This window comes from Mesoplodon bidens (assembly GCF_964165515.1).
Source record: "Mesoplodon bidens genome assembly, chromosome: 7".
Taxonomy (NCBI): domain Eukaryota; kingdom Metazoa; phylum Chordata; class Mammalia; order Artiodactyla; family Ziphiidae; genus Mesoplodon; species Mesoplodon bidens.
The window spans coordinates 100845465-100987740 of NC_138164.1; the positions used below are offsets into that span (position 1 = coordinate 100845465).

General features: G+C 51.8%; 1 protein-coding gene across 5 annotated transcripts; it reads left to right on the forward strand.

Moving 5' to 3' along the window:
- The first annotated feature begins 30672 nt into the window (after nt 1-30672).
- CD82 (CD82 molecule) lies at nt 30673-83272 on the forward strand. Of its 5 annotated transcripts, none has more exons than XM_081240997.1 (10): nt 31129-31174; nt 48796-48919; nt 57861-57991; nt 63288-63360; nt 68192-68316; nt 68472-68546; nt 77677-77778; nt 81084-81290; nt 81592-81675; nt 81992-83272. In XM_081240997.1, exons 3-10 carry the CDS (start codon nt 57929-57931, stop codon nt 82067-82069), a joined length of 807 nt encoding a protein of 268 aa, XP_081097123.1. In that variant the 5' UTR covers nt 31129-31174; nt 48796-48919; nt 57861-57928; the 3' UTR covers nt 82070-83272. The 5 variants fall into 5 exon arrangements, with proteins under 5 accessions (XP_081097121.1, XP_081097125.1, XP_081097122.1 ...); XM_081240998.1 differs by having other exon boundaries at nt 57909-57991; XM_081240995.1 differs by lacking the exons at nt 31129-31174; nt 48796-48919 and adding an exon at nt 30673-30781 and having other exon boundaries at nt 57909-57991.
- Nucleotides 83273-142276: the final 59004 nt, after the last annotated feature.

Here is a 142276-nt window from a genome sequence, read left to right on the forward strand (position 1 = left end):
GGCCTGGGCTGAGGTCAGAACACCTGGGTTGCTCCCTGGGCTTTGCCATGTACATCCTGTGTGGCTTTGGGTGAGTTCCTTTCCTTCTCTGTGTTCATTTGTAAAAGGAGGTGGTCACTCAAGTCTCTCCCAGCTCTGACTTCATGGGAGCTGCAAATCTCTGGGAGCAAGGGGCACAGAGACGCTGCCTCCTGCCCCAGCACTGCGGAGGTCCACACCCAGCCCTCAGTTGGAAGTGTCCTAAGAGATCATCTAATCTCATTCCTGCTCACCCATTTCACAGGGGTGGAAACGGAGGCCTGGGTGTCTATGTTGCCTAATGATGAACTCTCCAGTTCTCTTCCACCCCCTTTCTCTCCTCCTCATCCTAAGGTCAAAGGGGATTACAACCACTCAAAGACACAATCTTCTGTGACCAAGGAGGTCTCCACAAGGGTGGCAGCAGAAGACAAGAGCCCCTGTTTGGGGAAGTTCCACCTCACCCTGGCAGCCAGACCATGGCTCTTGGCTCCAGGAACAGACCTCGGGGGCTGCAGATGAAGGGTGTGGGAACTGGGGACCTTGGCCACCAGACCCGTGGGTGTCAGGAAGTGTGAGGCCTCATCTCTGAAAATGTGCCCACGAGTCAGATCACCTAGAGAATTAGTCTTTAACTCCCTCAAGTGGTTTCACACCCTTTTTCCAGATGAGGAAATGAGGTTTGCTCACAATCTCACAGCAGTGGGTAGCAGACCCGGGCTGGGATCCAGGTCTGCCTAACTCCAAAGCCCGTGTTGTGTCTTCCTTCCTAAGGCCTCTACCTCTGCAGCGTGGAGGCCTGACCTGGCCTCCACCAGTGTGACAGTGGGCAAGTCAGGTCACCTCCCTAAAACTCAGTGTCCTCACCTGGAGAATGGGACCACCCTCAGGGGGCCAACAGGAGGGGTCATCAAAGCAGCATCAAGCCCAGAGCTGGGGTGGGGGGGGGCAGGGATGGTGCTGGACCAAATTAGAGCTTCCCAGTCTTTTTTCCAAGCATTCATTATCCTGTGTTTTGAAAGATCTTATCTCTTGAACAAACTTTGTTTTAAAGTAATAATTAATTTATTCCTCCTTCCTTCTATCCCTCCAACATGCCTGCGGTCATCCTCTGAGATGACTGCTGTGTCCACACTGGGCTGCTGGAATTCTAATCACCCCTAAGAGAGAACATTCTCTGTCCAGGCAGGATTCTCCAAGCTGGGGGTGTAAGGGCCTTGCAATTGCCAGAATAATGGGATGATACCTATTCTGTTACCTCTCTGAGGACCCCAGGTCAAGAGCCCCTGGGAGGGTGATGGTGATAAGACACGCAGTCATGGGCCTTCATGGAGCTCACCTCCTATGCCCTGTATGGTTCCAGGAAGTTTCCACGTGTTACCTCACAGGTTCTATTACCTGTCCTCAGTCTATACGGGAAGAACTAAGACTCGGAGACCTTACCAGCTCCCAAGGTCACGAGGTGGGATGTGGAGAGTCAGGGCTCCAGCCCCGTCTGATTCCAGAACCCCACTTCTGAATCCCAGCACTAAATTTCCTTCCCGTGCCTGAGTCTAGAATCCTGTGATTGGGGTGGGAGATCTGGGGCAGCGTGGGCCTTGCCTGGAGGACTTCCCAGTCTAGCAGAGGACACTGGACACGAATAGGTGTGCTCAGACTTGCAGGACATCAAGGCAAAGGCCCCACAAGGCCTTGCGTGATTTGGCCAAAGATTGGCCACTGGTGCCCGCAGCAGAGCCATGCAGCCAGGAGACCCCTGAGCCGAGCGGCTCCCCGCTCTGTGCCTCCGTTTCCCCCAGTATAGTGCACAGACACTAATGCTTCAAAGGGCTGCCAAGAGATAGCAGAGGCCCAAACGCCCAGTTATAACGGCCTGTGACTAAGACGAATCGCCCTCGGGCAGCAAGCCTTCTCTGTGCATTGCCAGGTGGGGAACTGAAAAGGAAGCCGGAGGAGGACCGCATTCTGGAGGCCTGTCCTGAGAACTGGGGCTGCCCCGCAGAGTGATGGCCGCTGGGGGATGAACCTGAAGATAAATAAGAACAGTCCGCGTGAGCCCAGGCTCATCTTAACACTAAGCAGAGAGGCCTGGGGCTGGACTTGAAAGCGTCCGGCTGAGATGGATGGGCTGCTGCCAAGGCGGGGGCAGCTGGGCGTGCGGGATGAGTGATGGGGTGTCGGGGCGCTCAGTCACCGCCAGCCAGAGACGCCGACCTCTGTCCAGCCGCCGGGACATGTGCGGGGGCCTGCCCCTCCCACCGCCCTGCCCGGGGATTTATGGTTTCGCTGAGGCCTGGAGAGGGGCTGAGGCCAGGCCTGTGGTGGGAGGGTTTGATGTCAGCCTGGCTGCCCCTGCTGGATTTCCGCCCTGCGCAATCCAGGGAAAAACAGGTCGGGCCCTGCAGGGCAGCGGTGACTCAGGGTCACGCACAGAGGGGTGTGGGGTTTGGCCCCCTTCCTTATGTTGGCTGGCCCTGGGGACCTCTGGTAGGGAGCCTCCGGGTGCCCTGTCCTCAGCCAATTTACGCCTCTGTGCTTTTCCAGCCTCCTTGCCTTTACCCACGCAGGTCCCTCTGCCTGGAGTGCTGGGTGCCCTGGAGAAGTCCCACCTGCCCTCGCAGCCTTGGCGTCTATGCCACCTGCTGTTGGCACGCTTGCTTTGGCATCCCTGCTCCATCCAGGCCCCCTCCTGGCCCTTACTAACCTCTCCGACAGTCATTTGGTATCTGTCCCCAAGTGACCATGAGCTTGAGGGCAGGGAGCCCACCTTTCTTCATCTTGAGCCCCTGACATTTACTCCGTGATATAAACTGCCGTTTATATCTTCCCATGTGCCAGAAGCTGTGCTGTGTTTTTCTATTTTACTATTTACTGTGTTCATCCATTTTACAGGCACGGAAACTGAGGCTCAGAGAATCATTAGACAGGATTCAAAGTCTGATTCCAAAACACAAGTGCTGGCCTGTTGAGCTCAGCGCCAGGTTGCGGGGAAAAATCAGCAAAACATGGAACAAGTTTTCTTTTTCCTCTGAGTCCATCACCCAGTGCCTATGCTTTGCATTTGCACAATAATGTGACTACACCTATTGATCCCCATAGCAATCCTGTGAGGTCGGTGTTGTTGTGATCATCCCATTTTACAGAGTGAGAAAACTGAGGTCCAGAGAGGGGACACACGTGCCAGGGCCACAGCCAGCAGGTGGCTGGGCCAGAGCTTTTGAGGTGGACGTCCCGCCCTCTCCCCACAGCCCCTCAGCTACTCCCACACCTCCTCCCTCTCAGTCCAATCTCAGCTCAGGAGGGCTGACCTGAGGGATGCTGAGACTCTGCAGGTGGACTCTTGGCCCTTGCATTGGGGAGCAGAAGAGTATCCCCAAAGCCCAGGCCCTCACTAACAGCCCCCACCCTGGAAGGGATCTTTCCCTTTGATAGAATAAAGCCCCTAGCTGCCAGCCAGCCTTGACTCTCCTGAGCCTGGGACACTCCCAGATGGCCCTGACCTCCTGCCCACTTACAGCACCCCCGTGCTGGGGGTGGAGGTGCCCTCCCCAGCCCCCTTCCTGTCCAGCCCTGCAGCTCCAGAGTCGACACAGCTGTGAGGAAGCAGCCTTCTCCCACCACCTTGGCCTCCCTGGCGGGGGCCCTGCTTCTAACAGGGCTGTGGATGACGGCGCACGGGGGCTGTCTGGAGAAGAGCAGGAGCACTGTAAGCTGGTCCCATCTCCAGCTCTCCCTCTTCTCACTCCACGTCCCTGTAGCCTCGCTGCTTGCTGGCTTTCCTTAATCATCTGTTTTGGGCCCAGATGTTTGAGTTGGGATTCTCAACATCTGTCCCAAAGGATCAGTCAAGCTCCCTGTTCACTTGCTTTTTGGGAGGGAAGGGAGGCTTTGAGGAGGAAACTGACAAGTCTGTATCCTCTTTGGGGCAGGAGCACAGTTAGAACTTGAGCCTGCAAAGATTTTCTGCCTCATTCATTCATTCATTCATTCACCCACAGTGGGTAAGGCACTGTTCATTGAGCACCTACTCTGTGAGAGGCACTGTTCTAAGCATTGAGATACCATTATGGACAAGACAGGCAAATGTTTTGTTTTCATGGAGCAACAGTCTGGTGGGAAAGACAGACATTAGATAGACTTTCAGAGAATAATTCATTTATGCTGTGATAAATCACTTCCCTACAGCTCTGCTTCAGTATCACCTCCTCAGAGAGACTTTCCCTGACCCCTGTTTCTAAAATACCACCCTGTCAATCTCCATCCCCTTTGTTGATTATTTATTAGCAGTATGAGTATTTGGTATTATATATATTTCTTTATTTTCCGTCTTTCCCACTAGAATGTAAACACCATGACAGTGGATATGGTGATGATTTTGTGCTCAGTCTCCAGCACCTGGCATGTAGTAGATGCTCAATAAATTCCTGTAGGATGAGGAATGAATGAATGGATGAATGAATGAAGGCAAAGGAACCGCAGTGTGTGCAGAGCCCAGGATGCCTGAGACAGCTGATAAGGCCCCTGTTGAAGTTCCCAGAGAGGACAGTCATGGGCTGCTGCCGTGAGGGCACACAGTGGGGAGGAGGGCATTTTCCTGCAAGTCTTTGGTGGCACCGCAGGGGCTCTGGATCCTTGGATTAAATCCTGGATCTCCCACTGCCTATTTGAGTGATCTAGGGCAAATATTAACCTTCCTTATCCTCAGTTTCTTCATCTGTACAATGGGGATGAGTATAGCATCTACCTAGTTGGGTTACTGTGAAGACACATGGAATGACAGTTGTGAGTTTATTTAGACAGATTCTGACTCATAGTGAGAGTTTAATAAATGCTGGCTGGACTTCCCTAGCGGTCCAGTGGTTAAGGCTCCACACTTCCACTGCAGGGGGCACAGGTTCAATCCCTGGTCGGGGAACTAAAGTCCCACATGCCAAGCGGTGCAGCCCCAAAATAAAATAAAATAAAATACAATGATAAAGTCTAATAAATGTTGGCTATTGTAGCCCAGTGCTACCTCCCTTCTCTCACAGAAAATTAGGCTAAGGTGGTTGGGATTTTAAAGAAGTGGCTCCTGGTTGGCATGGATATAGGAATGATGGGGTAGAAAGTCGGAAGTACTGAAAGTTAGGTCATTTCCAGTCTCTTCCTTGAACATATCATCCACCTCTCAGTCTCAGTGTCCCCATCTGCTCAAGGAGGCATCAGCCAGCTTCTCTCTGTGGCTGGTTCCCTCCCCCAGCCCTTTCCCAGCCAAGCTCCCTCTTCCCTGAGGCCTTAACTTCCCGTCAGAGACCTCAGGGCCACGCAGAGCCAGGCCTTTACCTCCTGAATGAATAATTTTCACCTTCCCCCAGCCCAGATGTCCTGGAGTCTTGCCTCTCCCACTGTCCCTGGGCCAGCTCTCTGTCCCCACCGGCTCCCAGCCAGAAAGCCCTGGGCCCCTCCCTGTGACCCCAGAGCCTGTGGCAGGGGCTGCTCTGCCCTGAAAAGCCCCCAGGACCCCCAGCTCTCCACATTCCCCCACCTATCTATGCCCCCTGCAGCAGTAGTTCGTGTCCACACCTAGGCATGACTTTTAAGGGGGTTGACTCACAGTGAGGGCTGCTTGGAAGGGTCCCCCACCTCCTACCACAGGGGAGACGTGCCCTAGGTAAGCGTGAGTGCACGCGTGCATGCACACACACACACTCACTCACATACACATGGCCTCAAGAGGGCCGCAGAAGCTTTCTTTCCCCTGAGACAGAGAGCAAGTTTCAGAAACTCAGGACAGTGGGAAAGGGGTCGCCTAAGGGGCAGGCTCTGGCACTGGGCCCAGAACTGTGGGCCTCAGCCTTGGGGTTGGAGGGAAGCTCGGGGAGGGGGAAGGGGAGGAAACACTGAGTCTGCAGCTGAGCAGTGACTGGAGAAGTTCACAGGGCAGAGGTGGCCCTGGGATCTGTTATGGAACAAAGTGATCCAGCTTCTCCTGGTTTGGGGACCCTGGGGAAGTCACTGTCCTTCTCCAGGCCTATTCTTTCCTCTGCAAAATTTCAGTTCCAGACAGTAGGCAGCATGGAGCCAGGCAAAGATTAGGCGGGCTCCGGGTCTCCCTCACAGCCCAGGCCCCCCAGGATTGTGTGGCTGCAGTAGAAGATTGTATCTTGCTGGACCTTCCCCTCTTTATCCATGAAATGCGGATAATAACACTTACCTTGCAGTATTGCCATGAGGTTAACTGGTGTATGGAAAGCATCTCATGCAGTGCCTGGAAAACATGTCCATTCCTCAGGGAAACCTGACCCCAAGGTGAAATCCAGGTCCCATTGATAGGACCTTTCTTTATAGACTCTGTCCTTGACAGCCCTGATTGCTGTCTGTAATTATATATGTACTTATGTGATGATTGGATGAACACCCTTCTTCCCTACTGGATTATAAACTTCTTTTTTTTTTTTTTTTTTTTTTGCGGTACGCGAGCCTCTCACTGTTGTGGCCTCTCCCGTTGCAGAGCACAGGCTCCGGACGCACAGGCCCAGTGGCCATGGCTCACGGTCCCAGCCACTCCGCGGCATGTGGGATCCTCCCGGACCAGGGCACGAACCCATGTCCCCTGCGTCGGCAGGCGGACTCTCAACCACTGCGCCACCAGGGAAGCCCATCAACTTCTTGAGGCAGGCACCTGAGCGTGGCACATAGCTGGGGATTTTATTCGATCTGGTCAGGAAACCAGAACTGCAGTTATTTCAACAGAAGGAATTTAATACAGGGCACTCATTTTGAAGGGGTTAGAAGAGCTGAAAGGCTTTATGGGATGAGAGGGCAACTCAGGGGCAAGTATCAGCAGGAAGCTGCACCATCCCTGGGACAAGAGGGACATGAGAGACCAGGAGCCAGGATCGGGGAGGGACACTGGAACCACAGTTAGGCAGGAGCTGACCACAGAAGCTGGGACACAGAGGGAGGGCCTGTCCCCAGGACCTGGTACCACAGTGGTGGCTCAGACACTGTCCAGGATGACAGCAGAAGATCAGGGTGGGGAGGGGGAGAAGAACCCTGGATCCCACCCTCTAATCTCTAACCGGCTCTTCCCATTGGCCAAGGATAACAGGATGTCGGTTGGCAAGAGAGCCTGGGAGATGTCGTTTGGCCAGAGTCAACCCTTAACACAGAGAAGGATAAAGAAAGAGCAGGGAACAGATCTGAGTTGAACAGGCAAATGGCAGAGCCAAGCCTCAACTTCTTTATTCATTTAGGAATGCCTATATATGATTATATATATGCATATGCATATATGCATATATACGCACTGGACACTATTCTAAGATTTTTACAAAGATGAACTCATTTAATAAGCATATGTAAAGAATAAACAGTAGGCACTCAGTAAATGCTGCCTGCCCTTGTTGACGGGGCTGCTGTTGGCAAACACGCTTGAAAGGGCTCAGTCTTGCAGTGATTCTGGGATTTTCCTGTCTCAGACTCCAAGACCTCCACCCTCAGCCTGGCCTTTTTGGGCCCAGGGAGCCGGAACCCAGGCCCCCAGGCTCTCCCCTGCAGAGAGCAGGGAGGAAGGGCAGAGGAAGAGGGCCCTGGAGCCCCAGCCCCCTCGGAGCCGCTCCCTCTCTGCCCCGGGCTCCACGGGGAGCCGGGGCTCCCTTTCCGCGCCTGTCAGTCAAACCCGGCTGCTTGGAAGTTCAAGCGTGGCCAAAAGGAAGCAGATTTCAAAACACACCTCTGCTTGCCCCGCTTCCCTTCCCCACCCCCTCATGGCTGTTGCTCCAGGCTCCCCGGGGGCTCCCTTGCCCCTGGCCTGTCCCAGGCAGAGCTGAAACCAGAAGGATCTGGGGCAGAGGCCAGGGGTGGGTTGTGGGGAGGGAGTGGGAGGCACCAGCCTTGGTCTCACGCCCGTCTGGGGGCTGCTCCTGGTGGGTGGAGAAGAAATCTAAGGCAGGTCCGGGGCCAAAGCTGCTCTTCTTCAGTGAGGAACGGGTGGCAGGAGAAAGGGGCCTGACCCTGAAAATCAGTGAGTCTGGGATTTGCTGTTTTTATTTATTACTCCACCCCTGCACTAGCACAAGCCTTGGCTTCTAGAAGATTCTCCATAAGTATCTGTGGAATAAATGAATGAATGAGTGAATTCCCACTAAGGAGAAGTTGGCTCAACTTTGACACTGAGGGTAAAGTAGGGTGTCAGGCTGGAGGGCCTCCATCCCCACTGCCCTCCAAGAACCAAAGTCTTCCTCTCAGCAGGGGTGTCTGGGTCCGAGCACTTGGACACCACCACCCTGACTGTCGCCTTCTAGCTGTGTGACATTGAACAAGTCTCAGCTTTCCTCACCTCTAAAGTGAGGAGAGACGTCTCCGCTCCAGAGCGTGCTGGGAGGCCTGAATTGAAAGAGTCCCTGAAAATAAATCCTATCACAGGCCTCTGTGTGCAATAAGAGACTTCACAGACACCCGTGACCACTGGAAATTAGAGAATGAGCTTGAATGTCTTCCTGAGAGAGTGTCAATAGCATTAATATCATGGCCAGGGGCACTAAAACATAGCTGTTGCTTCTTGTAATTTCTCTGCTACAGCAGATGGAAGTGAAGTGAAGCAATGCCCAGTCACGGAGGCCAATTCTGGAACGAACGCCTTGACGCGATGGTGGGAGTTTGCCTTTCCTGGTTGGTTTGTTAGGTTTTTTATTCGTTTTCTCCCCTCACACTCCCTCCCCTGCTCAAAGCCCAACCATAAACGCAGTGACAGCCAGGACCACACTGTTCCCTTTATTGCAGTGTTGTTTTCCATTTGGAAAATCTCTCTCCAGAATGTGCTTGAAATTTTGAAGTGAGTTAATATATCGATGATGTCTTTATTGTCAGGACACTTCCTGAATTAGAAATAAAAGGCTCTGCTGAATTCAATAAAACGACATGGGGGAAAAATGTTCCTTTCCCAGGATGAAAGCCCTCCTCTTGTGGCTAGCTTGGGGGTAGGGGCTAGGGGTGGGGACAAGCGTTCTGAAGCCCGGAGCTTCCCCTGAAAGCAAAGGAGAAATCCCTGCCCTCCCAGGAGCAAAGAGCAGGACCAGTGGGTGCCCAAGGTCTGGGCCCATCTCTGGCCCTCTCCTGGCCTTCTTAGTCCCCCAACAGCCCCAGCCTGACCCTCCTCTGGGCCCCCCAGTCCTGTGAGTCACCCAACAGCATGGGGCAGGCCCTCCCCTCTGCAAAACTGTGAGGAGACAAACCCTGCCCTCAAGCCCTCTTCTCTTTTCCAGACCCCACCAGGCTGTGCCCTCATCCCCATGGCCCCAATGTCGTACCCCCCCCTTATTGATCTTTTGAGTCTGAAACCTGTCTATGATTCATTAGAAGAGGCAGACAGAAAGGCGGACTGGAAAGGCAAAGCCTTGGGCTCCCACAGATCTGGACTTTTGTCTCCTTGGTCTCTCAGTTGCTGTGTGACTTTGAGCAAGTGACCTCACCTCTCTGTGCTTCAGTTCCCCAGCAGTGATGGAAACACCCAGCACAGGGCCTGGTAGCTAAGGCTGCTACTTATTCACTTCCTTACAGTCCTGTTATCACTAAGGAAGAAGTAAGTTGGAGGAGAAGGAGCATATGGGGTATATTGGCAATAGGAGGGGTGGAACAACAAAAGTTTCCTCTCAAGGGGAAACAAAAGAAGGGGGATGGGGCTTCCCTGGTGGCGCAGTGGTTGAGAGTCCGCCTGCCGATGCAGGGGACGCGGGTTCGTGCCCCGGTCCGGGAAGATCCCACATGCCGCGGAGCGGCTGGGCCCGTGAGCCATGGCCGCTGAGCCTGCGCTTCCGGAGCCTGTGCTCTGCAACGGGAGAGGCCACAACAGTGAGAGGCCCGCAACCCTTATTCTATGAGGCTCAGAGAAGTTAAGTTACTTGCCCAAGGTCACACAGCTAACAAAAGAGACTCAGATTCATACTTGGGTCCATCAGACTCCCAGCTCATGCTTAGCTTATTCCATCCTTGAGAATACCTCCCCAGAAGCCATGTACAACTTCCAAGGTAGAATGTGGGGATCCATGAGTAGGTGGAGAAGAGGAAGGCCCTCAGGTCAGAATCCTGCGGTGAAGGAGGGAGGGGCAGGGAGAGGGGCAGGGCAGAGGCCCTGCAGCAGTCACCGTCCCTCTGGCAGCCCTTGTTGTACGTGATGGGAGTGGCCGCTTTCGCCTGTGCTGGTCATGTTCTGGGCAGTGCCACTCTTCCCTGAGAAAAACCCCAGCTGTTCTGGGAACATCTTGTTGACTCAGACACCTGAGTAGACTCTGCTTCCCAGGGCCCCAGCACTTCTGATTTCATTTTGCATTTCCTATTGATGGATTTGCCCATACATCCTGACGCCTGCCACTTTGAGTCTCTGATGTCCCGCTTCCCCGTTGCCATCTTAGGCCAAGTGCCTGGGGGTCCAGGACCTAGAAACAGGAAGCTGGGGAGAGTGAACCATCTCCTCTGCACTGGGTAGGGCTCCCACAGTTTGGTACCCCTGCTGAGGAGGAGGCGATTGGCTGGATGGGGTGGGAGTCCCAGGCACCCCTGACCTGCCTTATCCTTAGGACCAGCCATGGGTCAGGCCGAGGGGCCTGGACTGGGGGCAGGGAGGGGACGCTTGGACCCCTCAGCCAAGGACAAGGGAAGGTTCTGGTCTCAGCACTCAGCACCACTTTCTTTCACCCCAGGCACCCTGGGAAGGAACCCAAGACATCAAATCCGTTTGCTATGAGTCCACCCAAATGTTGTGTTCCTTGAAGGAATGACTGGCCCTCTCTGTGCCTTGTCTCCCCTATGGGAAAAGGTGGGAGGGATGACACCCTTCCCCATACCCGCTTTGGGACTGTAGGACCCTCCAGCTTCACGCTCCTCATCTTTCACCTATAATACAGCTACATCCTGACTCCACTGCCCTCCGGCAACCCAGCTTTGTTGTCCAGGAAACTTCCAGCTAACCTAAGGAAGCCATCCTATGTTCACTGAGGCCCCTTCCTCCCCGAAGCCTCCCTCCCCAGCCCTGGGACAAACCCAGCTCAACTGCCTCCAGCTGGGCACCTCGGGCAGTGTGTCTCCTGCTCCTCATGTGTGTGACAGAAGTGACCACCCCTTGTGCCCTGGGTTGTTTGGGATATGATCTGAGCTGCTACGGGCTGAGTCACCCCTCTTCCTGCCCAGTCATGCCCAGTGCTGACCAAGAGTCAAGAGACCTGCCTTTGGTTTCAAACCTGGTCACCAAGTTGCTGTGTGACCTGGGGGACATAACCCCACATCGCTGTGCCTTGATTTCCCCATCTGAGCAGTGAACATGCCCCTTCTCTCCATCCCCCCCACCTCTCCCATTGTCCAGCTGCTCAAGGACTCAACACCCAGAGGGCTTCAGTGGCTGCGGCCTCGGGGGGAGCAGCTCAGCTGGTCTGGCCTGGAAGCCCATGGAGGGCCAGGAGGTGGGGTGAGGCCACAATGCTGCAGCCCCCCCAGCCCGCCCCCGTCCAGAGCACTCCCACAGGCACATCTGCAGCCCCATCTGGAGCAGCCAGGCCCCACACGCACACGTGGTCCAGCAGCCAGATCACCGGCACACCCCCCACCCGACCTGGCAGCCTTTCCTGCCACCCCCGGATTTGTACCCATAATCTGCATATTTAACAGTTCACCACATTGCAGACCAAACCATAAATCCTTCTCAGGCAGGGCCCTGGGAAAGAGTCCCCACGCTTCCGTAGAGCCCCAAGGCCTGGCTTCTGAGACCCCGTTCCCCAAGTCTTCAGGCCTGGAGGGGGTGTGAGCTCTGTCCTCAGGTGTCCCCGGGCCTCAGAGGCTGAGCCAGGCAGCTAAGAAATCAGAATAATCAAAATAATTGGAGGAGGAATCAAAGGGAAATAAGAACTATTTCATTCAACTTTCAGGTTGCTGAGTGAGACAGACTAGGCAGTACCTTTCTCCCCATTTGGCAGAGAGATAAACTGAGGCTCAGGTTCTGTCCTGAGTCATTCAGGGCCAACTCAGCTACAATGCCAGGATGACCTGTCATATCTCACTTGGCCAACGCAAGTGAATTTCCAATTCTTGAGTCTGGAAGCTGCTAGGAGCAAGGAGCAGAACATAGAGTATGGGATCCACGCACTTGGCCTCCAATCCCCACTCAGTTTTGTGGTCATGGCAATGGGCTTGAGCCCCCTGAGACTCTTTCCACCACCCTGTTACTCCTGAGCTCTCTCCAGCCTCCTGATTCAGCCTCCCAGCCTCTCACTTCTCCAGCCCCAACCCCAAAGGGGCAGGACCTTTTAGCGTCACTGATTCTCCTCAAATAAATAGGAATGGACAGCCTTAGAAAGTTGTTACCAAGAAATGTGCATAGCAGACATCCTGGTGCTCTTAACCCATCAATGAACCTGACCCTTACCCTAAAGTATCGGGCATTAGCATTTTCTGAGCTCCATCTATGGACCCGATGCTACAGTGAGCACTCTAGGAGGACTTTCTCACGTAGTCCTGATGTCAGCCCTCTGGAGGAGGAGGAAGGAGATGAAGATGATAAAGAAGATGGTGCTGGTGAGTGGCAGGGGCCAGGCTCCAAGCTAGAGCTGTCCGATGCAGGGCTTGAGCCTTCATCTCCACACTAGAGCCCACGGCTGTGGGTGCCCTCGGGAAGAAGGAATCACCCACATCCTGCTCTTCACTGCTCCCTGCAACCCAGGCTGCCCCACGAAGCACACATCTCTCTCTAGATCCCAAAGGGTGCACCTCCCTCCCTATTTTCAGCACCAGCATCCCCACTGCTTCTCTGTACTGGGGCATCTACCTGCAGAGATTTATGTCAACAGGTGATCTCCACAGCCTGCTTCTGCTGCCCTGGGCTTGGTACCTCTCCCCAGCAGCACTGGGTACTCATCAGGGAAGGATTTGGGGTTCAAGGTCTTCTAGTCTCTTTTCTTTTCATGCATCTAACATGTGCCTCCTGCCAGGCACTGTTCTGGTGATGGAGATAAAGTCATTTAAAAAATGTCCTCAGGGGCTTCCCTGGTGCTGCAAGTGGTTGAGAGTCCGCCTGTCGATGCAGGGGACGTGGGTTCGTGCCCCGGTCTGGGAAGATCCCACATGCCGCGGAGTGGCTAGGCCCGTGAGCCATGGCCGTTGAGCCTGTGCGTCCGGAGCCTGTGCTCCACAACGGGAGAGGCCACAACAGTGAGAGGTCCGCGTACCACAAAAAAAAAAAAAAAAAAATGTCCTCAGTCCTATTATCTTCAGCACAAGCTGCCCCCAGCCCCACCTCCCTTAAGTGTCCACTGACAGATGAAACAGAGAATCTAGAAGGAAAAGGCACACCTGGAAGCAGAACCAGGGTGTAAGTGCTCACCTTGCCATTAACTCATTCTGTGACCTTGAATGAGTAACTCGGGCTCTGGGCCTCAGCTTCCCCATCTGTCAAATGGGAGACCTGGACTCCAGCAATCACACAGTCTTGGTCACTCCTGTCTCTCCTTCCCAGATTTTGCCGCATCCGCCTACCACCTGTAACTCTATTAACTGAATATTATTCTTGAAATAAACGTACTTTTTCTAATTAAGTGGATTTATTTTAGAAGGGAATTTTAAATCACTTCTGCAAATGGAAAAACTCAGTATCGTTTGCCGTAAGAAAAAAAGGTAACCAGAAAAATAAATTCAATGAAGGGAAAATAGTGTTATTAGCCTCACTGGAAACTGTTCCCTGCCGAGGGCTGTGGTCCCAACGTTCCGCTCTCTCTCCTACCCATTCAGCTGATGACTGTTCCAGAAGCTCCTTCCATGCGCCAGGCACTGTTCTGGTGCTGGAATAAAGCAATTAAAAAGAAATAGATAAAGTCCCTGCTTGCATGGAGCTCATGCCCTAGTGGAGGGAAACAGGAAATAAGTAAAATAAATGCAGTATGGTAGAGGCACATGCTGTGGAAGAAAAGAAAGCAGATGAAGGACATGTCACTACCTTACTGAGGGTTGGGGAGGGTCTCAATGTGAATTTGAGCAAAGCTCTGAAAGGAGCGAAGGCAGAGCCACGTGGGTCTTTAAGAAAAGAGCATACAGGGCTTCCCCGGTGGCGCAGTGGTTGATAATCCGCCTGCCAGTGCAGGGGACACGAGTTCGCTCCCTGATCCGGGAAGATCCCGCATGCTGCAGAGCAGCTAAGCCCGTGCGCCACAACTACTGAACCTGTACTCTAGAGCCCACGAGCCACAACTACTGAGCCCATGTGCCACAATTACTGAAGCCTGCACGCTTAGAGCCCATGCTCTACAACAAGAGAAGCCACCACGGTGAGAAGCCTGCAAACCACAATGAAGAGTAGCCCCCACTCGCTTCAACCAGAGAAAAGCCCACGTGCAGCAACGAAGACCCAACACAACCAGAAAAAATAAATAAATAAAATAAAATAATAAAATAAATAAATTTATTAAAAAAAAAAAAAGAGGATCCAGATTAGAGAGAGCAGCAAGTGCAAAATCCCTGAGGCAGGAGTGTTCCCCTGTATCTGAGGAACCTTGTAGCCAAGTGAGCTGGCGGAAGGGTCATTAAGGTAGCAGGGAGGCTGCTGTTAGCTGGGGAAGTTGAGAATATCGAAGGGGTGTTAAAGATGGAGGAGCAGCAAACTGAGACCTCCTCATGGGTTTCATCAGAAGGAGGAAAAGAAGTAAAGAGAACAAACAGCTCTCTGGTTCTGCGACTCAATGCTCTGTACTGTTGGGTCTTTGTAGCCTTTTAAAGTCACCCTCTGGAACTCCAGGGATGGCCCACCAGGGCACACATCCCAACTGCCCAGGGAGCTCACCTCAGGGCAATCTGGGTTCTTTCCTGCTCACACGGTCCATTATTCTTCATGTTTCCAGGCTGGACACCAAGCTCAGAAGGTGGTCTACAGATGCCCGGCAGGCTTCCCTTCCAACTCGTATTTCTATGTCTGCACTTTGTATCTCCTACGTTCCTGGACAGCCTGCTCCCAGACTTCCTCATTCCAAGCAAGGCATCTGGAGATGCTCTCTGTCCCAGAGACCTGTGGCCAGGCCACCAAGCCGAGCACTCACATGATAACATGGATAGCCCTGGACCAGGGAGGCCCTTCCTTGGCTAATCCTAGCAGCAAACCCAGAAGGACATATGTTACTTTCCCTGACTGCAGAGGCTCCTGGGTGAGAAGAGAGGCTCAAGGGTATGAGGTGCGGGGTTTCTGAGGGTGAGCCGAACCCGCAGTTATGGCTGGGCATGGGGCCCTGGCTCAGTGGGGCTGCCAGGGCTGGAGAAGTCAAAGAAATCAAAGCCCAGAGCCAGGAAAAAGAGGCAGACACAGTTCTGCATCACGGGCATACAAGCTGATGGGGAGGTGAGAGGCAAGAGACAGGACGCAATGATTTTAGATGGTAAGAGCTGTGAGGAAAAGACATGGTGGCATGAGCTTTGGGGAGTGGCAGGGCCACCTTTGGGTCCCTAAAGATGCCTCTCTGACAAGGGACATTTGAGCTGGCACCTGGATGATGTGACTCTCTGGAGGAAGGGTACTCCAGGCAATGGGAACAGCCAGTGCAAGGGTCCTGGGGCAGGTACAAATCTCTCACTAGAGTGAAGGCCAGTGCAGCTGGAACATGGCGAGTTGTGTGGGGAAGGACCAGTTGACACGGGTGAGGAGGGCAGGGCCAGGGCACACTGGGTGAGTCTGGGTAAGGAGTTCGGCAGGTTGTAGCAGGATGGGATCTTCCTCTTCAACAGATGGCTCCGGATGCTGGCTGAGAACGGACTGGACGGCACGCTACAGGAAGCAGGGCGGCAACCGGATTTGTCCCGGTGAGACGGTCTAGTATCTGGGCTGGAGGCAGGGCAGATGGGATGCAGGGTCCGATCAGGCATCCATTTGCTGGGAAGGTGGATAGAAGTTTTGAATGGACCTGCCTGTGCTCTGTGGACAGATGTCCTGGGGAGTAACTCAAGGGCGGGGCCCGGTCTTACAGGGCTTTATGCCCCTTCAGAGGCCACGCCCTGTGGGTAGGTAAGCAAATAACCTGCAGAGCATGGGTAACTCCTAAAATGTCCTCAAGATGGCACAATGTGGCGAGAGATGGGCCAGGAGGAGCAGTGAGGGCGGGGGCGGGGCTGGGCCGTGACCTCAGCAGGCCCGGGAAGCTGGGCTCACCCCAGCTCTGGGGAGTCAGGAGCGTCCAGGGAGCTGCGGCGGGCCAGGCCTGGCTTGGACTTGATTAGCTGCCGGGAGGGGAGGGCGAGGATGTTGACCTTCAGAGGCGGGCTGGCGTCCCAGTGGCCCCGGCACCCGGCCTGGCACCCACAGACATCCGGCCCCTCTCAAGCAGACCTGGAAGAAGCTCTAGGGTGAGGGGCAGAGGTGGGGCACAGGTTGGCAGGGAGGATCTGGCTCAGACCTGGGGGTCCGGGGACCTGGCTTCCAGCCCCAGCTCTGTCCCCAGGCCCTGGTGACCTTGGACTAGTCCCTACTCACTTCTCAATCCCTTCCCCCCTCTAAAAAAGTGATGGATGAAGCTGGTGGCCCCCTTCCAGGGGCTCCCTTCCAAACCTCACATTCCCTAGGCCTGAGAATGTGGGGAAAGTTCGGGGGGGATGAGAAGTCTCAGGGGTGGGGGAGGGGGGAGGCCTGGCTGTGGGAGGACAGCTAGGTGACTGGGAGAGGAGGACCTGCAGAGTCATCAAGCTGCACTTGGAGGGGACCTTAGGGGATGCTCAGGGTGAGTGCAGGGGAGGGGGTCAGAGGGCTCACAGCTCCTCTCCTGGCCCCTCCAGACCCTGATGGTGTTGCTTTATCTCCTTCCACAGGGGATGTGGCTTGAAGCAGCTTCTACTGCTAAAGATCAGCTTGCAAACTGCTGACCTAGGCCCATCCCATTTCACAGATAGAACGGCCCAGAGAGGGAAAGGTACTGGCTTGAGTCACACAGCAAAGAAGGCTGAAGGGACTGAGGTAAGAGAGGAGCATCCACGCCACCTCCCTTATCCCCCTAACACTAGCATGGCTGCCTCTCAAGAAAGATCTTTAGTCTACCCAGGTGGGCTCATGCAGGCACAGAAGAGTCACCCAGAGGTGTACCCAGGCCATTGGCTCTTCTGACATCTTTGGGCAACCCAATCCCATTTATTCTTCATTATTTGTCCCTTCCTCCTCAGAACTCCAGGCTGGTAAATTTTTCACTTCATTCCACTCAGAGAGGTGGGATAAGGTGGGAAGGTCTGCAAATGCCCCCGGCTTCCCTGGCAAATGCAGGGGAAACCTAAAAACAAGCAAGGAAACAAGAAAGCAAATCAAATCCTTATCGACTATCCAGTAGGGCCTGGATAGGATACCTATGTCCAGACGTGGCATTATTGCCCCCACTTGGCAGATGAGGAAACTGAGGCTTAGAGGGGTGAAGGGACTGTCTTGGTGTTCCCAGCTGGGACCAGAACCCAGGCCTTGGGACTCTACAGTGCATGAGGCTTGCTATGGTGAGGCTTTTCACGCCTCTCCCAGTGTCTTCCCCTGGGCGCTGAACAATTCCCCTCCTGCCCATCCACTGGGCCAGCAGCATCTTCGGGTATCACTTGCCCTTGCATGAGCCTGGACCACAGTGGCAAGGCTCAGAAGACCCCATTTCAGAGACAAGGGCGACTCCTGGTGGCAGATCATGAGTATGGCATGCTGCTAAATGCTTTGGGAGTAGCCCGGGAAGATGCCAGGGCACTTTCACTCTCTCCTTTCCTCAGACCCTCAGTGTGCCTGTATAGAAGGCCTGCTCTGTGCCAGGCATAGTCCAAGGTGTTAGGGACACAAAGCCAAATGTGATCTTTTCCTTCAAGAAACCTCCAGCATGAGAGAAGTTTCCCTCAAGAAACTTCAAGCATATAATATTGTTATAGAATAATAATTGCAATGCAAAGCATGAAAACCAAATTTTCACATATTTTTTCCTCTTAATCAGGGAAAATTAAATCCTACACGGAAGTGTAATTTACAGTAATATCCAACACTACTGGACATTTACTACAGGCCAGGAACTGTCCTAAGTGCTTTACCTGAACAAACTCATTTAATCCTCCCAACAACCTTAGGAGGCAGGCACTGTCATCAGCTCCATTTTCAGATAGTAAGTATATTACTAGCAACATGTGATATCATGTACATGGTAAGAATATTAACTCCATTTGCAAACGAGTGATCAGAGAAGCTGAGTAACCTGGCCAGGGTCACAAAGTTTGTGAGATGCAGAGTCAGGATTTGAATTCAGGCAGGATGGCTCTAGAAGCCTTGACCTTCATCTCAATGTCACACTGCCTCTGTGTATAGGTTATACAAGTGAGGCTTCTCTGGCTGAAAGGAAGGGGGGTGGCTGAGGAGTCATGCTTGTTCAGCCCATCCTTCACCTCCTCTGGACACCCAAGGGGTCATCAACAGCTGTTGACCTCAGTGTGGAAATCAGTGCACACCTGACATGGAGATGTTGATAGATTTTAAGCACAGAAGAGGAACAATTAGATTTGCATGTTGTAATGATGACTCCAAGGTGGGCTGTGGACAAAAAATACTGCCTGCCATTCCAGTAAACCACGAATGTTGCCTGCCATCAAGCCACCAGCCACTGCAGCCTCCCCCAGTGGTGTGCCCTGAGGGGAATTCAAGATGAAGAAAAACAGGATACTGGCCCTAGATAGTTAAGATGCATATCTAAGGAATAATTTCATTGAACTCAGACTCTTGCATCTTCCCATACATAGAAAAGCACTAAAATCATTAACTTGAGATGTCTGTTTTTTTATGATTAGCAGTAATCTTTTTTTTTTGCTCTTGCCACTTTTATTTTATTTTATTTTTTATTAGTTTCTGCTTTATAACAAAGTGAATCAGTTATACATATACATCTGTTCCCATATCCCTTCCCTCTTGAGTCTCCCTCCCTCCCACCCTCCCTATCCCACCCCTCCAGGTGGTCACAAAGCACCGAGCTGATCTCCCTGTGCTATGCGCCTGCTTCCCACTATCTATCTACCTTACATTTGGTTATCGGATGAATGGATAAAGAAGATGTGGCACATATATACAATGGAATATTACTCAGCCATAAAAAGAAACGAAATTGATCTATTTGTAATGAGGTGGATAGACCTAGAGTCTGTCATACAGAGTGAAGTAAGTCAGAAAGAGAAAGACAAATACCGTATGCTAACACATATATATGGAATTTAAGAAAAAAAATGTCATGAAGAACCTAGGGGTAAAACAGGAATAAAGACACAGACCTACTTGAGAATGGACTTGAGGATATGGGGAGGGGGAAGGGTAAGCTGTGACAAAGCGAGAGAGAGGCATGGACATATATGCAGTAATCTTTTAATATTTGACTACATTGTTTTTTCAGCAAAAACTCCTATATATCCTGGCTCCTCCCTTATCTCTTGGGAACAGTTCCTCAGAGCTAGCCGAGAGGCTCTTTCCCAGGCTATAGTCCTCAGTAAGGTCTCCAAATAAAACCTAACTTGCAACTTTTAGGTTGTGCATTTTTCTTCAGTTGACAGGACCAAGGGGCTCAGGACTGGAGTCTGTGATCAGAGTTAAGGGGCTGAACTGGGCCAGCAGCCACGGAAGCAGAGGGCAGGAGGGGAGAGGTGAAAAAGTGATTGGTCTTCACCATGGAGAACATATGGTCACAAGCCTAGTTTTTAATTTACTTGGAGGTTGGGGGCGGGATATGTTTCTAGTTTGCCTCAGGAGCCAATCAATTCGCTCAAAAGTATTTACAGAATCACTGCTATGTGTCAGCCATTGTTCTAGACGCTGAGGATATAGTGGGAAACCAGAATGCATTGTTGGCTTTGATTTGCTAATACTTCGTTGATAATTTTTGCATCTATGTTCATGAGGGATATTGGTCTGTAGTCTTCTTTTCTTGTAATGTCTTTGTTTTTTGGTGTTAAGATAATGCTGGCTTCATAGAGTGAGTTAGGGATTAGTCCCTTTACTTCTATTAATATCTTCTTTTATTTATGATGAAACTTAGAACACAAGTGTATATGAAAATGTGCCTACTACAAGGACAATGTTAAAATCAAATGTTTGTCTACCCAAGCCAGGAATTGTGACCTTGGGATAGTTCCTCCGTTTCTCTCTTCTCTTTCCTCATTTGTAAACTAGCATTGATCATAATAAACATATCTTACCGATAGGCCTATTTTAAGTGTCAAATAAATTACAGCATGTTAAAGGCTTAAGCACAGCCCCAGGACATGGGGAAGACTCATTCATATTAGATATCATTATGACCAGGTCTTTAATTTTACATATAGAAGTGTGCCTCAGTATAAATATCTCATCCATGCCTAAAGTATCAGATTGTAAATTTTGCATGAGGGACTACATTCTTCTTTTTCTCAGTGCAAAAAATAATAATGCAAACAATGCACTCTTAACCTAGTCAAAATTCCCAACTGATTCCCCAAATATCATGTAAACATATATAATAATCGACTAAGGATTTCTGCATAACATGAAGCAGCTAAAACACCAACTGTCTAAATACTCAACCTCTGTTGGACTCATGAGCGGGTCTGTTTGTCCTCAGGGTGCACGCTGTGTAGATACGAAGCGCGGGCTCCTTGGTGGATGAAGGCTGCAGGCTGCCACGCAACCATTTCTCTAGGTTTTTCAAAAGCACCCCATCACGCTTCAGGAAATGCGGTAATGCATTCCAGAACCAATAACGTCTTTATAATTATCTTTACTTTCTTGCACATAAAAAAAAAAATGTGTAGTAGCTGGAGGCACACGAATGGGCAAATGCACCGTCTCATACGCTCATTTCCTCCATTGCCAAGCTTTTCTATTAAGTAGATTAGATATTCCAGGTCTCCGGACTCACCTTCTTTCTTCGCAGGCTTTTTCCCTTTCGTAGGAAGCATTTACACTTCATAACGTGGGGAAGACGACAGTGTCGGCTCACGGCCCGTTACACAGTGTAGACACTGGACGTGGATCTCCGGGAAGAACCGCTGGGATGCTGCCGCCGCTCCCACAATCTTTGTACCGGATCCACCCGCGGTGTAAATGTCTTTACGCCATGTTCCCGCAGAATCATTAGAGCAGGATTTCGTTCTTTAGTCTGAGAGTGAATTTTGGGTAAATATTTTTTTCAGGTCCTTTTGAGAGAGAGAGTGTGTGTGTGTGTGTCACCCTTTCTTCAGAAGAAGTCTTTTTGTGATATATACAAAACAGTTGAGCGCAGAGCTGCCCGAGGAACGGGGTAGTGGAGCCCGAAGCCCCGCCCCTGGAACCACCCTAGTGGACTCCACGCACGTCCACAAAGATATGAAGATATACATCACTGCAAAGCTTGAAGAGCACTGAACCAGATTATTTTCATATTTACAGCACTGCAGTGACTCGATTTTGTGCTCACTTGTTAGAGCTTTTCTCAACTGGGCTTTTTACAGATATAATTTCTCTTTTCCTTTATATCATGACCTCCATCATTTTTGCGTTTGTTGACAATGTCTGCTCTTGTGATTGCCGGCTGCTCCTGGGGATATAAGTAAATCGATAAATGTACTTCTGAATGCTCGCTGGGCCCCCTTGGTCCAGGTCAACATCTCCTGCCTGGATTATTGCAGTAGCCTCCTCCTTGGTCTCCCCTCTTCTAGCCTTGCCTCCCTAAGGTCTGTTTACAACCCAGCAGCCTAAGGGATCCTATTAAAACATGAGTCAGATCATGCCATTTCCCAGCTCAAATGCTTCCCTCTGAGTAAAAGCCCAAGCTGGGAAGGCCCCCCATCATCTGGCCCTGCCACCTCTCCGGCCTCATTTCCTATTACTTGCCCCTCACACACCCTATTCCAATATAGCTTCAGCCTCAGGGCCTTTGCACGTGTACCTGCTCTGCCTGGGATGCTCTTCCTCTAGGTAGTCTCACTCCCTCACTTCATTCAGGTCTCCGCTCACATGTTACCTCCTCAAATGGGCTTCCTTGATCTGTTATATGAAACAACTTCCCTCTTCCAGAAACTCCCTACCCTCTACCCTGCTTCAATATCTCCAATCCACTTGTTGCCACCTGCCATATTATATATTATTTTCTGTCCTTCACTGGAAGGTAAGAAGCTCCAAGAGGCAGGGCCTTGACTGTTCTGTTTGTTGCTGTCCTCTTAGTGCTAGAATATTGCCCAGTACACACTAGACACTCAACAAACATTTATGGGGTGAAGGAATGCATGATCATTAAATGTGAGTTAGTGTTAAGCACGATTGTTTGCATTCGGTTGCTTTGCAACTGGTTCGTATGGTAACTCTGCTACCTAGAATGCAGCTATGGGTGCTAGAAGAGCTGGTGGTAGAGTGTACTTCTGTTCCCAATTAACCACTCCCCATCCCTATAAGAAGACTAGACAGCCCCGCACATTGTCACATGACTGGAGGCACCTCCCTGAGGGAGGATAGGTCTCTGCCCACTGATGTGGAGCTTTAACCAATGGAATGTGGGCAGAAGGGACAGATGCCACGTCCGAGCAGATGCTTTGAGAGCCATCGTGTGGCTTGGCCATTGCTCTTTTTCCTTGTCCCATGAGAGCGGCATATCCCAAAGAGGGGCCAAATTTTCATCTTGAATGTAGGAGTGACAAAGACACAAGGAGCAGAACCTCACCTGACACATGGCAATCTTCAGCAATCACTTAACATCAATGAGAACGAAAACTTGGTTGTTATTAAGTCGACAAGATTTTCAGGGTTCTTTGTTACTGCAGCATAACCTCACAAAAGCTGGCTGATACAGGGCTAAGGAGTAGCACTAGAGAAGTAGTTAGGTTAAACGACCTCTGAATTCCCTTCTAGGCCCTCATTCTAGACTCCCTGGCTCGTTCTCAGTAAATGGGACATGAGTCACTTTAGGAAAAAAGAGACACTTTAGGAAAACAATATAGCATATCTTTTAGCGTCTAGAGTCAGGCAGTATTGACTTGCTCCTGGCTTTGCCACTCACCAGCCACGAGCTCTTATTCAAATTATTTCAACTCACCAAGCCTTAGTCGCCTTCTCCACAAAATGGGGATGGTAATTTTTCTGCCTCTGAGGGTCAGTGTGAGGATTAGATGAGATAATGCCCAGTGTTGGCATGTGGTACACCCTGCATCAGCAGGAGTTGCGGTGGACATCAGTCATAGTCATAGCTGCCCTGCGTCTTTGGAATAGTCTTTCTGTGTTTGAGGAAATTCCCACATTACAAGTTCAACCTCCCAGAGCAGGCATCAGAACTCTAACTCTCAGCCTCGCTGGCAGCCAGCCTGCACGCCAGTGGCCTCGGCGCCTGGGGTCTGACACTTGGCTGCAAGGCTTGGATTCAGAGGCAGCAGGCTTTGTGAGGAGATTCCGTGTTTTGCTGCCATGATGGACGTAACCTCCTGGTGGTAGGATCCCAGGGGGTTGCAAAGTTGACTTCCTGGGGTAGCGGGGCGTCGGATGAAGGATATGACAGTGACAGTTGTCTTATTAGGCTGGTGCTTCAGAGTAGTTTGAGGTCCTATTTCTGGAAACTGAGCTTGAGCCTGACTCTCCAGCCAACCCCAGTCCCCCACTCAACAATTCAGGGGGCTTTGCAATACCTCTTAGTAAATTTTTCTGCATGAACAACTAGACTGTATTTCGTATGCTTACAATGCTTACTAGAATTAATATTATTTCATTACCATATTAAACAAGAGTCATCGGTCTTCGAGGCCTCCAGATACCCAGGGGGACTGCAGGCCAACTAGCATTGGCTGGTAAATCCCACACCAAGTTCCTTGTCTGGGCAGGGTGGGGCACCTGCAGTTCGAACCTGTTAAGGAGACCTAATTCCATGTCTGCCCTCGCCTGGCTCTCAAGCGGGGCCTACACTCTGCTCCTGGGAGCCTGAATTGACCTGAGGCCCAGGGTGGGAGGTGGGGACCCTCCCCTGTTTCTCCAGGCTTTCCTCTCCTGGTCTCACTCCAGGTTTCTCTGGATTGGCTGCACTGGGTGGTATGGACACCAGAGGGCGCTAAATGCTCATTTTGGAGGGAAGCGTGTGGGAATTTTTTTTTTTTTTTTTTTTTTTTTTTTTTTTTTGGTGTGTGTATGTTTTAATCTCTACATTTCTGTTAGGGAAAGAAACGACTTGGAGACAACTAACCAGTCTGTCTTATAACCCTAATAGAGCAAATGTTGTATGTGCATTGCCTGCAGCTTACAGGTGAGGAAACAGACCCAGGCAGGTGAAGATGCAAGCTTAAGGTCACAGGGCTAGAAAATTATCAGGGCAGGGACTTGAACATAAACCATCTCTCAGAGAGGACGGCTGTGCTAACACCGTAGTTTTCTTAGGGAGGGTCATGGAGAGAAGGGAAGAAAAGACTGTGGTGTTTTCCTACAGACGTCTGTGTGGCTGTGCTGCCACTCAGAGAGCTTTCAGTACAAATGCCAATTCAACCAGCATCTGTTGAGCCCAAGACTGCAACCTCCGTTGCCCATGGGGACTAGGCAGGTCACAAAAATGAGGAGAGCAGGTCGGGTAGGCAATGGGGACTGGGGGGGACTATGGCCAGCTGGAGGGTGAATGTTACAAACGAAGGGGACACCACACTCAGGTCCACCAGCTCTTGCCCTGTCAGGATGCACGTCAGGGTGTTTGGGTTTTTCTGTTTTTTATCAGAAGCTGTATGTCTAAATGTTATGAAATCCCCCAATGTTGAAATACCCGTGACAAATGCAAAACTTTTTCAACTCAGCTCTCTGAGCCTTGGCGTTCTCAACCTTACAATGGGGAGACTGTCTACACCATTGGCTCCTTGGGCCACAGGAGTGTTCTTTTTAGCCTTGTGCCGGTTTCAGGGAAGGATCTCACGCTGGTTTTGCGCAGCTCCACCCAATGGCAGGAGTGAGAGCTGCCATTTCTAGTCCCCTTTTGGTAGCAGCTCCCCATCCATCTCAGGGACTCAGGGGTATCTGGAGACACCAAAACAGGGTTGTCCAGAGGAGCCTTTTCTGTTTTCTGCTTTTCTGCTCCAACAACTCTTCCCTGTGGGCATAGAGGTCACAAGAAATGGTCTCTAACAGGATCTACTGGGGTTCAAGAAGAAAATGATAGGAGTGCTTTATATTTGTATATCTTGAATATTTTAAATAACATTTTTTTTTTTGCGGTACGCGGGCCTCTCACTGTTGTGGCCTCTCCCGTTGCGGAGCACAGGCTCTGGACGTGCAGGCTCAGCGGCCATGGCTCACGGGCCCAGCCGCTCCGCGGCATGTGGGATTTTCCCGGACTGGGGCACGAACCCGTGTCCCCTGCATCGGCAGGCGGACTCTCAACCACTGCGCCACCAGGGAAGCCCCTTAAATAACTTTTTATCTTGTCTTTTCAAATTTTGTTTTTGTGTATGGCTTGGAATATGCCAAATGGTAGCAAATCAGTGCATACATCTCGATTATAAATAAATAAGCTAACACATATTGGCATGGGGGCTCATGACTGCTTGGGGTACCCAACTCATGCCGTGGGGTTGACCTGATGCCTGAAAGGGGAAAACAACAGGCATAACAGGGAATGGTGGATGGGGAGACATCATTCAATAGTTTCAAAGTTACCCAAGTGCCACAGTTGTTTAAAAAAAAAAAAAAAAAAAAAAGCTTCATAATATGTAAAGCACTACACAAATGCTTGTTATCAAATTAGTTAAATATACCCAAAGTCATTCTTAAATTGTCTGGAGCATGGTAAGAGTTTGCTTTAAAAATGGAGGCTCTGTTATTATTTTTTGCTGTTGCTCTTGGTATTGTAACACTGTGGGGTACCACTGCACTGGTTTCTGGGTCAGCTGGCCCACTGTGCTGAAAGCCCCATTGAGGCCAGGGCTGCGTGGGATTAACCCCTGGACCTTCAGATGTAGCGGGGGGCAGGGTGGGATTTGAGCAGGGGTCTAAATGATCTTTGTTAAATGGCTGAGATGGAGAAAAATCAACGGCTCAGTCTCTGCTGGGAACTTGGATCCTGTCCCAGCTACAGCCCAGCTATAAGGGGCTCAGAGTTTAGATCCTCATCCAGTTCTTTGGAGAAGAAAGGCCCTGGCCCTGTTGAATCCATTCAAATGCAGGAGTTACTGTGCTTAGCAATAGACTCAGGATCGATAAATGGCTATTAACCATTTCCTGGCCCAAGACCCGGCAAGAGGACAGAGTACGGAGCAGATTTATGTCAAGCGTCCGGGGACCAGCATTCTTTCTACTTCTCAAGCAGGAAGCAGGGTCCTTTCAAGGCCCTGGGGGGTGCTCTTTGATGCAGTGTGAGCTTTTAGGAATAGACCACATGGTTTAGTGTTGGTGGTCAGAACCTGGGTACCTAGGTCCTATGCAACTTGGGCTTTTCCTGTTACGGTCAATTTCTGCAACCGAAAACTAAGTTGGCTAGAAACTATCATGTCTCTTGTCACTTACTAGTTGTGTGACCTTGAGCTGGTCACCTACCTTCTCAATGCCTCCATTCCCACATCTTGGAAATGGGCATCGTAATAGTATGTACCTCCTAGGGTCGTTGTTATGAGGATCCAGGGGTGCTATTTAAGTTTATAATTTTAAGGAAACCATGCAGGTCGAAGGGAGGGAGGTGCTAAATCTGTTCTGAGGACTCTCTGAAGAAGGATGATCCTAAATAACCTAAACACTCAGGACTAAGTGTCTGCTGCCAGACTTCTGATTCATTTGTGCACAAATGGTTGTGTAAGAAAATATTGGGCACCTTTTTCTTTAAATCAGCTGAATTCAGACTCTCAGTTCCCACCAGAGGAATATCTACTCCAGTCATTCTGAGGTCCCACTTGGGACAGACTGTGTTTTCCAGATTGAGTTTCCCACCAACTAGAATATCTGCAACAATATCTTCTGCCCTTCTGCAAGCGCTTCCAGAACATTGCCACCCCTCATCAAGAGAAGGAGACTATGTCCCCTCCCCTTGAACCAGGTGGGCTTTTGTAATTGCCTCCGCTCATAGAATACAAAGGAAGTGATACTACATGATTTCTGAGGCTAGGTCATAAAATGCCATAAGATGCCATATGCTTCTATCTTGTTCTCTGTTAGCTCTTGAAACCCAGCCATCTTGCTGTGAAGAGGCCCCAGCAGCCTGCCGAGAGGCCTCATCGAGAGGAACTGAGGCCTTGGGCGCCAGCTCTAGCTGACAGCCCGCACCAACTTGCTAGCCAGCTGAGTGAGTGCACCATCTTGAAAATGGATCCTCAACCTCCAGCTGAATCAGCTGATATTGCCTAGAGCAGAGATAAGCCTTCCCCACCGAACGTACCCCAAATGACAGACTTATGGGCTAAATAAATGACTGGGTGGTTTGTTACATAGCAATAGGAAACAGATGCACCACTCTCCCCCATCCCTCTCCTCCTCTTTCCTCCCAGAGCTGTACAAGAGTCTTGGGGCTTTTCCTAGGCCCAGGCACTGATGAGACCCTGACACCCATGTTCTTGTCCACAAGGACCTTCAGATCTCCTGCTTTGCCACCTTTGGGGTGGAGAATCTTTGGGAGGCTGGGAACCCCATGGCCATACCCTTTTGAGGTCTTATAATCACCATCTCCCCTACCTCCAAGTTGACCATTTGATATTTTTTGGCCATGCCATGTGGCTTGAGGGATCTCAGCTCCCCGACCAGTGACTGAACCCAGGCCACAACAGTGAAAGCCTGTAATCCTAACCACTAGGCCACCAGGGAACTCCCTAGAGTGGTTCTTCTTGCCCCTTTTCCTGCCTCCAAAACTCCTGGTTTCACTTCTGGAATGGACTGGAGAATTTCCCAAAAGATGGAAGTAATCTCTCACTAGAGGTGGCTGTGCTCTCTGCCTGGAAAAATGACCGAGGTAAGTCACGGTGAAGCCTGACTCCCGCTGGAAGAGAGGAAACGCTGAAAAACCAACCCAATTTGACATTTCAGTAAATAACTGAGACACACATCTATTCATTGACTGTCCCTTAAGCTCCCAATGTGTGCCCAGCATTATGCTGGGTGCTGGGAAGACAAAGCTGAATGGCAGTGCCACCCACAGACTTGGACAGGAAAGCCACCTGTGACCACCCAAAGCCTGCACCCCACCCTCCTCCTCCCTCATGCTTCAGGTATCTAAAAACCTAGAAATCTCTGCCTAGATGGCCCAAGCCCAGTTTTAGGGCTTACACAAGTGACTTCTCCAGGTCCATCCGTCTGAGGGTACAACATGCCCCCGTGTGCACCCCTAGAGGGGTGACTTGAGTGGTAGCTATAGGCAAGGTGTGTGGACAGAGTTTGGGCATGTGGGCTGAGGTGTTCACAGGCCTGAGTCCTAGGCTACGTGTGACACAGGACACAGACGGTGCTAGGAAGAGAATTAGGGTGGGTGTGCTGAAGGCTAGGGTCAGGGCTGACTCACCCCTACACCCACCATGTCCCTGCATAGAATTACAAAGAGTACAAGAATTCTAAATTTCAACATGGCCTTCTTGGTCATTATAAAGAATATTTCTCAAGGCAGGAGAATAGACATATTTTATTTTACAGTCTGTTAAATGTTTAGATATATATGTGGGCCTCAGTTTTCGCAATCAACATGTCAGAGTAGCTCTGTGGGACCGGACCAGTGCCCCAGGCTGTAACTCCTATAGGAGACCCTCTTCTGTGGGCTGCAGAGGATGGTGGGAGAGTCTGGCAGAGATTGCAGACTGCCCTCCATGTTGCCCCAGCTGCCTCCATCTCTAATCTGGAGCGACAGAGACAGGAAGGGGTGGCAGATGGGACTCATGTGACCTAATGCCTGCCTGGGGGAAGAGGGGCGTTGCTGATGGAATCCAGCTGTTTTGCCACCTGCCAATCACCATCACCAACACCCCCAGCTTGAGGGGAGGGGATCCGGAGCAAGGTAGGAGAGGAAGGTATTTCATGCCCATTTTGCACAGATTGGCTAGGGTGGGGAGCTGGAGTCCAGGCCAAGACAGAATAACACTGTGCTTCCCGAAGTATGGTCCCTGGACCAGTAGCATCAACATCATCCAGAGCTTTTTAGGCTCTTGGCCCCTTGCAGGAAAGATGGTGTCCTTCTGTGGGAAGGACAACAGTATGGGACACTTCTGGGCTTAAAGAACTCCCCAGCCCCACTCCTCTGGCTTGATGTGGGGATTCTATGAAAGGGACTTTTTACTGGAAAGAAAACATTTATTTATTGAGCATGCACAGTGTCCAAGAGTGGACAAACACTTCACGAGCACTACCACGTTTAATCCTCAACAGCCACCCTCAAGATTGGTATTATTTTTATTATCATGATATCCCTTTTAAGGGCTCAGTCTAGAGGGGTTAAGTACCTTCCTTGCCTTGCCTTGGGTGACAAGGCTCCCAGGAGGCTACTTGGTCTGTGTGATTCTCAGAGCACCCTGACTTCTTCACCTTTATGCTAAACAGTGGTTCTCAAACTGAAGTGGGATTCAGAATCACCTTGAAGCCTTGATAAAGCAAACTGCTAGGCTCATCCCCCAGCGTTTCTGACTCGGTAGATCTGGGATGGGGCCCCCAAACACACGTTCCTAACAAGTTTCCAGATGCTGCTGCTGCTGCTGGTCCAAGGACCGTGCTTTGGGAACCACCTTGCTGGGCGGGGATCCAGCTCCCCGCCCTACTGCACCCATGCAAAACCAGCACAATCATACCTTCCCCACAATGATGTCCTTGTGAAATGCCAGTGAGATAATGGGAGTGAAAGAGCTTTGTCAGCTGCACAGCTCAATGGCTCTGGTCATAACCCAGGGACCTGAGGCTGGTCCCTGGGGTCTGGGTGTGTGGAGGGCTGGGATGCAGGTGCGGGTATCACAGCCATCCGGAGATCTTTTGCAGCCCATCTTAATTCTGAGCCACTTCTTCTCAAGGGAGAAAGCCAGCTTCTCATGGATGGACCAGCAGCCCCTGATGCCCCCCAGCTCATCAACCCATGCCTCCTCCCTTACCTCTGGCAGCCTCCTAGCACTGCCTCAGCAGACGGCTGGTCCGGGCTACTCCTCCAGGGGCCAGTCCAGGCAAGCTGGTGCAGCATCAAGCCTTGTGATTCACGGCCTGGGACTGAGTCCTGCTCACCACCCTTGTGAGGTTCAGAGGCCGTGACTTCCCTTCTCTAAGCCTCAGGTTGCTCATTGGTAAAATGGGCGCAACATCTGCATAGAGTTGTGCAAATTCAACGGCCAGTACTTTTAAAGTACTTTTCTAAGCCACAGCTTGGCACACAGCCTGGCCGCTGGCGAAAGTTCAATCAGTGGTAGCTGTTAGTGGGCCCAAGCCACCTCCTGGTAGAGGCCCGGACTTGGAATGCAAACCGCTCCCACGCCGTTCCCCGGTTGCACCCGGATACACCCGCCCCGGAATGCCAGCGTGGGGATCCGGAGGCCTGCCTGCCTTGGGTAGGGTTGCCAGAGTAGGGCAGGGTAAGATTAGGGAGGCGATGAAGCGAGGAAGGGGCGTTCCTGGGGAGAGGCCTCAAACTAGGAGGGCCGGGGGCGGGGATAAGCCCGGAGGAGAGGGTGTCGGAGGCGGGGGTGGTGGGAGGGCCTAGGGAAGTGGCCAGCGGCCTGGGAGGAGCGTGGGAAGGCCGAGGAGGGGCGGGACCGTTAGGAAGCGCTGGGAGTGAGGTTTCCCACCCGGCAGGGCTGAGGCTCATGCCCACCCAGACAAGGCTTTATCCGGGCAGGGCCCGGGGCCTGGAAGGGCGCAGAAGACCCGGCCGAGGAGGCAAGCCCAGGGAGGGCCCCATCCACAGGGTGAAGTTGGGCCGTAGCGGGGCGGGGCGAGGGGCGTAGCTCCGTCCCCCGCAGGACCGGGGCCGGGGCTGGCCAGTTAGAGCAGGGTGGCCGTAGCGGACAGAGCTCGATCCGGCTGGAAGCCAGTCAACATTCCTGCAGGGTCTGGGGGCGGGGCTGGCGGGCCCAAGTCAGGAGGCCGAGGGGCGTGTCTGGGGCGCGGCCTCAGGAGGGCGTGGCCTGGCCGAGGCCTTTGCGTTCCCCGACAACTGCCGGGAGGGGGACGACCGAGCTACTGAACCCAGGGCTGCGCAGTCGGACGCTGACTGGGGCGCGAACGGGCGACGCCAGGCTTGCAGCGCCGAGCAAAAAGCAGAGCCAGCAGGTGAGAAGGGGGTGGGGGGAGGCCTGCCGGCAACCACGAGCAAAGTTAGTTTTCGTCCCCACTTCCAGAGACCGCTCGGGCAGTTTTCTCGCAACAAGTGACAGGTCGGGCCAAGAAGGCAGCTGGTGGGTGAGAAGGAGCTTAAGTTCCCAAGTCCTGACCCCCAGTTCTCCGGCTCCTCCGTGCTCCAGCTGTGTGACCCCGGGCGCGTCCCCCCACCTTGCCCTGGACCTCTCGGGTTCCAGTAAAAGGAGGAGGTTGAACTAGGTGGACTCCGTGTTCTTATTGCCCTTTCCACTGAAACCCCGGAAGGTGAGGCTGGCAGGTGAGAGCGGACTCAACAGGTATTCGGATTGCGTCGCCCAGACTACAGTTTGTTTCCCTGCAGAGTGACACTGAGCAAAGCGAACTCTCTGCGAGTGTGAAGCGAATTGCTTTAAAGGTCACACTAGTTCCTCGCATGGGACTTGAACCCACAGGCCTGGGAACCGGGGGGCAGAGCCGGGGGGGTGGGGTGGGTGCCCAAGTCAGGGAGGTTTCAGCCTCCCCTTCCCCCCAGCTCTGAGAGCCTAGTAAGACTTGGGGTGGGAAACTCAGCAGGGCATTTGTCCCCTCCCAGGGCTTTTCCAAGTGAGCTGGCTTGGGAGGCCCCTGGCGGAAACTAGGGGACAAGTTCTTATTCGGGTGAGTGGGGAAGACAAGGGAAAACCCCCGCAAACATTGGGCCCAGAATCAAGCCCAGAGCCGGGGCTCTTGCTGCATGCCCAGGGTTCCTTCCTTGGGCTGGAGGTTTCTGTCCCTGGTGGCGGTAGGTGCTCTGTGCCAGGGCCATAGTAGTTGGGCAGCCTAGTTCAGTGGTCAAGGACTTGGGACCAAATTTGGATTCCACTCCCCCTTCAAGCTTCAGTTTCCTCATCTGTTAAATGGGGGTAGTGATGGTACTCAACGTTAGTAGTGAGGACTTAATAGAATAATGTGTATATAGTGCTTAGCAAGGCGCCAGGCACCCAGTGAGGCCTCATTGTATGACAGCTGCTCTGATGTGGATGGGCAGGTGATAGACTGGCTTCCTGCCTGGGAATGAGACTGTTTTTGGAGGGCTGGCTGCAGCTCCTCTTGACCTTGTGAGAGCCAAAACTTGCCACCTGCCACCAGCATCACTTTGCCCATTTTGGGGTTGGGGAATGTGTCATCTGGACCAAAGAGTAGCTGAGTTTTCAGTAATATTGCTTGCAGTTGTTAGGTGTCCCATTAAATAAACCCCCAAATGTTTACTTAGCACCTACTATATATTAGATGGAGCTAGGTAATACAGAGGTGAAATAGCCTCTGGGTTCTGCCCTCATTTTGAGTTGCTGACAGTGAGGTCCCCATCCCCACCATGCCTCTGCTGGAGAGGGTAACTTACACCCAGAGCTCAAGGCCAGATGAGATCTCATGGGTTTGTACTGCCCTGGTGGCCAGAATCCAGCTCTTCCATTGCATGCTTGGCTCAGGGTGGAGGTGAGGGGCAGTGCGGGCACCTTTTATCTGTTTGATCAGGGTTGGACACTGAAGGTGGCTGGCTCCCTGCATCTCCTGGGGAGATGAGCCCTACACTGTGGAACCAGCTGGAAAGCACTATGGGACAGAGTTTGACTGAGGGCTGTGCTATGTGGAGGAAACAGCGTGTGTATGTATGGGAGGGTGGTGCTCAGGGTAGGTGAGACACGGGAGAAAGGGAGGTGGTGAGACTTGAACAGGGCTTTCTGCCTGAGATCCCAAGTTCTGGTTGGGCTTGGATCAACGTGGGGCCCCAGACTCCCCTCTCCAAGCATTTGAGTGGCTGAAGATTAGAGTTTGGTCTGGTGGGGAGGGAGAGGGGTCAGTAGGTGTTGCCTGTGTGGGGGGCAGGGAGGAGATGTTCATTTCAAACAGTGCTTAGTTAACATCTACTGGAAAGTCCTCCTACCACCCCTCCACCCCACGTGATGAATGATGGACAATGACACACTGACCCCATCCTTAGTTGCTTACCATCTGGTGAGGAACTTAGACAAGGGGACTCTGATAGGAGATAGATGAAGGGTCAGAGAGATCTTCAGGAAAGCTTCATGGAGGAAGTGGAGTTCTGGGTGGGCCTTAAGGATTGCAAAGGTTTCAGTAGCCACAGCAAATATAGTGTTTTGGGAAGAGGAGGATACCTAGGGGAAGACAAGGAGGTCAGTATGTTCAGGGGATTTTGTTTTTTTTTCAGCCTTGTTTGAAAGTAGCCCACATACTATATAGCAGACACTATGAGCACAGCTTTGGTACTTTTACAGCCACCAAGACCAGGGTTCAGATCCGATGGGAAAGGGAACCAGAGGGTTCAGGGGACTTTTAGGAAACTGCTAGATTGATCAGTCTGGCTGAAGAGCTGGGACTGTGCAGGGATGCGAAGGGGGAATGGTCGGTTGCATCAACTTGTGGAGGACCTTGAATGCCAAGGTGAGATGTTTGGATTTGATTTGTAGAAAGTGAAGGCCGCTGAAGGTTTCCAAGCAGGGGAGTGACATAGTCAGGGTGGCACTTTTGGAAAGACAGTCTTGCCAGGTGCACTGGGTTGCAGGACCCAGTGGTCAAGGGATAACGAACCGATGGCTGTGATGATGGGGAAGCAGGGGCCTGGGGGGCTTTGGGGATGTCTGCAGCTGGGGGAAAGGAAAGGCACTGTTGGAGGGGAGGGGGAACAAGTGCCCCGGTGGGTGCCCTTTGTTTCTTTCGATCCCCCATGGAGCCTAGACCCTGGTGCATAGCAGGTGCTCAGGAAGGTGGCTGGATTGGGCGGTTAAAGGCACTGGGGAGGGTGACAGGTGCTACAGAGTGATAGAGAGGGAGCCGCCCAAGAAGGCTCTGTGTTTGCCCATGAAGGGGAGGCCTCTGGGCCGAGTGGAGGGAACTTGAGCCAGTCAGCAGGGGCTGGGGGGGCGGGAGAGCAGGGCGGCTGGAAAGAAGTACCTGCACCTCTTCCCTCCTAGTCCCAGCCCAGGGAAGGCCAGGGTGAGAGGTTAGCCAGCTGGGGCACAGAGTTCCCACATGCGGCAGGGGGCTGGATTTTGGGTTCCTCCAGGGCTCCTCTGAAGTTTCTGCAATGTGGGGCAGTCCCCTCTCTCTTGTGGCCTCAGACTTTTGAACCACTTCCTGGAAGCGCCTCACCCCCTTTTCGTACCCTCCAACCATGGGGACGCAGCCCCTGTTCACCCTGAGGACCAGACAGCCCCTCCTGGCCCAGGGCAGAGCAGCCCCAAGCCCCGAGCATTCCTTTCGATTTGGAGCATCTGGGGCCAGCTGGCACCCCCTGGTTTTGCCTCAGCCTTGACCCCCTGCTCCAAATCTTTACACCCACTTCCTCCACCCCACGGGAAACTCAGGGGGCGGTTATGATTTCACGGAAGAATCAAACAATCAGGAGTTGGCTCTGTGAGAGGCAGGCAGGAGGGAAGAGCCTGGGCCCCTGTGTGCAACAGGCCGGGGCCAGGGTTGGGGGTCCGGTTTAATCTCAGCAGGAACTGCCCTGCCCACCGGCTTCCCCTCCTCTAAGCCTGGATCTGAGGGGCCAGGAGGGAAGCCTGGAGGTAAACATTGGCCGAGCTTCATGCTACGCTTGCTTCCCTCTTCCCTTCGCCCCCTGATGCTGCCTGTGAGGAGGCCAACCACAGGCCCAGGACCCCTGTGACGGCCCCGCTGGTGTCTGGGGGCTGTCTGGTTCCTGACTCACCCCTGGGGTTCCCCCTACACCGTGGTTTTCCTGTCAGCAGCTGATTCACTCTGTGCTGACATGGAGACGCAGCTGAGGGGAGGGAGGAGGCCTGTCTTCTGGTTCTTAGAGTTAGTTCCAGCTCTTCTGTTTACAGGCTGTGTGACCTTTCATGAGTTCCTTCTCCTCTCTGGGCTTTCCTTCCCTCCTCTGCTAGTGGCCTATTCTTTACTTGGCTCTCAGGGGGTTCTGTAATCTGGACTCTGTCGTTTGTAAAGTAGGGCACATGTGAGTGCACACACACACCACACACACACACACATACAACACAGGGTCTCAATACAGAGTGGAACTGGACAAGTCTACCTCCTAACCTTGCCTGCCCCCCACCTGAAGCACCCTTGTCTACCTTCTGCCTGTCCACAGATGAGGGAGATGGTACAGCATGGTGGTGAAGAGTTGGACTTGGAGCAAAATCTTGGCCCTGACCATTCCTAGCTATTTGACCCTTTCTGAGCCTCAGTTTCTGAATCTCTAAATTGGGGATAATAATGGCAACTACTTCATAGGGTGACGTGAGGATAAAACAAAAAAGTGCATGTGTTGGGGCTTCCCTGGTGGTGCAATGGTTGAGAGTCCGCCTGCCGATGCAGGGGACACGGGTTCGTGCCCCGGTCCGGGAAGATCCCACATGCCGCAGAGCGGCTGGGCCCGTGAGCCAAGGCCGCAGAGCCTGTGCGTCCGGAGCCTGTGCTCCGCAACGGGAGAGGCCACAACAGTGAGAGGCCCGCGTACCGCAAAAAAAAAAAAAAAAAAAAAAAAAAAGGGCATGTGAAGCGCTTAGCCATTTTCTACCTACACATGGTGTATCCTCCATGAATGAGAGCTGCTGCTGTCCTTATTTTCTGCATCTGGCCAGTGTTCAAGGCTTATACTAGGCTGCTTCTCAGGCCCCCAGAGACATTCCCCAGAGCACCAGCCTTCCGTATGGGCCCTCTGTGCCTCTCCAGCGTGTGTGTACGTGCTCCAAGACACCAGTCATTTCCACCTGTGTGGTGCTCTTCCTGGGGGTGGCTGGGTCTCCCCACCGTGACTCTGAGCTTCCTGAGGGGATGTAGGTCTGAACGTCAATGGCAGACTTTCTCCAAAACCCCTCCTTTCCCTTCCCCTCCTTCCTCTGCGCTTGCCTACACTGAGTACTTGCCTCTTTGCTGCTGTTTGGTGGCATATGGAGTATCTCTGTGAACCCTCCCAGCCAAGGACTGCCCCATCCATCTCTGTGTCCTGACTCCTGGTACAAGGCCTGGCCCACAGCGGGCACTCAGGAAATGATGGTTGAATGAATAAGTGATTCTCCTCAGGGTGGCCCAGTAGGACCCAGTTCAGAGCCAGATCCTCAGTGGCTCCTTTTGGCAAAGGCGGGGCTGGGAAGCAGGGTCTGGATGCCCCTGCCTTGCCCTTCAGGCCTGCCCATCCCGTGCCTGCAACCGGGGTCCAGGGAGGTGGGAATGGTGTGGCTGGCCTGGGATTTCTTCAGCCCGGGCTCCGGCTTCCCTCATGAGGCCCAGCTTTTCCCCTCCTGAGAGGGGAAGAGCCCAACTTCCTCCAGCCCCAGCCTTGTGAGAACCACTCTGGCCCTTAGTGAACCCTAACTCAGCAGAAAAGGCACGTTCAAGACAGCAGTTATTTGTGGAAGGTGCTCCTGCCCCGTGAGGCGTGGGCGCAGGGCTGGGGGATGGGAAGATGCCCTCCAGGAGGCCCACCCCTCACATTATCCCTGGAGACCACCAGGTGGGCAGCTCTGGGAGGCCCCGCCACTCTCTCCTCTGGCTTCTTTCCTGGAAGTGGGAGCTTCTGCCTTTCTTTGGGCCCCACCCCTGACTTTCCCTGCTGTGTCAAGAGGTGATCTGGGGTGGGAGTTCCTGAAGATTCTGGACCTAGGCTCATAGGACCCATGCAGAAAAGTGGACAAAGTGCCGGAAGCTGGGCATTAGGAAGCCTGGGTTCGGCTCCTGGCTCTGCTGTGAAGTTGCAGAGTGAGCTGCTCCAGGGGGGTGACCTCCTAGGCCAGTTTGCTTACTCCTCAGGCAGAAATGCTCCAGAAGCCTGCCTGGGGTCCAGCTGGCCCTGGCCCAGGAGAGTGGAGGACGAACCATAGGCAATGCCGTAGACTCTGGAATCAAACTGCCGAGGGATGATCATTTCTGCCTCTGCTCTTTACCTGCTGGGTGAGACCTTAGGCAAGTGTCTTAACCCCTCTGTACATCAGTTTCAGCATCTAAAATGGAGTTGGTTATAATACTTACTTCATAGGGTTGTTTGAAAATGATACGGACTAATGTATGTGAAGCATTTGTGAGACGTGCCTGGCACATAGTGAGTGCTTTATATGTACCAGATGTTTTGGATAGTGTTGCTATTATAAATAGGAAGCAGAATTTAAGTGTTTGGTGAATGGCTTGAGTCTGGGAATTTGGAGACCCGGGTTCTTACCCCACCTCATCCTTTACTTGCCACGTGACCTTGGGCAAGTTGCAGTCCTCTTTGGGCTGCCAAACTCTATTATCCTGCATTTGCTGCACTTGGCTTTTGTAAGACAGGCACATGTGATATCACAGTGCAGAGCTGCAGGGTTTTATTCAGGGAAAGGACTTCTGGGTGCCCAGCCTGTTCTCCTGCCCTGAGACAGCCACAGTAGGTGGGCAGGTTCCCACACTGTCACAGAGGTACTGCAGACACAGAACGACAGGGCAGCCCCCCGCAATGGCACTCAACAAGGCTAAAAAGTAGGTGGAACATTTAAATATACACATAATGGGATTATCTAGATCAAATTACAGACTTTTTTTTTTTTACTTTTCCCCATTTTCTGAATCTTCTGCAGTAAGCCCACATTATTTTTATGCTCAAGAAAGAAAGAAAGAACACACTTATACCGTACTATATATATTTAAACAAAAATGCATTATATGAACGTGGGATCATATTGAAGTTCTTGTTGTTGTTAATAAATCATATTTATTTCAAAAGGGGGTCGGGTGTTGGTTTGAAGTTAATGTCAATTTGTCAAGCCTCAGAAGACTGAGGGAGTGACTTGGAGGGAGACAAGAGTCAGATTCTGAATGGGATCATAATCCAGCTTCCATCGTGGTGGACACACCCTAAGTGCCGCCTGGTGTTTAGAAAGCTTTTCAACAATCCTTGACGCCGACGGGCTTACTTTCTTCACGTGTAAAATGGGGATAATAATAAGACATAATTCAGAGCGGTGCTGTGAAGGTTAAAGGAGCTTCACACTTGTTTAAGTTGCGAGGGAAGCCCTCTTCTTCTGAATCTGGAACCAAGTGAAAAGAACAGTTGACAAAGATGGAGCTCCAAAGGAAGCCCCGAGAACGTGGCTTTAGATCCAGTCCCCAGAGGGCTGGCTAACCGTCTGCCCTGGAACTGGCAGAGTTACGGTCCGGTCACAGGCAACTCTGAACAGGGGCCAGCCTCCCTGCAGGGGCTGGTATTATGCAGAGGAGCAGCCCAGAATGAACACTGCCTGCGGGCAGCCGCTGAGCATGCCCAGTACGTCTCCCAGATGAGCCAATCAGATAACTCACTGCTGGGGTCCTGGCCTGAAGTGAAGAAGTGGGTGGAGCGAGGCCAGAGGTGTTCTCCCCGTAGAGGTCCCTCCTCAGGGAAACAAGTGGAGAGAGAAATATGTGTTCCTCCTCATAACTACAGGGCGTTTCCAATGATACCTGGTAGGCAAACACTCAATGTTAATTTGACGTTGCTAACAATAATGATATAGCAATGAGTAATTCTACTACTGAAGTTGGAAAAATTACTCTCCCACCCACTGTCTTAGGATATGGAATATTAGAACGTTGTTGCAACGGGACACGATGAGACGTCCTCATTTATAAAGGAAATAGAAACTCAGTGGGGGTGGGGAATGACTGATTTGTCTGAGATCCCACCGCAAATGAGTGGGTGGCTAGCTAGGCCCTGGGTCACTGACGGTCACATAGGCAAGTCACCTCCCTGACCCTCTGACCTCTCTGAACTCACAGCAGAGGAGTAACTGCGGCAGGAGGCTGTGTCATTCAGGGGCTCTCAAATGCCCCTCTGATCCCCTTTCTCACCAATTTTGGTGAGGATTAAATGAGATAACTGCTCTGGGTAAAATGCTTAGTGGTGGGCCCAGCACACAATACTGCTTCCATACAAGCCAGTGCTTGATGAGGGTGATAGTGATGAATGAAGGCTGCACCTTCCACCCCTCTGAGGAAATGACAGAGTCCTCCTCCCCAAAGACCGAGGTCCCCGGTCTGGAGTGAAGGAGTTATCCAGGGCTGTTTGGAGATCTGGGGGTCAGGAGGACCTTAGACCTCTATGGGCCTGGTCCTCTATAAGACTGTCTGAGCCCAGCCTCGACCTGGGTGCTTTTGGCTTAGTATGAGGGCAAAGTTGGGAGCTTGTGACTAGATTCACAAGATCGTAGTCTTGTGGGCAGCATTATAGTTCATTGAGTCAACCTACCTACTCGGTCCGATCCCATGGACAACATTCAGCCTTTGCTTGCACACCTCAAGGCTTGGAGAGCTCACTACCTTTCATGTCTGGACATATCTGACTCTTAACAAATATTGTGTAGAATTTGAACAAACCCACTCTCCCTTGACTTGTTGGTCCTGATCATGCTTTGGGGACCACTTGGGGACCATGTAGAGTATGATGGCTCTCTGGGTGTGGGGGAGGGTAACCAGACCTCCCTTGTCACGCCCCACCCCACCCTCAGGCCAGTGATTCTGATGTAGCAAAGAGACATTTCTCTCAACTTTTTGTTGTTGTTTATTTTACTAATTTTTATTGGAGCATAGTTGATTTACAATGTTCTGTCCGTTTCTGATGTACAGCAAAGTGAATCAGTTATACATATATCCACTCTTTTTTAGATTCTTTCCCCTTTTGGTCATTACAGAGTGTTGACACTGTTCCCTGTGCAATACAGTAGGTTCCTGTGAATTATCTATTTTATATATTGTAGTGTGTGTATGTCAATCGCAATCCATTTCTGTCAACTTTTAAAAAAAGCCTTCCTCTCTACCTGAACCAATGGGCCCTTTAAAAAAAAGGCCCATTGAAGAAACAGTTTTGTGGGAAAAGTTGGAGGGTGAAGAACAGATGCAAAGGAGGAAATAACTGCTCAGAGATGTCCTGTGAACAGTTTGGTGTTCACACACACACACACACACACACACACAAGATCGGGATCCTACCCTGTGAACCACGTCCTGTGCTGCCACTTTTAGGTTAACGTCGTAGAGGGAGGATTTTTCCACGTTATTCAATATTCTTCCACAGCGTGTTTCCCGGCTCCCTAGTTTCATACCACGTGGATCTGCCGTGACCCAGTTAAGCATTCCTCTGCTGTTGCACACTTAGGCTGTTGAGAATTTTTCATTAGTACCCACATTGCTATAGTGACCACCTGGTCCATATTTCTGTTTTGTTCTCAACTTTAATGATCTTCACAGACTGAATTCTTCGAAGTGGCTGTCTTGTCACATGGTTTTTAAACTTAAGGTCCAAGGACCAGATTCCTGGGGGAGAGCCCTTTCCCTGATACGCACCAGCGTGTACCCGCACATGTAGCTCCAGCTCTCCTGGGACGAGAGGCACTGTCTGTCCCTCGGTGCTGGTTAGCAAGCTCACGGAGGGAAGGGGGCAGGCTCTTGGGGTGTGTGTGGGTGCACAGGAGTGAGACAGAAAGAGAAAGACAGATATGGAGGAGCTTTTCCTCCTCCATTGTGGTCTGACTTTGGACCCTCCTCCTCTCCGGGAGCCTGCGGCGTCATTAACTAATTATGGGATCTTTACTCTTTAATGACCTCTCTCCATGGTGACTCCTTCCTCCCCAACAGCCTTCTGGGAGCCAGGGAAAGTGAGATGAGTCGGTAGGAGGAGGTTTCTCTGGAGTAGGGCTGGGGGTCATGGGCTGGCGCAGTGGTTCTCAAACCCTGATATACCTCAGAGTCTCCTGGAGGGTTTGTTAAAGCACAGATCATACCCCCAGAGTTTCTGGTTCCATTGGTCTGGGGTGCAGCCTAGGAATGTGTGTTGCTAACACGTTCCCAGGAGACGCTGCTGCTCTGGGTGTGGGACCACACTTTGAGAACCAATGGAGTAGTGGATTGGGACAGGGGAGGCTGTGTAGTGAATTTCAGCTCCTGGGGCTGCTGCCAGTAGGAACCTTGCCTCCTTTAATAAAGGCTTGTGTGAAATTTGAACTAACCTTCCCTCTACCCCCACTTCATCACCGCTTCTCCAGTATGCACTGTTATATAGCCATGTGCAAGAGGATAAGATGATTACCACCATCCCCATTTTACAGTAAGGAAAACTGAGGCTCTGACAGGCTATCTGATAGATCCAGGGATGCTCTGAAAGCCGGCAGGAGTGCTAATACAGGACCGCTGGCCTTGTCACCTCTCCCTGCTCCTCCTGAATCTCATTCCCCACCCCCACCCCCACCAACACACACACACACTCTCTGGGCTTACCTCATGTAGGTGTGATGCAGGAGCAGAGGTACCTTCCCTGAACCCTGTGCCTGCCCTGGGGAACTCCAAGTGAGGGGGCTGGGAAGGCACGTTCCCCATCTCTGAGCCAGGGTTTTGCTCTACTTTTTACCCCCACTAACCATTCAGCAACGTGATCTTCTTCCAAGATCCAGTGTTCTCCAGCCAGTTTACGTTCCCAGTTATTGTTCTGGGCCACTTTTCCGGGGGGCTAGAAACTTTCTCTGGTTGAGCCTGGGCGCTGTGTGGCAGGCACAGCAGAGGGAGGGGAGAGAACCCTCACCTGTTGAGCATCTGATGTGCGCCAGGCCCGTCCCTGGGCACTTTGCAGCCGTGATGTCAGGTCATCCTCCCAGCAGTGCCCTCCCCCCAGCAGAGGTTATCATCAGCCCCCATTTACAGATGAGGGAACTGAGGCTCCCAGGGCTGAAATGACTTGCCCAACGTCACAGCTGAAGGAGGCAGAGCTGGGCTTTCAGTTCCAAACTCCAAGACTGGGGCCCCTGGTCTGGAGTGGCAGCGGATCCTGGACGGAAGGAGCTGGGATGTGGGGGACTCAGCCTGTGCTCCACCACCATCCATGCAGAGAGGGTCAGCCCAAGGAGCAGGGCTCCCCTGGGACTCAGGGTCTTGCAGTGGGAGGACCCTGGCCCAGCCACCAGGAGACCCAGTTCAGATCATGCTTCATTCACCTCAGAATGATACCTTATGCTTTATAGCTTTTAGCAGTGGACATTTTCTCACGTACTTACTCTTGCAAGCCTCCCAGCACCTTATGAAATAGGCAGGGAGGTTATTATCACTGAGCCCATTTTACAGATCACGACAGAGGCTGTGAGTGAGATGCCCAGGATCCTACAGCTCAGGAAGAGATAGAGCCGGGACTTGAACCTGTGTTGTCTTTGCTCCCCGTCCTGAGGCTGGTCCATCACCCCAAGCTGCATCCTAAGTAAGGAGGGAGAACTCTGGGCTACTCTCTATTCTCAGCTCAGGATTGCAGATCTCAGGGCTCTTAGTTGGGGTGGTGGCTCTTGGGTGCCAGGGTCCCAGGACTCCAGGAAAGGCTGGCCGGAGATCCTCACTCTGGGCCAAAAACCGTGGGGAAGGAAGATAGGGTGGTCCAGGCTGCCCCTGTTACTGGTTCCTGCCCAGATCCGGACATTTGAGGTCCCTGGTGGGAAGGAGGGTCTGGCCAAGGTCCCCCTCCCACCTCAGCTCCTGGTTGCTCTGAGGACTGTGCCTGCCCTCCTGATACACGATACAAAATTTTCCAGACTCTCAGGCCTCGGTGCCCCTGCCCTGTGGTTCTGCCTGAATGCCCTCAGCTCATCCCTTATCTTCTGATCTGTGTCTTCCTTGTCCCTCCAGACCCAGTTCTAGCCGCCTTCTTCCCTGTGGCCAAGGCAACTCAACTGTCTTGGGTTCTGTCCAACGGGTAAACTGGCTAACAGGGTTAGATAACTCACCAGGGTGGCCATGAGAGCAGGGACTGTGGTTCCTTTGGGCCCAAGCCCTGGGGGGTCTGTCAGGCTGGCAGGGCTCAGGGCGCTGGGTCTGCATGGGCTGGGGACAGCTGAGTCCCTCAGGGTCAGCCTCAGACCTGTGACTCATACTTTGCCCCCCTGCCCCCCCCCAGCAAGCCTCTTCTCTTTGACCACTGGCTTCTTTATAAAAATAAGAAAGCTATCTTCCTCACCAACCACTGTGAGGCTGGCGTGAGATGCAATATGCAAAACACCTGCTGCTGATGTCTCCTGGGTTCCAGGTGCTCGGGAAGTGCAGATCCCCCCCCCACCCCTTGCCTGCAATCAGCTTGGGTTTCATTCCTCCTCCACCCACCCAATCCCCTGGGATGGGTGTCTGGTTGGGCATTGGTGTCAGGCCTGAACTCTATCTTCTCTAGCTGGGAGGTATTCTAGGCAGATAACAGGGGAAGGATTGGGCAGAGGGACAGAATTAGCTCCAAACAGGCTCTGCCAGCCTCACGTTGTGACCCTGGGCACAGTACCTCCTGAGCCTCAGTTTCCAGGTCTGTGGAGGGGGCATACGCCTCTGACCTGTGTTCTCAGGGTCACACAGGGCTTCCTGGGAGAGCTGGAGGAGTAGGGGTGGGAATCCAGGTGACCTGAAGTGCTGCGTACTCCCTCCCAGGAGCCTGGCGTCCAGCCAGTCACAGTTCATTTCCATGTCCGCCTTCCTGCTGCGACACAGACAGCCCCCTTTCCCTCTGGCCACCTGGAAGCTCACCAGGCTGCTGTGCTCTTGGCTCTGGGCCTGGCATACGGGGTCACCATTCGTCTGGACTCGTTTCTTCCTGTGCAGCGCAGGGAGCTGGCCCGGGCCTGAAGCCCTGCCTGACTCAAGGTCCCTGCGCTGAGAACTCTCAGAACCCCACCCCTGGCCCCTGGGGCTCACTGGGGACACAGACCCCTTCCGGTAGCACCAAGCCCCTTTCCTTTCCATTTCTGTCTGTCTGCACACACTCCTCCTAACTCTCTGTGGCCTGGAACCTTCTCACGGTGATAATAATCACCATACTTCCCTTTATTGTGCTAGAGCATTTTGATTGCTCAAGCCTGTCTCCTCCCTATAAGGTAGGAGTGAATTGTTGTCGTCCCAGAGAGGGAAAAGGACTTTTCAAAGCCCGCAGTGGGGACTCACGACCTCTCTGCCCAGCTCCGTACCCCAGCCCTCAGTGGGTGCTCATATTCTTGGCTGAATTTTGCTGTAGGCGTGCCCCTGGAGTTGGGAGTGGGAAGTGGGTTGAGAGAAGGCGAGGGTGGCGGAGTCCTAGGTCTCCAGGGTTGCGGGGGCAGTACCCCTGCTTCTGGGGCTGGCGTAGGGATTATCCCCATTGCTGAGGGGGGGAAGTTGAGGTTGATGGGAGAGGAATGAGATAGTGAGGACCTGGCTGGGCTTTGCTCTTTCCTCCCCAGGGCTTGAGTTGGGGGGATTCCATGGGGCTGTGTGAGACCTGGGTGCTCGTTGTGGCTTAGGCGCTGCGGGCTGAGGTCAAGTCCCTCACCCTGCCTCAGCTCCCTTAGGGCCTGGGAGTGGCTCCAGCACCTTTCTGGTGATAAAGACCCAGCCCGCTCAGAGTCTCCGGAGGGGTGTGTGTGTGTGTGTGTGTGTGTGTGTGTGTGTGTGTGTGACGGGGTGGGTGTGTTTGTCCAGGCACCGCTTGGTGCTCCCAGAATCTGGGGGAGGCCAAGGCTAAGAAGAATGGTCTGGGAAAGGGATGGGCCATTGTTGAAGACTGGGGGTGGGATGGTGGTGAGCACCCCGGGCGGGCTGCAGGGCAGAGCTGGGCTGGCTCCCAGGGTGGGGTCCTGCCTGGGCCAGCAAGGCCTGCACGCCAGGAGAGCTTTTGCTTCAGGCCTCCCCTGAGGGCTTTCCGTGGAGACCAGAGAGGACCTGAGGTCTGCAGGCTGGAGCCCTGGCTGCATGGGAGGCTCCCTTCACCTGGGATCTGTCTGTCCTTCTCTGCCTACCATTCTCTGTCTCTCTTCCCTCATCTCTGCCTCTGCCTCTCTCACTCTCCCCTGCCTCTCTTTTTACCTGCCCCACAACCAATGCCCCCATCAGTCTCCCATGCCTCTGAAGCCAGAGCATCTCTGGAGGGTGTAGCAGGTGTTGAGGCCCAAGGCCACCCTGGCTGAGCCCAGTCTAGGGGAGCTGGAGCCGTCCCAGCCCTGCTCCTTAGCAATCCCTGAGGACCCAAGAGGCCCAGGGAGCCCTGGACAGGGATCCCTGACAGGCTGTGCTGGTCTCCTCTGTGACCCGCTTTCCTGCCCCAACTGCCATGTGTCCGGGTGGGTTAAATGGCCGCCGCCCTGCCTGGAAACTTGGGGCTTGGGCTCTGCTTGCCATGTGGGAGGTGCAGCCCTTCCTCCCAGCCCCGGAGGGCCTGGACCCCTGCAGCTGACTGTGGAAATGGGGCCCCCGGGCCACTCCTTCCTGGAGCCAGGTGCCCGCCACGGGGAGGACTGGCTGTGCTGGAGTCCGGGCCCTGTGTCTGGAGTGAGTGCCCTGGATGCTCTGGATGTTCTGAGGCCCTCAGGATATGAGAGGGAGAGACGTGAGAGCTGGTCTCAGAAACAGGGAGAGACAGACAGAGGGGAAGGCTGGAGGAAGCCACCAACAGAGAGAGGGACAGATACAGAGGGGAAGAGACTGGTGAGGCGGAGGGACTGAAGGACAGAGTGGGGAGGGCCCAGAGGCCCTGCAGTGCCCCCTCCTCCCCTGGCCGAGTGGCCTCTAGCTGGGTCTCAGGTGGAAGACCCCCTCTACCCCCTACCCTGCACCTCCAAATTCTTGGAGTTACAGACCTGCCCTTGCTCTCCTCACTCTCCATCTTTTCTGTGTTTTCCCCCCAGGACCCATGAGAGGAAACGTACCTGTGTATACCTGTGTGTGCAGCACTTTGCCTTTACTGTGTCTCACTCACCTCCCTCTCTGTCTCTGTCTCTCTCTCATCAAATATCCCCAAAGCCAAAATAGCTCTTAAGCCTAGGAAGGTGCTGAGAACTACAGCTTGGGAAGTAGGAAGTATTAGCCCATTTTACAGATGAGGGAACTGAGGCTCAGAAAAGTTAAGTGACAGTGATGGGTAGACAGAGCCAGGGTTTGAACCCACATCCGTCCGATGCCCACCCTAACTACTCATGCCAAGATGATTGGGGCTGCCAGGTAGTGCTCCATGGGCGTCTGTGCAGGAGAATGCTCTGGGAAGGCTGCTCAGAGGAGGTGGCATCTCAGTGGCCTCACCTCTTCCTTCCTGAGCCCAGGGTCTGGAGGGTGAGTGCTGTGACTGCTGCCATGTGAGGTTCCTGATTAGAGCCCCCCTCCTTCTCCCTAATCACCCTGCCACCCTGCGGAGGGCCCACACCCAGCTCCCAGCCTCCCCACACCCAGCTCCCAGCCTCCATCTCCGCAGCCCTGACCCAGAGGGTAACCCTTTGTTAGCCACCTGTGCCCAGCTAGCCAGGCCCCGGGTTGGGTGTCTGAGCTGGTCCCTGATGCCTAGTGCCTTCCCAGAGTGTCTTCAGTTGGCTGGGTCTGGAGGCTGGGCTGTGAAACCCAGTTAATGTAGGTTGGACCTTGGTGAGGTTATTTTTGTAACTTTATAACATTTATAACTTCATTTCTGCAGGCAGTGCAGCATGACAGTAATGCTCAGGGGCTCTGGGTGAGGTTTTGGGGTTCAACTCCCAGCCCTATAGTCTGTGTAACCATGGGCAAGTCCCTTCACCCTGAGTCTCAGTTTCTTCAACTGTGAAATGGGGTTAAAAGCAGTGCTTACCTCATAGGGTCATTGCAAGGATAAAGTAAGCCATGTGAAGCGCTTAGCACAATCTCTGGCAAATAGTAACTGCAACAACATTAGCTTTTGTTATTATCGAATACTGAGAGCTGTGTTCTAAAGAGCCCATCCTGTCCCACAGAGGAAGAGCTGGAGGCTGGGTGGAATCACCGTGCTGCTTTATGATGATGCTGGTGTGTAATTGCTTATTTTCCTGTCTCTGCCTTCTCCAGCCTGAGCACTCCCTGAGGGCAGGGATGGGTTTCATCCATCCACTTCCTATGTCCAGCTCCGGGCCCAGCCAGAGTTGTGGGGGCCAAAGAACTACATTGATTCAGGATGGAAACGGAGCAGAGATGGCCTCTTGGGAGCCTTCTGGGAGGGCAGCCCCTCAGGCCTTCTGACCCATGAGCGGTTCTGGGGGGAGGCTTGCTGCCCCCTTGAGGTGGCCTCTGAGGGTTAGGCCTGGGTTCACTCACATCCTGGTGGTTCAGCCTGGCCCTCTGCACCCACCACTGCCATAGCTGGCTGGTGTAGGGTAAGAGTTCCACAGCCCCTGTGTGCTTGTTACACCTGCAGACACCTGGCCCCACTCCTGGGTACTCTGATGCCATGGGCTTTGATGCTGGGTGACCCCATGTGAGAGGGCTTGTCAGTAAGGAGCAGTATCACAAAGCAGGTAGGACATCAGACTCCAGAGTCAGAGGGTCTGGAGGACAAAGTTCAGCTCGGCCACTGTCCTCCATGTGACTGGAGCAAGTGCCACCACCTTCCTGAGCCCCAGACACCCTGCTTGTAAAACAGAGATGATGAAGCCATGCTCTCCACATGGCAGGGGGATGTGGGGTTAAATCAGATAAGATCTGTGAAGCACCGCTCACATGGGGATGCTTTCATTAACATTCATTTCATCAGTCCTCCCTCTGCCTGACATCTATTTCAAGTTCTTGGGTGACGATAACTTTCCAGGGTCAGTTTGTAGGAATCTTTGTGTGTCCCACATCTCAAGGGAGAGTCTTTATGCATACCCTCCTCCTGCCATGTAAGGAAGGGACTCTTTGCCTAATACCACCTCTTCTCAGAGACTCCTGCCTCTGTCATGCTTGCTTTCTAGGGTTTGGCAAGCTGATTCCACCATCTTCCTGGACAAGCCTTGATATCCCCATTTTACAGATAAGGACACTGAGGCCCAGTGGGGTAGGCAGCTTGCCAAAGGTTACACAGCTCTGTGAAATGGGATTAGAATTTAGGTCTCTCTCAATTCAAAGTCCATACTATGAACTGGTTCATTATTCTCCCTCCCACCATGGGGCTGGGGAGGGGTCCTCAGAAGGTAGTTGACCCCTGAGAACCCATCTGGGAATCTGGGTCTTCTTGTTAGGGCCCCTAGACTGTGGGGCTCCTGGGCAGCCTCTCATATAGTCCTAAATATCTCTCTAACTTAGGGCTTCCCAACTGATGTGCCCGAATGGCTGGTTATCTCCTCAGCCCCAGGAACAGAGCTCTGGTGGGTCACCTCAGACCAGGTTCAGTGTTGTCTGTCCACATCAGGGTGCTGAACAAATATGTGTACTTCTCTACATGTATCATGATGTGAAACATGTTGGGGAGTACTGATGGCTCTAACCAGTCCCCTCCCTGCCCTGTACAAATACACTCCCCAGAAGGGTGGGGATTCTTGGTCCTCTCTGGGCCTCAGTCTCTTCATCTTACAAATGGAGACTGAAGTACGTGATGTCAAAGGCCTTTCTAGCACTGTGAATCTGAGTGTACAAGCCTTAGAACCCGGGGTTGGGAGGGAGCAGGGTTTGCATGGGGCCCAAGCAGCCTGCAAAAAATAGGAAAGGGAGCCATGGAGAGGGAGAGGTCAGAGACTATGGCTCAACCTCAACTTGAATCTTTGGCTGCATTGGGCCAGGCGGGGAAGCTGCAAGTTTCAAAGTGTCTGCTCTCCCCAAAACTGCACCCTCTGTCAGAGTGGCCCCTTCTTCATGCTGAAAGCGCTCTGGTCTCCTTACTCGGGTTTCAGAGAAAAGCAAGGAAGGACCACATCTGTTGGCCTCATCAGCCAGTGAAGGAACAGTGTGGCCAGGATGGGTGGAGCTGATCTTTTCCTTCCTGACGGAAGCCAAGGGTCAGGCCTCAGAGCTGGGGTAAGATGGGGTGTCAGGCAAGCAGACTGTGGCAGTCAGGCAAGCAGAGGTGTGGCAGGGTGGGGCGGGCGGGCTCCACCATTGACCTCATTCACTTTGGCAGCAGGTGGAGAGAAAGGAGCTCTTGTCTCAGGTCAGACCTGAAGTTCACTCAGGGCTTAGCCACTTACTTGTGTGACCTTAGGCAAATCACTGAACCTGAGTCTCAGTTTCTTCATCTGCTAAATAGGGGTAGTACTGTCTCAGGGGGTTGATACAGAGATTAAATGAGAGACAGTGGGAAATGGCATTTATACAAATGAACGTGTGCTGTCACTCTACTGCCATAGTCCGGCCAGGGGGGCTGGTGGCCTGCATTCCTCTGCCACCCCCGGCCTCCTTCCCCCAAGTGTCAGGGGTCAGTCCCAGCTTCAGGCTGTTAAGGTCCTCAGGAGAACAGGAGCCTGTCACACCGGCTCATGGGATCATGTGATGGGGTTGTCCTGCATTGCTCCTTGGGTTCAGCATCTATAAGACAAACGGGAGGCCTTGGGCTCTAAGATCCTGGGATTCCTGGGGGGGTCTGATCTGGATGTGTTTCTTCCACCCCATGGTGTTGGTGGCGGCGGGGTTTTCTTACTTGCGTTGTGAGCAGCTGACAGTCCCCCCAGAGCTCTTTATTCGCCCCATCTCAGTCCCCCAACAACCCTACGAGACAGGGGGTCCTGCTAGTATCCCCATGTTAGAGACGAGACGTTGGCCTCAGAGAGATTCGGTAACTCCCTTGCTTAAGGTCACACAGGAGGAAGCAGAGCTGGGATTCAAACCTAAGTCTTGAAGGAAATGTGAGATCCTAATCATGCTTTATGGCCTCCTGATTTTCTGGTTGCCAGGGTAAGAGCTTTTTTTTTTTTTTTTTTTTTAATTTATGTTTGGCTGCATCGGGTCTTTCATTGCTGCACACTCGGGCTTTCTCTAGTTGCGGCGAGCAGGGGCTACTCTTCATTGTGGTGCGTGGGCTTCTCATCACGGTGGCTTCTCTTGTTGCGGAGCACGGGCTCTAGGTGCACAGGCTTCAGTAGTTGTGGCACGCAGGCTCAGTAGTTGTAGCTTGCGGGCTCTAGAGAGCAGGCTTAGTAGTTGTGGCTCACGGGCTTAGTTGCTTCACGGCATGTGGGATCTTCCCGGACCAGGACTCGAACCCGTGTCCCCTGCATTGGCAGGCAGATTCTTAACCACTGTGCCACCAGGGAGGTCCCGGGTAACAGCTTTTTATTTTTATTTTTCTGTTTTAACAACAAGGGGAAAAGGTAAGACCCAAGATGGAAAAATAAGGTAGTAGGGAGGTCAAAAAGCCAGCCCCTGGAGTCAGCATGGGTTTCAGGAAACACATCACCTGTCACACGTGAAAACAAACACAGCCACCTGTGACCAGTCTCTTTTCACGGGCAATCGGGACAAAGTCCAGAGAACTGCAGAGCTGGGTGGCCAAGAACCAGCTTGCAGGTGGAGTGTCTGCTGACAGGCAGGTTTCCAGAGTAGAACAGCCAGGCCAGGCTTTCTCACTCCACTTTCTATCCAAGCTGACTGAGCTCCCACGGGATCAGTTGTCTGACTCACCAAACTGGCTGGACGTCCAGGTCTCAGGCAGGCCCCTGAGGCACAGCCCGGAGGCTTAGGGACAGAGGCCCCCCCACCCTGTGGAGGGCAGAGGTCTCCTTCCTTAGGTGGCCCAGCCCCGCCCTGTTTCACCCCACCCGCCTTGCCTGAGAGCAGCAGTAGTTACTCTCTGGCACAGAAGCCTCCAGGCTGGGCATGTATCTGGAGGCTGGATCTAGGCCCCCAGAGGGCTTCAGACTGTTGCTCAGGAAATCAACAACTTCCGGGTAATAATCATCATCAACGTAATTGGTGGCTTTTACTTGACACTTACTAGGTGCCAGGCATTTTATGGATACTAACTCATGTAAGCCTCACCATAGCCCATTATTAAGTCCATTTTACAGGTGGGAAAGTTGAGGCAGAGGGATGAAGTGAGTGCCCAAAGCCACACAGCTGGTAAGATGTGGCAGATTTGGCATCTTCAGGCAGAGAGAGTGGGAGGAGGGGGCTAGGGTGCCAGCATGGATCGAGCCCTACTATGTGCTAGCCTGATTACAGTTCACCTTCACACCTGTGAGGGGTGGGTGGGTTTAGTCTCCCCATTCACTGATAAGGAGGCAGCTCTGTAGGTTACGTGGCCCGTATGTAGCAGATCCAGGGGTGGCAACCAAGGGCTGCTGTGTGACTCTGTGTCCAGTTCTCCTTAAATCTCTCTGCGGAAGGCCCGGTGAGCTGGGGCAGGGCAGCAGAGGGAAAGAGAAAAGCCTGGACCAGGAATCTGCGGGTCCTCCACTGTGTGTGCAGCCCTGATTTTGCTCTGTGACCTGTGGTCTCCTGCTTTCTCTGGCCCCTCTGAGAAAGGCAATGATCTCAAAAGTCTTCTGCACAGCGGATATTGCTCTCTGGTGAATGATGCTGGGAATGTGCCTTCAGGAAGTGGAGGATGGAGCAAAGGTACAGGAAGCTTCATGTGAGATTCTCCCCGGCCAGGACCTGCTGCACCAGGGACCCCAGGCCTTTCTGCATCCCACTCAGAGCAGAGGGACCAGGCCATGCTGGGTCTCAATACATGAGAATCCCCTGGGAAGCCTAAAAAAAAACCCCAATGCCCAGGCTGCACCCAGGCCAATTGAAGCAGGATCTCAGGGGCTTGGGGGAAGGGATTGGCGGGGCAGGCACCAGCACGTTTTAGAGCTCTCCGGATAATTCTAATGTATGGCCAAGACTGGGGGCCACTGCTCTAAAGCAACTGGGAGACGGGGAAAGTACGTCCTGGCTTTCCGGGGTTAGTGGCCCCCTGAAACTGGATGAAAGCGTGTGCCTGCCTGTCTTCATGCATCTTTATAGAGAGAGGGTTCACGGCTTCTATCAGGCTTTTCTGACCCAAAAGGAGATTAAAATCCAGTCCTGGGAGGAAGCAACCCCCTCCCCACAAGCCAATGATGTCATTTTTAAGGCCCAGAGACCTCCAGTTGCAGGATCAAAGTTGGTTTTTCTTATCTCCTCTAAGAAACCTTTCCTGACCTCCCCAGACTCCCCTTTCTGTTCCTTCTTCCTGAAAATACACACCCAGGGGTTACTACGTGCTAGGCACTGTCCTAGGCTCTAGGGTACAGGGCAAGTGAGACAGACGCAGCCCCTCCCCTGAAGGGACCATATTCTCATGGGGACTCCGGATGCCCCAGTGGACCCGTAGGATGACTGCAATGAGCAGGGTCATGTGACAGGCCCAGGTGTCAAAGCTGCTGTTCCTTAGAGTTGTCAGGGAAGCCCCCCATACCCAAGAGTCTGATGACTGGCCTAGGGCAAGGACAGGCGGCTGTGCACGGGCATATTTGGTTCTAACGCGCAGCTAGAGTTGAGGCCTGCTGTATAGATCAGGTGTTCGGGTAGGGCCTCTGGGAGGAGTAGCTCAGTCTACTTATAGGAAGGGAAGGAGCCAGCCAGGGGCTTTGGGGGAAGCGTGCTCCTGGCAGAGGAACCGTGAGGGCAAAGGCGCTCAGGTGGGCAGGGGCCTGGTGTACAGAACAGTAAGACAGAGCGGCCTTGGGGAGGATGGAGGTCCTGAGGACCGGGGAGGGGCAGGGCCAACCAGGCAGGGCCCCGCTGGCCACGTAAGAGTCTGGATTTTATAGCAAAGTGTCAGCTGCATCACCATTGGAGGGTTGCAGGCAAGGGAGTGACAAGATCTAGTTTGCATTTTTCAAAGAGTCCTCCCTGCAGTGTGCACAATAGCTTGACAAGGGCAGGAGTGGAGCCTGTGACCAATCAGGGAGCTGCACTGGTCCAGGGGGCAGGTGAGGCATGGGGCCGGGAGAGGTGGTGGATTGGAGGAGATGCATTTGGGCTGTGGGATGAGGGGAATGAGGAAGAGACCCGAGCATGGCTCTTAGGTGCTGGGTCTGAGCCAGCTGGTGGGTCGAAGGGCCATGCATCTCCTCGCCTCCTTTGAATCCTGCAGCACGTAGAGTCCAGGAGCCCTGGCCCCCAAGGGACCCTCAAGAGCCTAATATGTATTCCACGTGATGTTAGGCTGTTGAGTGAAAGATGGTTTTAAGTCAGCAGTGTTTACTGCCAGGTGTCTTGGAGACACTAAGTGCCTAATGCACAGTGACTCTCGGGCAGAATTGGCGCTCCACAAACTTGGTGACAGCAAAGACTCTTGTTCTTAAGGGCGTGTCTTCTAGGACTTGGGTTCTGAAGAACTACTGTGGAAAATGCTGCTGCTCTGGTCCCAGCCTGTTGTTTGATCATTGAGGAGGCAGGCCCGGGGGCGGGGGGAGGTCTGGGGACAGTCCGGGGACAGTCACCTGTGCTGGGTCTCAAACAGCACGTCCCATCAGAGCAGGAGCCGAGCACGAACCTCTGGACTCTGGCTCTAGAGGGGCTGCACCACCGCACCACTTGGTTTCCCCAAAGCTATTCAGGGACACCCAGGTTCTGGGGTCAGGCTGGAGGGCTCCTCCCCCAACCTCAAGTGGAGGATAAACCAACCTCCTCCTCTGCAGGGGTGGAGTCACAGAGCCCCCACACAGACAAGAGGTTCTCTTAAAGAAGGGGTTCTTCCCCAGGGGCTCCGGGGAAGGCGAGGGAGCCTTGCTTGTGGGTCCTGGCATGCAGAGGTGGCTCAGTGTGCTCACCCTACACATCCCCCACCCCACCCCTTGCGGGAAGACAGAAGAAGGCTGAAAAGAGAGTCTCAGCTGATTTAGGGGCAGTGGATCTAAGACTCCCTTTGGGTGACAGTACTTGAAAGTGCCGGTGTTCTATGTGGAAGTTCCTTCCCCTCCCCTTCACCTCTCCACCTATCCACCCAACCGTCCGTCCGCTCATCCCTCCCTCCATCCACCCATCCCTCCATCACCCATCTATCCCTTCATCCATGTACTCATCCCTTCCTCCATCCATGCATCTAGTCTTTCCTTCAGCAAATTTGTTGGGAGCCTACTTTGACCTCCTAAGTAATACATGGTCTCTCCCCTCAAGCTATCACAGTCCACGGGGGAGACGGGCAAGTAAGTAGGAAATTACTGTACAGCATCATGAGTGATAACAGTAACCTCCATTTATTGAAAACCTACTTCATGCCAGCCATTTCACCCACATTATCTAATGTAATCTCTGGGCAAATCTGCCAAAAAGGTTTTATTTTCCTCTTCTCACAGATGACTTAGTTGAGATTCAGAGAGTTAAGTCACTTGTCCAAGGTCACAGAGCTGGGAGGTGATGGAACATCCTTCAAACCCAGGCAGTTTGATGCCAGAGCCCATCGCAGGAACTGCTCTAGTGTCCAGTGCCATTGGAAGGAAGCAGAGGGGGAGGGCTCCTAACCAGCATATGTGTTGGTGGGGAGCGTGTGGCCCTGATGGTGGTGACAAGGGTGGCTGGAGTAGGAGGTGTCCTGGAGGAGGTGGATGTCTGAGGTGTGTATTAAAGGATGAGCAGGAGTTAGTAAAATAGTAGTAGTATAATAATTCCATTGTATAAACCGATTTGGCATAAAATTATATATTTGGTCAATTTAAATGGGAGTTGCTTAGAAATGGTCAGTTTACCTGCTATAGAGTATAACAGAAAATCAGCACCTCCTTGCTACTGCTCACAGAGCTGTCAGTGACTGTTCCAGAATTTTCCAAATAAATGTGCTCGCATCTCGTTCCCTTGATTTGTGGCTTTTCCAGACGTCCGCACAGGAAAGCATGGCCACACCTTCTAGTGTTTCTGTAAAGCACAATATTGGGAGACTCTCTCTTTGTTTAGTTTCATGAGCAAGTGAAACGCTCACCCGTCACTCCTTCCACAGGTGCCGATAAAGACGCTTACCCAGCTCCAGCTCATCCAGCCCCGACTGTGTGAGGCGCTGACCTCGCTTTTCTTTATAACAGGGGGTTCAGCTGGGAAACGAGGCCCTGGGAGTCCTTTCTCTGTGACTGTGCGTTGGCAGAGCTAGGATTCGAACCCTTGCCTCTTCGATGCCTGCCGCCCAGCTCGTTCTCCCCCCAGATCCCGAGCTAATGGCAGTCCTAATCCCTGCCACCTTTTACAGACATTGTGTGTGTGTACCATCTGATCCCCTGCCCCAGGGGCTGGCAAACTTCTTCCATAAAGGGCCAGGCAGTAAATGTTTAGGCTTTGCGGGGCAGTGGCCTCTTGTCCTAACCGGCCCACTCTGCCGTTGCCTGGGACAGCAGCTGTGGACAGTACAGCTGGGGGCCAATACAACTGAACTTACTTATTTTAATTTTCCGTGGTACAAAATAGTCTTTTTATTTTTTCCCAACTATTTGAAAATGAAAAATCTGTTCTTAGCTTGCAAGCCGTACAGACTAGAGGCGGTGGGTTGCATTTGATCCACAGGCCCCGACTGGCTAATCCCTGCCCTACACCAACCCTTCTTCTTATTGTTGTGGCTGAGGAGACTGAGGTTCAGGCCTCTCAGGGTGGGCGGGCAGAGCTAGAGCGTAACCCCAGGCCCTCTGAGTCCGACTTTGGGGCCTCCCCGGGGCTTGGTGGTGGTTATGGGCTCCCTGAGGTTGATGCCAGCCCCCATCATAGGGCAACCTGGATACGCCCCCAGCCTGAGCTGACTCCCAGCCCTTCGTGGAACCGCCCAGCTTCTGCCCACTATGGAGAAGGTGTTCATCTCCTGCTCCCTGCTTCTGTGAGCGGGGAATGTCAACACTTGCGCGGCAGAAACACTTTGTATCCTGGATCTTGGCCAACAGGCCCCGGAGCCACCCACCCCGGGCTCTGATTCTCAGCCCCTTCTCTTCCCTCAGGTGATTCCCAGGTAGTCTCTGGGCCTGCCCTGATTGGCCAACCCACCTGCCAGTCATGGGGCTGCCCGGCTCCTGTTTTAGTGTCTGAACCCACCCAGCTGCCTCCTGGAGAGGAGGAGGCGGCCTAAGAGGCCAGGAGGGCTGGGTTCTGTCCTTGCTGGTCCATGTACCCGTGACCTTGGGCAAGCTCCTTCACCCCTCTGAGCTTTAGTTTGCTTGTAGGATGCTGAAGGGCTTTCTTTGCCCTATGCCTAGTTCAGTTTGCGTGAGTGACGAGAGGCCAGCGGGGTTGCCCGGAGAATCGGGGGATACCAGCCCAGCAGCCTCTGCCTCCTTGCCCACAAACCAGAGCTCCTTTGAGCAGTGACCTTGGTGCTCACCACCTCCCTGGACAATGGAATCCCAGCCATCCCCAGAGACCCCTTTATACAGCCGTGGCCACTCCCCGGAAGGCAGCCCTTTACAGATCTTGACCTCGGGAGTTACCACTGCCTAACGAGCTATGTTTCTCGGGCAAGTTACCTCATCTCTCTGAGGCTGTCCCCCGACCCCATGCTCCCCAGGACAGGAAGACCTTCCTCACCTTCTGGGCAGGTCGTGAGGATTAAAGGGATGACACATGCCAATGGCTGTCCAGAGCAGATGCTGTTCACTGTTGTCTAAGAACTGCCCCTTTCTGAACACCCGCCACCCAGCAAGGCTGCCCCAGACACCCAGCCTGAGCGGAGGATGTAGGAGCCGGAGAGTGGAGAAACTCCCTTGCCTGTGCAACACTGCTGGCGGACATCAGTTGCCAAAGGACCGTTTCAACACTTCTCCAATTTCACAAGAATGCAGCCAGCGTCCCGTTCCTGCTGCTGCCGGCTCAGATGCTGTGGTGGAGTTCTTCTGGGGAAATGATGATTTACCTATAAGCTGCTTGCTTGGGGCTGAGAGACTCAAGCAGGTCCCCGATAGGAAAGAAAAACAGGCCTCCTTTGGTGAGACACTCTTTCCTCTCTTGCTGTTTCACTCCGCGCCAGTTTGCGAAGCGCCTGTGGTTGTCAGGCGCTGCGCTGGGAGGGGAGAGAGGAAACAATAGCTCTCCTTCATGTGGACCATCCCCAGCAGGCCTTCCTGGGGCCAGGCCTGGGTTCAGGATCTCAGATCTCAGGATCTCCTGACATGGGGGTGGGGCGCGGGGGGGAAGCCCTTGTTTTCTCCCCCTCTGGGCCTGGGGGAAGCCCCAGGTGGAGTTGCTGAGGCCGGGCTTCCTTGGTTCTGAGTCACTGCTATCCCCGCATTTCTCAGACCCAGGTCTTGGACCCTGGAGCCTGGAAGAGTGTTCAGTCTCATCTCCCCACGTAGCTCTTGAATTCCCCATAAGTCTTTAGTCAGATATTGCTTCCATGCCACTTGTGACAGGGTGCTCGTTGCCAGGCAGTCTTCTGCTTCGTTGGAGGCTTTGCTTCATGCTGTGCCCAAATCTCCCCCTTAACTCCCCTACCCCGGTCACTGGAGGTGTAAAGTCGAAGCTGGGCTCCCACTTGGCAGAAATGATACGAGAAGGGCGAGGGGACCTCCGTGTGGACAGGGGAGAGTCACAAGGCTTAGGACTGCCTTTCACCCCTGCAGGAGGAAGAAGGGATAAAGCCCATGCCTTGGGCCCTCTGTTCCCTCTGCTCAGTGGCCTGCTTCTCCCCACCCCCCAGCCCAGCTCTGCCCACACAGCTGTCCCAGTCCAGCTGTCTCAGCCCCAGCTGCCTGTGCTGGCTCCCTTAGCCCCATGGGGCATGACGGCCACGGCCATTTCTGGGGTTTCTGGCCTCAGGGAGCCTGAGGGTCTCCTCCATAATTTTCCTCTAGGCTGAGCCCTGGTGGAGTGGCTGACCCGGACCCCAGCTGCCACCTACCACCCACACCCTGCTGCATGGCTTTGGGTCAGTCATCTAAGCTCTCTGGGCCTCCGGGTCCCCTGAAACAGGACCTGACCTTAGTACCTACCTCATGAGGTTGTTGGGTTGGGGGGGGGTGGGCTGGGATGATTTGGGGCCGGTGGGTCTGGGGTACCCACCAGCATCGATTCCCTCTCCTCTCCCCAGCCCCCAGCCAGGTCCCGCCCCGCGCTGACCGACCTGCCTTCTCCCCAGGGAGCTCCCGGACCAGCAGGATGGGGTCAGCCTGTATCAAAGTCACCAAATACTTCCTCTTCCTCTTCAACTTGCTCTTCTTTGTAAGTATGACCCGTGCTACCCAGATGCCTCCAAAAGAGATGCTCCTCCCGGGCACATCCCCGTCCAAGACCCTCCAGCCTGGGGATGGTGGTGGGGTGTGGCTGGGGTCAGGGGGCTGAGGCCAGACTGTTGGAAATGGAAGCAGGTGGGAGCAGTGAGGAGATTCCCAGCGTTCCCAGCTGGCTGGATGGCAGAGCGCTGGATGCCCCCCCCAGCCCTCCCCCTTCCTGGAGCACCGAGGCCGCCGTACCCGGGCTATCAGGGCCGGAGGTGGGCGTGGGGAGAGGAGAACCCCTGGGGCATCCCCTGACTCCTCATCAGGAAGTTGTAGGGGAGCCTCTGGGATCTTTCTCGTCCTCTCCTGACTCCCCATCCTCCTCCGCCCGCTCTGAAGAATTTGCCTGTTACAGGTCTGGGTCTCAACTGCCCCCATCACACTCCCACCCACACGGTGGAGGGTGTCCCTGGAGCTGCCAGAGGGTGGGCAAGAGGAGGCTGGGCTCTGGGCCGGGGTGAGGACACAGTGACCCTTCCCCAGACCCTCCCTGGCAGGCCTCACCCGGTCATGAGCCCCGGGGCCGCCCAGATATAAGCTCTGTGCACATCTGGAGCTGCTTTTCCTGGGGCCCCAATTTTCCTCTCTGGTTTGGCAAGACAGACTCCCGCCTTGGAGTTGCCAGGATGATGGAATGAGTGTGTGCGTGTGTGAGATTATGTGTGAGTATATATGTGTGTGAGTATATATGAGGTTTTGTGTGAGTGTGTGTATGTGTGAGTGTGTATGGGTGTGAGGGTGTGGGTGTGTGAGCGAGTGTGTGTGTGAGTATATGAGTGTGCATGTGTGAGAGTGTGAGTGTGTGTGATGGGGGTGGGACTGTGGGGAGAGTGGCCTGGAGAGACCTTCAAAGGAGTGCTGCTGGAGACTATGGCCTCTCATGGTGTTGGTTCACCCTATACTGTTAAAAACGTCAGATTTTTTAATAGGATATTTATTATGATTCAATTTTAGTTTTAAAAATGTACACATACATGAATATTTTTGAGAGGAGAAGAAAATACCTCCTAATGTTAGTGTTGGGGTTCCTGGGAATTTGGGTTTTATTCTTTATTGCTTCTCTGCAGTTTCCAAATTTTCTACAACAGACGTGAATTTCTTGTAGAAAAAAAAAGTTTTACATTACAAGTTACAAAGGATTATAGAAAGTTTGGAAAATAAAGAACCTTTCTAAACTCCCCCTCATAACTTTAACCCAACACACAGATACTTACAAGTGTGTTCCTGGCACACACAAGTACACCCACGTGCACACACACACACGCACACGCACATGCACGTGGACAGCCCTGGTGTTGCCTGCCCTGCTGGTCGTCCACCTTGGCTCCGGCCCCAGCTCCCCCCTTCAAGGATGGCGCTGGGGCCCCACTGCAGCTCTGGCCCTCCACTGATGGCAGCCGGGCCTGGGCACCTGGGTTTCCCAGCTTGGCAGTCAGGTCCCTCCCAGCTGGGCCAGGCTTCTGGGAAAAAGTGGCTGCCCACACAGGCACGCCTTTCCTGGCAGGCACTTGGCTCCCAGGCTGAGGCCCAGCTTTAAGGGCCAGCTGGCCAGGATGGGGTGGGGAGCGTGGGAGCCCTGTGGTTCTGTCCCTGGGGCTCTAGGGACTGGAGGGAGGAGTCTGGGCTATAGCCTAGGAGGTGGCGGGGCTTGGGGTTCAAGGGCACAGACACCCCCTCTCCCCCCATGCAGCGGGAGGGAGGGAGGTAGAGACTTCATGGAGAAAGGGAGAGGAGTTGATGGTTTGGGGCCAAGGCGTCCCTTCCGCTCCCAGTCTCCCCTATGGAGCCAGAGCCTAGAAGAGCTTCCCTTGGGCCCGAGCTCTGGGGACTGGTCTCGCTTGGCCTCCTCCCAGCTACTCCAGGGCCCTGGGGGACAGGTGTTCACTCCCTGTGTGCTGGGGCCCAGCACGGGGCCCATCAGGATGGTGGTGGAGGGGATGTAGTGGGGGAGAGGGGAAGCTTTTATCACAGGAGGGTGAGAGGGAAAGGAGAGAGTGAGAGGAGACTGTGTGTGTGTGTGTGTGTGTGTGTGTGTGTGTGCCTTCACAAATACTTATCCACCAAATGTGTATTTGACACCCCTGTGTATTCAGACCCCGTCCTGGGTGCCAGCTAGACATTCACCAGCAGAAGAGCCGTGACCTCTTCACTCACAGGGCTTATGTTCTGGGGGGTGATGGGCTTTGATCAAATGCTTACTCAAATGGATGATAAAATTGCAGTTGTAGGCGGTCCTGGGAAAGAAGGATATGGCCCCTAAGGGAGAGCAGATAATAAGGCACTTGACCTTGTCAGGGTGCTCAGCAAGAGCTGCCTGGAGTTATATGTGAGGCTGGGGAGAGTGGGGTCCCGGCAGCAGGAGTGGAAGTCCAGCACAGGGGGAGTGGGCCAGAGCGTGCCTCTCCGGGGCTTGGGCCGCGTAGCCCTTCCAGGAAGGATCTGGGTCTTTGTTTCATGCACAGTGGGAAGCGGTTACATGATTGAACTCGCGGTCTGGCAGAATCACTCTGGTTGCCGTGTGTGCTCACGCACACGCGCGGGTCCACGTGTACATCCTCGCCTTCACTCCCTCCGGACCCCAAACTCCCCAGGAAATTGCCCTGTCGTCAGCTTTTCTCAGATCCTAGGAGACCCTGAGGCCGCAGCTGCCGTGGCCGTTCTGGGGATAGGACACTGGCTGTGAGACTCCTGGCTCCTGTCGGGAGATTCTGGTGGGTCTGAGGGGGTGGGTTAATGTGGGGTGTGTCCTGCGGCCCCAGTGGTGGTTCACAGAGAAAGGGGGTTTCGTGATTCCTCCCCCAGTCTGGTCGGCCCCCTGCCCTGGCCTCGTTTCTGGCTGTCCCGTGGCCTGGCGCTGATCCAGCCACACCTGGCGCTCAGGCCATAGTCATCAGACGTGCAGGGGAGCTGAGATGGCAGCCCCAGGTACTTCGCTCCCTGGGTTGCGGGAGGCGAGCTGAGGAGCTTGGCTGGGCGGTCTGGGATTTTACTCTCTTTGGGATTATATTTGCCCAGAGGGAATTTTCTGCCCTGTCTTGAATTCCCTATTTGGGAGGACTGTTCTCCCTGCAGCCCTGCCCCGTGGGTGCAGGAGGTGAGCGGACAGGGGCTCCGCCACGTGGGTCTGAGGTGGCAGCGGCAGACCACGGGCCAGCTGTGCTGTGAGGTGTGAGGCTGGGGTGAGCAGGGCTTCAGGAGTCTTTGGGAACCTACCTGCCAGGTCCTGTAAAGCCCACCTTCCTCCCCGCAAGCTGTGCGGTCTGAGGTGCCCCCACTTACGGGTGGGCACTTCCTCTCCCCAGGGACTGGCTTTCTAGGCTAAGGCCCGGGACGGACCCGAAGTATCCCTGCAGCTGACGTGCCACCATCTGGCGTAGCTGTATAGTCAGACCTGACTTGGAGCCCCTGATGAGTGAATTGGGTGACCTCGGGTGAGGTTAGGACCTCAGTTTCCCCATCTGTCAAGTGAGGACAATAACAGGGCCCATCTGACAAGGAGAGAGGAGGGGACAAGTGAGTTGCTGGGGACAAATGTGGGGAGGTCCTTGTGCCTTCCTCTTCCTGCTCGTCAGCTGCTGTTGTCTTTAAGGAACCCGGGCCAGGGTGAGACGAGTGAGGCACTCACTTTGGGATCAGAAACAGCACGGCACTGCATCACATCGGGGCCCCGCTCCTTTTCAAAAGGAAAAATCAGGGGGTTTCCCTGGTGGCACAGTGGTTGAGAGTCCGCCTGCCGATGCAGGGGACACGGGCTCGTGCCCCGGTCCGGGAAGATCCCACATGCGGTGGAGCGGCTGGGCCCGTGAGCCATGGCCGCTGAGCCTGCGCATCCGGAGCCTGTGCTCCACAACAGGAGAGGCCACAACAGTGAGAGGCCAGTGCACGGCAAAAAAAAAAAAAAAAAAAAGGAAAAATCAGGAACACCAAGCCTGTCTTTATTTAAAAGCTTGATATTTTGTTCATCATGATGGATTTTTTCCCCATTAATTTTCATTTCTTAAAAATGATTGCTATAAACTCATTTATCTTGGTTCCTGAGCGTTTTTGGTGTCCCCTGAATTTTCACATGTGAGGCAAATGCCCCACTCACCTTACCCAGCGTCCCAGCTCTGGTTTTTAAGATCTGTAGAGCAAGCCTGATAAACCCCTGGGACCAAGCGGCTCACCCCAGGCTGAGGGCTTTATCAGCAGCTGCTGCTCTTGCACCTGAGGTTACAGGATGCTGGCTGAGGCGGGGATCCAGGGCTGGTAGTAAAGGTGGGTGGTGACATGCTGGGACCCTGAAGGTGGGTTATCCCCCAGGTAGACCCAGGCCAGGCCCCAGGGAAAGGCCAAACTTATGGGGTGATGCAAACCTCCCCACCTCCATACCCTCAAGGGAATCTGTGCTTTTGCCTAGACTGCAGGCCCTTCCCCAGCCTTGGCTGGCTTAATGGGATCTTGCTGGGCTGATCTTGGCTGGGGGAGGTGGGCTCCGGTTGTGGGTCTGCCCCCTGGTGGAGGGAAGAGAGGCAGGGAATACCTGGGCCTATGCCAGCCACCCTACCCCATCCCCACCACCATTCATTTGCTTTTCTAATCCTGACTTTACACAGTTTGGTTCATGAACTCACTCACCCGCGGGGCCCTCAGCACCTGGTGCGCCCAGGCCCACAGAGCTGCATGCACCCCAGCCCTGCCCTCAGGGAGCTCACAGTCTAGCCAGAGAGACACGTGGCAGAGTTAAACCCAGAGGGAAAGGCTATTAAAGAAGGGTCCCACGGTGGTTGCCACACAGTAGAGGCCCCTTAGTCTGTCTGGGGGTCAGGAAGCCTCCTGCGGAAGGTGGCCTTGGAGCGGAGAGATCTGGAAGACGGGTTGGGCTCTGACGGTCATGTCTCCAGAGGGTTTCCCCACCCTGGGCCTGGCTTGTTGGGGAAGCTCCCAGCCCCCAGGCTGGGGCAGGGCCAGCAGATAAGTAGGAGGGTACCCGTGGCAGGAGGCTGCACCCCCAGAGCCGGTATGCTCAGGTTGACCACACGCGGGCGTAGGGTAGGGGAGACGGGAGGCAGGAGGGCCTCCCCACTCACGGCCCTGCTGTCTGGGTTGCTGGAGTTGGCTGGACTTGAGGTGCGGGGCCTGAGGCCACCCTGACATCCCTGGGCTGGACCAGGATGTAGGCAGCTCCCCTGTGTCCCCCCGGCCAGGCTGCAGGGGTGGCTGGGAGCGGCCCCCCACTAAGTGCCCCTTTCTCCTTCCAGGTCCTGGGCGCGGTGATCCTGGGCTTCGGGGTGTGGATCCTGGCTGACAGGAGCAGTTTCATCTCTGTCCTGCGTAAGGACCCCTCTGCTCCGCCTGCCCCAGCTGCCTCTGAAAGGGGGCCGGGACAGCAGGCAGGGCTGCTCCCACGAGTACTTGAACCTCAACGCCGGTCCCTTTTCCAGCTGCCCTCAGGGCCTCGCTTAGGTCCTGCATGCTGACCATTCCGCCTTGGGCCTCGCCCAGGTCCTGCATGCTGACCGCTCTGCCTTGGGCCTCTCTGCAGGGGTTTCCAGAAGGAATTTTCTCTCCCTCCCCAAACAAAGCTGCTGTTGTCTGGAGAACACTGGGTGGGGGATGAGAGAGGCGTGTTCTCCATCCTGGCCCCTCCCTCTGCCCTGACCTGAGAAAGCCTCTTACATCCTCAGTTCTTCCATTTGCCTGCTCAGCAAACTGTGGCCAACAGCCCCTCCCCTTCCTAGTTCAGAAAAAGGGCCAGGAGTGGCAGATCGTCCAGTATGCGTGAAGCGCCTACTGTGTGCCTGGCACCAGCCAGGTGGGTCAGGCAAGTGTGCTGACGAGGAGGTGCTGGGCCCAGTGTCTATCGTTTGTGGTCATGATGGGCCAGGCATGGGGCCAAGCATTTGGCATAGACAAACTGTCTTAATCTCACAACAGCCCCGTGCAGTAGCAACTTCCTGCCTTACAAATGAAGAAATGAGGCTCAGAGAAGTAACGTCCCTTGCTCAAGTTCACCCAGCCTCTGAGTGATAGGTGTGGGACTCGAACCCCCAGAGCTTTGGTCCTAAATGCTGCACATGGTAGGGGAAGCCCCTTGTCTCACTCTTGAAGCTGGAGGAGAAGAAGCCCAATGATGATGATGAGAGGCCTTTCCGATCTACTCACGGTCACCTCCAGGAAGGCTGCCAGGCTTGCTGCACTAGGCTCTAGGGGACGTCCTGAGGAGGGAGGGAAGCACAGCAGAGCACAGAGATGCCACTCCCCTCAGCAAGTGCAGCCTTGGCTCACTTCCCCTCCCAGCAGCTGCCCTGCCCGAGGCAGCGGGTTTGGACTCAGGCCCATGACAGCTGCTTGATTTGAATGAAACGGAACCAGGCTAGGATGGGTGATGGAGGGGCCCTGGGGGCTCGGCCTCCCCTCACACATGAAGGGAAGCAAGGATGATCCACCCTCCAGCCACTTCCGATGCATCTGGGGCTGTCAGTCCTCACTTCTGCTGGGGCTGCTCCCCATTCTGGGGCTAAGGTTTAGGTTTCCAGCCCCACGCCCTCCCCACATGGGACACATCCTCCTTGGCCCTGCTCGGCCCAGGCTCCCGCTTCCTGGGCTGTGGCCCACACCCTGCGGGCACTGCATCTCGGGGCAAAGTCTCAAAGCCCAACCCGCCCACTGCTATTTCGCCCTCTGCACCCCGACTGGGGCTCCGGGGACCTCCTGCTGCTCCTCCCTGTTCAGGGCTGAGAATCTCAGGCCGGCCAAGCTTTAGAGGCCCCCTGGATGCACCCGAGTGCTTTTACAGATACCAAGGCCTAGCCCCACCCCAAGGGATCTGACTTCGGATCAGCACTGAGGTTTTTAAGAATCTTCCCAGGGGTTCCCCGGGCAGCCAGAGTTCAAAAACACCAATCTGCTAGCCCGGTCACTATACCCTTGGGTAAACTGAGGCTCGGAGAAGAGGAGAAAGACTTGCTAAGAGTCACACAGCAAGTGAGGGTCAGAACTGGGAACCCAGGGCCTGTGGTGTGCCAGGCCTGCGTGACACGGCTCTTCGCTTACCAACTGAATCCTCTCCGTGGGTCCATGGGGCTAGGCATTACTAACCCCATTTTACAATGGAGGAAATTGAAGGGAATTTGTCCAAGGGCACACACACAGCTAGAGGGTGAGGGAGCTGGGATGTGAACCAGGGGGCATGGCTCCTGAGCCCCCATCCCCTGTACCACAGGGCTCTGCAGCACGCCACGCATTCACACCGTAACAGGCGGAAGCAAGCACAGTGGTTAAGAGCACAAACCGTGGAGCCGGGCAGCCACGGTTCCCATCCTGGCTCTGCTGTCTACTAGCTGTGTGATCCTGGGCAAGTTACTCCACCCTCTGTGTCTCCTCATCTGTGAAATGGAGACAATAATAGACAATATGTCATAAGGCTATCGTGAGAAACGAGGCGAGTTAATAACAGTTTCTGGTAAATAGTAAACCCTACCTAAGTGATTGTTAAATTAGTTTATTATACCATCTGAACCTTAGAACATCTTTAAGAAGTAGGAATTAGTTTGATTTCACAGAGCCAAAAATAGAGGCCCAGAAAATGGCTTGCCCGGGGTCAGAGCCTGTTAGCAGCAAAGCTGGGATTAAGTGGCACCCTCTTCTCGTGCTCCTCAGTCACTTTCAGTTTGGGCCACTTCCTCCCCACCTCGCTGGTACCTCCGAGGCCCGATAAAACCAAGAAGATGCTGGTCTTGGTGCACAGTGGGCGGGCTACCCCACTCCTCCCTAAGTCAGGTTCCTCAGATCAGGGCCAGCCTGAGACCCAGGAGGAGGACAGGGACTGGTATTGATGAAATTTTCTGAGAAAAGAGAGACGCCACACCGCAGCTCGGCTGGCCTCCCAAGAGAAGGACCCGAGCGGGGGTCTCAGCCTCCAGCCTTGCCCCTTGGGCCCCATCTGCGGCCTCTTGCCTGCTCTGGGCCTCTGGGCCCTTACAGACAGATCAGGGTGCAGATCTACCCTCATTGGGCCACGGCAGAAATTCAGCAGGATGGTTTGGATAAAGGGCCTTTTTCAGGGCTGGCACACTGTGGATTTCCAGGCAGTGCCACTTGCCTTTTGATGGGGGGAGTATTCGCTGGGAAGGCTTGTTGGAACCCAAACCCAGGAAGTTTAAGAAAAGCACACTTTGATGGCCTTCCCCTGCTGTCGTTGATGGCTGAGAGCCAGAGCGGTGAGGGCCTGGAGTAAAAAGGAAGCCCCTCACTCAGCCCCTCGGGGCCTCTGTCCGGCTCCTGGGGGCTCCTGTGAGGAGCTGAGCGGGGGCCTCCCTGCCCTGGTGCCTGAGAGTGGAGTGGGCTGGCCAGGGCTTTTCCTGAGCTCCAGAACATTCTGTCTGTGCCCAGGAAGTGGATGGAGCTGGATCACACTCTCCTACCCACCCACACTCCAGCTTTGTCGCTATTCCTTAAGGGCCCTAACGCCCCGTCTGTGGTCGAGGTGGGGATCTCAGCCCCTCTGAGGTGCCCCCAGGGAATGGTGGTCAGTCAGCCTATTGACGGGCAACTGTGGCAGCCCTGGCTGTGCCAGAGTCATCGGGGAAGCACATTCACCGTGCAGATTCCAGACCGTCTCCTGGAAAGTCTGCCTGGCTCTGACAGACCCGGGAGTCTGCATCCCTGAGAGGTCCTCCTGATCTGCTGAGGCTCTCCAGGATGTTCTGCACCCTTCTAGAAACACCCCACACCCTGAGAGTGCCACACCAGCCTCTCTGGAGTGCCTGGGCTGTCAGGGGAGAGAGCCCGCAGCACCCTGCCTGCCGGGGGGCGCGTCCACCCTGGTCCACCTAGCGCGTCACAGCCTCAGGGTAGAGGGGACCCCACGCACCCCACACCGGGGAGCTGGAGAAGGACATGAGCTTCTCCCTGTGTGATCCATTGGGATTCTTAGGAAATGCTGGTCAAGTGCCCCAATGAAACTTCTGACCTCCACCTCCACCCCGGGGGCTCTGTCATTGCCTGTAGGCCCCTGTCTCTCCGCCTCAGGCGTGTCGCCTGTCAGACTCCTCTCTCACTCACACTGATCCATTCTTTCTCACCTTCTTTTTATTTTTCAAACACGCCGAGCTTACTCCTTCCTCGGGCCTTTGCACCTGCTGTTCCCACGGCCTGGAATGCTTTTCCTCAGATCTTCACTCTGACTTCTTCATTCTCATCTGAGCGATCATGTCACCTGCTCAGACCAGCCTTCCCCCACCACCCCGGCCCCTCCCTGCCCATGTCCTTGACCTTAGCCGGCTTCAGTAGCTTCCCGACCCTTCACACAGCCAGAAGAGACACTCCTCACCCCATCAGCTTCACGGCGTGGGGACCTCGGCAGGCTGACGGCTGTATCCCCAGCAGGCGGCACAGCGCCTGACATACAGTGGGCCCCTGGTAAATCTCTGGGGGCTGAACACATGAATGAGCGTCACGCCTGTGTCAGTACACGTGCCCGGTGCTTCAGTGCAAAGAGTGTGGCGCTGGGGGTTTGCCTGTCTCCAAATCCCAGCTCTGGCCCATGCTGGTGTGCCTCTCTGAGCCTCAGTTTTCTCATCTGTGAGATGGCTGTGCTGGTACCTACTGGGTAGAGTTCTGGCAGAGGGGAGACGGCACATGTGAAGCCCCTGAGGCCTAGGGAGTGGGCGAGGGAGGCCGGCATTTGTTCACGGACGAGGAGGAAGGCAGGCGCTCAGCATCTGTGGCCTCAGCGGAACCTGCCAGTCTGTGTCTTTCATTCAACAGTTATCCATACAGCACTTTGCTGTGCCAGACACAGTTCTGGGGGCGGGGGGTTCAGCAGGGACCAGAGTCCCTGCCTTCGTGCAGCTCACAGGCTTGTGGAGGCAGCAATGAGCAAGATAGGCCAGTAGAACGAGAGTCTTTTCAATGCTGGTAAGTGCTAAGGAGAAAAACTAAAGCGGGGACGGGTGGGAGGTGGGGATAGGATAGATGGGGGATGGGGTGCACATCTAGGGGAGGCAGCTTCCAAAGCTGGAGAAGGAACAGGCTTCCGGCGGGATGGCTGACCCCAGTGCCCTGACCCCAAGGCAGGCATTTGGTAGCAGCCCTGCCCCGGTTTTGTACTTAACAAGGGCCAGGTAGTCAGGCTGAATCGGATGCCCTTGTCCACCCGCAGAAACCTCCTCCACCTCTCTCAAGGCGGGGGCCTATGTCTTCATCGGCGTGGGGGGCTTCACCATGCTCATGGGCTTCCTGGGCTGCATTGGTGCTGTCAATGAGGTCCGCTGCCTGCTGGGGATGGTGAGTATGGTCCTCCACCACCGCCCGCCCAGCCCCCCTCATCCTGCCCAGAGGGGCCTGAGTAGAGCCCCGGCCCAGCCTGGGTGAGGGCGTCTGAGGCGCGTAGGACTTGGGGGGAGCCCCCAGCTGACTCTGTGCCTGCTCTGTGTTCCCAGTACTTTGCCTTCCTCCTCCTGATCCTCATCGCCCAGGTGACTGCTGGGGTCTTATTCTACTTCAACATGGGCAAGGTAAGCACCCCCCTCGTCCCCACCCCCCCGACCTGGGCTGGACCAGCCACGCGGGGTCGGGGGCAGGGTTGGCCTGGGGATGGGGGCTAGACAAGAGGCCTCTTAGTTGTCACAGAGAAACCCCTAGGTGGGGAATTTCCTGGCGGTGCAGTGGTTAGGACTCCGCACTTTCACGGCCAGGGGTGCGGGTTCAATCCCTGGTCAGGGAACTAGGATCCCGCAAGCCATGCATTGCAGCCGAAAAAAGAAAAACCGGAAACCCATAGGTGCCAGGTCAGCCTCCCAGGCTTCCGGCTCCCTGTGGTCACATGGCAGAACGTTAGAGGAGAGGACAGTACAGGTCGGTGGAGTCGCTGCTGGGCCCACATCTTGGCTCCATCCCACCACTTTCTAGCTGTGTGGCCGTGGGCAAGCTGCTTTCCTCTCTGTGCCTGTTTCACCTTCTGTAAACTGGAGACATTAATAAATTTAACTCTCAGGGTTTCTGTGATGATTCAGTGAGATGATCTTTATCTTAGCAAAACACTTAGCACAGTTCTCGGTACCTCATCCACAGATGAGCCCCAGGGAGGAGACTGTCAATAAAAACATTATTCCCTTGGGCTTCCCTGGTGGCGCAGTGGTTGGGAGTCCGCCTGCCAATGCAGGGGACACGGGTTCGTGCCCCGGTCTGGGAAGATCCCACATGCCGCGGAGCGGCTGGGCCCGTGAGCCATGGCCGCTGAGCCTGCGCGTCCGGAGCCTGTGCTCTGCGACGGGAGAGGCCGCAACAGTGAGAGGCCCGCGTACCGCAAAAAAACCCCAAAAAACAAAAAAAAAAACCATTATTCCCGTGTCAGAGGCAAGACAGTCAGCGTTGAGGAATAAAAAATCAGACATACTGGGGCTTCAACTCTAAGGACATTTGTTGTTGACTTAACCAGAAGTCAGGTTTGGAAGCTCAGAGGCCCTGGTTCTGGCTGCCTGTTCAGCATCCTCATTGTGGCGGCTTTCCTTCATATTGCCACTCACCTCATGGCCGCAAGATGGCTGCCACAGCACCAGGTACAACATCTATGCTGCTGTGGCCTGAAGGAAGGGAGTGGGGTAGTGCCAGCCATGGCCTCCCCTTTTATCAGAAAAGCAAGCCTCCCAACACTCTCCCCCAGTCTGGGTTATTAACACACCCCTATCTTCAAGGGAGGCTGAGAAAGTGAGTATCCAGCCTTCAGGCTCTAAAGACAGAGACATAAGAGAGAAGGGAGCTGACGATGGCTGTTGGGCCTGCCAGTCGATTGTGGCTGTCACAGTTATCATTGTGGAGCACCTACTCCGTGCACATGGTATTTTCTAGAAGCTTTATATACATTGTCTCGTCCTCCCAGCAGCTCTGCCGTGTAAGTGTCACGTTGACGGGCAGAGAAGCAGATGCCCAGAGAGATGAATAACAACGACAGCATCAGAAGTAGTGACGATAACCCCTCATCCCTAATCCCTGTTCGGCACACACCAGATCCTGGGCACAGTGTTAGCCACTTTACGTTCCTTCTTTCCCTGAGCCTCACCTCCTCATCCTACAGGTGAGGGGTGAGGGCACACAGTGGTCAGTGGCCAGGCCAGGTGAGAGCCCAAGCTCCCTGAGGCCAGTCGGAGTTCACCCATGGCTCAGCTGAGGCTGGGACCCTGCCTTCCTCCAGGGCTACAGTTCTTGTCCACTGACTGGGCTGGCAGAGCCAGCAGCCAGGTGATCTCCTACATTTTACCACTTGAAGGTCAAGTTGCCACAGATCTCTCTTGGAAGGAAGCTGAGAAAACATTACAGCAACATCAACAACTAATGCTCAATAGAATTTAGAACAAGCCTGGCACTAAACGCTTTGCATATACTGCATTTAATTATTCGTTCCTCACAGCAAGCCTTTGAGGTCATGGGTATGAATACCCTCATTTTCAGATGTGGAAGCTGAGGCACAGAGAGGTTAAGTCACTGGGCCAAAGGTCACACGGCTAGTAAGTGGCAAAGCCAGGATTTGAACCCTGGCAGCCTGGCTTCTGGGTTCATGCTGGTGAATTTTTCATTATAGTGGTTCCTACCTGAATCTGCTTTACTTATTTATAATCCACCCAGCCTGCTTCCCAGGAGAATTGGAGCTGGCTTCCAACATAGGCATAGAGCAACTAAAATCAGTATGAGAAAGATCCAAATGCACACTGAGACAGAAGAAGACCATTGTTCCTGAAGCTAGGGGACAGCATACTCACAGCAGCTGAGAGCTAACTTGAACACTGAGCTTCCCGGCAGCCAAGGCAAAAGGGGAAATAGTTTAGTAGATGAAAGGAAGTTCGCTTGGTGCCAGACAGAAAGCCAGTGTTTAGGGAAGGGAAACTACTTTTCCAGTGCAAGGACTATGGGATTAGGTCTTCATTTCCACCCTGTGGCACCTGGGGCTTCTCTGGGACCCCGTCAGTGGTACATTACAAAGAGAGTGGTTAAGAACTGGGCCCCAGTGAGTGGGTTCCTGTGACTCAGAAGCTGGTTAACATGGCAGGGGTGTCAGGCAGTCCACCTTTTCACCCCTGTGTTTCCCCATCTCACAGTAATAAAGACGGTGCCCATCTATGAGCGCCAACCATGTCCCAGGGGCTGAGCTAGTCACTTGGCACACGTTTTAGATTTGAGAGCATTTTCAAGTTTAAGAAACTGAGGCCCAGAAAAAGTGACTTTGGGCCATGGTCACACTCAGCTCAGATGCGTCAGAGCAGAGATTTCCATCTCCATCCCTCCGACCCAAGGCCATGCCTTCCTCTACTCCATGCTCCTCCCCTCGAGCTGGTATAATCTGCCTGGCTGCTGACAGGGAGCCATGCCTTAGAGGCGCCCCCTGGCCCCAGAGCAGGGCTTGTTTGGAGAATCAGCTCTCCCGACTCCAGTCCAGGCTGTGTCTGTCGTGGTACCTCACCGTCCCCTCCTGTGCTTCCCCGCAACCCCCAGGCTCCACACCTCACACCTCCCGCCCCCAGCCCCAGCTGGCCTCACCTTGGCCCACCTCCTTTTCTGGAAAGCAGGGGGAAATTTCCTGGCTTTGCTGGGGAAGTTCTGGCGCCACTCGATCGCCCGAGTTGGAATGAATGCTTTATTTTTTCTTTCCTAGCGCATTGTAAATCCCAGTGGAAGACTAAACATGCCCTGGTGGTGTTTATTCCTACAGATGAGGCCCAGCTGGGGAGGTGGGACTTGCGTGAGCCTGAAGGAAACAGGCTTTCTGGAAGGCGATGGGTCCAATCTTCCTTCTCTCTCCAGGCCTCCTGGGCAGGTGGGAGGGACTGAGCCTCTGGGCTCTCCCTGAGGTGGTCTCCAGGGCCACCATCTGTCCTTCCTCCCAGCAGCCACTGTTCCCAGGGCAGCAACAGGGGAGGCTGGGTGCCTTGGGCAAAGCACAGGCCTTCCAAGCCGTGGGTTCTGCGTCTGTCAATGGAGGAGAAGAGACCTGGCTGGCCCCCACCCCTGCCAGGGTTGCAGGGAACCCAGACTGCGAGGCTCGTAGAAAATATAGAGTGGTGGCCCAGGGCCTGGACCCCAGCACCAAACTGCCCATGCTGGAGCCCTGCTCTGACACCCTCGGCAAGTTACTCAGCCTCTCTCGGTGCCTCAGTTCCCTCCTCTGTCAAATGGCAGTAATCCTACAGGTCTGCTCTCACTTATCTGCGATTCCAAAGTCCAAAAAAACACTTTGAAAAACAAAAATACCATTTGCAACTCATTTGGTGGCAAAATGGAACCTGAACGGAAATGAGCTTGTTGATGGCCATGGTTTACCCCCTTTAGGTGCCCCTTGGGAAATATGAATGGGAGAGGTTGTCGGGGGCGGGGTGACACATAGCTCCCAGCTCTTCCTAAAATCTGAACGTTTCTCAGTGCCAGAGTCCACTGGCCCCAAAGGCCACCTGATAACGCGGTGGCAAGGATGGAGAGCATTGACAGACGGGAAGGGCATAGTGTCCGCCTGGTGCAGAGCAGATGTTTGCTGGCGGCGTTGCAAGAGTTTATTATTACTGTCACCATTACTAACCTCACTAATGCCTAGTAAGGGCCCAGTAAATGGCAGCTGTTCCTGTTGTCACCAGTATTCATATTCGTATTAACGAGGGCTGTGGGAACCAGGATTTAGGTGTGGAGTTAAGATTCCTCTGGCTGTTTCCTCATCTGATCATTATCTAGCCCCCGTTTAGTGGGAAAAGGACAGGTCTGGGATTCAGGGCCCTGTGTTCTGGTGGGGGGGGGGGGCTCTGCCGCTATTTGCTGTGTGACCTTGGACATGTTACCCAGCCTCTCTGAGCCTCAGGTGACCTCTTGGGCCATTCCCAGCTCTGCCACTCTGGGATTCTGACTTGTTCTCTCCAGGCAGTGAAGGGTGGGAGGTCCGTGAGGAAGGAGGTGAACTTGTAACTGTTTCCCAGGATGTGCTGGGAGCTGGGTTTGGTGCCCTCACGCAGGCTGCACCACTGACCTGCACGTGTGAGACGGCTGAGGCTCTGAAAGGTTATATCAGGGGCTTGTGCAGAAGGTCTGAGGGCTGAGAGCGTGGAGGGAAGGGGCTCGCAGGGTCTGGGTGGGAGCCGGGGGGTGGGGGTGGTGACCTTGGCTGGGCTGGACTGCTGTGTGCTCCCCAGAGAGGGTGGCCAGCCAGGAGAACTGTGATTCCCTCCGTCCTCCTTCCCTCTCCCACCTAAGAAGCCCAAAGTAGCCAAATAGCCATGCGCGTAAGGACTGAGCGCACACGTGGTAAAACGTGTTCCTTGAGGACAGTGCCGCTCTGTGAGACATCTGAGATGTCTGTTTCCCTGCGGTGGAAGCTTCCTGACCCACTAGCTTGGGTTTCTACTGCCATAGGGAGGCAGCTGGAGCCAGGACAGGGGGAGGTGATGGTGATCTTTCTCTTCCCTTTTGGGAAGGGGGGAAGAAGGCGTCCAGGCTGTCCTTCTGGAAAGGAATGTGGAGAGCAATGGGCGGAGACTCTCAAGCACCTGCGTGCCTGGCTCCCATAGCTGACTCAGGCCCCACCCTCAGGGCGCCTATGGGGGCAGGGCCGGGAGCACACGATGTGGTCCTCCTGCTGAAATCTGGGGTAGCTGGTTATGTAGATTGCAGCCGGACCCTCAGAAAAGACTTGGATGGTCACTAAAAGTAAACATGCCAGCCCCTCCACATTCACCAGGGCAAAGGGTCCTCATTTCTTGCCAGGATCCCAGGATGAAGCCTCAAAGCATTGGCAACACATTCTGTGGGAAACCGGGGAGGGGACAGGAAGGTGTGGGTCCCTTACATTGCATGGGGGCACCTCATTGTAAGAGGCAATTTGACACATTAGAGCATGGAGAGAGGGCTGAACACCATCCCAAAGAGCCATCAGAGGAGCCTGGAGACTTACCCTGGGGAGGAGGCGGTAAAGGGAGACGTGGTTGAGTCTCAAATATCTGAATGACGTTTGTCCTGGGAGAGAACAATTTGATTTGTTTTCTGTGGTCCCAGCTGGGACTTGGGAGGGAGAGGGAGGATAAAAACTAATGGGTAGAAGTCATTTAGGCTCAACTTAAAGTGAATTGCTTGTATCAAGAGCCTCCCCAACCTGCAATGTGCTATTTTGTGTGGTACTGAGGTCCCCATCACAGGGAGCATTTAAGCAGAGCCTGGAAAAGTATGGGGAGGATTCTTACATTTGGATGATACGTTGGACTCAAAGGTGTCTTCTATTTCTATCTCTCTGAGAAAAGTCACACTACAAGGTGACATAAAAGCACAGCATGGGGTTGGGGGGGAAGAGAGTCATGCCAGAGGATGGCAGGATCTCAGGCCAGGTGGAGATGGTGGGTGGCTTGCTATGATTAGAATCTCAGGGTTCCAGAGCTGCATATGGCAGGTTATGGTCATATCTCGTCTGCTTGCCGGCTGTCTAATCTTGGGAAGTTGTTCTCACTCCCTGAGCCTTGGTTTTCTCTTCTGGGAAGTGGGGAGGATGGTATGGGGCAAGACCAGGGCTGGCTTCCTGGGTGTGTACCCTGAGCAGCCACACAGTGTCCCACACTTAGAAGGGCCCCGTGCTTGGTTTGATGTCTTGAAATTCGTAATCACTTTGAAATAAGGAGTGCTGCATTTTCATTTTGCACTGGGTTGTAAGTTATGAGCCCATTCCTGGGCAAGACTCTTTATTACATGTGAAAGTAACCCAGATCTGGTCAGATCTGACTTCAGGCTCAGCTGGATCCAGGTTTCTGAAGGCTGCCACCAAGACTGTCCCTCTCCATCCTCAACCCTGCTCTCCTCCGTTGGCTCCCTCCTCAGGCCAGCTATCCCCAGTGGCTCTTGGGGTGGCCACCAACAGCTCAGGCCCTCATCCCACCAGATTAGCGGAAATAGAGGGCCATGTGTGTGACCTCGGGTCACATGCCCATCCCTAGACCGCTTGCTGTGGTCAGGGTGTGGAAGGCACTAAGTGGCAGCCTGGGTCTTTGCCCATGGCAGCAAGGGGGCAGGGCTTCCCAGCCCCATGGAGGGATTGAGGGGTGCTTACTGCTAAGCAAGGGAACTGCTGTTTCAAGAAGGGAGAGTAGCCGTGGGGCAGGCAGAAACCACAGAGAGGCTGCCGCAGGGATGAAGTGAGATGGTGAGTGTCTTCTCAGTCTCTCTCTCTGCTCCTTCTTGTCTCAGGAATGGCCTGGTTGCCAGGGTAACTTCCCTGGGCTCCTGACACCGCCTCTTGGGCATTGGCTTCAGCTCCAAGCTGAACCAGCCCCTGCAGCCATGGTCCCCGTGGCCCAGTTGTGTCCCTCAGCCCCATTCTGGGCTGGAGGATGGATGTGGTGTTTCCATGGAAACCACCCAGCCTCAGTGGAAACCACCCAGCTTCCATGACCTTCTCATTTCTGGGGCCTGAAACAGGGAAGTCTGTACTGCTGTGGGTATAAATAGAGCCCAGGTCGGTGGGGGAGGGTGGGTGGGAGGATGTGGGGAGATGGCTGTCTATGCACATGCCTCTGGGGACCCCCTCCTTTCCATGCCTCAGGGATCATCTGCTCACCGGGGAGTCGAGGTGGAGCAGAGACAGTGGGGGCAAAAAGACTGAGATTCTGCAGGCAGACAGCCCCTGCTGTGTGACATGGGCAAACAACTGAGCTTCTCTGGGCCCTCCTTAAAACTGCTCTGACCTGCGGCAAGGTACGGCCGTGTGGTTTCAATGCCGATAGAGCTTAATGCGTAAAAACTTGGGTTCCGGAATCAGACAAGCCTGGGTCCAAACCCCAGCTCTTCACATGTTGGCTGTGAGTCCTTGGGCAAGTTAATTAACCTCTCTGGGCCTCGTTTTCTGCATCTCCATAATGAGGGAACGAGGTCAGTACCTGGGCCATAGGTCTGCTCAGAGGATTCAAGTGAAATACTGCATTAAAAGTCCTCAGCATGGTACTGGTAATAATAAGCATTTGATCAAAGTTAGCTGCTGCTGTTGTTGTGCTAAGTTACTGACAGGCAAACTTTGCAAATCGTAGAGCTCCGTGTGAGTGATATCAAAGAAGTATTGATGCTTCGCTAAGAGTTTTATGGAAAGGGAGAGGGGCAGAGAGCAGTTCCAGAGGGTGGGGCTGCCTGGGGGTGGGGCTGGTCTCAGGGTTGGTGAAGGGAGTGGGGCCGGGAGCCAGGCCTGCAGCTCAAAGGTCGGTCTGGAGGATGTGGGTTCTGTGAGCGCTGCATTCGTGAGGAGCTGGCGGAAGCCCTGTTCACGGGCTTCTGAGCCAGGCTCTGAAAGCCCCCGCCTGGAGGCACCTGTCCCATCTCCCCAATTCCTCTTTCTCAGCAGCAGAGGACCAGGTGCGGGGCTGTCCCTTCGGTGCCCCTACCCATCTCGGGCACCTCGCCCCGGGGTTCTGCAGGGACAGCAGGTGACCATGACCAGCCTGTCCCTGCTGGGGCACCCAGGGAGGCCCCTGGGCAAAGTCGGCAGGTGGGGCTCGGCCTCTGGGCCGAGGGAAGCATGTCCGCAGCCCTTAGGCTGGTTTCGGGTTTGCCTCCCTTGCACAGCTGACTTGCTCCTGAAAAGCTGCCATGGTAAGATCCTCTATTCAGAGCCCCAGTAAGAGGCCTTGGGGGCTGAAGCCCTTTGATCCCTGCACCCCTCGCCTGCCTTCACTGTAAATGACTGTTTTCTCTGTGGGGTTAGTGAAAAGCAGGTGCTTCTCTCTTCCTCCATGGGGGGCCCTGGAGTCCCAGCACAGGCGGGATGCGAACTTTGTGGGGCCCTGGTGTGGGGCAGGTGGCGGGGTTACACATGCGTCCCTTATCCGTGCTCGCGACACACATACTCTGGCCAGGCTGGGTCAGACCCAGTCCCTGCCCCCGCAGAGCTGATGTTCCAGTGGGGGAGAGAGACCATAAATCCTGGAGACAGAGGAGCAGGTAATGACGAGACTATGAAGAAAAATATATCATGCTTCCCCTTGTAGGATAAGGAGGGTCTTGGAGGAGATAGAGAAGGGCTGACATTTTCTGGGTGGTCCAGGAAGGCCTTTCTGTGGAGGTGCCATTTGAGTAGAGCTCTAAAGAAAGTGGAAGAGTCAGCTACATTCATATTTGGGGAAACAGGATCCTAGGCGGAGGGGACAGCAAGTGCAAAGGCCCTGAGGCAGGAGTATGCCTCGCACAAAGACAGCAAGACCTGTGTAACTGAAATAGAGGGAGGACAAGCAGAGGAAATGAGGTCTGGAAAAAGCAGGGCCAAATGGTGTAGGGCCTTGTGGGCTGTTGAGAAGATGGTGTGTTACTCCGGAGCGTGGTGAGAGGCCCCTGGATGTTTTTTAGCAGTGACGTGGACAGATTCCCATCTAAAGGGTCATGTGCTGCTGAGTGCTGAGGAGGAGACGGTCAGGTGGGAGTTTTTGACCCTGACCACGCTGGGCTTAGCATGGTGACCAGGGGAGGAGGTACCCAGGAAGTACCAGGAAAGTGGAAATTGGTTGGAATGGGTGACGAAACGCTTTTGAGCTGTGAGTGTGTCCCCAGTGTTTGGGGGGAGTGGGGGAGAGGCAGCTTAAGCACATGTGACCACAGGTGGGGTGCGGGTTTCAGGGACTCTGACCTCGGTCCTCACTCTCCTCTCTGCAGCTGAAGCAGGAGATGGGCAGCATCGTGACCAAGCTCATTCAGAACTACACGGATGGTCACGAGGACAGCCTTCAGGAGGCCTGGGACTACGTGCAGGCTCAGGTGAGGGGACTTGGGAGACTGGCCTCTGTGTGTCTGTGTGTCTGTGGCTGGTCGTCTGTGGGCCTGGCTGTGCCTGACAGACAGAAGATATTAGCGGTTTGAGTGTCAGTGTGTGTCTGTTGGGGGCAGGGCTCCTGAGCAGCCCTGCTTCCTGCCAACCCCAGCAGTTCCTCACCCAGGGGCCCCAGGCCCTGGAGGCTGCTCCAGGGCCCACAGTGCTCCAGAAGTGGCCAGAAGCAGGAGTAGCCCCCGACCCTCTCCTCTCAAGCCGGACTGGGGCACGCTGGCGGCTCACCCCGGAGGTTAAGAAACTGGGTGCCATGACATTTTGCAGAATGTCATGAGCATTTTGTAACATAAAAGAGTTTGGTGGTTAGCTAAAAAAGGATAACTTGTCTGGCTAACTAGTTCTCTGGAAATTTATGTGGTTACCTGGCCAGCTGTTTGCGATCAGCTGGTTAGCAAGTTCAGAATACTTGTATTTATCATAAAGGTAAGAAAGCTTAATTTTTTAAATAATGGTTGTCAGCTAAAATGTACTGCCCCAAAGAATTCCCTTGTTTCCAGTTTACTTCTAGTTTAATTGGGAATGAAAATTAACTTTTATTGAAAACTTCCATATCTATTAAAATGATTATATGATTTGTTGATATAATAAGGTATGTTGTCAGATTTCTTACTATTGATTAGCCTTAAATTCCTCAAATAAAAATATTTGATCAAAAAAAAAAAAAAGAAACTGGGTGCCAGAGCTGAGATGCTGACGCAGGTCCGAGTGGAGGCTGCCTTGGGGAGGAGCCGTGGGAACCTTCCGGGGTGAAAGGAATGTTCTATTCAAATCTTGATCCAGGTGGTGGTTTTGCCAGTATGGGTGGAAAAGTTCGTCAAGCTGAATTTGTACACTTTGGTGTGTGTGTGACTTCCACCTCAGTTAAAGCGAAAGAGAGAGACTGGCTGACTGACTGATGGACCGACTGACTTACTGACTGACAAAATACCAGACTAACTGACTGCTTGATAGAATGACGGACTAACAGAATGACTGATGGGCTGACTGACTCACAAGCAGAGCGACTGACAGAATGACTGACAAACCGGCTGACAGAATGACTGACTGATTGTCGAAACGAATGAATGACAGACTGGTGGATGAAACAACTGACGACTGACTGACTGACTGACTGACTGGGTTCCCAGCCTGCCTCGACGATGAACCAATCAGCACACACGCAAAGCGCCCTCAGTGATGGGATCCCAGCTGCCCGCCTTTGGTGGTCCCAGATGTTGTGTGCCCTTGGCCAGGAGCCGCCCTCTCCAGGCTGCAGCCTCCCCCTCTGTCACAAGAGGGCCCTGCACACAACAATCACTTAGGACCTGCCGCTGCCTTTGGGGATACCTGTGGGACGTGAGGGGCAGGGGCAGGACAGCACGAGAAAGCCTGACACCAGGACAGCGTGGAGACTAGATGGTTCTCTGTCCCGGCAACATGGGCACGTCCATCATCTGAGCTGTGACACTTTCTGGGCTGTGTGCGTCACAGAGTTTTGGTGACACGGGGGGCCTGTGTCATCTGGAGGGCTCCAGGCGCACAGGAAGACTTTTTTCATGCCACCTTTGGTTTGATCCGCAGTGGCTGAGACCCTTTGCTAAGATTAGAGGGAGCGGGGTGTCCCAGGATGAACAAGTGTCACCCTTCAAGGAGCCTGGGGGCAGAGGCGGGTCCCTGGGGAGGTGATGAGCACCCCGTCATGGGAGGTGGTGGACTGACTTGGGGATTCCTGCAGTTCGCAGGGCCTCTAGGTGATTTGATGTCTGTCAGATGCTGCTTGGGATGGTGGTAAGAAAACAGACGGTGAGTCAGGCTCCCAGAGCTGAAATACAAAACTCAGCTACTTCCTGGCCAGGCCTTCTCTGAGCCTGTTTCCTCATGTATCAAATGGGGCTGTTGACCCATGCTCACGTGAGATGAGTTTATAAAGCCCGAGGCACTTATCATGTGGCATGTGGGTGGTGATGTTTAATCATCATGCACAACCACTGAGACACGGGGTGGGTCGGTGCAGGGGGTCCTGGTGAGCGGGGCTCTGCCTGGTGCAGTCGAAGGACCAAGGAAAGCTGCCTCATTTTGCTTGGGTATGGGAGGGCCTGTGGGTGCCCCTCAGAGGTTTGAGGTGCCAGCCTTTCTTGCTGGAGAGGAGGCAGCCAGGCACCTGCAACATAAAAAATAAATCCTAGACTAGAAACTGCCTGGAGCCGGAGAACGCCTGAGCGTGCCTGGCACGCCCTCTGCTGGCCACCGGGCTGCTGGTCAGGGACTTCCCACCTGAGATAGGAAGGAAGCAGGTGGGGAAGTGACCTCGTGCTGGGCAAGGTGGCACACAGCTCTCCCATGCTAGCCTTTCAGCCTCCCAGGGGCCCTAGCAGAGTGGCTGTCATCACCCCATTCTCCGGTGAGGAAACCGAGGCTCAGGGCAGGGCCAGAAATTGAAAGGGCCCTCCCCCGACTCTGCTCTGCCTTTCTGGCCCGGCACAGGCTTAGTCCCTGAGGTCCCAGTCCTGTCGGGAATTCAAGCCCACATGTGATCTGAAGCCTCTCGGGGTCCTCTTCATGAACCCCATGGAGCCCAGAAAGTCTTTCTTTGCCTCAGGAACTAGAGCATTTTCTCCTCTAAAAAGGCAGATGTACCGTGTCTCCCCTTTCACTCTGGCAACCAGTAAGCTCAGAGCCAAACCTCAGCTCCAGCATGTTCTCAGAGCCTAACAGTGGAACTGGCCTTACCTGGGCGATTACTGTGCTCTCCAGCCTGGGCTGGATGCCTTGCCTGCCTCGTCTCATTTAGTCCTTATAACAGACCGAGTTAGGAACCTTTGTTCCCTCCATTTTGCAGATGGGGAAGTTGAGGTCAGCACTTTGATCAGAGTTGAGTAGCTGGTAGGTGGCAGAAATGGGATTTGAACCCGGTAGCCTGACTCCAGCCCCCATACTCTTAGCCGTATGCCATCTGCCCTCCTCACGTCCCGTATACCTTGACCATCTCCTTTCAACTTGACCATCCCTCCTGCTCTGCTTTATATTTTTGCTGATTTTGTTTCCTGCTGTTTTCATAGTTTATGGTATATCCTGAGAACCCCTTTAAATTCCTTGTGGCTCACAAATGCCAAAGTGAAACCTAAACTCTAATCCTGGTGGTTTGGCTGAGACCGGGGTTTGGGGGAGCTGGAAGAGGCAGATCTGAGCTCCTGTCCAGGGAGACCCCGGTTGAGTGGGCGATGGGCTCGAACAGCCTGTCCCCTTCTCTGCGCAGGTGCAGTGCTGCGGCTGGGTCAGCTTCTACAACTGGACGGAAAACGCCGAGCTCATGAATCGCACCAATACCACCTACCCCTGTTCCTGCGAGAAAAAGAGCAAGAATGAAAGCAGCATTTTGCCGCAGATGGGCTTCTGCGAGGCCCCCGCTGGCAATAGGACCCAGAGCAGCAACGACCCCGATGACTGGCCTGTGTACAAGGAGGTGCGTGGTTGGCTGTCGGCTAGGGCTGGGCTCGGCACAGTGGCTTCAGACTCTCAGTCCCCCTGGCTCGCCTGGCCTGTTGCTCCATCGACCTTTCTTCACTGAGCTGTTCCTGCCTTTGATTCATTTGTTTGCTTGTCATGTGCACCTTCATCTATGTATTCATCAATGTATCCATTCAAGGAACACCCAGACCCCTCTCTGCCGGCCCTCCAGGCTGGGGGTGGCCCCTGCAGGTGATTCTGAGTGCGGCGTGAAGCGGCCCATCGTGGGGTGACGTGGCTGTGTTCTCCGCTTGTAGGGCTGCATGGAGAAGGTTCAGGCCTGGCTGCAGGAGAACCTGGGCATCATCCTTGGCGTGTGTGTGGGCGTCGCTGTCATCGAGGTCTGGGTCCCATCCCCTCCAACCCTCCCCATGCTGCCCTCCCAGATCGTCCCTGCTCTGCAGACGTCCGGTGCGGGGAGGGGCGGGTTGAGGCTCAGCAGCTTCTAGAGGTCCTGCGGCTAGCCTGGCCTGACCACTGCCCCTCACCGGCCCCTCTGCCGCCTGAATTACAGGCTGGTCCTGAGGCTCTAGTTGAGGGTCAGCTTCATCCAGGTCAAGTCCCGTGTGTTGACCCGGACAGCGGGATGCTGCTCTGGGGCCTCTGGGGACCCGGGCAGCCCTGCCTGACTCTGACTCTCGCCCTCTCCCTCGACAGCTCCTGGGGATGCTCCTCTCCATGTTCTTGTGCCGGCACGTCCATTCCGAAGACTACAGCAAGGTCCCCAAGTACTGAAGCGGCCGCTGTCCCCGCCTCCCTGCCTGTCCCCCAACCTCAGGGCTCCTAGGGGTCTCCCTGGCTCCCCCTCCAGGCCTGCCTCCCACCTCACTGCCAACACCCCTTGTCCGTCCTGTGCTGGCTGGAAGTGGGGGGCGTCCTGGGTCCTGGACCCCTCTCCTTTGATTTTCTGCCGCCAGCCTTAAGCCCCAGCTCTTCTGTGGCTCCTCCACTCACTGTCTGCCAGGGTTGTCTTAGCAACTCCGAGAAAACTCTCCCTGCACAGGTGGGCTGGGTTTCTACCTGCCTTGGGGGCTGTGTATATTGTACGGGAGAAAGTGTATTAAAAACTTGGGGTGGGGTGGATAAGGCACCCTGGGCTGTCAGGTGACTGCCCACTGCGTGGGTCAACTTTGTTTCCACTACGATGCTTCTGTCCTCGGTTTTCACATTTTCGTTGAGGTAACGGGAGAGGGGGGCTTTACCTGACATGAGGAGCAGCACCCCTTCCCCAGCCTGAGCCAGCCCCACCCAGGCAGCTCAGATCAGTCTGGGCCGTGCTGTGGGAACAGTGCCTAGGTGAGCTGGGCTGGAGCGGGGCTGCCTGGGCCAGAGGGTCTGGACTGGCCCTGGGCCGCTTAGGGAATCAGAGAGGTGAATCCTCTGGGTGTGGCACAGAGCTGGCCCTGCATTCTCCAGGACCCTGAGCTGTCCAGGGAAGCTAGAGGATGCTTTTTCCTGTCCCCTGTCCCCCGGGGAACGGGTGGGTAAGGCTGTGCCTTGTAGGGGAGTGGGGAGGGGCCCTGTGTACAGTTCTGTAAAACATAGATGACTGATTATTAAAGAGGATTTGTAACAATCCAGCCTGCCATGGTGGGGATGCTGCTTCCCTGGGTTGGGGAGGACCAAAGGGGAGAGGTAATGTTAACAGAGTGGCTGGGTCTGCAGGAGAGAGTTGTGGGCGCCTCACTGCTGTCTCCAGGGCCCGGGGCCCTTTTGGGGCATCTCTGGTCCCCTGTTCAAGCTGGGACCATGAGAAGAGTGATGCCTGGCTCTTGTCCATTTGCCTGGCTGCCGGCGTGGCTGGAGTTTGATTTGTGTGTTCAAACAGGTGTAGATGGTACCCCTAGGTTCCGGCCTCCGAGACCAGGGTACAGGTGCCCCTGGGCTAGCCGCGGGGGTGCATCAGTGAAGCCACAGAATAAACTCCGCCTCTTTCTAGAGCATCTGTTTTTCACAAAGGACGGAAACATTTTCATATTAAAGAAATGTGATGGAGTAAGATGTGCAGAGTTCGGGAGGTTTTTAAAGATGCAAGGTGAGACTTTAAAGAAAGCTCTTACTTGTGCACAGGGGTGAGCCCCAGCACACCCCCTGCCCAGCATCACGAAGCCCAGGGAGGGGTTCAGACACTCTGCCATCACGGCGGCTTTAGGACATAGGATGGAGGAAGTTCCCTGGGGTGGAGGGGGGCGGTGTGGTGGGTAGGGAAGGCTGGGAGAACGGCCAGTCTAGGGTGGCACTTGCTCTGCCATCTCCTCCTCTCCAACTTCTCCGGGGCCCTGGAGGCAGAGGAAGGGGCCGGCGGGGGACTTGCCTCCCTAAGGTGGGGCGAGAAGGGTGGTGGAGGTGTTTCAGCGGGACCCACCAGGTGGCGCTGCTGCCCCAGCCTTGGAGCTGGTGGAACCCAGAGTTGTTGCCAGGTCACTCCAGGTGCTTCACCAGCTCCAGGCCTGTGGGTCTCTCAGTCGGGTGGGTTGGTTAAAGTGCAGATTCCAGGGCTCAGCAGATCTGGGCTGGGGAGAAAGAAACTGCATCTTTAGCAGCCCTCCAAGGTAATTCCTGAATCAAGTTGCTTTAGTTTCTCAGGCTCTGAAAAGATGTAGCTACAGATGCTCCCCAAAGAGAGATGGGCTGGAGGGTGGACCTGGGAAAGATAGCCCTTGTCTATACAGGAAGGAGGGAGGGGGTACACCTTAGAGACAGTCTAATTCTTGATCTGAACCCAGTTAATTTCTTGCAAGAGGCTTTCTGCCGCTAAAATCCAGGGCAAACCCGCTTTCGGGCCTGTGGGAGATGCCGGGCACAGCCCTGGGCTGAAAAAACCTTAAACTCCGAGGGGCTGTTCACCGCAGTCAGGGACTCTCCCTGGAACTCTTACCAAGCTCAGAGGGCTGAGGGCTCTGAGTGAAGCTGTTCCAGCTTATTTTATTTATAATCTGCCTCATTCCACAAAGGAAGTACATCAAATAAAATATAAAAACTTAGAGAAAAGTACATTTATGAGGAAGTATAGACTTGGGTGAAATAAACACAAGTTTATTTGATTTGCCCAACCTGTTGATGGCAAATGCACAGTGAGGGGCTGCAGGAGGTGGGGGCGGAGGAGCCCGGGGCCCTGTAGGCAGTGGCGGGAGAGTCTAGGTGCCCAGATGGCAGCGCTTTCCTGCCCTTCAGTGATGCCTGCGGATGGGGCCCCTAGTGGGACACCTGGAAAAGTAGGTGTGAGGGTGTTGGGTGTTGCAGACAGGGGTCTCTGCCCGGGCGCTTTCTCCTTTCTCAGGATCCATCAGGACCCAGGAGTTGGGGACGACACCAGGGTGGGGCTAGCAATCAGATGAGCACAAGCAAACCTCGGGCCCCTTTCTTCCCCGTGCACAGCTCTCCTCCGCCCTCCTCGTCCTGGGTGGAAGAATGGGGGAGCCAGGATGGTCCAGGAAGCCCAGAGCCCCTTCCCCGAAAAGCAACAGCAGATGTTAGCTGGCTGAGAACACAGCGTGAAATCTGGGTGGGTCAGGCCCCGATGCCTGGGGCTCTGGGGCTGAGGCTGGGAGTCTCAAGAAGGTGGGGGCAAGCGAGACCTGAGGTAACTCCTGTCCCGGCCACCTGCTGACCTCCGACCTAAATGGGACCTTGGCTACCTCCCTCTCGAGTGGGTGAAGGGGAGGGATGGGGGAGTATAGAAGGTTCTACCTGGCCTCTCCTCACGGGCCCTGTGCCACAGAGAGTAGGAATGGGTTCAAAACTGTGCCCGAAAGTATTTTAGAGAAGACAGAGAAGATGTCATAAGTGATTAGGGGGTGGGCTAAATCCCAGAGCCGGCTTCTTCTGGCATGCCCACCTCCTGAGGCACGTGCTGGCCTGGCAGCTGGAAAGTGCCAGAGCCAGAACTGGAACGGCATGGAGCGGACTCTAAGGACATCCTCCTGCCTCCACAGCCTCCCTCTGCCCCAGATTTCCTGGGATGACCCCAGGGTTGTGTTGTGAAACCTGGTCACCATCGCCCTGAGCCTGCTGGCCGCTCACTCCTACCTCCTGGGAGGACCGAGTTTCTCCACCCGCTTTTGCCCCAGGCCTGTGAAATTCCACAGGGAGGTGCTGTGGACTGGCTTCTCTAATTTCCAGCTGGCCCCGAGAGCCGGTCATGTGTCCACAGGGGCCTAGGGCCTCCAGCCTCTGACCTCCCTCCCTGGCGGCTGGGCCAGCTGAGCTGCTGCCAGGCCTTCTGTGGGGCGGGGCCACCCCCGGGCCGCTGTCTGTCCCACCAAGGTCCAGGCCAGGGCACATGCCATTCTGAGGACTGGCCAAGGGTCCCACGGTGCCTGGCTGCTGAGCCCCTGGGGCCAGGCAGGAGGCCTAGGTGGGCGCCAGCTTGCTCTCTGGGTTTTAGGGGAGCCAATGGCAGTGCCCAGGAAGTGTCCAGGAGGCTGGACTTCAGAGGAGCTGTGTGGCATGGACACTGACCAATGGGAATGGAAACCACACTTGAGCTGGAATAGGGTCCTTCTGTGTGCATTGGTGGGCGGTGCAGGGCCACCTAGGGGCTGGCCTGGGGGGATTCACATCCACCAGTAGAGAACTATTTCCGTGTTTTAATAACTGGCATGGCTGTATGGGTGAGTACTGCTGGATGTCACGCGTGCACACACACACACACACACACACACACACAGGGGCCCTGAAACCCCCTGAGCTCAGTCCATTCCCGGCTGGGAAGACTCCCAGCTCTTCTCTGCTCAGACTAAGCTGTAGGTGGCCAGCCAGTGGTAGGCAGGAAAGGCCAAATGTCTGCCAGCCTGGAACATTCCAGAACAGGCAGAGCAACCCACCACCGACCCCGATCCTGCCTGTTTCAGGGCAGAGCCTCCTCCAGGCCCTGCCCTGGGGTCTTCCAGGTGAGCAAGTCCCCCAGGCCAAGGAGCAGTGAAGGGGGTCACCGTGACACTGGAGTGGCCAGCCACCAGCACTTGTTGTGGGCCAGGACTGCCACCACCTCCTTCCCCTGCAGAGGGACAGAGACAGAAGTTACCACACTGCCTCAGGGAAAATAGCCCGCTGCTCCCTGGGGTCTTTGGAACCTGTGGGCTAAGGCTCATTCATTCATTCATTCATTTATTCATGCCAGGAATACTTAATGGCCACCTGCTATGTGCCAGGCACTGTTCTAGGCTCTTGATAACACGGCTGTGAAGACACTTACATGGCACTTGTGTTCTGGTGAATGTAGGGAGTCTTGTACACTCACCTGCACACACCTACATGTGCACGCACACAACCGCCAGCTGCTGACAGCGCGGTCCCTGCTGAGTGTTGCTTGGGACCCCTGGGGCCCATCCAAGGCCTCTGGCATCCTGTGGAAGGAAGTAGAATAATGAACAGCGAGTGGAGCAAACAGGAAAGGGGGTGGAAGGCCCATCACTCAGCCCCCTCCGCTCCAGTCACACTCCACACGAGTCAGCCGTTCCCCTGGCCACCCCCTTTCCAGCCGAAACCAAATAAAATCAAAACACCTCCTGGTCCTGGGGGCTGATGGGCCCAGTGACTTCACGTCTCTTAGTCTCATCTGTGAAATGGGGACTATAATTCCTAACTCCCAGGGTTATCGTGGGAATCAAATGATGTAAGGTACAAAATGAGCTACTTCCCATGCCGCCTATTCCCATGACTGTCCTTGGCCTCAGTGGGATTCCTCATCCCCTTGGGGTGGGCCTCCTTGGACCAGAACGGGCAGGTTGGAGCCTCCGGCTCAGGAACTGCTGGTTGGTCCAAGAGGCTGCTGCCAGCAGGAAGGAATCTGTGTCCAGGCCCCTGCCCGGTGGGGCGGAGCCTCCCAGCTTCTGGGGAAGGTGCAGCGGGTAGGAGGGGCCGCTAGAGGGCAGCGAGCTATGAGCACCCGCCACGCCAGCTGCCCCCTCTGAAGTCACTTCCCCAGCACCTGACTTCTGGGCTGGGGGGATGTCAGGCCCAGAGCCAAGCTCCCTGCTCGCTCGCTATTACCTCAGATGCCTCAAGCAGCACCCTCTGGAAACAGGAGTGGGCTTCCTGCAGGACGCTGGGGGTGTAGGGGCATCGGCAGGAACAGCTTCAAGTACAGAGGGGCTGGCGCGAGGGAAGGATGCAAGGTGGGAGCTGAAGAGGCCCCAGCAGCCTCCAGGGGTTGGGGGGAGCGGGGGTGGGAAATTGCTGATGGCAGCTGACAGGAGTGGAGCGGTCTGGCCTCTGCCCTGCGTCACACACCAGAGCCCACTCTGGGGCTTCCGGGGGGACAACGACCCTCTTGGTGACGGTGACGGTCCCTGGGGGACTCAGGGTCTTGGGGGACCCATAGGTGTCCCTGTCCAGGGGTCTGCTAGGATGAGAGGACAGGGGCAGGCTCACCCAGGAAGCCGCAGAGTGGAGGTCGGGAGGGCGAGGGTGAGAAGGATGCTGTGAACAGGACCCTGGCCAGCGGCAGAGCTGGGAATAAGAGCTGGGCCAACTCTGCAGGGAAAGGCATGACTTGACAGGGGGCAGGCGGGGAGGCAAGAGGAGAGAGGGCGGGCAGCCAGCAGACGTGCGGTCCAGGCGCATCTCCCTGGCACCTGCTTCCTTCCCAGTCATCATCACCATCATCAGCACCGTCACAGCAACCGCCATGTACTTAGCGTCAACCTTTACCCTTCACACCCCAGCACAGTAGACGCACCCTATGGTTGTGGAAACTGAGACATGGAACATCTAAGTCGCTTGCTGCAGGCCTGCCCCACTGCACGAACCCAGGAGGAATCATTCACATTGTAGTCTAAATAAATGGCTCCCCCCTGGAGGCGGCAGTAGACAGCCAGTACCACTGCACGTGACCACCTCGTGTCCACGGTCACACAGTAAGCGGAGGAGCTGGGATTGGCCCCCAGGCCTGTGGCTCTGTGTTCATGGCTCTTTCTACTAGGCCTCAAGGCCAATGGGAGTAAAGACCCGTGGTTCAGAAAAGGAGTAGGGGAGGCAAGCCTTCTGTGAGGAGGCTCAATGCAGTTAAATCCAACTTTTCATCCATCCATCCATCCATGCAATAACTATTGGGCACCCACTGTGTGCCAGGCTCTGTGGAAGGAATCGGGGTTCGCCATCATCCCTGACATGGTAGAGCTTACAGTCTAGGGTGGGGCACAGGCCATAAGTACAAACATAAACTGGAAAATGTGCCCCCTATCGGGGACGTATGACCAAAACACTGTCTCTGCCTGTCAGTAAATGCACAGAGGATGGAAGACGCCTGTCCCCAGACTGCCCACCTGACCTGACGTCCTCATGGCCTGGAGCACTGCAGGGCTGCCACTCTACCAGGAGGCTGGCCGACCGGAGAGGATGCACAGGAACCGATCAAAATGTGAATGCAAATGAGAACAAGGTACCCCCTACCCACAAGGGGAACGGACATGCCCTCCTGTCCATGCAACGTGGGCAGAAGGAGCTATCTATAGCTTACGATGGTCTAAAACACCTCGTCAGAGATAAGTTTAATGAGTTTAATTAGCAGACAGCTGGGGCTGCCCTGTGGGGAGGGCAGAGGACACATGCATGTCCAGGTGTGCTGTGTATATTTCCTTCCCCTGAGGACTGAGGGGACAGGGACTCCGTAGAGTTTCCATGGCGGATGCAGGTCATCAGGTTCCCATGACTACATGAATGAATGGGATGCATGTGGCTGGCCCTGTGCAGAGCCTGGGCTCCATCTCCTAAGGGTGCAGGCATTTGAAGGTGGCAACCTGGCTCTGACTGGGGTTGGGGCTTGGAGCAGTGGAGCCATCTGAGGAAGCACCAGACTTTGCTGCTGGTGTCGCAGGGCAGAGCAGGTAGCTGAGGTGGGGTCACTGCACTGCGAATCAAGAAACCTGGTTCCTGTCCCAGAGGTCCCCTCATAGGCTGCACTGTGGTCAGTTGTTCCCAGAAATGGTCACACTCTCCCCCTTCCTGTGTCAATGCCCTTTGCACCATGACCGTGCAGCTAGCTCCCCCACCCCTGCCCCGCCCCCGAATCTTGACTGGCCTTGAGAATTGCTGTGGTGAATGGGATGCTGGGGAAGGGATAGCAGGTCAGATCTGAGCCCAAGCCTCAAGAAGTTTTGGGCACTGCCACTCTCTCTCTCTCAAAACCCTGCCACTGCCCAGTGAAGAAGCCCAGGTTGGCCTGCTGGAGGATGAGAAGCATCCTCTCAGTCACCTCATAACCCCAGCTGGTAGCCAGCATCCCCTTGGAAGCAGAGCTGCCCAGCTCACCTCTGGCCAGCCACAGACGCAAGAGGAGAGCCAAAGAATCACCCAGCTGAGCCCACCTAAATTGTTAATGTGCTAAACAGAATCGTGAGCTAACTAAATGGTGGTTGTTTTAGGCCCCTAAATTTGGGGGTAGTTGTTACATGGCAACAGCTAACTGATACAATGATGAGCTTAGGTAATAATAATGATGGCTATCATTTGTTGAGCCTACTGTACACCAGGCCCAGTCCCAAGCTCTCGACATAGATCGCCTCATTTAATCCTCCTAGCAGCTCTGAGCATTGGTGTTCAGATCTTTGCTTTACAGACAAGAAAACTGAGACTCGGGGAAGACATGGGCCTCGTCCATGCCTGCCTGAATGGCCGGTGGCAGAAGCAAGATTGGAACCTAAAGTCTGTTTTCATGGACTCAGTTCTGAATCTCCTTCCTAGATGAACCTCAGTGTCAGAGCAAGCCAGCAGCCCTTGAGATCATAATGTATTCTGCACACGGGAGCTGACGTCATTAAGAATGTTCTCAGCCTTCCATTCCCCCAGAATTATGCCTTGTCTCACCCTGCTCCTCTCTCACCCCAGCCAATACTTCTAATTCCCATGTGTTTTAGAAAGACAAAGGCACAGATATTGGGGTCATTTATTTCTTTTTTATTCAATCTCCTATTTAATCAGAAAATACTTATTGAGGGTCTGTCATGTGCCTATTTCCATAGCATTCTTTCTCTCATGACATTTCCTGAACCCCTATTGTGTGGCAGGCCCTCACTTAGTATATGTAATCCTTACAGCAACACTGGGGTAGTTAAGATCATCCCCACTTTACAGATGGGAAAACTGAGGTTCCAGAGAAGTGAAGTGGCCACCCTGAGGCCACCTAACTAGTAAGTGGCTGGGACATGATTTTATTCCAGATTTGGCTGAGTTCAGGATGGTCCTCTTCTTACTCTATCACCATAGCTGTGGCTTTTTAAAAAAAAGACTGTTTTTGAAATTCACCCTGGGCTCTGAGTGGCAGATAGGGGACTGGGAGGCTGAGACGAGAAAGAAAGCGTAGTGGGGTGCTGGAAAATGTTCCCTGACTCCAAGAGCTGTCAGGCGCCCTGCCACAATGCTCAGGCCCAGGTAACCCTGTGAGCTGCATCAGGCCAGGAAAGAGGGAGCATGTGCGGTGGGGTGGAGAGACAACCACGGCCTCCATCTTGCTCCCCTGTGTCCACAGCTGACAAGTCCCAGGCATCCTTCATCCCCCTCCCACCAGCCCCTCCCCTCTGCTTAGCTGCTGGACCGCAGCCATCTTCCAGCACCAGGCACCGGGCACAGTGCCCTGTTCCTCCTGGCTGAACTGTTTACAAACGGGGAATTCAGGGACGGTCCAGGCTGTCTCCTCCTCCCAGGGTGATTATACTCCCAGGATGGGGGCTTAGCCATAGGCCTTCAAAATTTGCCAGAGTCCTGTTCTCACCAAGGCTGTCTCCTCCAGGCTGGCAGCAGACTTCACCTAGCTGCCCCGACCGATCAGAGTCTAGCTGCAAGGAGCCTTCGCGTGGCCCAGGCGCAGCAGCAGGTGTGTCTGCAGGGCAGGAAGGGCACAGAGAGACTAGGCTAGGAGGCCTGAGGGTCTTCTCGGCGATGGCAGGGATTTCACACCCCGCAGCTACACGTGGCTCTCTTCCCCTGGCTCAACTTGGGTGCCGGGAAGATCCCTGCACTAGGGGCCCCCACGGGCTGAGAAACCTTCGACAAGTCATTCTGTCTCTCTAGTCCTCCATCTCTTCATCTTTAAACTGGACAGAGAGCGCTCAGAGCCACGTACGCACAGCAGCTAAAACCAACGTTTAGCAAGCGCTCAGAACTTCACGGCACGGTATCTTAGTTATTTTTCCAAACAACCCTAAGACCGAAAAATTCTTAGCATCCTCCCATTTACGGATGAGAAAACTGAGGAGGCTTGGCGAGGCTAGGTAGCTTGCCCAGAGTCTCACAGCTGGCAAATGGGTGGCCACAGGGCATTTGAACTGAGCCACCCCAATTTCCAGCACAGGGGCTCGGGCTCATGGCCGCTGGCCCTCCTTCTGGGGGAGGTACCATTTGCAAGTGCGTGGACACCCTGCCAGATTCATCAGCTGCTGGGCAGGTGGCCCTCCCACACTTACTCACCTGGTGCTCTGGACTGTTGCTGACCCTGTACTCCCTGAGCGCCCTGAATTCCTCTGTCTTGCTAGCGCGCTCCGAAACGAGTCCGCTTCGCCTGAAACAATCTCCCTCTGGTCTTCTGTCGAGCCCTGCTCCGCCTTCAGGTCAGCCTTCAGGGAGCTTCCCTGACCACACCCCCTAATGACATGGGTGGCCTTGCTCTGCTTGCCCACGGCCCTCTCCTCCCAAGATCTCCTCCCGAGACAAGATAGCACGGCCTCCTGGCTGCCCGCACATGGGCCACGGGTTCAAATCCAGACCCTGCCCTCCCACGCTGTGTGACCCTCAGTGAGTGGGTTAACCTTCTGTTTCTTCCTCTGTAAAACGGGCATAATCATAGTCCCACCTCAAAGGGTTGCTGGAAGGACGGAGTGAGTTAGCACACGTGCAGGCCTAGAACTGCTGCCCAACCAGGAGCAGACTCTCGGGGCCAGATATGGGCACTGTTTCCCCATTGGAGCTCTGGTGACAGTAAATTGTAATTGCTGGTTAAAGTTTGTGTCTTCTGTTGAACTCTCAGTTCTTGGAGGGCAGGGGGCTTCTGGCTTGTTCTTTGCCGTGCCCCCAGCTTGGAACACAATGCGTGGCACAGACAGGCATTTGATGCATATTTGTTGAATGAATGAACATAATGTCATTTCCATGCCAGAATGAAATAGGGTGATGCAGAAAAGAGCTCAGGCAACGATCCTTTGAGCAGTGCCCCACACTTTCCTGATTTAATGATCACCTGAGTCTCTTCTTAGCGATGGAAATTTCCAGGCCGCGCGGTTGGGGCAGCAAGTACAGAGCTAGGGAGAGGAGAGAGAGGAGGGAGGAGAGGTGAGTGAGGACCAAGTGTTGAGGGTTTGGGAGGGTGTCAGAGGAGGGAGCCGTGACCCTATTTGTACCTTGAAGAATAACTCTGGCTGCTGTGTGGAAAGCAGGTTGGAAGGGCTTGAGTAGGGGCAGGGAGACCAGTAGTCCGAATAAGAGGTGTCGGCAGCCTGGACCATTTGGAGCAGGGGAGATGGAGGAGGGTGACCAGCCATCCTGGTCTGCCTGGGACTGAGGGATTCTCCGGGATGTGGGACTGTCAGTGCTAAAACCTGGAAAGTCCCAGGCAAACGGGATGCGTTGGTCACTCCAGGATGGGTGAGTCCCCAGAACAAGGGGGCCGACTGGGGTTAGAGAGGAAGGGTCAGAGAAGGTTCCCAGGTTCCAGCTTGGGCAACTGAATATGATGAAGAGACATTTACAAGCTTGGGAACCTGGAGGAGGGGCATGACTGGGAACAGATAAGGGGTCATGATGAACAGGAACTTGGGCAGAAAACAGATTTTCGTCACGCCACATTGAGCGTGTAAATGGGTCAGGTGGCTGCAGAGGAGGAGAGAGATTTTGTCAAAAGGACTTCTTTAGAGGGAGATCTGGGGATGCTTGAATTTCCGGCCCCTGTGAAGGGGGGAGAGGTGGGACTACTCACCCCTCCTTCCAGCTTGGTGAGAGGCTTCCCAGGGGACCATAAGAAGATGGTCACATATGTCTCCAGTAGGTTGGCACATAGTGGCCCAGACGTAGTTGGCTCCCACCAGGGAAATCTAAAAGGGCCAGAAAAGGGCTGCTACCTGCTTGGGATGAGCAGAATGGCCCAGGACCCCAGAGCTCGTACAGGACACATGTGTGTTTTCTGTGATCCACACGTGGACCTGGTCTGCCGAGGTGTTTTACAAGACACAGAACATCATCACCATTATGTGGTCTAGTAAATTCGAGAAACAATAATCAGAGAGTCTGTGTGGCCCTGGAAAGCCTGAGGTTGACTGGGGAGCAGCCACATGGAGAAGGCACACGCCCACATCGTGAGAGGTGGAAACAGGGCCTGAGGACCCCCAGAGTCAGTCCTACCCTCTGCAGGGCCCCATGAGCAGAATCCAGCTCAGAAAGGAACCAGTGAAATCAAACCTTTCCTTCCCTCGACTTCTGTCTCTTCCTCTCTAGGCTCTGGCAGCCTCTGAAACTCAAAAACAAGATGAGGGAAGAGGGCGGAAGAGCAAGGGCCCATGCAGGGGTGAAGGAGGGTCTAACGCCCTTCTCCAGCTCGCAGACAGTGGGGGACAGCAAGGGCAGGAGTATTAAATCTAAACCAAGTTCAAAGGTGTGACTCCTACCTGGGACCAGATGCTTTGAATTGTTAGCTTGACTTCATGTTTGCAACTTAAAGTGACCTAAGAATTTTTGTCCCCTAATGGAAGATAGAAAACTAGAGGAACTGCCTGAGTTTTCATCCAGAAATGGGGGAAGAACTTTCTCCCATGAAGAGATTATAAAGAGACATCAGGAGACAAGAGTAAAACTGCTTTCCATGTCCGCCCCATGAGTCCAGCTTGTCCCAAGTGCTCACTGGTTTCTGTCTTCATGGGTATGGATTTGTCTCCCCTCCCAGTATGCGAGCTGCTTGTGGGCAGGCCCTCTGTCGGATTCACCTCCGTTCCTCCGGCACCTGGCCACCCTTGGATGTTAATTTCCTCCCTGCCTTCCACCTGACCCTGAGTGCTCAGAAAGGATGGCATCTGGCACCTGTGAGAGGCTAGCCCAAGGCTTCATAAAAGTAGACAGAGATTCAGCCCATCCCTGCCGCCATCTTCAAGTGTCAGTCACATAAATCAGTCCATCACACAGTGAGGAGAATGAATGGTCAGGTCATCAGATAGTAGAGCATCGATCAGGGGATGTCCAGCTGCCAGCCTTGCCAGACAGACAGACCATCACTCCACACTCAGTCCAATGTGGACACTCCATTCCGGAGTCCCTTCCCAAGACTCTGGGAATTCTCCTTTCCCAGAGACCCCCTGCCCAGGAGGCCTGGTCCTGGGTGCTCATGGCAGGGTGCCCATTCCTGATCACCAACTTGGCAGCCTCCTGGCCGCTGGCTCCAGTGCTGCCCCTCCTCACCCCTCCCTCCCAAGGTGGGAGCTTCAGGTCTGCCAAAGCATTACTGAGAGGGCGGTGACGTCACCCTCCAGAGTCCTACCCCACCCCAGCCAGCTTACCCTTCACCCTTGGCTGCCCCTGAGAATATAACACATCCTGGGTGGGGGAGGGAGCTGTCCCCGGGTCCTCAGCCCTGGGCTTAGCGTGCTCAGGCTGCCTTGCCTCCCCTCTGAGCTGGAGGCTTCTCTGTCTTGCTGGAGCAGTCATGGTCCTAAAGGCAGAGCCATCAGATACAAATACACACTCAGGCTTCTCCACTCACCAGCTGGGCGGCCCTGGACAAGTAACTTTATCTCCTTAAGCCTCATCTCTAAAACGAGGACAGTAATCAGACTTGCCTCGCAGGAAGATTGTGAGGCTTAAATGGGGTCATGTCCATCAGGGTCCCGCCCGGGGGAACGGGATCTTTGGGCCATCTTGGTTGCCAGTGGGATGTTTATTCCTAAGTCCTCAAGGTCCATTTCAAAGTTAAATGTCTGGTCCTTTGCTGTCATGGCCATCTGGGGGACGAGGACCTCCCACCCATGCTTTCAACACCCACCTCCTGGCGCCACAGCAGCCAGTGTGAGGCACGGCCACGTGTGCAAATTCCCGGCACCGGACCCGCTCTGGTTGCAGGAGCTCCAGCTGGGAGCCAAGGCTACAATACCAGCACTGGCTGTTCATCCTTCCCATCAAGGGGATTGTGACTCCCCAGCAAATACCTGGATGGAGGTTTTATTCAGGAATGACCTTGAAACACAGTGAGGCTATTAATCCCCACCCGCTGCCACCTGGGACCCAGAATTCGAATGCAGAGGGCGGCTGGCTTGGCAGGGAGAGGGGAGAGCCTCCCCGTCCCTCCCGCTGGGAGATCACTCTCCCGCATTGCATCCTCTGGCTGCCTCTGGAGTTCTCCAGGGAGGAGATCCCCCAGGCTGCCCCAGCAGGTGCCACCCAGCCAGCACCTCTCAGCTGTGTCCCCCAGGATGCCAGTCCTGCAAGGTGCTTCATCAGATACACACCTACACACGCCACTGCCACCACCACCACCAGTAAAATAACGGTAGTGAGGGTATGTGGTTGAGTAAATTCGGCAAGCAAGGCAAAAAACCTTCCCCACCTCCCCCCATCTACCCAAACCCACCTTGGCTTTTCATGGTGAACACTTTAAGCTTCTGTTATAAAAATAACACGTGGTTACAGTAAAAAGCTCACACGATGGAGACAAATATAAACTGAAGATAAAGTTCCTCCGCTCACTCAGGGTTCAGCTCATGTCCCCTCTTCGGATGCCTTCCCTGGCCGCCCTAATTAGATAGTCCCCCCACCCCATGTTATGCTCTGCTGTCCTCACCCAGCTTCGTTTTCCTTCATAGCACAAAACACCACCTGACACTGTGCTATGGATCGTTTAGCATATAGGTTTGTCATCTGTACTTCGCTAGACTGGCAGCTTCACGAGGGCAAGGATTTCTGTCTGCTTTGCTCTTCTTCACTGTGTCCCCAGTGTCTAGTACAGAGCCAGGCATAGAGTAGATGCTCAGTTAATATTTTTGAGTGAATAAATGAATGAATGAATGAGCTCTGGTATTAAAAAACAGCACAACATTGTAAATCACCTATACTTCAGTAAAAAAAAATGGCTTTACCTTTTTTCCTTCTCCTTTGGTATTTGTCAAACTCCTCTGACATCCATAACACTAATCTTGTAGAAGGGGTGACTTTCAGAGTATACTTTGGGAACTAGTGCACACTCAAATCACACATCTAGCTCCCCTTTCCCCATGCTAACGTCTGGAGCCTTGGCTTTCCTAGTGGGAAGGTGACACACAGGCAGTCGTGATTATGTACGTTACCAGCTGGCATTCTGACTTATACAGCATCCTTTGGGAGGTGGTAGGTGTGAATCAGTGTCCATGAACCTGATCAACTCTGGATCATTGAGAAGTTTGGACTGAGGGTTTAATTGTGGCTATTACCAAAGAACATGTCACCTAATGGCAGCCAGTATAGGTGACCTTCAGGATGACTCAAGTAATTTCCATTTGAGCTTTTCCATCTGGATGCTGCCACTGGTTTCGTCCTCCCTTGCACTTAGAGGCAGCTGGAGCACAGTGGCTGAGTGCATGAATCTGAAGCCAGAGTCCCTGGGCTAAAATCTCCGTTTCCGCACTGCTAGCTGTGCAATGGTCGACACGTTAATTAACTTCCCTACACCTCAGTTTTCTTTTCTGTAAAAGGGTATAATAATAGTACTTATATACAGGGTTGTTAAGAATATTAAGTGAGTTTATACATGTAAAATGCTCGGGCTCTTCAAGTCATATGAAGAATGAGCTGCTCTGACATTCCCTCCTAAATACATCAACTAAAACAAGCCAGATAAACTATTATAAAACCAAAACTAACAGAGGCCAAAAATGATTTTCAATTCGGGACATTTGGGATGTAAATCAATATCAATGCCAGCTTTCACCTGCTGGACACTAGTGAAATAAATCAAGAAGAACAAACTACATGGGAAGAGATCTCCTGTTCATGGACTGGGAGATTTAGTATTGTTGAGAGGACAGTACACTACACATTACTTTACAAATTCAAGGCAAAACCTCTTTCAAAATCCCAGCTGGCTGTTTCCAAAAAAAAAAAAAAAAAAAAAAAATGATGAGCAGATCCTAAAATTCATATGGAAATTCAAGAGATCAAGAATAGCTAAACCTTGAAAAAGAACAAAGTGGAGGACTCACACTTCCTGAATTTAAAACCTATTACAAAGCTGTAGTAATTAAGACAGTGTGGTACTGGCATAAGGATAGACGTATAGATCAATGGAACAGAACGGAAAATCCAGGAATAAACGAGTACATTTATAGCAAACGGTGCCAAGACAATTCAATGGGGAAAGACTAATCTTTTCAACAAATGGTACGAGGACAACTGGATATCCCTGTACAAAAGAATGAAGTTGGACCCTTCTTTATATCACACATGAAAACTAACTTAGAATAGATCATAAACCAAAATGTAAGAGCTAAAACTATAAAACCCTTAGAAGAAAACATAGGTGTAAATATTAGTGACCTTGGTGTAAATCTTAGATCCTTCTTGGATACAATACCAAAAACACAAGCAACAAAAGAAAAAATAGATAAATTAGACTTAATCAAAATTGAAAACTTTCATGTTTCAGAGGACACCAACAAGAAAATGAAAAGACAAACAGAGAATGGGAGAATATATTTGCAAATCATCTATCTGATAAAGAACTAACCAGAATATATAAAGAACTTTTACAACTCAATAGTAAAAAGACAACCCGACCAATAACCGAGGTGAAACATAGGCACAAGACTTAAATAGACATTTCTCCAAAGAATACATACGAATGGCCAACAAGTGCATGAAAACAGAAGTACATGCTTAATATAATGTCATCACAGAACTGCAATTCAAAACTACAATGAGATACCACTTTACACCCAGAAGGAAAGAAAATGTCAAGTATTGGTGAGGACTGGGGGAAGTTAGAGCCCTCATACATTGCTGATGGGAATGTAAAATGGTGTAGTCACTTGGGAAAACAGTTTGGCAATTCCGCAAAATATTAAACATGGAGTTACCATATGAGCCAGCAGTTCCACTCCTAGATATATACCCAAGAGAAATGAAAACATACAACCACACAAAAAAATTATACACAAATGTTCATAGCAGCATTATTGGAAACAACTCAATAAAAAAGTGGAAACAACCCATATGTCCTTTGGCTGATGAATAGATAAATAAAATGTGGTATATTCATACAATGGAACATTAGTTGGCAATAAAAAGGAATGAAGTACTAATACATGCTACAACGTGATAAATTTGAAAGGATTATGCTAAGTGAAAGAAGCCAATCACAGAAAAAATGTACTGTATGAGTCCATTTATGTGAAATGTCAGAATAGGCAAATCTACAGAAATAGAAAATAGTTTAGTTGTTTCCTAGGGCTGGGGGATTTGGGGGGAAATGTAGAATGACTACAAATGGTTAAGGTTACGGAGTTTCCTACTGGGGTGATGAAAATATTCAAAAGTTGACTGTGGTGGTGTTTACGCAACTCTGTGAATATGTTAAAAAATCATTGAACTGTACAATTTAAATGAATGAATTATATGGTATATGAACTGTAGCTCAACAAAGCAGTTTTTAAAAAATGTACTCTAGGCAGAAAAGAAAATATCTCAGAGTTGGAAGGACTGAGATGCAAGAAAGAATGGTTGAGCAATGATGGTAAATGTGTGGTTAAATTCTAAACCCAATGACTGTATCATACAAAGCAAATAATGTCTAATTGAAGGGAGTCTAATATAACGAGGTAGAACTTAGCTTTGTTATGCTACGTAAGAATGTGAAAATATTAAAGGTAACAAAGAATTGATAAAGAAAATAAAACTGTTGAACTAGTGGGGAGGGAATGGAACTCAATATGTGTGGAAATCTGGACCTCGACTGGGCATATAAGCAGATCCCAGAACAGCTGGCTCTACGGGCAGAGTGCCATGGAGAAGATAAAGCTCACCTCAGAAGTGATTGACCGGGGCTTCCCTGATGGCGCAGTGGTTAAGAATCCGCCTGCCAGTGCAGGGAACATGGGTTCATGCCCTGGTCTGGGAAGATCCCACATGCCGCAGAGCCACTAAGCTCGTGCACCACAACTACTGAGCCTGCGCACCTAGAGCCCCTGCTCCACAACAAGAGAAGCCACCGCAGTGGGAAGCCCACGCACCGCAACAAAGAGTAGCCCCCGCTCGCTGCAGCTAGAGAAAGCCTGCGCTCAGCAATGAAGACCCAACGCAGCCAAATAAATAAATAAATAGGAAAACAAACAAACAAAACAAAAATAAAACAGATTGACTTTTCTGGGGGCTGGATCTGGGGGAATTGGCAGATAACATTACTTTTTGTCCCTCCTGTTTGTTTTTCTCCTGTTAATGTGTTCTTCAGTGAGGGCCAAACCCATTTCATTCAAAGTGAAGCATAAAAGAAAAGAAGCAGGAAGAGCTGTACAAATAAAAGCACAAAATAAAATGGTGGGAATAAACCCATTAAACAGTAATCACATTCAATACAAATGGACTAAATGTTCTCATTAAAAGACAAAATTTTAGACTCAATTAAAAGTTAAATTCCAGCTCTAAGCTAGTTTTTTTTTTTTTGCGGTACGCGGGCCTCTCACTGTTGTGGCCTCTCCCGCTGCGGAGCACAGGCTCCGGACGCGCAGGCTCAGCGGCCATGGCTCACGGGCCTAGCCGCTCCGCGGCATGTGGGATCTTCCCGGACCGGGGCACGAACCCGTGTCCCCGGCATCAGCAGGCGGACTCTCAACCACTGCACCACCAGGGAAGCCCAAAGCTAGTTATTTTTTAATCTTTGCTCCTATGTTTGCTTGTATGTTCCTGCCTTTCTTCTTTTAAATAGTAGCTTTATTAAGGTATAATTCATATACCACACGATTCACCGATTTAAAGTTTGCAAATCAGTGGTTTTTAGTATGTTCGCAGGGTTGCACAACCATCAATTTTAAAACATTTTCATCACCCCTGAAAGATACCCCATGCCCATTAGCAGTCACTCCCCATTTCTCTCAAAATCCCCAGCCCTAAGTAGCCACTACATTCAACTTTTTGTCTCTATAGATTTCCCTGTCCTGGACATTTCACATAAATGGAATCACACATTATGTGCTGCTTTGTGACTGGCTTCTTTCACTTAGCATAATCTTTCTAAGGTTCACCCAGGTTGTAGCATGTTTCAGTACTTCCTTCCTTTTTATTGCCAGATAATATCCCATTGTCTGATAGACAGACATTTTACCCAGCCATTCATCAGCCAAAGGACATTTGGGTTGTTTCTACTTTTCGGCTATTATGAATGAAGATGCTATGAACATTCATGTATAAGTTTTTGTGTAGACATCTGTTTTCTAGGACTGGAATTGGGGGGTCATATGGTAAAACTCTATGTTTGACCTTTTGAGGAACTGACAAGATTTTTCCAGAATGGCTGCACCACATTAGCAAAGTGTCAGGGTTCCAATTTCTCCACACCCTCTCCAACACTTATTATTATCTGACTTTATGTTTTTTTTAATTTTTATTTATTTATTTTTATTTATTTTTGGCTGTGTTAGGTCTTCGTTTCTGTGTGAGGGCTTTCTCTAGTTGCGGCAAGCGGGGGCCACTCTTCATCGCGGTGCGCGGGCCTCTCACTGTCGTGGCCTCTCTTGTTGCAGAGCACAGGCTCCAGATGCGCAGGCTCAGTAGTTGTTGCTCACAGGCCTAGTTGCTCCGCGGCATGTGGAATCTTCCCAGACCAGGGCTCGAAGCCGTGTCCCCTGTATTGGCAGGCAGATTCTCAACCACTGCGCCACCAGGGAAGCCCATTATCTGACTTTTTAATGATAGCCATTAAATTGATAATGCATCACAACCAAGTGTGGTTTTATTACAAAAATGTAAGGTTGGGTTAACATTCAAAAATCAATCAATATAAATCACCCTATTAAGGGACTAAAAAAAAGAAAAGCCATTTGATCATCTGAATGGAAGAAATAAAAGCATTTGTCAAATCCAATATCCATTCCTTATAAAAACTCTGAGCAATAGAATAAAATAGAAGGGAACTTCCTCAACATAAAAAAGAGTAACTATAAAACCCTACAACTAACATCATACTTAATGATGAAAGACTGAGTGTTTTTCCCCCAAGATCAGGAAGAAGGCAGGGATGTCCCCTGTCACCACTTCAATTCAACATTGTACTGGAGGTTCTGGCCAGTGCATGTGGCAAGAAAAAGAAATAAAAGGGATTCTGATTTGAAAGGAAGAAGTAAAACTGCCTTTATTTTCAAGTGACATGATGATCTATGCAACTAATCCCCTGGAATAGCAAAAATACTGCAATAATTAATAAGTGAATTGATAAAGGTGATGGGATATAAGATCAATATATAAAAATTAATTGTATTTCAATATACTGGTCACAATAGGAAAATGAAGCAAAAAATATCACTTATAATCTATCAAAAATATGAAAAACTTAGGGATAAATCTGAGAAAAGATGGGAAAAATCTGTATGCTGAAAACTAACAAACACTGCTGAGAGAGGTTAAAGAAGGCTAAAAAAATGGAGAGACATACTGCGTTCATGGATCAGAAGGCTCAGTGTTGTTAATATGTCAGTTCTCCTCAGATCAATCTACAGATTCAGACACTGACAAACTCATTCTAAAATTCATTTGGCCATGTGAAGGACCTAGAATCAGCTAAAACAATTTTGAAAAAGAAGAACAGAGTTGGAAGACTTATACTACCTCACTTCAGGACTTAGTATAAAGCTACAGTAATCAAAACAGTGTGGTACTAGCATCAAAAATAGACAAATAGTTTGATGGAACTAATAGTCTGTTACCAGACTCATGTGTATACAACTAAATGATTTTGGACAAAGGTACAAAGGCAATTCAGTGGAGAAAGGATAGTTTTTGAGAGTTTAGCTAGGCTATTCCATGTATTGCAGCCACGACATCTGTTTTGTTTGGCCAAGCGGCCTGCAGCAGCCTTAAAATAATACCAGCCTCCTCATGCAAGCACTTGACCTAGATAGAAGCTTGAAGAGTCAGAAGCAAGTATAAGTTCTGATATGACAAAAAGCCCTTGTTGATCAAGTCAACCCCGCCTCCCAGGGCCTTCCCCTTTTGTACCCCTTAGATGAGACCCCATAGAGTTTACCAAAAACTTGTTCTTTTGGTTTGAATTCACCAATCTGGCTTTAAGATTGGGATTGGCTTGGGAACCCCAAAGCACTCCACCCACGGATCCTAATAAAGGGTTGTTGCTCTAGGTCCTATTGCTCTCTCTGTCTGCACTCTGCCTTGACCTCCCCCTGTGGCCCCTTGAGGTATGCCATGTGCTTCCTGTGGACCTGTGAGTAATAAATTTCTCTATTTTGATGTCTTTTGTGGTCTCATGTTGAACTGAGACTCACCATCCCATGCCCTGTGCTCTACTTAACAAGTGTTAATTTAACAAAGTCATAACAGTAGTCTTGTCAAGACATGGTGCTGGACAATTGGACGTCTGTATTTTAAAAATTAACTTTGATCCATACCTCACACAATATACAAAAATGAACTCAAGATAAATAATAGGCCTAAATGTAAAATCTAAAGTTATAAAACTTCTGAAAGAAGATGTAAGAGAAGATCTTTGTGACCTTGAGCCATTAAAGAAAAAGTGGAGAAACTAGACTTCCTCAAAAATAAGAACTTGCGGTCTTCAAATGACTTTGTTAACAGAATGAAAAGACAAGTCCAGGATACATAATGAACTTTTAAAAGTCAACAAATAAAAAACAGAAATGGGCAAAATTTTGAACAGATACTTTGCCAAGGAAGATATACAATACAGATGTCAAATAAGCACATGAAAATGTGCTCCACATCATTAGCCAAACAGGGAAATGCAAATTAAAACCACAATGAGATATCAATATACACTATTATAATGTCTAAAATGAAAAAGACTGACCATACCAAGTGTCAGTGAGGATATGTTAAGAACTCACGCACTGCTGATGGGAATGTAAAATGGTACAATCACTTTGGAAAACAGTTTAGCAGTTTGTTGAAAAGTTAAACATATACCAACCATACATCCCAGCCATTCCAGCTCCATCATGTGTTTCATTCAGAGATTTGTACACCAATGTTCATGGCAGCTTTATTTCTAGTCACCAAAATTAGAAACAACCCACATGTCCATTGAAAGGGAAAAGGATAAACAAATTGTGGTATATCCGTACAGTGGAATATTCCTGAGTAATAAAAAAGAATGAACTATTGTTATACATAGCAATTTAGGGAGACCTCAAAATAATTCTACTGAGTGAGGAAGCCAAACAAAATAGAGTATGTATTGTATGATTCTATTTTATAAGATTCTAGGAAATGAAAACAAATGTATAGTGACATAAAGCAGATCGGTAGTTACCTGGACGGAAGGTCGGGGAGGGGGCAGGAAGGAATTACCAAGGGGCATGAGGAAATTTTGGGGTGATAAGAGATGTGTTCACTATCTTGAAAGTAGTGATGGTTTCACAAGTGTATACCTCTGTCAAAACTCATCAGATTTCATGCTTTGTATATGTAAAGTTAATTCATGTCAGTTATAGCTCAATTAAACGGCCAAAATTATCAGAAGATATTATGAACTTCCTTCAAATACATTTTTAAAATTATGTGACATGAATGAATTCTTAGAAAAATAAAACTTTAAAACTTGGAACCAGAAGAAATACAAGGTAAAATAGTGTCTCTAAAATTGTGCATATGCCACCACCACCCCCCGCCATCTAAATAGTTCTAGAACCACAGAAGAAATGGAATCTGAAGTTCCAGACTTTCCAAATAGAAAACACCAGGCTCACGCAGCTTTATAGGCAAGTTATACCAAACAGTCAAGTTTCAGATAATTCTAATCTTACACAAAATATTCCAGAGGTCAGAAAAATGAAGGTAATCCCCAGCTCATTTTTATAAGACAAGTTAAACCTTGATACCAGAGCCAGACACAACACGATGGAAAAGGAAGCTACTTCACTTGTGAACATAGAGATAAAGCTCTGGACGAAATGTTAGCAAACTGAATATTCTAATGAATAAAAATGCCAACACATCCTGACATGCTCAATTTACCCCAGGAATGCAAAGTTGGCTTGACTTTGGAAAATAGATTAATGTAATTTACCACATCAGACAAGTCAAAGGACAGATGCTATATAATAATCTCAACAGATGCAGAAAAAGTTCAATAAATTTCAATATCTCCTCATGACAAAAACTCTTAGAAACCTAGAAAGAGAAGAAATATTTCTTTAGCCCAATAAGTAGTAGCTACAGAAACCCTAGTGCAAACATCATAAAGCATGAAGAGTGATTGAAAACATTCCCTTTAAAATCAGACGTAAGACAAAGTTGCCTACTAATGCTACTTCTAGTCAGTATTGTATTGGAAGTCCCAGACAGCATGGTAAGACAGATAATAAGATAAAGTTAAGTTTTTTAAGATTAAAGGATATAAATATTGGAAAGAAAAAATAATAATAACTACTTGCAAATGATGTGATTTTTTTCATGGACAACCCAAAAGAATTCATGGATATAGTGTTAGGCTCAACAAGAGAACTTAGCAAGGCTGCCAGATACAAATCAACACAGAAAAGAATCCATCCTGCTTGTATGTCTCAATACTACTGGAAAATGTAAATAATAAAAAACGATAGTGTTTATGAGAGTTGCCACATCTGTAAAATGTGGACGGTACTGCCTGCCTCGCCATGCTTGTGTGAGGATTACTGAGATAAGTAAGAAGTACTAGCAAGGGCAAAGTTACTAGATTAGTAAATGTCAGTTCCTCTTGCTCACGTCCAAGGCACTGGATTAAGCACCCTTTGGGCACCACACGGCAGGACTCAGCTCACACTTGGCCTCAAGAGCTGCAGGAAGGCAGACGTGACCTTTACCCAAATATCTATCATATACGGCAGAAAATGACCAGTGTCACAAAAGGCAAGGCACCGTGAGGTCAGAGGATGGAGAGAGATGCTTTCTACCTGGAAGCACTTTATCAGGGGCCTTGAAAGTAGACAGAATTTAGGTACTCAGAGAAGAGACAGAAGGAGAGGACCAACGGCTAGAGGTGGGAACACGGGGAGAGAGACACACAGGGGTTGGTGTTGGCTGTAGCAAAGGGTGGAGAGGAATTCCATGCACCGGAGTGGATACATTGCTAATGGTGGGACCTGTGTCATGTGGATGTCACACGGGTGAAGGGGCACAAGGCAAGGAGACCTGGGTGCAGCCAAGCCCTGTGGTCACTCATCTCCTGCCCTGCTCTTTCCTGTGCCCACCGCTGAGCTCAGCAGGGTCCTTTGTTCTATTCTCTGGGGCGGCCGCCCAGCCCTGGTGGATCCCCCAGAGCTCATGGCCTTCCGGCCTCCGAGGTTTAGAGAGAAGCCTCATATCTGTGGGAGGAAATCTCTGCAAGGTGTTTACTGCAGGGACCCAGGGTGGCCGTGAGCCAGGTCTGAGTGCTGAGCGAGGACTCTGGAAGGAAGAGGGAAGAGGGCCTGGATGTTTGAACAGCTGGGGTGGATCAGGCTGCCACTCCCTGTCCCCCTCCCCGCTCCCTGGCTTCCGGGCTCAGGCCCCTTCCTACCTGGGGTCTGGCTGCAACTATCCGCTAATGGAGCTCTGTAGCTAGAGGGTGCTCTCTGCCCCCAAAGAGACAGACTTGGCAGAAAGGGTTTTGTGTTTTCCCCAGATTGGGTCTGTAGGTAGGGGGCTCACAAACATACAGGTAGAATTGTTCGTGAGGTTCCACGGTGGACTGGGCTGGAGATCCAACCAAAAGCAAACACACAGATATGTAAATTCATCAGGAGTTCCAGCTAACTTGGGTTAGTGTGAAGGATACCTTCTCAGAGAGGATACAGGTGATATCAAGCCTCCTATCTCCCCAGTTCCTCAGAGAGACAGGTCTGAAAGGGTTGTGATGGAGCCTGCAGCTGGTAGGGAGCCTCCAGGGAGAACTTCCCCAGCCCCGAACTCCAATCACACCTCCCCAAAACCCAGCATGAATCCCTTGCATGGCTGCAAAGACAGCCGTTTACCAGCCAGGTCTCCTGAATCTGACATCCACTTCCTGGCACTTTTCATCTTGAACGTCCTTCACGGAGTGTATCGTCAGGACTGAAGATACACTCATGGATGGTCACTTTGCAGCCACCTGTCAGTGACCATGGGCCCTGAGTTCTCTCCCAGGTGACAAAGCCTGGGAAGGGCTGACCCGTGAAGTTCTGTTCAACCCATGGGCGTTGAATCCCCTGCGGTGAACAGTCACTTTGGGTGAGAGCTCTCACAAGACCTGAGATGGGACTCTTTCCTGGACTCTCCAGGAAATCTCAGAGGTGGTCCAGCAGATCCACTCAGTCCTCCTGGGCAAAGAGCGGTCCTCCTAGGTGGCCCAGAACAAGCAGCAAGGTCACTTAGAAAGTAGTGACACAGAACACCTTGCACCCACCCCCAGCTGGGCTGGCAGTCTTGGAAGGGATACAAGTTTAAGTTCAGACCCCAAGCATAGTGTCCCTCAGCTGCAATCTCTTGGAGCCTTAGTGTTTCCATCTGTAAAATGGGGGTAGTGACTCCCACCATGAGGTTCTGCTAAATGATCAGTTCCCTTCTGCCCCCGCCCTACCCCCTACCCACCCAAGCGCAGCCTCGGGGTAGAAGCAGTTCTGGAGATTGCCCGTGCTTGGCCCTGGCCTGGGAGCTGGCTTTTACTGCCTCCCAGAGAATGGCATCCCTGCCACGATTTTTCCGGTGCTTTCCAGCTTGGTAACAGTGGGGAGGGGAGGGGGTGGCTGGGCCCCAGGTGGGTGAGTGGGGTGGATTCTGCTGACTTTGCCTTTCTCCTCCCGCCTGGATCAAAGAGGGAGGAGGCTCCAGAGGTAGGAAAACGGCCTCATTTCCAGCCAGCCTTGCTTCCTCTCTCCTCACCTGACAGAGGCTGCAAGATCCCAGGGACAGAAAACGGCCCGGAGGCTGTGAAATCGGAGAGTGGGAGCATGGGGTGGCACCCCGACCCTCAGATCAATTTTCTGGGCCCCCAAGAAGAAACTTAAAAAAGCTGGGCTCTTAATTCTTCTTCTCTGTGGCTGCCTCCCGCCCCCTCACCCTGTCCCCATTCAGTCCGCAGACAGGCAGGGGGTGGGGGCGGGGACGGGGAGGCGGGGGGCACACTCTCTGGCGCCCACTTTGCACAGACCCAGGCTCCCGGGCACACGGAGTTGGTTAAGTTGGGCGTTCCTGACGCCCTCCTGCCCTCTCACGGAAGGCGGCACCGAAGCGGGTGTCACTCTGATCAGGTAACTTGGGACCCAAGGCCTGGGAGGGACTCCTGCTTGGGGCCCTGGATGAGGAGTTCCCAGGGCAGGGGCTCCCGTGAAGCTGGGGTCTTTCCGGGGGACCTTTAAGGCCTGGGAGTTGGTCGTCCTCCTCTCTCCGGAAGCCCTCCATTTCTCCTCCTTCCATGCTGAGCCAGCACTGCCCTCCTGGCCAGTGACCTGCTGCCCAGACTTTGTCCTGTGACTGCGGAGCTGTGTCTGCGGGTGCCGAGAGCTGTCACTCATGCATCAGCGTGACAGGGACAGCGAGGGGAGCCGCACCTCGGGCTGGGTCTCAGCTTGGCCACTGCCCAGGTGTACAATTTGGGACAAAGTAGTTAGCCTCTCTGGACCTCAGTTGTCTTCTCTGTGAAATGGCCCTGAAAATTCTCAGCTTGTGAGATGAGAGCTAAGGTACGCAGTGAGCCTCGCAGAACCGCACAGAGGCCGTGGCCTTATTGTCGCTGTCTCGGCCCTCATCCTGGGTGTGCCGGTCCTGGTTGTGGGGGGCGGGGGTGTGCGTGGGAGGGGGCTGAGGGGTGCTGCATCGCAATCCCCAAGGGCAAGCACCCTAGGCAGGCTGTGGTGTGGTCCAGGCTGCTACTTACTTGGCCCAACTTCTGGCCGAGGGACCTCGCAGTGTGCTTGGCCAAGACTCCTGCCCTGACGGGCCATGTGAGCTAAAGAGGAGACCTCAGCTGTGGCAGAAGCCCACCCATCCTCCCACCCCCTCCATGCCCAGCCTGGTGCCCATGTACAGGGCAGGAGCCAGAGGAACGAGGGGACTAGTGTGATTGCCTGCTACAGACCGGGCAAGTGCCGTGTCACGGCCTGCCAATAAGCCTGTGATGTAAATATTATCTATTTTATAGATAAAAACTAAGAGTTCACCTCCTTGGTGTCGCAGACTGCCTCGCCATGCTGGTGGCAAAGCTGGGCTCACAGCAGAGCTGGCACAGGACGCCCTGCCAGCACACAGGAGCCTCTTTTCCAAATGGTTCTTGCAGGCCCAGCTCCCGCAAGTGAGACTATTGGGGGGAATGGCGCAGGCCTGGTGCCCCAGCTCCAAAATTCCTCTTGTCCAAAAGGGCCCCACCTGTCACCTACGCCCAGGCTCCCTCTTGGTCCACTCCAAAGCCAGGGAGGGGGAGGGGGCCATTTTGATGGCTGTGAGCCCTGGGGGTCCCACTGCTTGAATTCCTCCCCTGGCCATATGAGCTGGGAAGTCTTGGGAGAAATCATCTCACCTTCTTGAGCCTCACTTTCCCATCTGCAAAGTGGGGATAAGCATGGTGCCCCCCCGCCCCGAGACGGTGGTTTGGATTAAAGGAGATGGTGCATGTCAAGTTTCAGCCCCCAGAGCATGTTACATGTTAGCTCTGATTATTTGACTCCCAGATTCTCCTCCTCCCTTCCCAGATGCTCCTATGGCCTGGACAGGGCTGATCTAGGGCACAGAAGACAAGAGAAGGAGGCATCAGGTGCAGCCTCATTGGACCTGGTCTCCCCAAGTTCACAGCCAGGACCCCCCTCCCCGAGCCTCCCCAGAGGCTGACCGCCTCTTAGCCTCTTTCTCGTTCTGATGTAGAGATCAGGTCAGGAGGGGCTGAGCAAAAGCTTGAAGCTCTTTGGAAATGATGCCCCGTTGGTTCTTACCTTTCTGACTGGTCGGTGTCCACGCTCTGCTGGCTGGCAAATATTTTTCATATCACCCCTGGTTGTAAATGTGGTTCAGCTACATGCATTGCTTTCCTACTGTGTGTGTTCTGGTTTTAGGTTATGTCGGGGGTGGGTGCGGAGGGAGCGACCGAGGTGACTCAGATAGCAGGCCCCTCACCCCACTTAAGGAGCTCAGATGAAGAAGACAGACATACCACGCCCTCCCTTGACACATCTTCAGACAAGGCAGAGCATGTGATATTTGTAAAGGGGGAGTAAATACAGTTTTGTGGGAACTAAAGAAATGATTCACTCTTGCTGAAGCTGGTGGAGGCGGGAGCAATCTTGGAAGACCTCCTGAGGAAGGTCCTTGGAGGTGACTATTGGGGAGTAGGTAGGATTTCTTCTGGTGGAGAAGAAGACTGAGCTATTCCAGGCTGGGGGAAGAAACAGGAGCAAACAAATCAGCCTCAGACTTCCCTGGTGGCTCAGTGGTTAAGAATCCACCTGCCAATGCAGGGGACACGGGTTCAAGTCCTGATCTGGGAAGATCCCACATGCCGCGGAGCAACTAAGCCCGTGCGCCACAACTACTGAGCCTGTGCTCTAGAGCCCGTGCTCCGCAACAAGAGAAGCCACCGCAATGAGAAGCCCGCACACCGCAACGAAGAGTAGCCCCCACTCGTGGGAACTAGAGAAAGCCCGCGCGCAGCAACGAAGACCCAACGCAGCCAAAAATAAATAAATAAATTTATTTAAAAAAAAAAAATCAGCCTTGAAGTGGGGGCTGTGTTTGGTGGAATGTAGGATTTGCTGGAGGAGGGATTTACAATTAAACCCAAAAAAGCACCACATATTTGATCCCCAAAGTGGAGCTAGTGGTAGGGCAGAGATGCACTCAGATTTCCTTCCCATGCCGGGGCCTCTGGGCCCAGTTCCTCAGTCATAAAATGGGGAAGAAACACATCTTTCTCATAGGACTGCTAGGAACTAAAAAGAGACAGGGTGTGTAAGGCTCCTGGCTCACTGTAGGTACTCATGAAAGCTGAGTCTTTCCAGTGTTTCTCTTCCGCCCACCCGCTTGCAAGCACAGACTCAGTCCCCATCACAGACTTAGCAGAATCAGAGTTAGTTGTGGACTTGATTCTCAGGGTAGCATAAGCTCCGGAAGGCAGGGGTGCCATTAGGTCCAGTCAACAAACATTTATTGAGAGAGCGCCGAATCCTAACCACTAGACCACCAGGGAACAAACATTTCTTGAAATATTACGGTGGGCAGCATGCCGTCCCCCTGAGGGAATACAGTGGTAGTGCCTGGTCCATGGAGACCTCTCAGTAAGTGGAGAGAGATGAAGAGATGGACAGATGGAAGGAGAGGTGGAGGGGGGATGGAGAGGAAGGAGCGGAGTGGAGAGAGGGCTGTTGGCTAGATAAAGGATAAAAGTGTGGAGGGATGGGTGGAGGGAGGAGGGAGAAATCGAAGGAGGGAAGGATAAAGGGATTTGTGGAGGACTGGAGAGATGAATGGTTGAAGGGATGGAAGTGTGGAAAGTGGATGGAAGAATGGAGGGATGGAGAGGTGGGTGGATGGATGGATGACTCGATGGATGACTGGATGGGTGGGTAGGTGGATGCATGGATGGTTGGATGGGTGATGGGATGGAGGGAGAGAGGGAAAGATGACTAATTGGCTGGAAGAAGGGATAAGGGGGAGAGTTTGAGTGGAGGAATGAGGGAGGGATAAAGAGAAGGATGGAGAAAGAAACTGATAGATGAAGAGATGGAAAGGTAGAGGGGGGCTGAGGAAGGGATAGAGAGGTAGAGAGAGAGAGATGAAAGGAGGAAGGACAGAGGAAGGGAGGGAGGGATGAATGGAGAAATGGAGAGATGGATGGATGGATGACAGGGTGGAGAATGGATGGAGAAATGAAGGGATAGCAACCTCTAAGGAGCTCACCTTTACCTGTCCCTGCAGATCCTGGCACTGGGTAGGCACCTGTTTGATTTCAGGGTATGTATATTTGTTCAGTTGAAACCAACGTGGGTGGCCATGCTTTGGAAAGACTGCAGGCCCTGCAAATGCTGAAACATCCCATTTTGTCTCCTCCTTGGTCGGAAGTGGGAGGTCCTTTGAAGAAGACAGACAAAGAGAAGAGAGGCAGGGAGGTCTGCTAGGGGAAGGAGGAAGAGAGGGCAGCTCAGCTGTTCAGTGCAGAAGTCCCACCCTGGTGGCATATGGGGAACATGTGGCCCCCTCCCTCCTGGCACTGGAGACGCGTCATGCCAGGAAAGCTGGCGGCCAAGGGCACGGAGTGTTCCCAGAGGGAACTGCTGGCAGTTGAGCAGGAGGCAAAACGTGAAACTACAGCCTGGAGTGGGCTCTGGAGCGGGCCCCGGGGGACCGTGGGAGGCTGGGAGAGGTGGGCTCTGTGCTGCCCGTCCCCCGGGGCTCTGGGAACAGTCGCCCCACCGGGCCTCCAGCAGGGAGCAGACCCCCACCCATGCAGGACCTTGGAGCCCAAGTCACTCCCAGGAACCAGTGCTGTGGAAAGAGCCCTGGACTCGGGGTCCACTCTGCCCCTCACTCACCATGGGATCCAAACACGTCACTTCTTTCTGGGCCTCAGTTTCCCCGTTGTTCCACACACTGGCCTGCTCACAGCAGCTAGTCAATAAGGAGGTTTTGATCACCAAGGAAGAAAAGAAAAAGCACTGTATATTGAGATTTCCAAAAAGCCCAGTGCTTTCTGTGTAAAGAACTGTCCATTATCTTGAAATCATACCCACCTTCCTCTTACATTTTTGGCATTAAAGAGTACCATTTCTTTTATAAAATAAGGGCTGGTAATGGTCATTTTGTCAGACAACCGTCCTTTATTTTTGTAATTCTTCACAGGGTACACAAAATCGTGAACCACTAGACAAGATAATTCCTAAAGGGCCTTCCAGAATGGGGTAGAATTCTGTCTTAGCTGTACCCCCTCCATCCCCCTCCCTGCTCTCTTGCTACCCATTAGGGAGCATCAGGGCCTGTGTTTGGAACCCAGGCTCCCCATCAGGGCCTGGGTTTGGAACCTCTATGTCTACAACTTCCTTCTTGAACCTTCCACCTGCCCCTGGGGGCAGCAGTGCCCTTGGGGTTCTGGTGCAGGCAAGGAATGCTCTTTGGGGCCAGAACTGGGCCTTGCCTTCAACAAGCCAGCTCAGCCCCATGTGATGCTCAGTTCACTCTCCACCCCCTACCACATACCAGACCCAGATCAGCTGGAACCAGTTCATTCCTCCAGGGATCCTGAGATCAGACTCCCTAGAGGTGCCCCAGGGCAACTCCACACAGGACACACATGGACTGACCATGGCTCCCTGTGAACTGCACTACATCTGGAGAGAGTCAAGTTCAAGTTCAGCGGGGGAGCAGCCAGTTAGGTTGGGTGGATCAGACCACAGAAGACATAATTGAAGGCTTGTGCGCCTCAGCACATGTGGACTGGCTACTCTGGACCCTCCATGCTCGCACACCCTGCCAGACGTGGGGCTGGGCAGTCCATTAGAGGCAGTGAGTGGGAGCGCGGCAGTCAGAGGCATTCCCAGGCAGGGCCAGAGCCTTGCTTCCAGAAGCCCCTCCTGGGACACATCTCTCCTTTCATTTTCTCTTCTCCCCTGGGTAACCCCGACCGGTGCCAGCTCTCCTGGTCTCAAAGATTACAAAAGAAACGTTAAGAGCAGCCCCAGTGAGACAGACCAGCTCAGCGGTTTCTCCCGCCGAACAGACTACAGGCGGCTTGGAAGGCCGGAGAAACTGCAGACAGGCTGGGCCCAGCCCGGCTCTCTGGTTTCCTGGACCTGAGAGTTTGCACTCATTTATTATTTAGCAAATATGTCTTAATCACTGACTAAGGGATGGGTAAAGCACCCCAGAGGGCGTTGGGAGCGTGTGTGTCTGTCTGAGCGTATCTGTGTGTGTCTGCACGTATCTGTGTGTGTCTGCGTGTATCTGTGTGTGTCTGCGTGTCTGCGTGTCTGTGTGTCTGTCTGTGTGTATGAGGGGGTGGGGGTGGGGAGGGGGTTTCTGAGATCAATCAAGTAGGGCCTCTGTGCACCAGGGGCCTGAATCCAGCAGGTGTGCACATGGGGGAGGCCAGTGCACCCCTGTTCACAGGAGCGAATGCAGAGGGTGTCAGTAGGAGCTCCTGCTATGATGCGCCAGGCCCTGAGATGTCGTCACCAGCAAGGCAGCCCCAGGGGTAAGTCAGGAGCCTTTACTTTGCTAAATGGACTGTGGTTCCCGGAAGAGGAGGAGACATAGAAAGGCTTACATTTAAAGTTCAGGGTTTTTTGTTTGTCTTTTTAATTGGTAATACACATACCATGTCACAAATGGAGGTAATTTGAAAGGACAGCAAGCCAGCTTCCCACCCTCCCCACCTGCCAGAGTCACAAGCTCCCCCTGAATCTGCATTCACAGGAAAGGCTGTCTCATCCTGTCCAAGGGTGTGGTCAAGGTGAGAGCATCCCTTCCGGATGAGGAAACTGAGCTGTAGACCCCGCAGGGCCTCAGGGATTATCTCAGCCCATCTCCTTCCTTCCGTAGACTAGGAGAGAGACAGAGAGAGCGGGAAAGGGACCTCGAATTAACAAGGCAGGTGAGGCTGGGGGTGGGGTGGGGCGTGGGCAGGGCTGGAACCCACGCCTCCTGACTCCCATCCATCACCCTCTCTCCTGACCCCACTGCTTCCCTGGCTACTGACCAGGGGCAGGTGGGAGCCCCAAGAGGACTGACGATGCGGTCAGTGGGGGTGAGGGGTGTCCCCGGACGAGAGCCACACGCTTAACAAGGCCTCTGATCACTGAAGCCTCCTGGGTCTGAGCCAAAGCAGGAGCTCGTGGCTGGGGCCCTCAAGCAACCTTCGAAGGTGGGGACTGAGGCATGGCCCCGCTCGGACTAGCTTGTCACTGTTGGCACATATGGCATTCTCTCCGGGGGCCTCCACATGGTCAGTCCCAAAGTTGGGATAATCCCAGAACTGACTGACAGGCCAGCGGTGAGGATGGAAGGGGGTGATCTGGAGATCTCAGCTCCGAGCCGGGCCCAGATGCTCCTCTCAGCGTTAGAACGAGGAGGAACCGTGTGGCTACTGCAGCAGTTATGCCACCTCCACCCTGGCCTTGTTTTCTCCACGGCACCGTCCGGATCTGACACTCTATGCAGTTTACTCATTTCTTTCTCACCTCTATCCACAAGATGTTCCATGAGGACAAGGATTTTTAATTGTTTTTTGTTCACTGTAAATTCCAGCACCCAGGGCGGTGCCTGGCACGGAGGAGATGCCCCGTGTAGATTTGTGGAGTGAATAAATGAATGAATAAGCAAATGAATGAAGCATTTCGTCTTGGAATCTGAACACCCCATCGTGTCTCAGTGAAGAGCTGTGAACTGAATGAGGGGGTGAGTAGGAGGGATGGAAGTGACCCCTGCCCAGGAGAGTGTTAGGGGCTGACCAGTCATCAGGAGGGTCTCCAGCTCCATCAAGGCTGACAGGGACCCCATGAGCAGAGGATCTGGGGGAGGGGCTCCCCATACCCAGCTAGGTTTCCAGGCACCGAGAAAGTGGTTCTCCACCAGGTCATTGCCTGGAAGTGAGGACAAGCCTCAGAGTATCCCTTCCGCAAGACCCTGGGTCCCGAACGGTGGGACAAGCCTGGGACGTCTATGTTCCCTGTGCGCCGTGGGCCTCCCCATGCTCCCAGATACCCTGTGCTTCTGGCTGCCCCACCAACGTTACCACAGACCACCTAGCTCTGCGTCTCCCCTGTTACTTGGGGCAGGGAGCAGGGCTGATGGGCCATTACTTACCCAACCCCTAGCATGGAGTCAGGGTGTCCTCAGGACCCAAGGGATGTTGGAGGTGAAGGAAGGAAGGAATAAGTGCCACCTCGTCCCCACATCTCCATCCCCCATCCCCACCGCCCAACCCAGATGGCAGCCTCAGCACCAGCACCTCTGGCCTTGCTGTCTGCCTCTGGTATCTTGGCCACTTACTCAATGGGCAGCCTTCGGGAAGCTCACAAAGGCCCGTCTGTGAGCACAGACGCTGCATCTTTTCCCCTCCCTTCCTCCTCCCACCCCCAGGATTAGTCCCAGCCCCTCTCCCTTCAGCTCCCATTAAAATAAACATCCATTTAACGGGATTTCCTTAGGGCACCTCCTCCTCCCAGGGAAGGCCCCCGAGCCTGGCTTGGAAAACTGCCTTCCCACCTCTGGGTTTCCTTTTAATTGTCCTTTTCCTTTTACTTGCTGGGGAGCAGCGGGGAGCGGTGGGCGCCGAGATACTGCTGGGCCCTTCCCCGCCCCCACTCCTCCCCCTCCCCGCCGCAAGCAAGGATTAAGTCAACAGGCTGCCAAATGCTCAGGGGCAGCCACCCCTGGCCCCTGGGCTGGGCGGCTCCCTGCAGCCAGCCAGTGAAGGGAGGAAGATGTGAGAAGAGGGGGGTGTCTGTCCCGGTCCAGCGAGGTGCTGAAACATTGCAGAACAGGGATTTAGGGGCTTCCTTCCAGCTGTTTCCCACCACCACCACCTCGCCCTTGGTCTTATTTCTGCTGCAGTTTCAGTCACCGGGCCTGCTCTGCTGTGTGACCTGGGCAGGCCTCTGACCTCTCTGGCTTCCCATTTACCTTCTGGAAAGTGGGGCAGAATGAATGAGGCTGAGAGGGTGTGGGACTTCCTTCACTGTCAGAGTCCCTTTGGACTCTCCATCCATCAGTTCTGCCTTCAAGTATTGGTTCATTTAGCAAACACTTTCTGGGCCTCAGAATGTGCCAGACCAGGTGCTGGGGATGCAGGGGTGAACAAAGCGCAGAGCCAGCCCTCAGGGAGGCAGAGGGGGAAGAAACAAAGAGAACTCAGTGTGAGCAGGGCTCTTGACAAAGAGGAGACAGAACCCAGCGGGGCGCAGAGAAGGGTGTCTGTTTCTGGTGATGAAGCAAGGGAAGGCTGACATTTGAGAGACAATCAGCAGTCGCCAGTAAGAGAAAGTCCTCATCAGACCTAAAACTGCCCTGCCCTATGGCCAGGCCTTCTCCTGCAGCTTCTCAGTAGAGACCCAGGCTTCCTGGTCTCATCTTCCCTGATAATGGTTGTACTCCAGTTACAACCATCTGTCAGCTTCATTGGGGTCTTGAATGCCCTGACTCCTAGTATTAGTCAGAGTTCTCTGGATAGAACTAATAGGAGATAGATAGATAGACAGATAGATAGATAGATAGATGATAGATTTATTATAAGAAATTGACTCGTGTGATTATGGGGCCGAGAAGTCTCACGATACGTCATCTGCGAGCTGGAAACCCAAGAAAGTCAATGGTAATTCAGTCCAAGTTTGAAGGCCTGAGAGCCAGGAGCGCTGAGGGCAGGAGAAGATCGGGGTCCCAGCTGAGCAATCAGACAGGAAAGGCTGAATTAGTCCTTGTGACCTTGGGTGGCCTCAGCCTGCAGCGGCTTGAAGCAGGATTTCAGTGCCCCGGCCAGAGACTGAAGTCAGGTCGCAGCAGTGAGAGCGCTGAATCCTAGTCACTAGACCACCTGGGAGCAGTGGCCAGTGACAAGGCCCTGGTCCATATGACTGCAGAAATGAATTCCCACAAAGACGGAAAGTAGTGAAACAAGTAAAGTGTTGATTAGGAGGAAAAAGAGTACGTGTGGATAGACACACAGGTGGGCTTAGAGAGAGAGTCACACCTTCGTGGTGGTTCGAATCACTTATATAGGGCATTTCTTCCGGGTTTCCTTTGGCCAATCATCTTACTTTGCTTGGTTGTGTGTCCCTATTTGGTTTATCTCAGGGTCCTCCCACGTGTGCACACACATCTCTTAGCCAAGATGGATTCTAGCGAATAGGCCTATGGGTAGGTTGACATCACCTACTATGGGGTGACGCCCCCTCCCTTTGACCTCTGAGGAGCCTTTCTGCACCTGTGCAGTCGGGAAAGTCTTCCTGACCTTGAGAATGAGACATATGTGGTCTCTTAACTGGGCAGGGCTTAGCTCCTCCCCCTCTTCATCTTAGAGTATCTGTCCACAGGGGACAACTCCAGCTGTTCAGCCTGGGGCCCATCTATGTCCTGCCTCACTTCCTTTGCCTTTTTGTTCTATTCAGGCTCTCAACAGATCCGATGCTGCCCACCACGCTGGGGAAGGCAAACTGCTTTACTGAATTCCCTGATTCAGATGCTAATTCCACCCAGAAACGCCCTCACAGACACACGCAGAAATAATGTTTGGTCAAATATCTGGGCACCCCATGATCCAGGCAAGTTGGCACACTAAATGAACCATTATACCCTTTTATTTACTTCCTTTCCGGCAACCACCTCCGCTTTCTTCTGCATCCAGCTTAGAATCCATGGTGGTCCACCATTTCAGTGACCCTCTGGCCAGTTCCTGAATCACACTTTTCCATCTGTCTTTTGCACTCACCTGCGAAATTGCGACCCTAGATGAGTTGATTCTCAGCTTTCTCTTTACCCGCACCAGGACAGAAGGAGGAAATCACCCCCCACGGCAGGTTGTTCCCACTGAAACTACAGGAGCTTCCTAATACCCACAACACCCTAATGTATCTCTGGACCACTCACCTCCCAAGCCCTGAAATATCAAGTCCAGTTCCTACTGCTGCATATCAAACACCCCAACACTCACTGGCTTGAAACAACATTTGTTTAACTCACAAATCTGTGATTTGGGGCAAGGCTTGGCTCTGCTACATTCAGCATCAGATGGGGCAGCTCATGGGAGTTTGGAGAATCCACTTCCAAGGAACTCATTCATGTGGCTGGTAAGAGTGGTGGTCCGAACGCGGGTTGGAAAAGAATTCCCAGACACAAGGCAGAATGTAAAGAAGATAGAATTTATTAGAGGGAAGGGTCGCTGCCAGAACAGCGGGCCAACTTCCTAGTAGTCTGGGAGAGTCGAGCCTGAACATGTGCTATTGATCAGTTTTTATAGCCAGAAAACAAAGGAATGATCCGAGGTGAAAATTTCATTTACTGATTGGTCGAGGCGCATATACCTTCCTTCTATAGGGTGGGAGTGGGACAGGGCATATGCCTTTCCTTATTTGGGACAGGTCCTGTGGCCCAGGTGGGCATTGCCCAGGTGGGCTCAGGAATTTCTTAACCATCGCAACAGGGTGGAGAGGGCGATTAAGAGTCCGGTAGGGGGCGTAACTGAAACTTTTTCAGGCAGGGTCGTTCTTTGTCGTTGAAGCACCGTTGTCCTTAGAGCACCACAGTAAGTTGGTACTGTCCTCAGCTGAGAGCTTGGAAAAACGTGTGTGTGCTGGGGTCAGGACATGGGGGGCCTGGGAGGGAGGGGTGATAAAGCAATGGCGTTAAGTGCTTACAATAAGTGGATTTGAGTGAAGGGAATATACACGTTCATTGTACTATTTTTATTTTTACAACTTTTTTGTAAATTTGACATTATTTCTAAATAAACGGTTAAGAAAATAGAAGTGTACTACATAACTTCTGAACATTTGAAAATGTTGCGGTTATCATCATAATTGATTTCACAATGGTCAAAGACCAGCCTATACTCTGTATTATTTCAATCTTTGGAAATTTTTGGAAACTTCTTTGATGGTCTGGTAGAATCTTTTGGCAAATTCCATGTGCCTTTGAAAATAATTCTGTCATTATTTGATGTATTTCTCTGTATACATCAGACATTGCTTGTTAATTAGGTTATTCATATCATCTACATACTTATTGATTTTTTTTTTTACCACCTTGCTCTAAAGTTACTGAAGAAGGTGTGTTAAAATCTCCCACTAAGAAGCAGCTGCATAGCACAGGGAGATCAGCTCGGTGCTTTGCCATGACCTAGAGGGGAGGGATAGGGAGGGTGGCGGGGAGGCTCAAGAGGGAAGGGATATGGGGACATGTGTATGCATATGGCTGATTCACTTTGTTGTACAACAGAAACTAACACAGTATTGTGAAGCAATTATACTCCAATAAAGAAGTATTAAAAAAAACTCTCACTAAGATTATTGATTTCTCTATTTCTTTTTGTAATTCTCTATTTTTGTTTGTTTGTTTTTTTTGCGGTACGCGGGCCTCTCACCGCTGTGGCCTCTCCCGTTGCGGAGCACAGGCTCCGGACGCGCTGGCCCAGCGGCCATGGCTCACGGGCCCAGCTGCTCCGCGGCATGTGGGATCTTCCTGGACCGGGGCACGAACCCGTGTCCCCTGAATCGGCAGGCGGACTCTCAACCACTGCGCCACCAGGGAAGCCCTAATTCTCTATTTTTTTTGTTGTTTACATATGACTAGGAGCACATAAAAAACAAACAGATATCAACAACAAAAATAATCCAAACAAAGCAACTTCCTTCCAGTGTCCTCTCCTGCCTCCCTCACAGCCCATAAATCTTCTCAAAAGACTTGCCTAACTCAGTGCAGCTCAGTTTAGTGTGAGGACCAGCAGAGTCAGCATCACCTGGGAGTTTGGTGGAAAAGCAAGTTCTCTGCTCTACCCAAGACCTGCTGACTTAAAGCCCTGGAGGTGGGATCCAGGAATATGTTTGGACAAGCTCCGGGTGGTTTCCAGGCATGCTACACACCAGAAAGCACTCAATTTCATTGCTTGCCTTGTCCACGTCTTCCATTTATTCCTCTATCCAATCTGGCTGCCTCACTCTTCCAAAGTGATGGCTCCCATGAGGCCCCCAAATGATCTCCTAGATACTATATCCACTAGGGATTTTACCCCTCAGCAGTGTTCCACCTGTTTACCATTTCTTCCTTGATTTTAGAGAACAATTCCTTGTTTTCTGTAAAAAATAATATGTATGCTTATTATAAAAATGAGTTACAAAATATGGACCTGAATAATGTTAAAAATTATCTCAGATCCCATCACTCAGAAGCAACTGTTATTAACACTTGGTTAATACGATTCCAGGCATTGCTTTATGCATACTAATGGAGGGAAGGATGGACAGAGAAATAATAAAAAAAATAGAGAGAAGTACTGTAATAATATGGGATAACAAAAATCCTATTTTAAAATAAAAAGTATTGCATTTAATTTTACTTGACTCTAATAGTATAAAATAGTATAAAAACAAGTTTAGTGGGGGAAAAGGAACTGACCTAAGTAACTCTGAAAACAGTTTTTTGACTCAATACTGTAAACCTAAAGAGGAAACACAGTACACAGACACTATACTCTCACCCTCCAGGTTACCCATTCTCTGTACTAGGGCTGTATATACTATACATACAATATATATATATATATATATATATATATATATATATATATATATATATATATTCTAGATAATGAGAGCCAGCTTTTTCACTGTTAAAGAAAGACATTACAAATAAGTAAGGGGGAAGCCTAGAATGAATGCTATAATGGTGGATTACAGTCAAGATGTCAGTATGAACTCATGTTTATTATAATATATATACAAGTAAATGCAGAAATAAATATAGTTATGTGTGTATACATACATTTCTTAGCTGTGTCTGCTGAGAGGACATGGAAGCAGTGACACTCCAGTAACAATAATCACACCTAGCACTCAGATCTTGATTTCTAAATACCATTTTCTAATAAAAAGAACCAGGACTCCCTGGAGAAATGGCTGATTCTGGGACTGAATTCTAGAAAAAATATAAGATGAGCCTGGAGCATCCTGTACTGCCAGAAAGAAGTAAGAAAGTGCTTACTTAAAAAAAAAAAAAAAAGTGGAGGCATGTCGAATGACGCAGGAGGCTATACAACATCGTAAGTCATTAGGGAACTGCAAATTAAAGCAACACTGAATTACCACTACACCCCTATTCGAAAAGCTAAAATCTAGAACACCAACAACACCAAGTGCAGGTGAGGATGTGGAACAATCATGCACTGCCGGTAAAAATGCAAAATGTTACAACCATTTTGGAAGACAATTTGGCAGTTTCTTACAAAGCTAAACATAGTTTCACCACAATCTAGCAACTGTGCTCCTAAGCATTTACCCAATTTATTTGAAAACTATGTCCACACAAAACCTGCATATGAATGTTCATAACAGCTTTGCTGACAATTACCAAAACTTGGAAGCAGGGCTTCCATGGTGACGCAGTTGTTGGGGGTCCGCCTGCCGATGCAGGGGAGGCGGGTTCGTGCCCCGATCTGGGAAGATCCCACATGCCATGGAGCACCTGGACCCATGAGCCATGGCCGCTGAGCCTGCGCGTCCGGAGCCTGTGCTCTGCAACGGGAGAGGCCACAACAGTGAGAGGCCCGCGTACCGCAAAAAACAAAACAAAACAAAAAAAACTTGGAAGCAACCAAGATGCTCCAATAGGTGAATTGGTAGGTGGATAGGTAAACAAAATGTCGTATATCTATACAATGGAATATTACTCAACGATAAAAAGAGATTAGCTATCAAGCCACAGGAACCTTAAATGCACATTGCTAAGAGAGAGAGGCCAAGCCGAAAAGGTTACTTATGATATGATTCCAACTATGTGACATTCTGGATGAGGCAGACCTATGGAGACAATAAAAAGATCAGTGGTTGCCTAGGGTTCAAGGGTGGGGGATGAATAGACATGACACGGGATTTTAAGGGCAGTGAAACTACTCCGCATGATACTACACTGGTGGATACATGCCATTATACAGTTGTCAAAGCCCGTAAAACGTACAACACAAAGAGTGAACCCTAATGTGAGCTATGGACTTCAGTTAATAATAATGTGTCAATGTTGGCTCATCAATTGTAGCAAATTAACCACACGGATGCAAGATATTAGCAATAGAGGAAACTGTGTGTGTGGAGGGGTGAAGGAGGGGAACTTTCTCTATTTTCCACTCAATTTTTAGGTAAATCTAAAATTGCTCTAAAATATAAAGTCTATTTAGTGGGGAAAAAAAAACCCCACTGGAGCCAACCTGATAAAGCTCTCAATGGCCAAGCCTGGAATAATTTAGATAACAAAACAGATGATAGTATTGGTTACAACCCAAAGAATAAAATAAACATTCATGAGTCCATACTGCCATAAACAAATGATTAGCTAAATAAATAAATGGAAGGGACAAATATTCCTTGTAGAGAATTCCAACTAATAAACGTAGAAGGAATGAGGGCAATAGAAAATCATCATTTGAACAGAGTAATAATTCTACAGGCAAGATCCACCGATGAATGTCCCCAAAGTATCTCTCCAAAAATATTTATTCATTGCTGTGGAGGTTTTAATATATGTTCACAAATTCTTTCCTACTTCTCCCTCTAGGAAGTGGAGATTAATTCCTCTCCCCTTGAATAAGGGCTGGTCTTAGTGACTCACTTCTGTCCAATGGAAGGGGAAAAACAGGTTCTTTTCACAGAGGAAACTGGCAGACCCCACCTCAACCAAGTGAAGCCAAGTGATCAAGGTTAATGTCACCAGTAATAAGTCATGTTAATTTCATGTACTTCCTGATATGATATGAGAAGGGCATTTTTTACTCTTTTGGTATTCCTCCCCGAAATCTGTAGTCTCAATCTAGTCCAGAGGAAACATCAGACAAACCCAAACTGAGGGACGTTGTACAAAATGCCTGACCAGGACTCTTCAAAAGTGTTGTTTGTGAAAGACAAAGAAAGACTGAGAAACTGTCACAGATGGGAGGATACTAAGGAGACACGGGACAACTAAATGTAGTGTGCCACCCTGGACTGGATCCTGGAACAGAAAAAAGCAGTTAGTGGGAAAACTGGTGAAATCTGAATAAAGTCTGTACTTCAGTTAATAATATTGTTTCAACGTCAGTGTCTTAGTGTGGACAAATGTGGCGTGGTTATGCAAGATGTTAGCATTAGGAGAAGCTGGGGAAAGGGTATATGGGGGACACTTAGCAACTTTTCAGTCTAAAATGATTTCCAAGTAAAAAGCCTAAAATAGATCAGCAAATTGAAATGGAATAAATTGCTAAATTTCAGGTAAATGCTCTTTTACCACAGGTGACATTCGTTCCTATAAGGCATTTTAAAATGAATAAAAATAATATGTAAAATATTAATTATGAGATTAGAAAATCATGTTACTTTAAAAATGACATTTTCCAACTTTATCCCAAATATCTATTGATTCTTGCTGTGAAAAAATGAGGAAATTAATGCATTCACACTTCTTCCCACCATCTCTACTCCAACTCTCAATTCTTGTTAGTCCTATTATCATTTTATTGTTGATGTTTACAACATTTAGACTGTGTCCTGTACTCCAAATTCACAAAGATTTTTCTCTTTTTTTATTGAACTATACTTGATTTTTTATTTTTATATTTTTATTTTATATTTTATTTTATATTTTTATTTATTTTTATTTTTGTACTTAAATGGATTCAGTGTTGATCACCAATGTGCTTACCCTGGCTTCTCCATTCTGAGCCATTTATTTTGATAAATCTCCTTGTTGACTAGATTTCATTGCCCGGTAGTTTGTATGTTTCAAGAAGGACTAAGAGGGAATCATTCTCTAGGTTCTTGGATGTTTGGGAATGTCCCTGTCCATGGCCTTTCTTTGAAGGAAATTTATCTGGGTATAAATCCCTTGGGTCACAATTTCTCTTCTTCAGGACTTTGTAGATGGTGGCCCCTGACCTTGGCACAGAACATGTACAGAGAGACGTCTGCAGCCAACTGGATTTCCCCCATTCCTATGACTTGAGATTTGTACCTTGATGCCCATATGATTCTTTAGCCTTGACGTTCAGTAGTGTTATTAGAATATCATGCTTGATGCTGATGGTCTTGAATCAATTTTGTATCTCCACATTCAAATCTTTATTTCAGGAGAGTTTTGCCCTGTTGTCAGAATATTTCTCATCATCATTCCATTTGTTCTGGTTTTCTTTTAAGGGACACTAACTGTGCAAATGTTTTCTCTCTTGGGTCTGTCCTCCATATCTTTTAGTCTTTCCTATAACTATTTGTTATGGGCTGAGTTGTATCCCCTCAAAAAGGTATGTTGAAGTCCTTGCCCCCAATACTTCAGAATGTGAGCTTGTTGAGAAATAGGGTTGTTGCAGATGCAATGAATTAAGATGAGGACATGCTGGATTAGAGCAGACCCTTCATGCAATGGGACTGGTATCCTTATAAGAAGAGGAGAGACACAGAGAGAAGACCAACCTGTGATGATGGAGGCTGAGATTGGAGCATGATGCAGCCACAAACCAAAGACGCCAAGGTTGGCCAGCTGTCCCCAGGAGCTAGGGGACAGCTGTGGCACAGATTCTCCCTCAGAGCCCACAGAAGGAGCCAATTCTTCTCACACCTGGATTTCGGACTTCTAGTCTCCAGAACTGTGGGAGAATACATTTTTGTTAAGACACCCTATTGGTGGTAGTTTGATACAGCAGCCCTAGGAAACTACTATACTCTATATGTTTGTTTGTCCTTTTCTGTTTATTTTTGTGTATTTTGCTGTGTGCCCTTTCTCGGCTCTAGGTTTCTGTTCATTCTGAATTGTTTTTCTTCTTTTCAATATGTCTTTTTAATTTCTAAATGTCTGCTTGTTGCTTCCACATTTTTCCTGAGGGCCGCCAACTCACTCCCTTTCTTTCTGCTGCTTTACAATCTCTTTAAAAACCTTGACATCTTAGCTCATTCAGAGAGGTCGGACTGCCTCAGATCCGAGTCCATAGAGAGCTGTGCCTGAATTCTCCCTCTGTTTTTGTTTGTTAAATAACTCCTCTTGTGCTGTAGGCTCCTTTGCCTTTTGCTTATCTCCATTTCCTCTTTTTTTTCCCCCCAGTCCCGTGATGTTCCTTTGTGACTATTATTCACCTTGGAACAGGCTGGCAGTTTGTTGAAGGATGATGTTGAAAGAAACAGGGTAGGTAGTCCGGGAGTGATGAGGGTTTGTGTTCTCCAACACACTCTTACTAAATCTTTCATTTCCTTTTCCAGCAGCACATCTTCCCCCAGTCTCAGCCCTCAGGGTTCCCAGGCTCTCAAGAAAAGCCTCTGGGCTGCCAAGCTCCAGAGTTGCAATCTGCAGCTTCTTCCTCCTCCATCTCATCCCAGCAGTCTCCGCATGCTTGGAGGTGTTTTGTGCTGGGCAGGGAGAGATGCTGAGTCAGCAAGCTCCCTCCCCACCCCCGCACAGTCCTGTGGTATTGAGCTGGATCTGAAGCCTCTGATGCCTCCATGGTCTGTACTCAGCCCAGACCCTGTCATCCACTGAGCAGACCTCTCAACTGTGCCATCTGGAGAGACAATCACTTCCTCCTTGGACCTCTGTCTCCTCTCTTGTTTGAGATCATATTTTATAGCATTTGGCAGGTATACTTTCTGATTTAATAAAAGAAGGAGGTGCACAGCAAAGGAAACCATCAACAAAATGAAAAGGGAACCTACTGAATGGGAGACATTATTTGTTAATTATATATCAAATAAGGGGTTAATATCCAAAATCTGTAAAGAACAAATACAACTCAATAGCAAAAAAAACACAAAAAACCCAAACAATCCGATTAAAAAATGGGCAGATGATCTGAATAGACATTTTTCAAAGAAGACATACAGATGGCCAACAGGCACATGAAAAGATGCTCAACATCACTAATCATTGGGGAAATGCAAATTAAAACCCAAAGATTTATCACCTCATACCTGTTAGAATGGCTATTATCAAAAAGACAAAAAAATAACAAGTGTTGGCAAAGCTGTGGAGAAAAGGGTATCCTTGTGCACTGTTGGTGGGAATGTAAATTGGTGTAGCCACTATGGAAAACAGCATAGAGATTCCTCAAGAAATTAAAAATAGAACTACTGTATGATCCAGCTATTACACTTCCGGATATTTATCCGAAGAAAAGGAAAACACTAGTTTGAAAAGATACAGGCATGTCTATGTTCATTGCAGCACTATTTACAACAGCCAAGATATGGAAGCAACCTAAGTGTCAATCAGTAGATGAATGGATAAAGAAGCTGTGGTATACACACACACACACACACACACACACACAGTGGAATACTGCTCAGCCATTTAAAAAAAAATGAAATCTTGCCATTTGTGACAACATGGATGGAACTTGAGGGCATTATGCTAAGTGAAGTAAGTCAGAGAGAAGGACAAATACTACATGACTTCACTTATATGTGGAATCTAAAAAACAAAAAAAACAAACCAAACAAAACTCATAGATACAGAGTGGTAGTTTCCAGAGAGGAGGGGGCTTGGGTGTGGGTGAAATAAATGAAAGGGGTCAAGAAGTACAAACTTCCAGTTATAAAATAAATAAGTCATGGGGATATAAAGTAAAGCATGATGACTATAGTCAATAATATTGTATTGCATATTTGAAAGTGGCTAAGAGTAAATCTTAAAAATTCATTTCACAGTGTATCAAATATCGAATCATGTTGTATACCTGAAATTAGTATAATGTTATATGTCAATTACATCTCAATTTTTTTTTTTTTTTTTTTTTTGTGGTACGCGGGCCTCTCACTGCTGTGGCCTTTCCCGTTGAGGAGCACAGGCTCAGCAGCCATGGCTCACGGGCCCAGCCACTCCACGGCATGTGGGATCCTCCCGGACCGGGGCACGAACCCAAGTCCCCTGCATCGGCAGGCAGACTCTCAACCACTGCGCAACCACGGAAGCCCTCAATTTTTAAAATAACAACAACAACAACAACAAAAGGTGGAGGTCTTGCTCTTTTTTTTTTTCTCCCTCCTCCAAATTCATCGTTGTTTTTAGTAGGCTTTGGGTACATGAAGCAGAGTAAATCAGCCTTCAATCTGCCATTTTAAATTCCTGCATTCTTTGAAAACTCTCTTCCCTTAGCTTCTAGAACCTGAAATACATGGCCAATTTTCCTCTTTTCTTGCAGGCTTTGTTCCATCCTTCTGTATCCAGCCATGTGATGTGGGCAAGATAGAGATGCCTTGTTGCCGGCCACACCGCTGGTAAGGGGAGGGGCTGGGGTTCCAACCTCAGGCACCCTGGCTCTACCACTAAGGGACAGGGCTTCTCGGGTGTGAGCTCATTTCCACTCGGCACTGCCTCGCGTGCAGCTCCCGAGGAACTGCTATGCCATCCTCACTCCCTTCTCAGGCCAGAGTCCCTAGAGTAACAGCCAAGGGCTCTCACAGGACAAAGGACTCATCCCACCTCCTTCCATCAGCCACAGACCTGGGAGAGGGGGGCGGTTGGCCTCTAGGAATCCTGGATAATGACTCACCTGGAACATTATGGGAATTGTAGTGAAAGGAACACCAGTTTCCAAATATAAACAAGCCCTCAGGAAACTGTGCCTGGCCGTCTGGTGCCACATACTCAGCCAAGGAATAGAAAACAGGACCCCTTGGCATTGAGGAGGGGGATAAACCCCAGACTCTGCCGTTGATTGACCTGGGGGGCACCTTGGGAACCACTGCCCTCCCTCATCTCTTTGTCTCCATGTGTCCAATGGGTGGGGTGGCCTGGAGGGTCCCTGGGTCCCTGCTGGTGCTGATGCTCTAGGACTCTGGGCCCCCCTCCAAGCCATCTCCTGGGGGCTCACCTTCTTCCTCATTCCTCTTGTAATACAGCTTGGGCAACTGAGTGGGGAATATTCCCTGAGACTTCTCTAGGATGTGTGTGAGGCGAGGGCCAGTGGGGCAGCACTGGGGTGCTTGTTTCTGAGGACCTCAGGCTACAATGATATTTACTCTTCCTTGTCAGTGGAAGAGGAGCTCAGGGCTTCTCTTCCCCAAGGAGCAACTTCATGGTTGATGAACTGGGGGGCTCCCAAGGCTCTGAGGGAGCCGTTCTGGCCAAGGGCAGTTTTCTGGCCCAGCATCTGGTCCTGTATGCTCTAAAGGAAGTCTCTACTTATTCCAGGGACACAGCCTCAAGTCGGCCTACAGGCAGCCACTGGGAGGCAACATTACAGGACGTAGTTGAGAATTGGGCTGTGGTCAAATGTTGGGTGGTAAGTGGACTTTGAGTCTCATCTCCAGTCCCCAAGACCTTTTGATCTTCCTGCCATTCTCTTGCTTCCCTTCTTCTATCCTTACTTATGAAAGGAGAGGATAGAACTTCCAACCATCCATCCATCCATCCATCCATCCATCCATCCATCCATCCATCCATCTAAGGCTATCATCTGTCCATTCTCTATACATCATCATCACCCTTCATCTTCTCATCCTTTCACTCATTATCCATCCACCATCATCTATTTATTCAGCCATCCCTCCCTCACTCTGTAAATCCCTTGTTCAAAAAACCACAGGCTCGGGCTTCCCTGGTGGCGCAGTGGTTGAGAGTCCGCCTGCCGATGCAGGGGACACGGGTTCGTGCCCCGGTCCAGGAAGATCCCACATGCCGTGGAGAGGCTGGGCCCGTGAGCCATGGCCGCTGAGCCTGTGCGTCCGGAAGCCTGTGCTCCGCAACGGGAGAGGCCACAACAGTGAGAGGCCCGCGTACCGCAAAAAACAAAACAAAACAAAAACATAGGCTTAATAACAATAACAACAACAATGTTGCTATGAACAATAATGGTCGCTATTTATTGAAAGCTGACCATGTGTCAAGTGTTATGTTAATTGCTTTGTTTGAATTATCTCATTTATGTCTATCCAGTGGGTCCCATGTTATGTTGAGGAAACTGAGATAAATAATCACCTAAGTACTCCCTGAGGATGCAAATATGAAGAAAATACCAAATCTCTAACTTCCAGTGCTCACCATGGAGTGAAGGAGACTGATCTGTGAAAACACAGGGTCTCCATAAAGTCTAGAAGATAATATAGATAATCATTATATGTTTACATAGATAATATATATGTATATATTTACATACATATATTTGTTTTACAGATTGAAGATGTCCTTGATAACATTATATATAGTTATATATATTATATACATATATTATATATAATATATGTATATAATATATTATATTACACTTTATATATAGTTACAGACACTCTGCACAGTAGAAACGCATCCTTTGATAATTTTCAAGAGATGAAAATGTTTGCGTGCTTTTGTGTTTTTTTTTTTTTTAATTTTTTTTAAATTAAATTAAATTTATTTATTTATTTATTTATTTTTGGCTGTGTTGGGTCTTCGTTTCTGTGCGAGGGCTTTCTCTAGTTGCAGCGAGCGGGGGCCACTCTTCATCGCGGTGCGCGGGCCTCTCACTGTCGTGGCCTCTCTTGTTGCGGAGCACAGGCTCCAGACACGCAGGCTCAGTAGTTGTGGCTCACGGGCCCAGTTGCTCCGCGGCATGTGGGATCTTCCCAGACCAGGGTTCGAACCCGTGTCCCCTGCATTAGCAGGCAGATTCTCAATCACTGTGCCACCAGGGAAGCCCCCGCGTGCTTTTGTTTTGATGATAAAATCTAAGAAATGATTTCCTACACATAAAATATTAAGAACCATGTCTGGCACATGGTAAACCCTCCTTACATGGGAATTATTTTTAAGGAAAAAAATGCTATTGCCTTTTGTCAAGGCAATACCTCCCTTTTACAGTGATAATTGACAACAAAAGACACTTTCCTAGACTGAGACTTTGGTTCTTGGGTCAGTATTTCTCAAATTGGGGCCTGTGGACCTTAGGGTCCCCAAGACATGTTTTCTCCCGTCAAAGGGCCTACATACTAGTCAAGTTTGAATGAGAAACAAAGGTTCGGGGGTCCTGGAGAGCAGGGAACCTGGGCTGAGGATACCTCTTATCTCGGCTCTCACAGCTTCCCTGCAGCCGGGATGACTTGCTTTTTCCTGAGGTTGGTGGAGACCTTGGAAACACACGTACCTTTCCCAGGAAAATGAGTTCCTGGGGAGGTCTCCTGGCCCGCGGGCGCACTCCAGCACCTGTGTTCTGTAATGTAGCCCTAATTGAAATCACATTAACATTATGATTCCATTATGGGGAACAAGAGGTTGGCTGCAGGAATGTGTCCCATGGGGCCTAATCAGCTGGACTGGATCATTTATAAAGGGCTGTACATCTGCTGGAGCTCAGTGTTAAGTAAGGCAGACGGGGGCCTATACGTTATTAACAAGGCTCTATGCGTTCAGCTAGGCAGGACTACAAAGCTGGCCGAAAGGCGAGTCTGATGGAGGAGAAGCACTGAGGCACTGACTGCCTACGCCCCATCTGCCTTGCCCATTGGTGGAGCCCAAGATGCCTTCCTCACTCAGATGGAGGTGACTCCTATCCCCAAAGCCTTGCCTGTGACAACCTCCCCTGCCGATGGGAGAGATTAAGTAAACTGCCTGAGCTCCCAGAACTACTATGTGTAGAGTTGGAATCTGAACACAGGCAAGCTGGGTCCAGAGCCCACAAGCTTAGCCAACTTGCCGTACACAGTCCAGCCCTTGGCAGCTCATGCCTATCCTGGGTTGTGGCATTGAACCACCCGGTGTTCCGGCAACTCCAGGTCTTTGAGGTTTTGATGTAAAGGAAGGAGCCCTGGAAATCAACAAAGGAAATCAGCAAATGCGGTTGGAGGTTCAGCTCTTCTACTTAGTTTTTTTCATTGCTCTAAATCCCAGTGCTATGACAGGCACTGTGCTCAGTGCAACAATTGAAAAGGTGAACGGGGACTTCCCTGGCGGTCCAGTGGTTAAGACTCCGCATGCTTCCACTGCAGGGGGCACGGGTTTGACCCCTGGGTGGGGAACTAAGATCCTACATGCTGAGAGGTGCAGCCAAAGAAAAAAAAAAAAAAGAAAGAAAGAAAAAGTAGAAAAGAAAAGGTGAGTGACACCCAGTCTCACTCCAGAGGAGCTCAGAACAAATTATAATATAATGTGTAGAAACCATAACCAGAGAAACTAATGAACTATAAGTATTCCACTATAAGATATCTGTATGAAGTTAAATACTAAATTAACTAAACATGATTAGAGGTGATATTATATGATGGTTAGCAGTACAGTCTCTGGAATTTGACAAACCTCAATTCCAATCCCAGATTTGTGGCTTAACTGTTGTGTTGACCCTGATCAAGTTATTTCAGCTCTCTGGGTTCACCCCTGACTGTTCCTTCTGTCTTGCCTCATCCTGAGTGTGGGGGATGAGGTGGAAGTACATGCAATATTGACACCTTGTAGGAAGGGGTTTGCATAGTGTTTACAACTTTGGAGCTGGGGAAGGAAATTTTGGTCAGTAGAGTGTGGTGGTTGAGGATATGAGCTCTGAAGGATCTGGAAGGCTATGAAGAATGGATCTGTTTCCAAATCACGGCTCTGGTCTGACGGATGTGTGACCCTGGGCAAGTCCTGCATTAGGAATCTCAATTTCTACACCTGTAAAATGGGGACAATAGCAACACTTACCTTACCAAGCTGTTATGAGGATCGAATGAGGTGACGGATGTAAAGCACACAGCACATGATCTGAGATACAGTAAGGGTTCAAAAGAAAACAAAACACTTCAGTTATCATTTTACAGGACTATCCAAGGTGTGAAGGGAGCATCCCTAGCTCTCCACTGACTGTGTGTCCTTAGGCAAGTCTCCTGGTCCACTTGAGCTGGTAACACAGGGTGAATGTGTTTTGTAAATGGTGACACCATGCACAAACGTGTAACTCTCCTTACTGAGCACCGATTGTATACCAGTCCAGAGCTCAGATATAGGAGATGGGGGAAGGGAGACATAGCCTTCTGCTCCCCAGGGGTACGCAGGTGGTAGTGGGAGGCATCACGGCAACTCATGCTACCCCATGAGTGTGGTATCAACTGAAAATGCAGGCCCTTGGCGGGGAGAGAGTGAGCTTATTCCTCCCCACGCACGGCATTTTGGGGGATGGTCTGTTCACTAGATATGAGCATGACCTCTCTTGTGTCTTTTTCTCAACCCCACAGTTTACCTTTTTTTTTTTTTTTTAGTGAGAACATTTAAGTTCTACTCTCTCAGCAAATTTCAGTTATACAACATGGTATTATCAATTATAGTCAGCGTGCTGTACATTAGATACTCTGACCGTATTCATCTTGTAGCCAAAAGTTTGTGCCCTTTTACCAGCCTCTCCCTATTTTCCCCAGCCACGCCCCCACCAGAACCTGGCAACCACTTTTCTATTCTGTTTCTATGAATTGAACTTTTCTTTTTTACATTCCATCTGTAAGTGATACCATGTGGTATTTGTCTTTCTCTGTCTGGCTTATTTCACGTAGCCTAATGCCCTCCAGGTTTATCCATGTTGCTGCAAATAACATGATTTCTTTCTTTTTAAAGGCTGAATAATATTCTATTGTGTGCATGTATAAATATTTACATGTCATATTTTCTTGATCCATTCATCCATGACGGACACTCAGGTTGTTTCCACACCTTGGCTATTGTAATTAATGCTGCAGTGAACATGGGAGTACAGATATGTTTTGAGATAATGGTTTCATCCCCTTTGAATAAATACCCAAAAGTGGAATTGCTGGATCATATGGTAGTTCTACTTTTAATTTCTTGAGGAACCTCCATACTGCTTCCCATCGTGGCTGTACCAGTTTACATTCCCACCAACAGTGTATAAGTGTTCCCTGTTCTCTGAATCCTCGCCAACATCTGTTTTCTTTTTGTAATAACTATCCTAACAGGTATGAAGCGATAACTCATTGGGGTTTTGGTTTGCATTTCCCTGATTATTAGTGATGCTGATGGTGCATTCCCCTCCGCGTTCCAGGAGACAGTGAGGTTTCCTTCCTTCCTGGGTGCTGAGAAGGCTAATCCTGTCCAAGGAATAATTTTTTAAAAGCAATCAACCTTGACTATGAGCTGGGCCCTAAATCCGTTACATTCAACCATAACAGCTGTGCTGGGAGGAGTCTTACAGACGAAGAAACTGAGGCTCAGAGAGGGGAAATGACTTGTTCCAGGTTCCACAGCCCATAGGTGCAGCCTGTACGATGCTGAACTCACGAGTGCCCCCTCTCTACCCCAAGGATGCATTTCGTGACCATGAGGGGCATCTTCCCATGTCATTTCTTACTCTGATAATGAGAGAGGAAGGATCAGCATTGGAAGAGATCCAGACAGCAACAGCCCCGTCCCCAAATATATAGTCTAGACCACACCCTATCGCAGTGACTTTGGGTTACTTGTTCTTTCATCCCAATCTTCTCATGAAATAACAACAATGACAGCGATAATCACAGCAGCTGCCATCTAGCTAGCGCTTACTATTTCCTCTGGCGCAGTCTCTCTCCTAATCAGCATGTTAACCATAGGAGGTGGTTGCATCTCTTGCAGATGAGGAAGCCGAAGCTTAGAGAGGCTAAGTGAGCCTGGATGTGAACCCAGGCAGCTTTCCCCAGGAGTTCAGCTCCATTTCCTTTGATGCTCATTGAGTACTTCTTCTGCAGGTGCCACGTGTGCTAAGCTCTGCACACACACAGTCGCATTGAATCCTCAAAATGTCCCTGCCAGGTGGTACTATTGTTACCCCATTTCACAGATGAGGCAATTGAGGTTCTACAAGATTAAATTAAATACACAATCTAAGCAGCAGAGCTGCAGCTCGAACCCACTACTTTCTGAGGTCCAAACCCGTGGTCTCCACCTCCCCTGTCTACTTGGGGAACCTTCCGGTGACCTTTCTCATGCTGGGGCTGGAGCGGAGGAGTGCCTGGGGACAGGGCAAAAGCAGCCCCACAGGGAACACTGAGGCAGGGCCTCCTTTCAAAGCCACCCAAAGCAACCAGTTGTCTCCACCCAACTGGCCCTGATTACAAATAGAGCCTGCCAGCCTGGCTGCCCAGCAGCCGAGCCGACATCAGAAAACATTTCCAGCAAACCTGTGTCTTTTTAAGTTATTTACCTGCCTGCATTTTTCATCATTTGCCATTGACTTGCAAGGGCCCTTCCCGAGAGCCCCTCTGGTGACCGCCTGGCAGGGCAGCTGGCTCTTTGCCTCCTTCATCCTTGGGGTTCTCCCCCTTTCCTATGAAACGGCCCAGCACCAGCTGCCTGCTCAGTGGCCTCTGAGCCTGAGTCCTCCATAACCAGAACTGCTCAGCCAAAGGGTCTTTGTCACCCCTTTCTCCCCCCCTGCACCTCCCAACAACACGAGGCTGGGAAGTTCTGGAGCAAGCAGATCTGAACCAAAAGCTCCCCCTGCCCTCCTCTCGCATACCTGTCCCCCGCCCCCCAATCCAGGCTCTGCCCCTCCCTCCCTGCCCCAGGAGGTCGACCTCTAAAGATTGCATCCCACAGGCTACCTTACTCTCTCCATCGTGGTTGGCGTGAGGTACTGGGAGATACTGGCGCGAGGTCAGAGAGTGGGAGGAGAGAGGGGTATTTCCACTGAGGTCTTGGCTGCGGGTGCCCCTCCCGCACTGCAGCCCTTGCCTGGTGCTCAAGCGTGTCTCAGCATTCCCTTAGTTCTGTGCACACCTCTGTAAAGTCCCTTCATTAAATCCTCCTCAAAGTCTCTCTGATGTGATTTCTGCTTCCTTCCAAGATCCTGAGTGATCTGCGGAACTCCTGGCTCCATGAAATGGAAATTGTGGACAGAAATAAAAGCTCTCAGGGTAAAGCTGCCAAGGACCCAGGAGAGAAGCACATTTATTCCCGGTTAGAGGATGCAAGTCATGCTCTCCCCACCACACAACTTAGGTGGAATGTCTTCACCAGCCTCTCTCTTTCTTCTTGATGGATAAACAGAGAGGCTCTGTTTTGTTAACGCTCTTTTGATAGCTGCTTTGTTTAGAAAGGTCTGAGGCTGGATTTGCACCTCCTGGATGAAAAGGGCAGAACCTCCTGATGGGGGAGTGGGTTTGGGTCACAAATCTCCCCACTGCGTTCTGGCCTTCCACTGTCCCTGGCCAGGGCATGATTTTAGGCCACTCTACCACAGACCTCCTAGAGTACCTCAGTTGGCATGTTTTGCCTGCAAGTGATAGAAAAACCGATGAAAATAGCTTGAATAAGAAATGTATTGTCTCACCTAACAAGGTATCTGGAATCAGTGGTTGTAGAGTTGGCAAGTTCAGCAGCTCAATGGAAGTAGGACTCTCACTTGGCTTCTCAGTTATTCCCTGGGTTTTCCCCTCATGTTCACAAGATGGCTGTCACAGCTCCAGACAGCACAGCAAGATCTAAAGCAAGAAGATCCTGTATTGGGTAGATCAGCTGCTGTAACATGACCCAAAATAGCAGTGGATTAAACAACATAGAAATCTATTTTCCTGTCCCTTTACGGTCCAACATCAGTTCAGGGTTAACATGGCAGCCAGTGGGATTGAGGACTAGACTTCTCTAAGTTGCTGTCCTATCTACAAGGATGAAGATGGCTCATCATTATGTAAGTATTCTAGTCATCAGGGAGAAAGAGGGGAGGGAGGAGAGGTCATGTACCTCCTCTTAACAAGCACAGCCACCGAAGTCACACACAACACTGGTACTTATACCATTGGTTAGAACTTGGCTACATGGCCACATCTAGCTGCAAGGGAGGCTGGGATATGCAGTCTTTGGCTGGACAACCATGTGTCCAGCTAAAAACTCATCTTACATGGAAAAAGGGTGAAACAGCTGCAGACAGCAAACTATCTCTTCACAGGCCCTGTCCCATGTCCCTTTTGAATAATAAGGAAAACCCTCCCAAGTATCCCCTACCACCACCATCAGACTCTCCCTACATCTCATTGGCCAAGGTTCATACTGGACCAATTTCCTATCTTTAAAGAAGCCTGACCGAGATGCAAATTCTGTCAGGAAAAAAGAAGGGCAAGAATGGCTATTATTGAGTGGTCAACTCAAATTGTCTTCCAAATGGCAGAGCTACAACCTGCAAAGCAGCTTCGTTCTTGTATTCTTTTCTCCCCCGCCATGCAGCTCCTTCTCCTCCTTCGTTTTCTTTTCCTCCATCTTCATGGCCAGCAGCAGAAACTGGCTCTGCTTAGCTAGGCCAACATAAGAAGGAATGAATAGGGGACAATGCAGGGGACACGGGTTCATGCCCTGGTCCGGGAAGATCCCACATGTCGCGGAGCGGCTGGGCCTGTGAGCCATGGCCGCTGGGCCTGCAGGTCCGGAGCCTGTGCTCCGCAACGGGAGAGGCCACAACAGTGAGAGGCCCGCGTATCGCAAAAAAAAAAAAAAAAAAGAAAAAAAAAAAAGAAGGAATGAATAAGCAAACAGTGACTGAGATGTCACTGGATCTTAGGGACCAGAACAGAAAATCAAATGCCACAGGGCTCTCTTTTCCCTCTCCTTGCAGACTGAGTCCTCCATGGGTGGGCGACATGGCCAACAAGATCTCTGGAACCACATCTCGAGGTCCCCTCACCAGGCAGGAACACTTCCTCCATTCCAGGGTGGAGGCACTCTGATTGGCCCAGCTGAGATCAAATCCCTACCAATCAGCTGCAATCTAGGGGTGAGGTCCTATAAGCCCAGGGCAACCCGTTCTCAAGCACAAGATGGAGTTGGGAGAGGGTAGCACTGCCAGAAAGAAGGGTCAGGGTGGAGCCTGGGCCAACAAAACAATAGGTGAGCACTTGCATTCAAGGCTGAAAAGTGGCCGTGGTGAGGTGGGGATGATGGGATTCTAGAAAGCTGTTGAGGTCCCAAGAGGTACTGTCCCCGTGTAAACTTTGTGTGGGTCATTGTTCTGATGTGTTTTCTGGTTCAGGTACAAATATCGTGCTGCAGAGTGCCTGTACACTGGTTCTCAAACTGCTTTGAGAAACCCCTAGAGGCTGAAGGTGTGGGATGGCGCCACTGGAGCCAGAAAGGCAGTGCCGTTTTTACCTGATTTATCTATGCTTTGGCTTCTGCACCTTTAAATTGGCAATAATAATAGTAGCTATCCATCAGGTTATTTTTAGCATTAAATTAGATAATCCATGGGTAGTGGTTAATCAGGGCCTGGCACATAGGAAGTACTCAAACCTTGTTGGTTAGTGTCATTATGATTTTCTGTTTTACATAAGATGTACTTTGACATAAGGGTTCTGTGGATAAAGGAATTCGAAATGACTGGTCTATTGGAACAGAGAGGGTCCAGGGATACAAAGACCTGTAACCTGGCAACCGTGGGATGCAGGGCGAATCTGGGCTTCCTCCTGCTGACTGGACCTGCCCCCCCAGTGCCCTTGTGCCAACTAGAAAACAGCCCCCTCCCACCCAACCCTGGGACACAGCCCCATGCCAGGACATGGGACAGGTCAGCCTGGGTTTCAGCCCCCTCGTCCTGGCCCTTGAGGTGAGTGCCCTTAGGCAGTGCACGCCCTGCCCGTCTTTCCAGGCCTCAGTCTCCCGTTTGGTTAGGTGGGGGGGTCACACATCACCCCGCTTGTCTATCAGGGCAGTGGTGGCCATCAGTGTGGTGATGGCTGCGCCCGGGATTTGAACCTGCTCTCTCCTTGTGAAGAGGGGGTGGGATTACAGCTATGGTGAGGTGACCAGCGGAGAGTCACAATGGGAGAGCAGCCGCTAGCGGTGGGTGGAGCGGCCCGGCAGGAGCCTTGGGAAGTTCAGCCGGGAAGAGCTCTTGCCTGACCCCTGGGAGAGGCCTAGGGGTGTCCATCTGCCACCCCCTGTCAGTCCTCACCCCAGGGCCAGCGGAACCCATTCATCGACTGGGCCCCAAGCCCCACCTGCCAGAGCCTTTTAGATGAGGCCTTTGACCTTGCGTTCTGTCCAGGCTGCCAGACAAGAAGGACGCAGGGAAGGGAAGCGGGGATAGAATGGCCCCCTACCTCCATCAGCCCCAGGGCAGCCTCCCATCCATCCCCTCTGCGAGGACGTCCATCACAGGGAGACCTCCTTCCCTCCTTCACGAGCCGCCTCTTTAGAAACCGGCCGGTGCTGTCTGGGTACTTTCTAGCTTTCTCTGAGAAAGTCACTCGACAACCTAGTGCAGGATTTTGTAGACAAGAATCTCCTGGGACGCGTGTCAAAATTACAGCTTCCAGAGCCTCACTCACCTGGCATTCTGACTTAATGAGTCAAGGCAGGGCCCAGGAATCTGAATTTTACCAGCAGTAAAGTTGGAGAGTCACATAGCCATTGAGATTAAAGGGATGGGCGATGGATCCCTTCTGACCTGGGTTAGATGCTGTGTGATCTTGGGCAAAGGACTTAACCTCTCTGGTTCCATCTGAGACAAAATGGGAACAACAGAGCACCTACCTCAGAGGGTCATTGTGAAGCCTGAGACCAAGCAGAGAAATCTCTTAGAATCTGCTTGGTAAGCATCAGCCAATGATAGTGACCATTATTCTTTTTGTTATTATTATTCATTTTGTAGCCAACTCCTGCCTGCACTAGGTCATTGTGTTGCTCAAGTGAAGGGGACGTGGGACCACAGGGTACCTGTACCAGCATCTAGTCCTACATTTTGCCCCCTCTCACGGCCCCAGGATGAGCCTCAGCCCTGTCTGCCCTTGGGGTCTGTTAATACCATCACCTCTCTGGCCACACCCCTCCTACGGCACTCAACACCTCCCCTGCCCCGGGGCCCCATCAGGCAGCCTGCCTGCTTCTCCCATCAAGGCTGCCTCCACCCAGGCTGTGCCCTTTGGGGTGGAGGCTAGTCAGTGCCACTTCAGGTGCTGGGTGGAGAGCTGCTGCAGACCCTGGCTGGGGGCTGGGGAGGGGACATGGGTTGAGCAGGGAGTAGGTGGGTGGGTGACGGCTCCGCCTGGATGGCCGCCAGTTCAGGGTCTGCCCTTGGTGCTTAGCCAGCTGCGGAGTCCCAAACTCTCACCTGGGTGGTGCGGAGGTCGGGACGAGGTTGCCTGAGTGGAGGGGAGCCAGGTGGGGAGTAGATGAAGAGTCCCCTACGAGCCTGAGCCCCTCCTTCCCTTGGCCTGAGGGTGTGGGGTCCCAAGATCCAGAAACCAGATGTCTTTGCGGGCTCCACAGCTCACTCTAGGTCTGCAGAGGAAGCGTCCCGGCCACCTCTCATCTCAGCAAGATTTCGTGGGAAGGCTGGCTGTGAGGCGGAGGTCTGATCAGTCCTGGCAATCGCTTTTTCCCACAGCCTCCAGCCCCTCGCCCCTACCTCAGCCTATGGAATGGGGCAAGCCCCCAGGGGGCGGGGGGGACTTGTGGAGGGGAGGACCGAAGACTGGGTGGACAGGGTCCAGTGTTCTGGTTCTGATTCCTCCTCCTCCTCTTCAAGTGCTCAGGGCGTTCCCCACATCCTCTCATTTAATCCTTGCATGGACTTTGTGCAGGAGGCTGGCTACTACCTTCTCTTACAGCCGAGGCAGCCAGAGGCTCAGGGAAGGGAAGAGACCTGCCCAAGGTCACAGAGCTAAGTGAAGTCAGGCAGAGCCACAGGGGTCTAGAGCCGGGTCCACTTAGGGTCACTTTGACCGACATGTTGACCTTGTGTTGGGGAACTCGAAGGCCAAGGAGGTTGGATTCCCTGCCCCAGGTCACAGCCCAGGGCTCTCTCTCTCTCCACGATGGCACCAACAGACTGCCCTGAACCCTCAGGCAGGCCCAAGCCCTTCCTCTTCTGATTTCTTTACCTCTGTCCCTCCATGTCCTCATCCCACATGTAGACGGACACAGGGCCCACTTAGGAGCGGGTGATGAGGCGAACTCGGGCTCTCACCTGCAGATGCTGAGCATGGTGACAGGTACATGGTAAATTTGGTAAATCCTCAGCAAAGGAACATTTTTTTTTTAAAGATTATAATCTAGGAGGTTTCCCTGGTGGCACAGTGGATAAGACTCCACACTACCAACGCAGGGGACCCGGGTTCTATCTATCCCTGGTCAGGGAGCTAGATCCCACATGCATGCTGCAACTAAGTAGACCGAGAGCCGCAACTAAGGAGCCCTGGAGCCGCAACTAAAGAGTCTGCCTGCCGCAACAAAGACCTGGTGCAACCAAATAATAAATAAATAAATATTTTTTTAAAAAGAAAGAAAAATGGGGCTTCCCTGGTGGCGCAGTGGTTGAGAGTCCGCCTACCGATGCAGGGGACACGGGTTCGTGCCCGGTCCGGGAGGATCCCACATGCCGCGGAGCGGCTGGGCCCGTGAGCCATGGCCGCTGAGCCTGCGCGTCTGGAGCCTGTGCTCCGTGGCGGGAGAGGCCACAGCAGTGAGAGGCCCGCATACAGCCCCCGCCCCCAAAATATATATATATAATCCAGGGCTGTGTTTCTCCATCTGTGGTGTGGGAAGAAGTTAGACTCACATGAGCTAAGGGGTATATCCATGCTTTGGCAATTGTAAGATTTAAACAGTCATGGAGAGGGCCTCAGCTCAAACCAGTGTAGTGGTTAAGAACACAGACCCTGGGACCAGCTGGTGTTTCAGTCCCCACTCTGTAACACAGAAGCATCTTGGGTGAATTCCTCAACTTTTCTGTGTCTCAGTTTCCTCATCTGTAAAATGGGGGTAATAATAGTTGCCACCTCCTAGGGTGTTGTGAGGATTTAACAAGTTCACCTCTATGTGAAGGGCTTTGCATGATATCAAGATATGGTTAAGGACTTTATAAGTGTGAGCTGTTACTAAAAGTCTAGTTATTAGCCTTTGATCTTTCCAATCAATTATAGTTACAGTATTAAAATGGAATGTGGGGCTTCCCTGGTGGCGCAGTGGTTGAGAGTCCGCCTGCCGATGCAGGGGACACGGGTTCGCGCCCCGATCCCGGAAGATCCCACATGCCGCGGAGCGGCTGGGCCCGCGAGCCATGGCCGCGGAGCCTGTGTGTCCGGAGCCTGTGCTCCGCAACGGGAGAGGCCACAGCAGTGAGAGGCCCGCGTACAGCAAAAAAAAAAAAAAAAAAAAAAAAAAAAAAAAAAAAAAAAAAAAAAAGGAATGTGAATGCTATTAACCTCGCCAATATAAAAATAAAACCACACAGCCAACACACATTAAGGATTGGTCACTAATTTCCTCACCTTTCTTGGAAGGTCATCAGTAGATATTCCCTAAAACAGACACATGAAGAAACAGGAATGTATTTTTAAAAGTTTAGTTCAGAAAAGCTAAGAGCAAACTTGGAGTGTTTGGGAAGAAGAGAAATTTACTTTTTATTGTTTTTTTAACCATATGCATGTATTCCTTCCATGAGAAAAAAAAAGTTTAACAAAATTTTAAGGCCAAATAAATGAAATACATCCACAAAATGACAAGCAGTTGCTCTCTATGTGCTGCCTTGGAAAGATTCCTCCACTCAATATTTAGTGTAAAAACAAACTGCAGAAGATTAGATTCAATATGATCTGGGTTTTGTAAAGGAAAAACAAAATTTAAGCGAGTGGATTTGGTGTTCGGCAAAAATGTGGAGAAAGGCACATGCTCAGTTATTAACGATGCCAGCCTGTCTCTGGTTAGTGAGAGAGAGTAGAAGCTAGAGAGAATCCTACACTCCTGCACCACTTGAAGTGCTTTGACAGCAAGCATGAATTACCTGTAAAGAGAAAATGTGTAAAGAAAGAAAGAAATTGGAAGCAAATGTGATGATTTTTATTCCTGGCAGGAAGGAGCGCGCCACCCAGAGCCATGTCCTGCCCCCGTTTCCCCTCACCTCTGACCAGATCCAGGCAGGAGCCCCGACTCGCATCCCGGGACATTGCAAAGGTCTGGAAGGTGGACATTGCGCCTGGTCCTTTTCCGGCTGGGCCTTCCAATCCAGGTGGCCTCTGCTCAGGGACCCTGTAGGCAGAACTAAGGTTATCCCGAGCAACTTCCTGACCCAGTGCGGTGCCGGCCACCTGGACCAAGGAAGCCAGTGCATAGCTGGCCCCACAGAAGTTTCTGGAACCGGCAGCAGATAGACCCAGGCAGCCCAAACAAGTGGTAATATGAGGGGCACCAGACAGCCTCTTTCAACATGTCTCCGGTCATCCATTCATTCCCCCATCAAACGTGTGCTGAACCCTGACAATAACGTCTGAGTTCTGA

Excerpts from the sequence above, each read along its gene's own strand:
- CD82 (XM_081240995.1), top strand. The coding sequence starts at position 30,709 with ATGCCCACCCAGACAAGGCTTTATCCGGGCAGGGCCCGGGGCCTGGAA. Across the intron at positions 81,291-81,591 it reads ACTGGCCTGTGTACAAGGAG|GGCTGCATGGAGAAGGTTCA; the intron begins GTGCGTGGTTGG and ends CTCCGCTTGTAG. Across the intron at positions 81,676-81,991 it reads TGGGCGTCGCTGTCATCGAG|CTCCTGGGGATGCTCCTCTC; the intron begins GTCTGGGTCCCA and ends CTCCCTCGACAG.